The sequence below is a fragment of the Gordionus sp. m RMFG-2023 genome, chromosome 5, assembly GCF_954871325.1.
Source record: "Gordionus sp. m RMFG-2023 chromosome 5, tfGorSpeb1-WG-v2, whole genome shotgun sequence".
NCBI lineage: Eukaryota > Metazoa > Nematomorpha > Gordioida > Chordodea > Parachordodidae > Gordionus > Gordionus sp. m RMFG-2023.
The window spans coordinates 11340822-11467998 of NC_088779.1; the positions used below are offsets into that span (position 1 = coordinate 11340822).

Sequence of the window (127177 nt, forward strand, 5' to 3'; positions counted from 1 at the left end):
AATTTTAAATGATTTAAAGAATTTTATTTTGTATAAATATAAAAATCAAATTAAATGTTATATAAATTTTAAATTAATTAATTAATCTTTAAATTTTTATTTATAACAAATTTTATTTATTTTATTTTTTAAAATCTCTAATTTTTTTTATATTTTTTTTTATTTATTTTTCAACAAAAAAACCACAAAATAGAAATAAATTTAAAAAAAAATACCTACATAGTGTTATATAATGGAAGAGCTTGATTTGCGTGAACGTTTGCATCCCGGTACTAATAAAAGGGAACTCGAAGGAAGAGGAATCTTTAGAGAGCCATGTATAGGAGTTGCCAAGGTGGTGTATTACTCTATAGACAACATATTAAACCCTAACTTCGGAAAATTAAATGGCCGTCCCCCAAATGTGATAAACAATAATATTCCCGCTATCAAAGATAATGCTGGCGAGGATAATGGTTCTTCGCGTTTAACTCCTTATTCCGGCGATGAAAAAACAAAAGTTTTACGTGCTTTAAAAAATAACTCAGTCTCTAAAAATAAGGATATCTTTAAAGCCCCCTACAATATGCCCCCATCTCCTTTAAAAGATTCGATCACATTTTTAGAAAGTTTCTTTGTAAAGGAACACATTTTTACTTCCAACTTAAATAATAATATTGACAACGATGTAGTAGGTATTGATAAGAATTACGCTGAATACAACGATGACAAAATTATCAAAAATGGCAAAAGTGAAAAGCAATCTTATCACACTAAACAGAAGAGTATTTGCGATTTTCCTACCCCGCGGTCTTCTTCTTCCCAAGTTGAAAAGGATAAAGAGGCGACTAATATCGATATTTTTTCCTCCAAGGTAGGTTCATTTCATCAGCAATCCAAAAATCGCAGAATCTACAACAGATACAAGAAGAAAAATTTAGCCATGGACCCCGTTGGAAATGGTACTAGTACTCCTTCTAAAAGTATTATCCTACCACCTTATCCAATTCCGGCATGGATATATTGTACTAGATATTCTGATCGCCCGTCTTCAGGTTTTAATTATAGGCAATATTTTTTTTGAACTCTTTTCATTTATAATTCATTTTTTAAATTTTGAGAAAAGATGATGGCGGAGACTTTGACTTTTAAGTTTTTACAAAAAACGAATTTATGAAAGTTTTTTAAATATATAAACATCGTTGTTTTTAAAATGCATTCAGTAGGCATTATTGATATGACTATTTATTTTTCTTCATAGTAACTTAGGTTTAAGAATTGAATTTTTTTTTTGACTACTTTATAAAATTTTTAATTTTGCTTATATTTATAATGTTTATATTTTTTATCATTCCTTTAACGTTTAAATTTCTAAGTCCTTGAACCCTTGGGAAATTGATTATTTTATGGTTTTTTTTACAAACCTATAGTTCATTCGAAATTATATTAAGTAAATGGTATAATTGAAACAATTACTAAAATTAAATAAAAATTGGCCATTTCTATATAAAGATAAAACTAAAAAATTAATCAAATTAATTATATGCGAATATTACTTAGTTCATTATAAAATGAAATTTGTGTATAAACAGCTTAGAATAAGAAATTGGTGCATTCTCAGGATTTAGACCAGTTTTCATCTAAAATGTGGCAGTGCCCATGGTCTTCTGAATAAATTGGCAATATATTTTTTTTAGCTATTTTTTTGCCATTTGAGTCCATCGCCTTCTAATTTATTCAAAAACTTTTATTAGTTTCCTTGAATTCATTATTTTAATTGTGATATTCAGTCAAGGGGTAAAAAAAGAATAGAAAATGAAAATTAATATTTTTTCAGGCTGGTATATTTTATATAATATTTAAAATATTATGCCAAATGCAGAATTTAGGCGAATCACCTATTATGAAAAATACCCGCTTATATCGCAAGTATATGATAAAAGTATTAAAAGATACCGAACACAGGGGACCAAGGGGAACATGTGTCCAATCCAATTTTTTTTTATAAATCCAAGGTTTGATGTTGAATCTTATATTTGATAATTCGGATTCATACCTTTCGTCCACTCATTCAAATTTATAAGTAATATGCCAATTTCGCAAAAATTTAAAAAATTTATTTAGGGTTATTTTTGTTTGAAGCAGACTAATAAGATTAAATATTATAAAGAATAAATCAGATAAAAGTATAATAATCTATTACTATTTTTTATGTCATCTTTTATCAGATTAAAGAACTAAGGGTATATCCGACCGGGGTACCGTAAAGTCTTGCTTATTTTATAAAATATATATAAAAACTTTAATTTACTTGAAAACCATCCTAATTCTTTATTAATTCCTATAATAATTGAATTTAATAGATTTACATTATCTTCCAGTTCTATTCTAGTTTTATTCAATTCCACATGCATTGAAACCTTATATATCTCAGTTTCCAATTTTGGCATCCTGTTGATGAACAATACATGAATATCTTTCATTACCAAAGATAACTAAATTTGGTCTTGGCTGCTTGGAATCTTTGGCCTTGCGAAGCTGTTTTACCCGCAGTCTTAATCCACTTTTTGACATTAATTTAAAAAATTTTATCCCCTTGAATATTTTCAACTATTACAAAATATCGGAATTTTATTTATTTAAAAAATATAGACTTCAAAATTGAAGTCATTACACCAGAACCCAAAATTTTTTTTTTCCATAAACAAAAAAAAGTATTTTAAACTATAATTATGCCTTTTTTTTGGAAACTTGCAATCCTACTTCTGTCTTTATGAATGGCCGTTTTTATATATATATTTCTCAGGAATACATTTAAATTTATAAATAAAATCATACAATTAATGGGAAACTAGGCTTCTACTAATGATCTAAAATGATGAGGCCATAGCTTGTCCTCAGATATAGAGTAGATCAGGGACATATTCCCCCCCCCCCGAGCAAATTAAACTCCCTTCAAAATTTTATCCAGAGTTTTACCCCTTATACTTTCCTACCAAATCAAAATTAGCAAAAAAGGAGATAAAAATTTAAATTATTCTATACCTTCCTTCAATTTCTATATTTACTCCTCTCTTTTGGGTTAGATAAATTAATTTAATGCTAAATGTTGATTCTATGATATCAAGTGAAGTGATGATGTAAAATGTATATTAGAAAGAAAGAAAGAAAGAAAGAAAGAAAGAAAGAAAGAGAAAGAAAGAAAGAAAGAAAGAAAGAAAGAAAGAAAGAAAGAAAGAAAGAAAGAAAGAAAGAAAGAAAGAAAGAAAGAAAGAAAGAAAGAAAGAAAGAAAGAAAGAAAGAAAGAAAGAAAGAAAGAAAGAAAGAAAGAAAGAAAGAAAGAAAGAAAGAAAGAAATCAACAAATGAAATAGTTATTAAATTATGTTGTTTTCTTATTTAATCACATATAAATAAGTCTTATTTTTGTAGAATTTCTTAATTATATTTTTTTTTCAATTCCCACTTTTTTCCCATTTCCTTCATTTTATTGGGAAAATTTTTCCTAATTTTCCTGGGAAATATATACCTCTAACCTCATGCATTTGGGTAACCTCCCCAGTTATGGTGTATCCGTTCCCTAAATTTCTTTTCAAAAAAAATAATATTGTGGTAAAAATGAGATATATTTTTTAATAATTTTTTTTGCACAATATAAATAATATTTGAAACAAAATAGATTATTATTTATTTGGTAATATAAAGTATAGTAGGGATTTAATTGACGTTTGTTTGTTCTAGGTATTGCATGACTCCCAGTTTTGCTCATATAATATAATACTGCTTAGTTTATTGAATTAGTTATAATTATTTTGTTAATTTATCTTTTACACCTTCCATTAGGGTATGAGCAGAACATGTCCGATTGCGGAATTAGTTTTATTCTAACTAATTTTATTTCATTTTGATTTATTCTTCCCGAGTTTAAGAATAAATATTTTTTTATAAAAATAACTATATATATGTTATACAATTTATATACTAAGTTTAAATTTATGATATTTCCCCTAAAACGTTTAAATCCTTGAAGAAATCTTATAATTTACATAAGTTTCTAGGTTATAATGTTTCAACTTCCACGCTTTAAATGATATTTTGATGAACACCGTTAAAACTAAATCTACTTCAAACCTGAAAAAGACTCAGATTTTTAAGGAGAAAGGCTTTTTCTAAAAAAAAATTGCATTCAGACATGATTACTTTATTTATTCATTGATAGTTTAATATACAAATATACTCTAATAGGTTTGCATATATTTTTAATTTTTTTAATCCTCAGACTATCTAATTAATATTTTATTGTTCTCTATTCTGTAGTATAACGATATTCTTACCAAATTTTTCATGCTTGTATTATCTCAAATAAAATAAAAAAATGAATGGCTTGACTTTTTTGAAATTTAAAAAAATTATCAATAAAATATGGGCATTTGCTTTTATTAAATAAACAATGTTGCTGTATATTTGTATGTAGACGTCGAAAATCGATATCCTTTAATAATATATTTATACCTTTCGATTATTATAATAAATTGTGGTGAGTGCAGAGAATCTTAATAATGTGACCATCTGTAGATAGTCAGATCCTGTATAAGGTGATAATTCAAAACGGTCATACCTAAAGGACCTTTACGAATAATAAATTACAAACCTTGTTTATTTAGAGTGAGAAATTTCTTTCACTATAGAGTGATCATAATGAAGGAGGCTTATTCTTTTTCATTTGTAAGGCTTTAGTCTGATATAATAATATTGTATAAATAAGTCAATTTAATCATGATTTATTATTGATATTAGCTGAATATTAAATAATTTCATAAATTTTAATAGTATTATTTATTTATTTTTTATTATATTTTTTACCACAACATTAATTTTTTTATTGATATTTTTATTTATATGTCGTCCAAAAAATAAATTATATTAATATTTAAGAATTCTTATGGTATATTAAATGTATATTAAATATTATAATATAGTGATACATAAATGACATGGTTTTATTGGCCAATATATTTATATCAATCAATAATCTTTGAAATAGACAAACTGAAATATATTTAAGAGCGACTGGTATAATTAAATAAATATATACTCTAAACCCCGTTTTAGTTAATATAGAGAAATTGATTACATAGAATAGATTTAGAATATTTAAAGGAAGCAAACTTGCGCAAACGGGGATTTGGGGAAGCTCAAAATTATAGTATTTAGGGGAGGGGGAGGGCTTTCTAATTTTTTTTCTTCTTATTCATTTAAAAGTGAATTATAATGATTTTAAAAATTAAAAATATTACATAAATTATGCTTAATATTACCAATGTTGCTAAGCGCAGGTTTTAAAAGGAGCGCGCTATCGCTATTTGCTAAAAAAGTATATGCTCTACCTCTACAACCTGAAAACTAAGTTGCGCGCTCTTAGCTACAGCTATTTTTTTTATATTTATTAATAAAATAATTTTTGGTTATAATGAGTTTTAGATGTATTTTTATATGTCTTCATTCCTAAATTAAAATTATTGAGATATTTTTCAATCTCTTTGAATATTCATAAGCATTCTTAAAAAATAAAGAATGATTAATACTTTAAAATAAAAATTACCTTGTTTTTTAAGTTACAACTGCTCGAATTATTAGAAGAAGATATTACTTTTTTACAATTTAAACATGAATTTATAGCTTGATTTTGTTCATACATTTTAAAATACTTTTGATATTTTGGAAATAGAAACTTATTAAAGTTTTCAAAAATTCTATTTTCTTCCTGTGTAACTTCCATTTCAATTATATTCTCACCTGAATCTGTCTCACACGGACTGTCCTTGATATTTATTCGCTTCGACATTTTTAATATTACTTACTAGTAGTTAAAATTATAATTCATGATAAAATTAAATTTTAATTTTCGTGTTTAAAATTATTTTTTTAAATGAAACTCAATGCCTATTTTCTAAAAAGAAGTAGCGCGATATCTATAACTACCAAAAATGTTAGCGCGACAACCCTGAATATTACTTAATATTTATTTTACTATATTATATGACATAATATTTCTTAATTCATAATCTAAATAAGAGGCCTGCAATTGGCTGGTTTAACCAGAATTCCCCCCCCCCATTGTTTTAAATAAATTCAATTCGCCTGCCCATAGTTTTTTTTTAAAATTACCCCCCCCCCCCCCCCATTTATCTTTTTTATAAAATATAAGCCCGTACAAGTGTCCTGATTTGTCTTATTTTTGAAACTTATTATCAATCTATTAAGATATGAATCAAGACATCCTATTCTGTTTTATTTAAGTGTGTATATTAAATGTAAATAATCTAACTTTCTGTTCTGTATAGAAAAAGCTGTATAGACGGCAAATCAGGACATGACAGTATGCTTATTCATGAATCATATGATAATTTAATGATTTGAAAAAAATACTTTCATTATATTATTTAAAGTTCCAAATACAACATAGGATCCTTATACAAGTATAAATATGCATTATTGAGTTTAAGTGAATTAAAATATATAAATAAATTTTAATTACAGCATATCACGAATACTTGTATTTAAAATACTCGTTATAATACCTTTTTTTCGTATTTATATTTAGTATTAATTTGAATGATTTAGAGATATTTAGTTATTTGTATTTTAAATAATATAAAAAAAAGTATATTTTATAAATGTTTTTAAATAAATTATAAATTGCAAATACTTTTAGTTTTAGTTTATTTTAAAAAATTGCATTATAAATTAGGGTTAATATTTCTATTCATCTACAAGTGATATTCAAATATCAACTTATACTTGTATCTTAAATATTAGCTGTGACATTAATTTCCTTTCACTTCAGCAATCACACTATCTCTTCGTTTTCTAAGTTGTAATATAGGGGAAATGTGCCATAAATGGCCATGTGTGAAGACTGGCCACCACCCTTTAAATTTTTATCTATTGGACCAATTTCTCTCAAAATTTGTCAAATTGTGTATATTTATGATATGTACCTTACCTAAATTCATTTATTGAATAGAGCAATTCAATAAAAAAATATTTCAAATAAACTGTTTTTAGTACCTCTTTCTGGGAAAATCACTTAGTTTACTGATATTTTATATAAATATTATCCTTAGGCATTTAGCATTATTCATACAAATAATTAAACTTTAAAAGCTTTAAAGATAGACATATAAAGGCGCTTAATAACAATAGTGAGGTGAGGATTGAATGGCAATGTATTGATTGGCCACAATTCGCACATTCACATATTCATATTAAAATGAAAAGCTCTTGCAAAACAAATTTGGTGAAATAAAATAATGAACAAGCTTAAGAATGTTTAGAAATGATAAATAAGATATTAATATAATATTATCATTAAATAGATGTGGTAATAAATTGAGATTTTTTACTAATTAAATTAATGTATAATTAATTTTTTATATATAACTAAAAAATGTAGAAACATTAACATAGGTCTGTTACAATTTCTATTGTATTATTTTAAATTTATAATAAAATTCTTAGATAATATATTATGACCAGTTAACACATAGTGGCCAGTCAACACAGTATGTATTGACTGGCCAGAAAAATAACTTTCACATAATCTCATTTGGCTCATAAAGTATTTTACATAGAGCTTTGATTCAAATTTTATTTTAAAGATTAATATTTAGGCCACACATTGATATAAAATTTGTTTGGTTAAACATAAATTTTAATACCTTTTTTTCAAAAAAAGTAAAAACATCCCTAATATTATACATCCTTTTCAAAAAAAAATATGTCGTATAAAATTGTTGTGTTCAGATGAAAATCTGGTTCAGGTCATTCCAATATTTCTTAAAGGGCCTTCAAAATAGGTTCATTTAGATCCAAAAAGGCTGTAACGGTTGATGCCTAAGACTCAATTTTGTCTCATGCTTAGTTTCTTTTTCCATTTTGTCTCTTTGGATGAACATTGCAAACATTCTAGAAATTTTTCCTAATCCTAATTATTATTAGGGATAAAATAAATAGAATTTTATTTGGTTGATTCCAACAGTGTTTAAGATTTTTAAAAAAATATAAGAAAATTTATTTTAAATCTTTGCGGGATAAAATATCATACACAATGAAGAAATATTTAAATAAATTGTAACTTTTGCGAAAATTTAAATTAACAAAATCCTTATTTTTTCAAAATTTTTTTTACAGTCACTGCTGACTACGCGCCAACTTTTATGTAAAATATTCACATAAGAATTTAAAATCACGTTTAAAAATGTCGGGAGCTTGCTCTATCATTTCCTTTACAAGTTTCAACTTCTATGTTTTTTGTCTTTTCCTTAATAAAATATATAAATTTTAAATCTTATTTATTATTATGAATAAGATGCGATAAACATGAATAAATTTAGGAAAGGATAAAAGATTTGCAAAACTTCTTTCTTTTTAAATATATCCAATTTTTATTTTTTTTTTAAAAAAAAAACCAAATTCTAGATATAGCTGCTCAAAAAAAGTAACGGCGCTATTAATTGATTACATTTTTATAAAAGTAACGAAGGTACCGATAACTACTTTTAATAGCTACTTTAACAGTATTGTTAATTATAATATGATTTGCATTTGATAGTATTAAAAGCTCAGACAAATGATAAATATAATATAATACCTGTTAAATTTAAATAATGTGTATTTTATTATATTATAAATAAAGAGAATATTATTTTATCTATCAAAATATCATCTATAATTTGGCATTTTGAAGTATATAAACTTTGAATGGGAAATTTAAATAAACCGATAAAACTTAAATAAATCTAGGATTAATGCAAATTCCTACGTGACCCGTTTTAACATATACCCATAGTTAATAATAAATATTATCAATATTCTTTCATGATACATATTATATATGGCATTTGATAGAGGTGGGAGATTTCATATATATAACATTTATGTACTATTTAAAACAATGAGAAATCTAAATAAAAACATGTTAAAAAATTTTAATTTTAGGGAAAAAAAACAAATAATAATTATTCCAATAAAATACTAAGTAATTAATCGATGATATAGAGAGAAGATATTTTTGTCACCTATTAATTCGTATCATAATTATCTATGTTGCAACTGAATTTAACTCTCTAAATTAATATTTCCTAATAATGTTTTGACATGCCCAGTTTCCCATTTCGCCCTGGTCTGCTTATTTATGTATGTTTTATATAATGCATTTGCTGGAATTATTTTTCAAAAAATAAATTAATTGACGTGAAACGATTTAATTTATTCATAAAAAAATTAACAGTTTGTATACAAATGATTATATTTTTTATCTGAGTGGCGTTTGTTTGAGTTTTCGGTAATACTTGTAGAGAAGAGGGGAGGGGGGGGGGTTAAATTTTGTTGGGTGACTATCATATGTTTATTACATGGAATTTTATAACATAAGAAATTCGGAATCTAATTGAACTGATCATCATTTATATGCCAGCTTTAATGTACATCATTAAAATATTATATAATATCTAAATTTTTTACGATTTAAAAAAAATAAATAATATCCGAGGGCAATACCTACTAGAAGTCTTCAAAGCCTTACCCACAGTCTAAGCCGTGTGGATGTATAAAAAATTAAAACGGGCCGGCCGTCATTTAAATTTTTTTATACCTTATAGCTGGGTTGGTTGACCAAAAGAATCAACAGGCTGAACAATTCGTGCATAAATAAATTTAGGGCTTGCCGGACAATATAAAATATCAGTCAGAGCCTCCCAATCTCTGATTTTTTGTAAAATTTTAATAGGCCACCTCGGGCATTAATTTTTGAATTTCAAGCTAATATTTTTGCTTAGATTATTACCATTTGAAAGTAATAAGCTTTTTTCTTTGTATTTTAAGAGCTGTCTAACTATCTCTATAAATAATAGTAAATTCGCAAGAAAATTAAATAATTTGTTTATGATATCAATACAGATACAAGCACAATTGATTTATAAATAAAACGATTGTTGTAAAAATATTCAGCCTTAAATTAGTTATAAATATTCAAAATGTGATGTGCTGAAAATTTGCACAAAAAATTTAACAGAAAAGGATAGACCTTCATATCATTGATAAAAGAGGTCTGACCTAGAGGTTCAAGGACTGTGTGGGGGGTCCTTTAAAATGTGATCCATCTGATTTTTTATTATATTCTTATTATATTTATTATTATATACTTTAAAATCTATTTAAACATTGAGTAGAGACCTACAATTTCCGTTCAATTTTATTAGGTGCAACCTATTATAAAATATATTTTATGATATGGTTATTATACAAATAGAGTTCAAATAAAAACACGATTCGATAAAAAAGATTAATACCATACCTTTTAAAAACCACATAACTATATAATAGTAGAGAACGTAAATTTTTCATATTTTTTAAAATAAAATTTGGTAAATAAAAATTCTAAAAACGAAATATATTATAATCGAGGAATATTTATTTGAAAATAATCTTCAAAAATATTTTGAGCAAAAATCTATGAAATCTTTGATCCAATTATAAAAATGCCAAATATCTTTTGTAAGTATATTAATTTACGTGCATAAAAAATCTTTCAAGATGAAATCATAATTTTTTTTTCAAACTCTGGAAAGTATAAATTTCCAGGACCAAAAATCCAAACGATTAACTTTCTTTCTTTCTTTCTTACAATGATGAGCGAGCTTCTATATTTTTCAGAATTTTAATTATTATTTGTTTTTATTTTATCAAATTTGACCACAGCAAGGAAATTGAACAAAGAAAAGTATATATTAATTTGGAATTAAACTCTCTTCTTTAGAGTTTTGGATTATATAAAAACTAAATGTTATTCTTTGTAATTGTTATGATATTAAATTCTAATCAGAAATAGGGCCGAATCGCGGTCCGAGCCCGGATTGCGCCATCAAAAAAATATAGGCCTAGTCCCTGGCCCAATATTTAGTATATTTTCTTCATATTCTTTTTACTGGGGCTTTTTTTTGGAAAAATTAATCTTCAAAATAAAAATTAGCGTAAAATAGATGATTCCGTTAATAGGATATCCTTATATAAGAAAATTAGTGCATTATATCAAATTTTCTCACTTTTAGCTTAATTATAATTCAGAGACCTGCAGAGGTACCATTTGTACGGCCCGGCCCAAATATTTAAAAACAAAATTTTGGGGCCCCGCCCGGCCTAGATTTAAAAAAAATCTTTTAGGCCCGGCTCGGAATTTTTAAAAATTATATTCGACCTGGTAAATTCAAAAAATTCATTATTTCGTATTTTATCATATTTTTCGGCGAGTATTATCATTTAATAAGCAAGTATATTAGCTAATGTTGTTAAACGGCTCGTTTTGAGCCGATTTTTAACGGCTCACTCAATATTTTCGCCAGATGTCAAGACCTTTGTTCCTTCTATGAGCCAAATCTTCAGGCTTGCATAATATTTTACTGGATAAAAAACTTAGTTAGCCGTTTTTAAAATTCGGCTCAAAACGAGCCATTTAACAACACTATTTTTTTTATTATTCTAAACAGATATTTAGTATATTACAAATACTATGTATTTATAAAAAAAATAAAAATGATATTTTTAATAAAAAATATATATTATATATTATATAATAATGTATTTAATCCTTTGCGTATTTATTCCATGGCAGGAAAACTATAATTTTATTATGTAATAGATATTATGAGTGTTAGCTAGTGTTAACTTTCACCAAACATTATATTAATCATAACTATATATAATCATTATAACCATATCTAATTGACGAATATAATAATTCATGTTGTATAAATTTTTTAAAAAAATACGGCCCGGCCCGGCCCTGCCCGGGTATTTTTTAAAAAAAATTTTCAGGCCCGGCCCGGCCCGGGTATATTTTAAAAATTTAAAATACGGCCCGCCCTGATACCCGGCCCGGGCTTAGGGTCGGGCCTTCAGGTCTCTGATTATAATATTAAAAAATTTTATCAAATAAAAATAATTTTTTTTACCTACGCCATAAATATTTTTAGCAAAAAACTAGAGGCCTGTAGATGGATACGGATTTAACCCTAACGTCGCCCTATATTGTTTTAAATATTTAAAAAATTCAATCATTTATTAAATGACTACTTTTTTTATATTAATCTTCTAAAACGGGTTATGTTTATTAATTAGAAGTTGAATATCCCATTAAATGAAAATATTGTAGTAACATGTATAGAGATACATTTTTGTTTACCAAATTTAAAATAATTAACCCAAAAGGTTAAAAAAAACATAATAGTCCCGATCTCCTACAATTATAAAATAAATTCTTTCTTTCTGTTTACATATTTCTTTAAAACAAACCCAATGACAACGATATTATTAAGATCGACCTTACCATAGCGTGACATTCGTTATACAGATTTTTTTTTGAAATGATTAGATGTCTGCCCATTATTATGGATAAAAATGGATGATATTTATTTTTAAGAAGATCCTATTTGTAAGAGATAGATAGAATTTTGAGATCTTTAAAAATTGAGAATATTAATCAACAATGGATCTTATATATGATGGAAGGATCTCCTTAGTGATTGGCCTAGAAAACGCTTATGATCTATTAAGGTCCAGAATTTTACATAAAAGTATAATATAAATTATTAACATATAAGATAATGATAAAAATATCCTTGGTAGCAACTGCGTAACTCAATGATTTGAGAAATGTTGGTTTACATTAAGGGTTATGTTTTATCACTTTCTACAATTATAATGTTAGATTGATTATTTTATTTACTGAATACCTGCTAACGGTATCTGCATGGTTGTATGGCTTTTACTGATTTATTTATTAAATAATAGGAATTAAGAACAAATGGCCAAAAATATTTAGCAAATGAGGAATTTATTCTAATAGTGAGTGGGATTAGGAAAATTATATACATAGAATGTAAGGTAGGTTCTATTATTTAATGCAGTAGAACTCAGTCTCACGGGAGAATGACAATGTCATCAGACTATAAATGGAGATTTTAAAATGTTTCCTGTTTTAACATGTGAAAGTTTATAGACCTGAAAAAATTGACTGTTTCAGGATAGAAATTCTAATATAAACAAATTATTGTATAAACTATAAATATAAAATTAAAGTACAAAAATAGCTTAACGATTACCTCATTACTGGTAAATAGTTGAGGCCAAAGAATATAATTTGCAGTTAGTAAGAGTAGCTATGGAACATTAGAACTTTAAATGGTAAATCACAAAACTTCTCTTATACCTTAAAAAGACGAATACTAACATATTACAAAACGCAAAATAGAAAGAGAAAAACTCTAAAATTTGGAGATGGGTGAAAATTATATTACAATGGCACCAAAACATGACGAAAAAATGGGAATTATCTTGGGGGAATAATGGAAAAACGGGAATGAATTTTAAGATAACATGGTGGATAAATAGATTTAAAGCTTAAGCCTTCGACTTTTGAGTAAATTTTCTTTAAAAATAAAAACAGGTATCAAAGCAGTTTGTGGAGTACACAGATATATTATATTCTGATAACGAGAAAATAACTTAAAAATGCAACAAAATGTAAGGGACTACTTGGGGCAATGTAGGTTTAGAGCATAAAATATAAAATTATAAACAATTGCTTATATAAAAGAAAGAAAGAGTCAAATGCTTAAAAGAGTCAGATATTTAAAGTCTCTTGACAAGTGGCTAAAAATGGAAGCAATATAACGGAAACAAGGTTTACAAAAGATTATGGTATAGTACTCACAAATCAAACATACATAATGGAAAGATGTAAGATCTATAATAAATAAAGAGTACTAAATTACAAAGGAACTAAATGGTGACTCGTCAATTAGTTAAAAAATTAAAGAGGCTGATGGGTGCTCTCAAGAAAATGATGGATACTAAAGCTAGTGGTCTGGATGAGATTCATATCGAGGAAGTTTAAATCTCTTGGACAAGAAGGTAAATTTGTCCATATAAAACAATTTAATTAAATATTAATAGCCAAAAGAATTTCAATGGAAGAGCGAATGTCACCTCTTCCTTATTTCGGGAAATATGGGGGGGGGGGGGGAGTTTAAGAAGAAACTTGCATTTGGGAAATTTATTGAACTATGTACGCAGCAGGGTTGGAGGGATCCCCCCCCCAAAGCCAAGAAATGCAGATGTCGGATTATATTTTTCAAAAATATTATTGTTAATATTAATTTATATTTGTTAATATTTATTCCTATCTCATATACATATATATATAATTACATTTATTTATCACATTCATCTACTAAGTTATTTTATCAATTAATTTCGATTTCAAGTTTTCCTTGGCGTAATTTACCTATTATTTTCAAATTTTAATGGCGTATTATTTATCTAAATTTCTAGTCAAATAATAATTATCTCTTAAACTCCTTGTCCAACAGGGAGAAAGAAATTGCAAGCTTGTCCAACGAGATCGAGTCTCTGCCATCAAGCAGTAACAGCTTTTATGGAGTTAGAAGAGCCGATTATTAATGCTATTACTGAAATATCACAATGGCTTGAAAGAAATATAGAAGCAAGAAAATTATTGGATTCAATACTTATTCCAAATTATTTTTTCTCATTAGAATGTATTATTTAATTATAAAACTATTTTATGTAATACTTTTCAAAAACATAACATTGACTTGATTAAGAAGATGAGAATAGCGGCAAGCATTTTATTAGAACTCAAGGAAATTAGAGCTAATGTTGATGAAGAATTTCATATTTTATATGTTATTGTTGAGTCAAAAGCAGAGCTATAGGTATTTAATATTTGTCCCCCTCGACTTGCAGCAAGCAAGCTCATCGTAAAAACATTAATATAATATCAGTAGAAGAGTATTATAAAACAAATGTCCCTTCTACCAACCTTTTTCATATGGTGATAGAAAAAAAATATAAATATTTGTTAGATTTTTATCATGAAGATGTTAAAATATCTTATGATGCCTTATTAGCTGAATAACTATGATTAAAAGATTAACTATGGTTGATACAGTCCCAAAAAATGCTATGGATGCTTTGCATTATTTCAAATACATTTTAGATTATACTCCCAATGTATTATATATATTAGCAGCTCTTTTTTAAACTAATGAGAGAACATTCTCTTTTTTAAGAAGAATAACAGAGCCTTACAGAGATACCATTTGCAGGACACGGCCCAGATTTTTTTTAAAAATTTTTTCCAGCCCGGGTTCTTTTTTAAAATAAACTATATTTATTTTTGATTTTTATAGCTAATAATGGCGATTTCAAATATTTGGTTTTAAAATATACAGCTCGGCCCGAATATTTTTCCTTAAAAAATTTTCAGGCCGCCCGGGTGTTTTTTTTTAAAAAAATACAAGCCCGGCCCGGGTATATTTAAAAAAATTAAAATACGGTCCGGCTCGGGGGCCGGGCCTGCAAGTCTGTGAAAAACATACCTATGAAATACAACATCTGAAAGTAGATTGAATGATTTGGATCTTTTGAATATTCATAGTCATATGCCAAGCAAGGATAGATAATTGAAAAATTAGCTCAAAACATACAAAATACAATTATTCCTAAAAAACTTTTTGTGTATTAATTTATATTTCCAACATTTAAATTTTTTATAATTTATACATTTTAAAAGCTCAAAAAATTCAAATTTCAATTTTGGGTCATTTAAGTGATTCATATCGTGGGTTATATTCACTTTATATTTTTTAATTCACATTTATTTTCTAGTTTTTCAATGCCGGTTTATATATATAATTTTTTTAATTTACATTAGTTTAAAATTGTGTATTAGAAAAGTTATTAGTCCTAATAAATTTATGCTTAGTATTTTTAATTAACAATAATATTTCTTAAAAAATATATTATCCCCCCCCCCACAAACCCAATTCCTGCGTATGCGCCTGAGTTGGGATAAAAAAGGAATGATGAGTAAAGACGATGATGATACAGAGATAAGCATCGGAGAATGGGCGCTAAAATTAATGGATTTTATACAAATTTTATCCACGATAAAACTAAATGAGGCTTAGAAAGGGAAATTAATTAAAGGCAGGATGTGTGAATTAAGGAAATCTGACGATGGATAAAATGAAGAAATCAGACGAGTGTTGATGTGACAGGCCACTGATGTTAAAGAATAAATTATATAAATCGGTGATATAACCTACTATTCTATATAAATGAAAGATATGGACACTGAAGAAGAGAGCTGAACTAAGTTTGGCTACAGTGGAAATGAGAACCTTAAGGTAGATAGCTTTATGAGCAAAGATGGTGTTCTTAATACTATAAAATTGGGGAGCTGAAAGCTGGTAACAAGAACACGGATGTTGATAGATTGGTAGGTCTTGTGATAAAATTGGGGAATACCTATATTTCGGGACGAAAAAAATGAGTGGAAAATCGGGAGATTTTTAAAGTAAACCTTTTATTGTAATGGTCATTGGGTATGGAAGGGGCATATATAGGACCAATATTTGGGTATATTTGATAATATTGAAATGTAGAAATTAGATTATTGATTTGATCGGATGGAGGCAAGACAATAGAGGTTAGAATTTATAGAAGCTTAGAAAAGGGCGAATAAAAAGTATAAAACTGAAAGGTTTAAGACGTCTTCGCCAAAATTTGGTGATATATATAACGGGGTTGAGGACATATTAAATGTCAATAAATATAATCATTTGTTTGAATAATATTGGATAGTTATCATTTAAAATATCAAATCTTTTGACAATGTATACATTTGGAAAATTGATATTTCTATTAATCATTTTAGCATTAAAAAATTCAGTAAACTGAATAAAGTATAATTTATAAAATGTGAACTTCAATTCAAATCTCAACCTTTTTTAAATTCTTTATTTATATACTGTTTAAATTTTATTTCAAATGTATTCATAAAGAAGAATAATGGTTTCATTTGATATTTATGGGCGCCTAAATATGGAAATAATAAAATTAGGAATAAAAAGCGTAGCATTCGAATAAATATTGTCAGATTTTATGTGCATTCCATTAGTAATAGAAGGTACATCATAAAAACTAAAACATATATAACGTTTATAATTTGGCCAAAATCGGAAGATAAAAATGTCGAAAAGTTAAAACATATTAAAAAACAAACATATGTTAGCCTGAATATGAATAAAATAAGATTGAATTTATTATATAATTATCCTGTAATATCAAATTAAATCATGAGTAGAGATGTTCGCGAGCAGGATCGTCTCGTGGTGAATCGGCCATACTCGGCCCATAGGCCGGGTATCGACTTAATATTATATTTCCTAGCAGACCTGGGTTTTTGAAATTTTTTTAATGTTGCCACAAAATGTTTTTTTAAATTTAGCTTATTTAAAACAGGTGCTAACTTAAAATAATATTGCAATATCTTTCTTCTAATAATAAATTTCAGTATTGTAAACAGATTGCCTAAATACACTTAAATATTATTTATTTACATTGAATACTAGATTAACTCTTTGAATATGAGCCTGGAAAATTTTTTTAAAACTTATTATGGGCTTGGGTTACGCTTGTGATTTTTTTTCAAATATTAAGCAAGGACTGGACCAGATCTAGGTCTATAAAATTTTTATATAGCGGACCTAGACCAGGCCTGATCAAAAATTGCAGGATCATGAAGACCCTGATGAGGGGTTCTTAATTGTTATAAAATGACATGCAAGTTAATGATGTATAAAAAAAAATATTTAATAGTCATGCACACAGTTATTAAGATTACTTGGCCGGCAAACTTCTAATCCGATTTTATAGTAATAGAAGCTTTCCGCAGCTATCCAGTGTTGTCATTGGCGAATTCTCTTGCTTGTATGTGTTGAATATACTGTAAATAGCACATTAGTACATGTTATCCCTTTGCATATTTATTTATTCTTTATTTTTAAGCAATGGCGATGTAATTATTGATTTTCATTAAAATCATTTATACCTATGGTATATTCATTTTGGGGAACTCATTTTATAATAAGTATTTTCCCAATTTTTTTACTGGCAAAATAATTTAAACCTTAATTAAATATTTTTTTTTGCACTACCTGCCCCCCCCCTAACAAAATTCTAGATATACATCCGGACGCATGCGAAGGGGGCGGGGCAAATCTCTCTAAAAGCCAAAATTTTGGTATTGGTCAAAAAATTTTGCAAGGCTGAAAATTTTGGGAGATATTATATTTATCACTTTCACAGTAGAAACAAGTACACTACTAATTTATTGTATTAGGGTTATATTTATCTACCATTTTAAAATTTCTCACCAAATCATTTGAAATTTTTTCTTTGCAAAGCTAAAATAAGATATTTCAAAGAATTAATATTTATGATTTGAAATATGTTTAAGAATGGATATATGGACATATTTTTAACAGTATTGATGAAAATTATAATCCTAGTCATCTTGACAAAGGTATGAGCCCGTGCAATAATTAAGCAACTAAATAGGCTTCAGTTTTTTGCAAAAATTTAATGTCCAATAGCTACATATGTACACTACTGCTCACTCCCTGAACAGGATAATTTCCGATTCATGTTCTCTACCATTGATATCAAAATGCTTAAGTATAATTTTATTTATTTTAATTAAATTTTTTCATTTAGATTAGGTAAAATATCTAGCATCTGTGAGATGTTTAGATGTCTAAAGAGATAAAATATAACAAACAGAATTATAACTAAAACTTCTCGTTCACATGGGAGAAAAGTAATTCCATCAAGCAGTAACCGCCTTTGTGGAGGTTAGAAGAGTCTATTATAAATGCTCTTACAATGGCCTGAAAAAAATATTTCTTCAGAAGCATCCAGATCATTGAACACAACACTACAACCAAATTTTCGTTTTTATATTAGAATGTATTAACAAATTATTTAATTAGAGTATTTTATGTAAAATATTTGAAAAATTGACATTGATTTGGTTGAAACTACAAAGTATTTAACTTAAGGAAATTAGGGCAAATGTTGATGAAGAATTTTATAGATTGTATGTTATTGTTGAGTCAAAGACAAAACTCCATAAGTTCAAAATTTACCTACTTCGATTTGCAGCAAATCGAACCCATCGGTGCAATATTAATATGGGGTTAGTCGAAATTACTGCAAAATAAATATTTTTATCACTCTTCTTGAATACTTCTATCACTCAAATGAATGAAAAGCTTTTGATTCAACAGGTTGCACCTGCAAATCTGCAAATATTATTCCTGCAAAATCCTTCCCTATCTATTTCAAATCTCGATATAAGAAAATTTAAATATTTGGCAGATCTTTATTGTGAGGGGGCTTTAAAATATCTTATGATGTATAACTAGCTAAATGCAGTCAATGGTATAGAAAGTTAACTATGGTTGATAATGTACCAAAGAATGCTATAAATGGTTTGCAAAATTTTAAATCAATTTTAGTCTATTTTCAGAATTTTGGCAACATCATTAGTACTTGTCCCAATGAAAGAATATTTTCATCTTTAAAAAAAAATAAAAACGTATCTGAGGAGTACTGCATCTGAAAATAGTTTTAATGGGTTAGACCTTCGATAAAGAGTTGTAACTAAAATGTTGTAAAAAGCCATATTTATGTCAATTTTTCAAAGCGGCCCGATTAAGATTTTAGCTAAAATAATATTATGTAAGCATCGAGATAGATGTCCAAGCATTTCTACCAACTATGAACAAAATTTTAAGGCTTACATAATATTATTTTAGTTATAATCTTAATCGAATTTTATAAAATCGCGCTGTATAGGTAACAACTAGTTGTGAAACCAAGCATTAAAGAAATAATTGAAAAACTAGCTCAATGCCAAAGTAGATTAAATTTCATATTGTAAATTTATAGTATGCTTCTTAATTATATTTTTTAATATTCATACACCTGTTATATACAAATAATATTTTGTCATTAATTTATATTTGAACTTGTGTATTGGAAATTATAATTTTTTATATTCACCAATCCTAATAAATTTCTGAAACATTAGATATTCTTAAATAACTACTAGATAAAAAATTTAATTACCCCCCACCTCCCTCCCCATAGCAAATTGCTAGGTACGCGCCTGTATCATGGCCTAGTATTTGTTTAGGATACTCAACTCATTATCTTTATATATTATAAATATGTCTGCCAAATTATTTGAAACTAATTTAATATAAATTGTAAATAGAATGGTTTATGAATATTTTATACATATAAACAATGGCCACCGATATATTTAAAGTGTTATAACACAATATTAATCTAATAGTGTGTATTAACCTCATTGTGATAACATATCCATTATATAACGAATACTTTATAAAATGAATAGTATTCAGTATTCATCCATAACGTTACACCGAGGTTGCAAAAAATCTTAGCACAGCTCTCATCATTATTATGAATAATCATTGACCCAATATTTATTGGTTTTTTTACTCAATGGTTGAAATTAAAACTCTACAGTAACACGAGTGTAATTTAATTAAATATTATAATTTTAATTTCTTCTTAATCTACTGCTAAATATAATTTTATATTAATGCTAACTATCAAATTTCATTATTTTGGGATATTTTATTACATAATAACTATTATATCTTAAATTTATAAATGAAAAAGGAATTTTTTTTTTATAATTTTGACTTTTTACAATTTGTTAAAAAATTTTGTAATAATTCTTACAAAAAAAATTTATTTTTTGGTCATTATGAAATTTATTTTAAAAAAAATTTGTTTTACACTCATCAATCTTTTTTTATCATAATAATATAAAGAAATAAATTCATATTTTTTTTTATAACAAGAAACAGATAGATATTAAAATATTTTATTAAAAATATTTAAGGTATAAAATTTTTTAGACAATCTGCCCCTAAAGATATATATTTATTAACATGTCTATTATGTTAATTTTGTTTGTTATTTTAAATTTTATATACATAACATTATACTTATTATTATATTATATATTATATTTTTTGTATTTGTACAAATATATGTATTGTATTTATAATATAAAATTGTCACTTCTTTTTCTTTTTTGTTTAAAAAATATATGGTGTGTCTTCATTTTCATAAAATTTGCGATAATTATTGCTGTATTTATATATATAATATTTTAATGAACTTCAAAATAATTATATTCCTATTTTATAATTATAATACCAACTTAAAATGATATACCTATACAAAAAGTCATATAATTTGTTTTTAATCTGTTTTTAATTTCATTAACCACATGTATAATGTCGACTTGAAGTCAATGGGCTTTATCTTGCGGCGGGGCCTATATAAATAGTGACAAATATTTTTACAGGCACTCCAAAGTTTTTTATACTTTATCCTTTATAAAAAACTGTTATTGGCTAGAAAAACCCGAAAGTAAGGAGGAGTAAATAAAGAAAGCTATATTTGGTAAGTTTATGTAATTCTATGAGAGCAAAAGCGTCAATATTATGAAAAGATGAGGGTTTGGACTGATGTGAATTAAACAACTACCTTTTTGTTTTAGAGAATGAGAATATTTATTCTGATAATTTCCATCCTATAATAATATCGTTAGGCTCAAATATTTATAAAGTTTCAGTTATAGGTATATCCAAGATTATCCTAAGAGGGGCTTTTGGATATCTTTTCTATCCTAAATTTTAAAGGAGAGTTCCACCTTTTTTTCATTTTTGAAAATAATTTTGGTTATATTTAGATCTATTTTAAAAAACATTGCAAAAATATTTATTGTTCATATTATTTTATTTACTAGCAGGGAGGGGAAAATAGATAAAATAATATTATTTTTTAAATTTTAGGAGAGAGATTTTTCAGACCCCCCCCCCATACTTAGATATGACGATGTTCATGTTAACTTAACTGCACATAAGATATGCCTCATTTTACTTAGTATTTCGCAAAATCGGACTTGGGAATCTCCAATGAAGGATGCATATCTCATTTGCAGAAAAAAATATTTGGAGGTTTTAGGGGATGTATGGAGTAGAGAAATTTATATCCATAACCATGGCATAATACTGTGAGATCATTTTCAAGAAGAAAAAATTAAGAAGGAAAGAATGCCAGATTCAACAGAATAAGGGATTCCTTCCTTCCTTCCTTACTTTTAATAAAGACAACGTATACAACCAATTTTCAAAATTCTATTTTTTTTTACAAACCTCCATCTAATATTATATACCACTAAATCAAAAGTTGACCTGAAGCAAATCCTACAATAATATATTTTTTCCAACGACTCAGAGGCGACGTATTTTACTTTGGTCTACCATATTATTCATATATTATATTACCTCTTCCCTGTTAAATAATAATTACATATTTCAAAATAGACAATTTTTTTCACATTTATATTTTTTGGAGGGGGGTTTATCAAATTATATAATAAATACTATTGTATATATTATATAATATTGTTAAAAATGTATTTTAATAAACTCATTTTTAATATAAGGCATTAAATTGTGAAATCAAATATATCCTCCCTTTAATTGTCATCTTAATGTCATTAAATTTAACCTTAAACCATTTTTTTTTGTATTTATTTTTATTTTTTTGGAGAAGATAGAAAAGAAACAAAGTTATAAAACCTGTATAAAATGTAATCAACTTACAACAAGGTAGCAAATTTAACTGAATCATTTAAATCTAATTTCTTTATTTAAACTTTTTCCCCGAAAAAACTATTATTTTTTGGCCAGCTCGTCAATTTAACATAAAGTTGCCCTTCATGTGCTCACTTTATTCATATTTTTACTTAACTGTTATGAATATTATTTTATTTTTTTAAAAAATAAAATTTATGTTTTTATCACGGAAAAAAACGCATGAACGCAATTTTATAAAATTAAGTAAAATATATTTTTTTTTTAGTTTGCTCGACATTATGGCCTTTCTACAAGTCGAAAGGTCTCCTGTTTTTAGAACTTGTTATTTTTTATATTTTTTTAAAAAAAAGAAAAATTATGCTAATTTATTAAAATTTTCTCCAATTAATATATCAAAGACCTGTAGAAGTCAATGTTTATAGATATAGAAACTATTTTAATATAGTCTTCATTTTCAAGTCCGTTTTAAATTTTTTATATTTTTAGCCCAGCCCGGGTTTTAGAAAAAATTTGCCTATTTTAAAAATATAATATATGAGAGGCAAGTAATAAAATTCCAAATTAATTTTCCTTATGCTCATAAGATTAAGCTATATATTGTAGTGCACTGATGTCTTATTACTACAGGGTCATAGCCAGGAATTTTATATGGGAGGGGGGGGGGGATGATAATTATTTTATATTGAAATAATTTTCTTGGAGCATTAAAAATTTATTAGAACTAATCATCATATAAAATTTATTAGCTAGTAATCATAATATAAAATTTATTAGAACCAATCATATTTGAAAATATGATAATTTCGAACACAAATAATAAAATATTGGAAAATTTAAAATATATAATATATAATACGGTTAAAAAATATTATTGTAAATCACAATAAAATAAAAGTTTTTAAAAAATTAATCAAAATATCATCTATAAATGAAAATTTAATCTTCTTTGCGATTGCGTCAATTTTTTAATAATTTGTTCTGTGTTGGAGATTAGATTTCGATGAGTAAAGCTAGTTTATTTAATCAATTTTACGATGTCTTAATTTTGTTATAGGTTTTTATTTTCTGCAATGAAGAAAAGGTCCTCATTTGTGCTTGTCCTATTGGAAGCATTTATAAAATATACATAATTTTAATAATTTTAACTTATGAAAGATATTTTATGTATGTAATGCTTCCACCGTATTTCTTGAAGAATTATCTATAAAAATGAGTCTTTCATACATTCCATTTAAATTTTGAATTTAATTGGCCTTCAGATACATTTATATCTAATGAATAAAAATAAAAATATTGAATTTTCCAATATCAAGATTTGATATATCCTCAGATAAGCTGAAGTTATAAGGTATAGTATTTGTAAATTGGATAAAGCCATATTTGATAAATCACAAATCGTTTAGTGATTTGAATCAAAATTAAATCCAAAAGTAGAAAAACGGTTATTTTATAATAATCCTCAATTGAGTCCACACGTTAATATTGGAACGATTTGCTTGCCAGTTAAAGTCGAGGCTTATGAATCTCAAAATCATATAATTTCGCTTTCACCTAACAATCACACAAATCTCGAGAAATTCCAGGTCGATATTATCTCTTGATTTTCTAAATCGCGATTCTCATAACTTGAGCCATATCCATTTTTTTTGAAAAATATTGCATAAAATTTAATATTAGAATAGAATATAATTTATTTGAAATAGAATACTTTGCAATTCACAATTCATGAAGCACTTTTATATTTTTTCAAAAATTCTTGCTACGGAGGGGGGAAGGATTTCCCCCCTCTCTCATTCCCGTTGGCCACACGCCTATATTACCAATGAAATGAAATCGATATTAATTCATAGAATAAATTATTAACTTATTTACGCCCCACTGCGTATGCGCCTCATATAGACAGTCCAAATTTCAAACCAATAATTTACCACATAAAAGCCGGACTTAATATTTTGGCTTTGAAAAGGGGATCCCCCTGCTGCGCACGCGCCTGAAGCATTAATTTACCACACACTTATTTGTTCACCTTAAAAATAAATATTTATTTTTCATAGAAATTCGAGCTTAATAAATCTTAATAACAATTTAGCATCAAACTATTTCAAAATTTGAGTCTAAAGGGTTTGCTAGTTTTTCTCCGTATATTAGCTTCCTAGACTAAATAAATGTTTTATAAAAAATGTTTTAAGTAAGTAAAACATTATATTGAATAAACAGTAGTTTAGGAAAATTCATATTTTAAAAAGTAACTAATTATTTATAACAAGTTACTTTAACACTATTAAAATGGCCATATTTATATAAAATAAATTCAATGCAATTATAATTATATTTGGTTTTGCAAATTTAAATTCTTTTGTATGTATATTTAAACCCTTATATGATTAACCTCACAAACTCATTTTTCACACTCAAATTTTTATTAAGTAAAGGTAAGGTAAACTTATATTATTAATATGAAATGTTTAACCTTATAAAGAACCTATTAATCTTTTCATGTATAGTACAAATTTTTAATTTTGAAAACATAAATTACCTCAAAATGCCAAATATTTAGCGACATAAATTTTAATGATTTTTTTTAAAAAAATTATCAAACCTTTGAGCCAAAATTTATCATATTTTAATAAATATTATTGTGTTTATAAAAAATATCATTTATATATATATATATAAAAGCTATAAATTTAATCATCTTTCAAAGTATTAATTTGTTCATTGAAGCTCAAATTAGTTCATAAAATTAAACCATATTTTCATTTCTCTAACACCGATCCGAGCCAAATTAAAAAAATATCTTGTTAAAATTGTACTATATGTCGGCAACCTCTATATTTTGACCAGAACCTAAACACCCTGAAGAGATCACTTTATTCAGGTATCATTGTGTAGTTTTATTGTCATAAAATTTTAATTACATAATTAAACACACATTAAAAGTTGTCACCAGGTGAAGTTGCAATTTACAATAAAATGCCTTCTTTTTTTTTTAATTTATAAAAATTTAATTTCATTTTTTTGTTTTGAAAATTTTTGATAAAAATTTTGATTGCCAAAAATGTTTATTTTATTATTCATTTAACTTATCTGGACCCTATATGTCGTATTGAGATATTGAATCCATGGGGATAGGAGTCTCTCGAATGAGAATTATTTATCGAGGATGAGTTTAAATTTTTTTTTAAATATGATTGAAATTTAGTATCTACCCTATAAATTTCAGCCAATTTTCTCCATAAACCTTTGTATATTTTTTTAATTTATATAAAAAATCAATATAAAGATCACTATAAATTAAAATTAATTCTAAATTTCAGGGAAAATTTGTTTGAAATTCATAATGGGGTGCATACTTAAATATATTGGTGTGATTAGAATTTTTGAAACGAACTCTTTCTTAGTAAATAATTTATTTGAGAGATTCAGACCTGGATTCCATATTCCAATATGACATATATAATATACATCGAGTGAGGCCAAAACATCATGATATTTAGAATGGTTGATAAAAAGAAATGATTTAAATATTTTCAAATAAAATTAAGAAATTATATGAATAAAATATCACAGGTAATGAGAACTGCCAAGTCCTGGGCTGTTAAACCTTTTTTTAAAAAATGATTATACCAAAATCAATCCTATATTGACATATTTTTTTTTAACCAACGAGAATAATTCTTCTATTTTTTTAAATACCCACTTGAAGTTATTTTTCATAGACTAATGCTAATGAACTGATATAATATTTACCTTGTGATATCCTAAAGGCCTTATATTCATCCTTTGTTCAAGATTCTCTAGAGAAAAACTCTACAGTCTACTATAAAAATGTAATCTAATGCAGTGGCGTATTTCGATAAGAAGACTTTTATTCTGGAGGGGGAAGTGGTGTATGACGCAAGGTTGTTATTGAAATTTAAACTGGGTTAATTATGAAGAAACTATCGTCATTTGAATAAAATGTTAGGGAATAGCGGGTAGTTTTGATTCGGATTTTTTTTATTGCAAATTTGGATTTCGGGGTACTAGATTAATGGAAAGTATTTTATTTTACCATTAATGGAGGCACTGCATAACATCGTCGTATAAGAGAATATCATTATTTATCTTGGTAAAGTAATAAAGGAGTTGGGTAAAAATTACTCAAATTGTATTTAAATACAGATAAAGATATTTTTCAAATAATATCCAAGATATAAGATATTTGAGGAAAATTTTAAAAAAATTCCAATAAAAGTATCCACATGGAAAAATTTTTCTATTTTACCTTGTAGTTTTTCTTAATTTTTTTTTTTAAATTTTATATAAAAATTTCTTAATTATTCCTACTACCTCAAATTAAACTAATTAAAGTAAACTTAGTAGTATCATGAATGATTTATTTCTTTAATTTGCCCATTTTATTGGAATAAAATTTATTTAAACAATATTGACGAAATTATAAATTCCTTCGCTTTCTCTTCTCCTAATCTGTCTAAATTATTCATTTAAATTTTTTTTCAGAGTGTATATTTTTTACATTAATATTATATATAGATTTACGAATAAAAATTATATTTGAATTTTTTAATATAATTAACTGCTTTTTTAGAGGGATGTATTTCTTCAAAGAGGGAGGTGTGGAAAGGGGGGGGGGGATATTTTGTCCAACATTTTCTAATTTTGAATTTGTAAAAGGGTTGAGGAATAAAATTAAAATTTTCTTTAACTCAATTTCAACCAAATTGGAGTTAAAACTTTATAATATTCAAACAATGATTAGTTGTATTTTTAAATTTTTGTCATATTTTTTTAAAATATTAGGTTCACGGATTAAAAGGAAAAAGACGACATTTGCCATTCCGCCTGTGAATAGCAAGAGCCCTAAAAATTTCACAAATTTTAAAGAGGATTCAACGGATGTCTTAAGTGATTGTAACAATTCGTTTAACTCGCACAGTATACCAAATCGCAAATTAGAAAACTCTAATAATGAGGTAGATATCAACGGAGAAGTTAAAAATGACATAGTGAATAACGAGGATAGCAATATCGAGTCCGACATAAATGGTTTAAAACGACCAAGAACGGCGTTTTCTCATGCTCAGCTGCATCGTCTGAGGAAAGAATTCCAACAAAATCCCTATTTAACCGAATCCCGGAGGAAAGATTTGGCAAACGATTTAAACTTGAATGAATCCCAGATAAAAATTTGGTTCCAAAACAAAAGAGCAAAGTTGAAAAAGAAGGCCCAGAAATCTAACGATAAGCCCTTCAGGCCAGTTAGCCCTTCATACAACATTTCTGTTAATAAATTTTCTAAAACATCAGGAATACCTAGTTTTAAACATAAAAATTTAAACAAACATAGAAAGAGTAACGAAACGTCTTGCGGCTCCATTGGCATTATCACGATTCAAAATACGATCTCACAATCAATTAAGAGCACGACGAATAATATTTTATTTCCCTTAAATTGTGATAGCTATATCAATAATTCAACATGTGATAAATCTTTTAAAGTTAACAATGAGGTCCAAACAAACTCTCCTATGAGTTATAAACCAATGCCTATCTTCTTTCCTACTACTTTTTCCGATTACCCTCGTGTCAAAACAAATTTGGATCCAAACATTATAAATAAACAAGATTATGGTAGCTCGTTAGCCAAATTAAACAATGTAAAACCTGCTTTCCATGCTACCGGTGAAATAGTAAACTGCTCGATCTCCGAAAAAACGATATGTAATGATAAAATCACGTTAAAATCAGGACCGCCTTGTCCAAATTTTGATAATAACTCGTTTCTCTATAATTATTACTATTATATGTTACCTATATTAGACATATCCAATTATCAACAACAAATTTTTAATAAACCTTTTAGCTTGGACAAAAATTTTATCCAGCACTTTAACAAATATTGCCTGAATTCGAAAACTTAAAGAAAATATATTATATTATTATTTGGCAATGTTAAAACGTAAATTTAGTATTATCTATTTGTTAATTAATATATATATAATGTAAATTAAATTTCATGAGAAAAAAAAAATAAACAATGTCATAGTTTCAACCAAAGTTTCGTGTACAGTTAATTATGGATAATCAATTAACCGTTGATTGATATAAGAGAGATGTTAAAATTAAGTTTATTTACAAATCAAATAAATCAATCCATAGAATAACATTAATATAATAATAAAATTTCAAAAGTGTATAAATTTGATATATAACAGATTTTTGAGTAATTTTATAATCATCATAGGTAGAATCCTGCAAAGTAATTTTTCGAAAAAATATATCTGAACCAAATTGGGCACAATTTTTTTTGTTCCAGCCCGGCCAGAACTCAACCCGAACCCGACTAAAGAAATTTTGGAATTTAAGTTCAAATATTATAATTTAGTAGGAATAGTATTTTTCAAAATTATTTTTAAATTTGGAATCCATTCTATAAACAATTTTATAAATATAAAAATCTGAGGGTATTTAATTGAATAGATTTTAGATTAAACAAAAATTATCAAACGTAAATATTCCATAACTGTTATGACAAATTAATATATACTAAATTTTGGTCAAATGTAGAATACAATATATTTTATTTAAATGTAATTAATAGTTTATCTAGTCACAATACAAATCACAATCACATGAAATTGTTAATTTGGGAAATGGAAATTACATAAATAAATAAGTGAAATAAGTTAGATGAAGAGTTACATGTGATTCTAATCAATGAACAGGATCATTATTGAAGATATTTCTAATATTTAATTTTCAGGCTTGGTCTGAATCTCTTATAATTGGACCCGAGCAGTATTTAATTCTAGCCCAGGTGGGGCTCCGGATAGGTCGTGCAGGGCTCAAATCATAGGTTATCCGAATTCAGTTCATTTAAAAATAATTATTTAGAGTTCAAATTTGGTTCGTAAAATAACATAATATCGGTATAGTTTAAACCATTAGCCCTCTCGCATACAAATTTATTAGAATGAAGAAATAAATGTTATCGGTACTAACGATTTATAAAGCAATTAAGGTTTTTTTATTTTTATTGCAAAATATACACTATAACAAATAAACAGTATTTATTAAATACCATGGCGACTGGTATTGACCAATCAATCAAAATTAATTTATCTTAATCCTTAAAATGGTTAGGAAATTAAGAGGCTCAAACTGGTTTACCACCAACCTATATTTTTATGTTCGATTCAAGTTCAAGTGACAATATTTTTAGCATCAGATTCGGTTGTTGGTTTGATAAATAATACCGGTTCCGGTTTTGTTTGGAACCTTGGGTTATTACATTATATTCTTTTGTACTTCCTTTCGTCTCAAGAATAGTTTATTCATAATACATTTTTAAATAATAAGCTTTTTAGATATAAATTGCGTGCCATTTTAGCCACTTTTGGGGTATAGCATTGGGGCTTAACTGTATAAAAAATACCTATAAATGTAAGTAACTAAATATATTGGTTTAATACAAAAATAATTTGACATTTTAGAATTTATGATATATCAACCAAATATACTTTCCCTAAGGTTTCCATAACTCTATTTGATTATTTCTATGCTAAGGCTACTAAATGATAAGCTAAAGCCAGAGCCATCGAGTCTCATAATAGGATAAAGATTTGATCATTTATAATCATAATGGCAATTTTTAATAAATTGCAGTAATTTTTTTTTATAATTGCTTGCCACCATATTTTTAGTTCTATTTCAAATATTGATACCAATTTTAGCAATTTACTCATTTTTATTTTTTATTTTTACTGTACTAAAAGGATTGAAACATTAAGTAAAATGTTATTAATTTGGCATAGGCTCTACATCTATTAAGCATTACTAAATGATCTGATATAAGTTTCAGAGTTAATGTTCCCAAAAGTTGAGTCAAACGTGGCATCATAGTTTTAATTTTGCTTATAACTCGGTCTCTTTTTTGTGGTTCGCAAAACTGATAGAAAAATAGATGCTATAAATGTCCATCGAATTTACATTTAGTTTGGGAGATCATATTAAAGCGGCGAATATTTCTATCACTAAATTCAAATAACTCAGAGATATTGTGGGGATTCAAAAGTTAATTCATCTTGCAAAATAGGGGATTGCTTTCATTTTATATTTCTCAATGGTTATTTCGAAGATATGATAGTTGAATCATTAAATTCCTTGTATGTAGATAGATCTTATGGACGGATATAAAACTTATGTCATCAAATCTATAAAAATTCAATATAATAAACCCATTATTTCCTTCAAATTTTTGAAATATTTATAATAAGATAATATAGAGAAAGATTAACGCTCAATCAATAATTGCAAAAGTTAGAAAAATAAAATTTAAAAATTTGGTCAGTGAAATTTTACCATTTGGAGACTAATTGAAAAGGTAAGATTTGAGATTAGCGAAGCTATTAAAACTTTCACAATGGCAGCCAAATATCAGGCGCGTATGCAGCGGGGGGGGGGGCAGGGGGACAAATCCCCCCCTCCACAAAACAAAAAATGCAGATGGCGGATATATTTTTCAAAAATATTATTGTTTATATTAATTTATATTTGTTAATATTTATTCCTATCTCATATTAAATATATATTTAATTACATTTATTTATCACATTCATCTACTAAATTATTTTATCAATTAATTCCGATTTAAAGTTTTCCTTGGCGTAATTTACCTATTATTTTCAAATTTTTGGTGGCATAATTTTTATCTACCATTTTCAAATTTCTAGTCAAATAATAATTATTTCTGAAATTCCTTGTCCAACAGGGAGAAAGAAATTGCAAGCTTGTCCAACGAGATAGAGTCTCCGCCATAAAGCAGTAACAGCTTTTATGGAGTTAGAAGAGCCGATTATTTACTGAAATATCATAATCGCCTGAAAGAAATATTCCTCAGAAGCAATAAAATTATTGGATTTAATGCTTATTGCACAACTATTTTATGTAATACTTTTCAAAAACACATTGACTTGATTAAGAAGATGAGAATAGAGAGCATTTTATTAGAAATCAAGGAAAGTAGGGCTAACGTAAAGAATTTTATATTTTATATGTTATTGTTGAGTCAAAGGTAGAGCTATATTTGTCTCCCTCGACTTGCAGTAAGGCATGCTCATCGTTAAAACATTAAAATAGGATCTGTAGAAGAGTATTTTATAACAAATGTTTCCTCTCATAGATAGATTTATGACCAAAATAAATGAATGATTTTTAATTCATCATGCAGCACTTACCAATCTGCAAATTTAACTTCTACAAAAGCCTTCCCAACCTTTTTCAGATGGTGATAGGAAAAAAAATATTTGTTAGATTTTTATCATGAAGATGTTAAGGTATCTTATGATGCCTTATTAGCTGAATAACTATGTTTAAAAGATTAACTATGGTTGATATAGTTTCAAAAAATGATATAATTTTTTTATAATTCACATTAATTTAAAATTGTGTATTAGAAATAGTTATTAGTCCTAATAAATTCATGCTTGATATTTTTAAAAAACAATACTTCTTAAACCAAGCCCAAATTCCTGCGTACGCGCCTGGCAAATACATATTTATATATATTTTTTTAAATGGAATATGAAAGTATAATATAAAACGCTTATAATCTTTAAATCATAACAAACCAACAAGAAAAACGACCCCTATAGAGAAATAATTTACCATAATATTTAATCCATTATTTTTATAATCCAGTTAGTGGATGTTGTAAGATTATGAATCCTCAATTTCTTATTTATCTGGCAAGTTTTTCTTGTATAAAGACTGATCCGCAATTGCGCGTATCTTTTAAATCAATCACTTTAAATTTGAAAAATCAGATTTAATCGGAAATAAATTCTAGCACTAATTTCAGAGAATTTTGACATTTTCTTTTCTATATTTTTAATTTATGTGAAAAATCTAACATATTAAAATTAATAAATTAAGATTAGCTTAAAAGTTGAGGGTATATCTTTTATATGGGTAAGTTATAATGTTGAAATTCATTTCCGGGTATCAAATTTTTTTTTAAATAAAAAATAGTGCTCAATAGATGGTTTAAAATTGAGATTCCGAATCACAACGGGATAACTCCCAAGTACTCATACTAGATAAATTTCAATGAAGTATGTATTACTACTAAATTGGCGATTCATTAACCCTTTCATGTACAGAAAAATATGGGTTATATTTTTTATTATCACGTATTTTTTTCAAAATTTTTTAAAAATAGAATATAATACCGACTTGTTCATTTCATATCAATGATCTTTTTTAGGACTTAGTAAAAAAAATATTTTAAAAAACTTTAAGGTAGGTTAGATTATGTATTACCATACAAAAAGTTACTCCAAAAAGTGGGTTATATTTTGGCCTAGCGTGAATGAATTAATTTAAAGTGCCCATACATAGGAGTCAGCTGTTGAGCCATTTTGTGGTTTACACTTAAACGATTTGTCTATTTATCATTATGCACATTAATGTAATTTAATAGAAGTGCAAACTACAAAATGGCGCTACAACTTACCACTACGTATGGACACTTTTAAATAAATTTAATGAATTAATCTCCAAACTGATAGTGTGCATATATATTGATTACAACATATAGTATATAGTATTAGGCAATATTTCACATGTAAAATATTGGATAAATAAACGGGATTATTCTTAGTATTCTTTAAAGCTCGACTTTTTAAAATAAAACTAAAAAAATTTTTTTATAAAAAATCTTCATTTATACACACCAAGGATGTAAAATTTTTATTTCGACTTTTATTTCATAGTATACAGGTAAAAAAAAAATCATGATACAATTTGGCATCATTGAGCGAAATGCATGTATATAAAAAAATATTTATTTATATATTATGAAAAATTTTTCCTAGTTAGAGCATAAATTTTTTCACACATAGTCCTTAAGCGATATAACACATAATTTACACCTTTTTCGAGTCTTAGAAACTTCTGGCCAATGCCTTAAATTATCATATCTAACGTCAGTTATTATCGGAGGTAACTTAGATCCTTTTTGTATTTTAGGATTTTCATTTGATGGTCTCCCTATTTTTCTTTTACTAATTTTACCTGCCATTAACAAGGCAGGAACTATTTGAGATTTAAATGTTATAAGTTTTATAAAAAATTTTCATTTTTTTGAAGTAACGATACAATATCCATACATTCACAATGCAGGTATCTATCAAATGAAATATTATTCGAAGTAATATGGTGTTGGAATATTATTTGAGGGATTAGAAATTTTTTTAGAAAACGCTGTATCAAATGATTCAATATTTTTTAATACCCAATTACTACTGAGATTAGGAAAACTAGGACCTTCATGAACATTATCAAGTTCTATGTGGAGTGCATTTATGGGCGAATCTACATCTATATTGTCAATAGAATGATTAAAATTATCCTCCTGTTTCCGAAATATCACCTTCAGTTATAATTATTTTATTTGACATCTATAAAAAATAAAATTTATTCAATGTTAATAAAATAACTTATTAAATTCCCAATGAGTTAATTTGGCATCATAATTTTAAAATTATATTTACAAAAATAATTAAAATTCTAAAAAAATATAAATTCATGACATTTTTGAATATTTTGTCTTCTTTATAAAATAAACAGTTTTAAATTTTTTTATTAAAATATATTTAAATAATATGTAAAATCAAGTAATTCAGAAAAAATCGAAACGGAAATAGTCAAAATTTACATGACAATAAAATAAAAACAAAAGCACCTTTTTTTATTATTGAAAAATACGATTGAATACATTTGTATATTTATTTAAAAATGTTAAATTAAATCATTAAGTGGTTTTAAACGTTAAAAAATAACATTTAATATGATGATGTCAAATTAGCTCACAGGACTTTAAAGGGTTAAAATTTAAAAATGACCGCTTAAGCGATGAATTTACAAGGTAAATTTATTTTACAAATCGATAATGGTTACTGATATTTTTGAGGCGGATTACATAACAAATAAGCGAAAGATAGAAATTGCTATATTATACGTTTCTTTTTTTTAAATATAAATGTAGAGTAACCCTACTGGGCATCTGTGCTTTACCGAACATAATATTGGGCTGATCAGGATACAAATGCCAAATCTTTGTATTATCAGACAGACATCAATAGTACAGAACTGCAGTGGTTCATTAAAAAAGTGGTTTACACTTATATTTACTCAATTTTTTCAAATTATAAAATTTGATTGATTATCTTTTATTTGAACTTTAATATATTTATTTAAAAATTACCATATGACTAAAATAAATCAAACAGACTCTTTCCAAATTCTGCGCATAATTTTTAATAAAATCATTAAAATAACTATACTATATTTTTATTTTAATATAAGCAATTATTTTTATCTTTTCGTTTTTACCATGTAAGGTCATTTGATTTCTACTTGTCCAATTAATGTTTAAGGCAAGTCTTATTATATTTGAATTTATATCTAGCGCTTCTCTTAATTTTCTTAAAAAATTAACCCCTAAATTAAAAAGTATAATGAAGCCACTATAAAAAAATTAAATATTTATTGAATACATTTAAATGAGTATTTCAAAAAATTGTTTTGACAATAATATATATGATTTGTATATTAAAATTTGAAAAAAAAAAATTTATAATGATTATATAATACAAGTATAATTTGCATTTATTGTATCATAAAGTAAAATTAGAGTTTTACATCAGGCTAATATAAAAATTGATAATAATATTTCAATAATTAAAGTTATAAAAATTTGTCATTTAAAAAACAATTGTACCAAATGCAATAATTATATAAGGTTAAAAAAAATTAAAATTAACTTTAAAAAAAATACTATTTAATAAATATATAGTTGAACCAATAATTTCGTCAATAATATATGAAAATATGTCATGTTCAAAATGTTTAAAAAAAGGTAATTGCAATAAATATTATATTATTTAAAAAAAGGCTCCAAGCCTAGTCTCAAATATAATGAGATTTGATATTCTTGTCTAGTTCCCTTATATTCCTTTTCCTATTTTCTAGTTTGCTGCTCTCATTCGATTGATATGCCAACTTGCCCCCTAAAACTGTGCCCTGCACTTTCAAGGTATCAGGATCGAGTATTACTAGATCTGCATCGTTTCCAAAGTCGAGACAGCCCTTGGATGTTGTTATACCTAACGCTTGGGCCGCATGAAGTGAACTGCATTCTAGCGCCTCGACCAAGGTACAGCCTTATAAAATATATAAAAAATAATTATTATTGTTTGTAATATGACTCGACCAGTGATTCGGAAGGAAGGAAGGAAGGAAGGAAGGGACCATCTCAAAAATGAATGAAACTTGGCATGTTAGTTATTTATGATGTAAATGTTAATAAGATATAAATTTTAGAGCGCCAGCTCAACCAGATCCAAAAATATACACCTTCAAAGTCGAAATCGCGTAATGCGTGTTTTTATTAAATCTTGTTTTTTTAAAAAATACTTTGGATAGAATTACATTGGAAAATATCGAAATAAAATTTACAAATTTCATATTTCTAGTAAAAATAAAAAATTAACATTATTAGGAAGGGATTTTTTGGGGGGTGTTTATATTCTCTAAAAATGTTTATTACCTTTATATTAAACTATTTAATAAAAAATCTCGATAGCCATTTTTGTTTTTTTTAATATATTATATTTAATAAAAATATGTATTATATTAGTATTAAAATTTAAAAAATCGATTAAGTATAACCAATATGATATCCTGGGATAATAAGTAAGGAAGCAGCCCATAAAGATGTGGTTATTAGAACGCTATATTTTAAAATAAACATATTTTAAAATATTATATACAAACAATTATAAAAAAAATATTTCTAATCTTATATAATTTTGCGTTTATTAATGGAATTCCTGAGGCTAAAGTTTGTAGGTGCGTCCTGTCACTATTATGGGATCTACTTTCGTTTTTATTTGATTAATGGGCATAAAAGAAGGATGGTGATCCATGGGGATGTAAAAAGGAAATATATAACTCCTCAGTAATTTCATTGTTTTTTAGTAATGCGGCTAATTACCAAAAATCGTCATAAGCCATGTTATGAATCCTTTAATATCAGCAAAAGACAAATTATCGGCATTTGAGATATTACTAATTTGAAAGTACTCTGCATGTAAATATATTTATGATTTAAGTTTACTTAAACTCAAATGAAATACAGCATGTACCCGAATTACTAGAATGGGGCGAGCTAAATTGAATCTTTCTCGTAGTTTAATCTCTTCTAAATTGTTTTGTTCGTTGGTTATATATGTAAAATTTACTGATGGCATGTTTTGTTTTGCAAACTGATATAAATCAACTAGTGTTAAAATGTGTCTAGATGGTGTGCTGAAGGCTTAAAGTGCTGTTAATCTTTTTAATATTAGGCCAAGGCCGTCACATAGACCTATGGTATGTAGCTAACTGTGCCATTCGCTACACCAAAATCTAATTCATGATAACACAGATTTGATTTTCTGTTTGTATATTGTGCAGTTGATCCGTCAGCAGCAATATATTTTACTTATCTTTTGAAATAAATGGTTAAAAATTTTATCATTTTGGTCTGGTATAAATGTACTGCAATAACATCATGCAGAAGTGACTCTGATATTATAACAAAATTAAGGTTTTCTATATTGCCATTATTATTATTATATGCGATCATAGGATGGATAGTGGCCTGATTATTATTCCAGTGGAATCATTGAACAGCGTCTTGGATTATAAAGGCATAATTTTCAGAGAAATTACAAATTATCAACATGGTTGTAAAAAATGTTTAAGTTTTGACTGATTGGTAGCGATAAATGAATGATGTAACATAGGTGGAATTTTTTTTTTAAATTAAGAATTCTTGAGAAAATTTTGTTATCGTTTCTAGATTAATTCTATCAACAGATACCCACTGTTTAAAGGATATATGATCTATGTCATTTTAGGCAAATTAATTGTTCTTTAATTGAGAATGTGTCTGAACAATAGTCACAATCTCCCAAATAATATAGTGCTGGATTGCATATTGCTTGGGCTAAAATATTTATATAGTTATGTAATGGATATTCTGGAATAGCTAATAGTTTTGCCAAGTTAGCATCTACAAACATAAGCTTAAAATTTTAATGAATTGCACAAACAAACAATGTGTGTTCCACTGGATCCAGCCAGAATATAATTTTTTAGCCGTAAATCTGCAAATTTAGAAAATCCAATTTTAATTATAGTACTTCTCTTTAAAAGCAGCTGAATGGCCTTTTTCAGCAATATCCCATGGAAAAGGTCCATGTGAAGGCATTTGCGGAACATAAAAAAGTTAGCAGCACGTTCAAGCCTTCAGCGCACTAGTTATGGACACATTTTAACACCAGTTGATTTATATTATTTTGCAAAACAAAACATGCCATCAGTAAATTTTACATATATAACCAACAAACAATACAATTTAAAAGAGATTAAACTATGAGAAAGATTGAATTTAGCTCGCCCCATTCTAGGAACTCGGGAAATACATGCTGTATTTCCTTTGAGTTTATGTAAACTTAAATCAAAAATATATTCATATGCAGAGGACTTCCAAATTAACAATATCTCAAATGCCGTTAATTTGTCTTTTGCCGATGTTAAAGGATTCGTAACATGTGTTTATGACGATTTTTGGTGGATATCCACAATACTAAAATCACAATCTTTCTTTTACCCTACAATTGAGGAAAATATATTGTGGCCCATTAATCAAATAATTACAATAGTAGATCCCATAAAAGTGACAGGAGGTACCTACAAACTTTAGCCTCAAGAAATGCTATTAATAAGCGCAAAATTTTTTAAGTTTAAAACATGGGTTATTTTTTTTATAACTGTTTGTATATAAAATTTTAAAAATTATTTATTAAAATATAGCGTTCTAATTATTATCCGTATGGGCTTCTTCCTTACTTATTACCCCAGGAAATCATTTTGGTTACACTTAATCGATTTTTTGAATTTTAATACCAATACAATATATATTTTTAATTAAATATATTATATTATAAAAAATTTTTTAATATAATGTCATCTATATTATCTTTTATTATTTCTAAAAATAAATAAAATTAAAAAAACAAAAATGGCTATCGAGATATTTTATTAAATAGTTTAATATAATGGTAATAAACAATTTTAGAGAATATCAACAACCAAAAAAATCCCTTCCTAACAAATTTTTTATTTTAACGGATATTTTTTAAATTTTTTTTCGATATTTTTCAATGTAAAATTTAAGGCTATAAAATGATATATTATTTGTAATTCTATCTTAAGTATTTTTTTAAAAAAAACACGATTTAATGAAATCATGCATTACGCGATTTCGACTTTGAAGGCGTATATCTTTGGATCTGGTGCTCTAAAATTTAAATTTTATTAACATTTACAACATAACTAACTAACATGCCAAATTTCATTTATTTTTAGATGGTCGGCCATATCACTAGTCGCGTCATGGAATTAATTACACAAGTAATAATGTGCGTATTATCTGGTTCAGTAATTTTAGAATAGATAGTAGGTTGATCTTATTTAGTAAAATAACTATAACGTTTTATGATTCAAAAATGTTTGACAATATGCATAAATTAAAAATATTTTTGAGGCCTTGATAATTTCATTAGCGATAAATTATAGGTACGCCCAGTCGCTGCTGATGGACTCATTATTATTAAAATAATATTTATTGGTTTGAAAAGGTGATCTAGTGTCGCTGGATAAGAAAATATTTTTCATTTCGTCTCTATTTACATTAACTTCTTGCACAAATCCTAATTATCAAACGTTTTCATACATACAGATCACATATCCTATTTCATCGATCAATAGATCCTCAAACAAAAAATCCTCACATGGATTAACTATATTTCGGTAACAAATGTCTGCAAATAAGAATATATTTCAGCATTGAGCTTAGTTAAACAGATCGGAAACACTGCGTAAATTTTACTATTTGATCTGAATAAGGTGTTTGTAAACTTGCCTTAGCAACTAACCTTTTTACTGTGCCGCCTATGCGATCTCAGGCACTTTTACCATGTGCCGTAGCAAAAAATGTCATTCTGCTTGAACGCCAAAATCAGTTTCATGGTAACAAACATTGATGACGCTTTTCTTTATATTTAGTATCGCGCTGCTGAACCATTAGAAAAGGAATATAATTTTTCCTGGTGGATTGTCGAATTTTTTAAAAAATGAATAAATTGCGATTGAATAAATGGAGTGAAATAGTATCATGAATTAAGGATCCTATTACCACAAAGCTTAGGTTGTTTATTTGATCTCCTATTTTATAATAAATTGAGAATGGATGCAACGTAACTTGTGAAGCTGTCCAATGATAACTCTGAACTTCGTCTAGGAAAATAAAAGAATAGTTTTCCAAAGACACAAATAATTAGATAATTTATTTTCTAAACTATTTATAAGATTATGTTTTAATTATTAAAAATTTCTATCATAATATTAAAACACTATAAAAATATAAAAATATAAACAATTTCATAATTGTGTTCCTCAAAGGAAGCTATAGTTAAATCCACAGATTTCTATCTAAATTATCTGACGAATATTTAAAAATTCTTTGATTCGGTTGGTAAAATGCGAAATTTTGCTGCCAAAATTTTAAAAACTTATAGGTTAGAAAATGACCGTTTGTGGAATAAAAAGGAGAGATTTTTGAATTTGTTGATCTGTGTTGTTTCTGCTTGAGTTAGCGAATTTATAGTTTGAGGAGAATGAAGAAACGCATGTGTAATCCCACATATGATTTGCCGAGGTCCCAATATAGTTTTCAACAATCAAGTCTTAAGCCATCTGAAATAAATTTGCGGGCTTAAACCTCGATTTATTGCTGTGTGGAGCTGGTGCCGCCCCTCACTGTATATACATTAAGAAGGCCGTGCCACTTTAAATCAACTGGTGATTTGCATTTGATACAAGCATGTGTAAGTACGATGTCCCAAGCTGGATGTAAATCAATGGAAACTCTCAATTGTTCATCTGATAAAGGATTACCAAGGTTATGAATACAGCTCCAAGGATGCAATCTATAGGTGAATTGCCTTGATATATCGACTTAGTAATTCAATATTAAAGGAGTGAATTTTTTTTATGAGTGATGATTGATGGTAAATGAGCGTTAAAAGGTATAATAGCCTCCCATTTGTTGGTTAGGTCTACTAATAAAGGATGGCATATGAAGCCTGACAAACGTGGATGAGAAAAATGACAATAAAGATAATAGATTGAATGGAAAAAAGTATCTACCACACAATTTAGAGGGTAACTGGGCGAGTGATCAATTGAATGAGTTTTATTTAATATTTAAGAATTTTTCTGATGGATTCCGTGGAGTCCTTTGTTGTATGCCTTCTTGGGAGAGAATCCGAAAATTAAAGGCGGTTGAAAGTCATAAGAGAATTCGATAAATTTAAAATAAAGGAGAAAAGTTTCATATAAAAATTTAAAAAAAGAAAAGAGGCACGATATCTCCCTTGATCCCAAAATCTAGTTGGTAAGTGTTATGTTGACAGCCACATGTTTGATAAATTCGAAGAGGATTTTAAAACAACGATTTCTTGAAAAAGTGTTGATCTAGTTTTACTACTTGATACAAATATCAGACATATTTTTAAAGGTTACATGTCAATACCGCGAAAATTTTAGCGCGAAATGTATTATCGCGAATGAATAAAAGCGAATGTCGATTAACGCGAAATATTATTATAGCGAATGCATTACCGCGAATATAATATTGCGAATGCATTATAGCGAATATAATACAGCAAAAATATTAAATCGAATGCATTAGCGCTAATGTAATACCGCGAAAGTATTATCGCAAATGTATTATAACGAATACAATATAGCGAATGAATTATCGCTAATGCATTATAGCTAATGTATTACCGAGAAAGCATTATCGTGAATGCAATGCAGCAAAAGCTTTACCACGAATGCATTATAGCAAATGAATTATCGCGAATGCATTAACGCGAAAATGTGAAAGCGTATTAATTATAGAGAATGCTTTATCGCAAGTGTATGATCGCGAATGCATTATCTTAAATGAATTACATCAGTTGCAATATCGAGAATGGAGTATGATAAAAATTACAATTTTATATTTATCAGCCTTAAGATAGACTTGGTTGAACCTGGAAATTAAGTTAGACATTTTTTTTTGAAAATAGGGCTAAGGCTTTTAATTTTTTTAATTCAAAATATATAAAAAAAATTCTAAGCAATAAATTAGATTGGGTAAAGAAATTATTTTTATATTAATTGATTGTTTAAATATGCTTTAGTTATATTTTCAATTAAATTTGGGATAGGAAGACCTAAAATTTAAAAATAAAGATTTTTGATGGAGCTTTTGCTAAATAAAATATGGCCCTTAATATCAAATTGGGGTTTATTATTATGTTCATACAAGAAAAAAAGGATAGATTAATTACATAAATTATATTTATTATTTTAATAATTTTACGAATCTCAAAATATGCTTTGTTTTTCCATTATATTTTATAATTACGAAAAAAATTTGAAAAATAGGCGAATGTCCGACTATAGATCAATATAATGGGAACACGTCTAGCCTATTTTTAAATAAATAAAAATAAATGAGGGTCTTAAGTTATTTTTTGTCCAATGTTAGTATTTCAAATTTTCTAAAAAAGGATTTAATCTAATTATTAAAAAAAATTGAGGATATGAAAATTCACAAATAGCAAGTGACGTGTTTTAGAGTTATAAAAATTTAAAAATGCTACGTTAAATAAATATAGAAACGTCAATTAGGCTGGTTTTTTGGTTTTTTGAAAAAGGTCTCAACTTGCTAAATGAGTTACAATATAATATACACCTATTAACACTCATTTACCATCAATCAATACTCATAAGAAAAAATTCACTCCTTTAATATTGAAATACCAAACAGATATATTAGTCAATCCATTCACTTCCTTTAATCATTAGGAGATACATTGGTTTATATTTACGTTGTACATCGTACAGCAATAGTTTGTACCATATGCAAATCACCAGTTACTTCGGCTAGGCACGACCTCAATTGTATGTCAGAGGTCAATAAATGGCAACTTAAATAATATTTTTTCAGATTAATGCTGGAAAATCTTATCATTTAATGTTTGAAATTTTAAAAGCATAATGAATTTAACAAAAATGTGTTATTTTATATAGGAGCACCTTATATTTTTGAGAAAATATTCATTTTTTTTAAATCGCAACTAAAAAAACCCATGGTTGTTCCAAGTTAAATTTTTTTTAAATAGATATAATGTAAGTGAATAATAAATGTTAAATTCAAAGAAATTCAGAAAGAGAGACACCTGAAGCTTTCAGGTTCAAAATTTATAATGTAAATAAAAACCCAACATTTTTATTTTAAAAAAAATCGTAATATTTACTAAAAGCCCTTTAATAGAATTCAAAATGATACATAATTTTTATTTTTTGCTATAGTATTTTTTAATTTATCTCAATTTTAAAAATCGTATTTTCGAAAAGGTCATTTTTGGCACTTTTGACTATTGATATCTCAACTATTAGTAATAAGAGGTTAACATTTTAGATTCGATGCCTTCCAATGATGTTCTCTCAATGTAAAAATTATATCAAAATTAAAAAAAGTCGAGCATGATAATTAGATTTGGTATGGAATTACTCTTTGGATATAAATAGAAAACAAAAAATAAGAATCTTTCATCGGGGATATTTGTATCTAAGATACAAGTTATTTTAGTATCGAACATTTTCGAAAGTATCTTTTACATAAGCAATTTTTTAAAATATGTGGATTTAAGTAAAATTTTCGAAAAATTTGGCAACCCTATTATACTATATTGTAAAAATAACCTGTGGACTTTTTGAAATATTGAACGCAGGCGTCGAATGGAGTCATACTGTGTGTTTTTTTAAAAAAAATTTAAGTTTATTATATATTTTAAATATTTAAAAAAAAAGAGTAAAATATAATCCATGCAATAAGTATAACAAATCTGTCTGAATAAAATTGTTTTAATTCCTTAAAGAATCAATTTTAAATCAAAATATGTGCATAGGGGAGACCGGGGATAGTGTTATCCCGGGGCAGGTAAATTCTTTTCAAATAATTAAAAACGAATAAACTTTGAGTTTTAACATTTAAGCCAAATATGTGTTTTAATAAGGTGATTAAGTAGGTCTAAAAATGTTTCACACAAAATTTTGTAAATTAGTTTTAAGTGACAACAAGTTCTTACAAAATATATGAACCTGGTAAATTTAACATACTTGGCAATTTATTTTCATATATTTACTTAGAATTAACATTTTTAAAAAGTACTTTTTTTATCCGAGAATTAAAATTATTTATCTTATTTTAAAAATATTTTTTTAATTACAATCTACGTATAAGAGATCTAATAAATATATTATATAAAATCTAGTATTGGGCCAATAAATAAATAAAAATTTCGATCCAGTCTGGTATTAGTAAATAAATTGATTCCGGTCCGGTATTGGTAAAAAATTGGACCCGGTTATATCTTATAATATGTAAAAACTTTCAATGAAAACATATTGCCACGTACTTTGTCGATTTTCAAATATAATATACAAAAAATACTATAATTTTTTTTAAAAAAACCATTAAAATTTAAACCCTCCAGCTAAAGTTTGTTGTTGTGACATGGCAGTTTTATCGCCAGGTGAATAAATGACATCTTGACCTCCGAAAGTAAAGTGTTGGACAGGACTTTCGTCTACTGAATGATAACGTTCTAAATTACCTGGATGTTTCTTAGTCTTTTTATCGTTGGGAGAGGGGGGTAGTTCATCTAAGCCCATGGTCAGAATAGCGTCGGTTATAATAACAAGACCTTTTTAGATTTGGTAAAGAATATGTTTATTGTAGCAAACCTATCTTTCCTTTTATATTTTTTAAAAAAATGATAATTTATAAAAATTTTATTGAGAAAGTTTTTAATTCCAACATGCCTTCAGAATCCATCATTAATATCTTAAATCCTATACAAAAAAAATCATTTATTGTTTTAACTTTTGAACTTAAGTGAATGTTAATAAATTAAAATGGGAGAAATAAATTAAAGTTGTTAAGAGGATTATTAAAAAATATTATTTAGAATTTTAAATCGTAAATCCATTAAGGTTTATTATTGAAATATGAAAATTTAATTTCAAAAAATGTTAAAAATTTCAATTTTATAGGATAGTTAATGCCATCCATAAAATCCATACCCAAAATCTTGGTGGAAAAAATAAATATTCGAGAAAAAAAAATATATAGAAAAGCATCACTCTGTTTATAAATCAGTGATTGGATGTCTTTATCTCACCAAAACGGACAAAAAATATTGGTCATGCAATACTGGTAAGACCCCCTTTAGGTCTGTTTTAACCGATAAAAGAGAGATTAGGGCGGCTATATGCGTAACTTAAATAACCCATAAATCATATAAAATAAATATGTATTTAAATCTAATTAGTACCTAACCAAATTTATATATAAAAAGGTATTGTAATTTACCCTTATATATCGTGTTGCCCGCGTAAATTACAAAATCCCCATCTATTTTAGTTACCAAGTCAATTAGTAAAATCACACAACCCCTGTAAGATATACTATCCTCCAAGACTTTGTTTGCATTTTTCTCTTTATTAATGCATTTTTTTCTTCTAGAACATAATTTAAGGCAAGCTACAAATCACATCTCTTATGATAAATAGAATGAAAAACAAATTAGCAGTACTACTAAGAAATTTTGAAACGGAGAAATTAGACATTGTTGGTATCCAGGATAATCACTGTCCAGGAAAGAATATCACAGACTTTAAAGATCATAAGTTGCTTTGCAACGGTACCACCTCCAATAGCTGGTTTGGAATTGCATTCCTAATAAACATGCAAAAATCCATCATCAAATTTGTATCCATATCTGAAAGATGTGGTCTACTATATCTGAACACAATATTTAGGCCTATGATATTGCAAATTATACGCCCCATTTAAAAAGGAACGATAGATTGGGGTTTATAGACAAAATGACAAATATGATAGACTCCCTGCCATCAAGATATAATATTATAATCCTAGGGGATTTAAATTTGAAAATTGGTAAAAGAGTAGAATATGTTAATAATAATATAACTGGAAGACAATACAACAATCTAATAATGAAGATAGCAGAAAACTTCTCGATTTTTGTAAAAGCAAAAACTTAAAATCGAAAATACCTTCTTTTGCCACCATAAGGGAATAAACACATACAATTTCGTAAGAGCCAATCAGAAATCCCTAATAGATCTTCATCTCTAATATCCATGGGTGGTTCGATGACGTTAAAGTTTCTACTCATATTAAATTGCCATATCACAGAATGGTGATAGCTAAAATTACTAAAAAAATATATAGGAGTACCACAACAGGATTAATCAAAATCCATCTAGACCCAGCGTAAATTTTTCAAAACATTCATTTCATGGAAACATATCAAAGCACAAACGCAGGAAGATACATTGATATTTGATCAAACGTTAGTCAAGAGAAAAGAAAACTTTCAAAATGTAACCTTACATAGAAACGTGGATAATGTTAGAGTCTTTTTAAAAAAGATATTGCAGAATTCTATAACACGCTGCCAAATGTAAATTCCTTAAGGAAAGAATGTATGCCAAATGAGACATTAGAAAAAATAAGATAGCTTAGAGAAGGAAATGACTTAAAAAGAGACTTATGGAAAGATATACAGAAACTGCTGCGGAGAGATAGAAGAATCTATGTTGTAAGAAAGGCCTTTGAAATTGATTAGGACATGAAAGAAAATATGATTTATGACGCTTCAAAAAATTAAAATATTTCTGTAAACCATAAAGTTCCAAACTCCCACTTAGTTTTAGCGAATGGAAGGAAAATCATTGGCCAAGAAGAGCAGATTATTACATGATGGTTTATGATTCAAGGAAAATATTCTGTCCAACAAACACAAATATGAACCCAGCCCCGCCCCCGTCGAGTTTTTCTATAAATGAAATAGAAAAATAGTTAAAAAACTGCGGAAAAATAAAACTCCTGGGCTTAACAATATTACTGCCGAATACCTAAAAATTGCACCCATAACAGTATCTTCCTTTCTTCTATCCATTTTCAATAAAATCTCGGAAAGCGGAAAAACCCCAGAGGAATGGAACAATCCTTACTGTGTAATTTCCCTAAGACCAAAGACCCTAAGAAATTTACAATATCGTGCTATAGCCCTCACATCTTCTGTATCTAAAATCTTCATGGTCCTCCTAAAGAACAAGATTATGACATCTACACCATATTTGTTCCCGAAATATATTTGCGCTTAAAGACCAAATAAAAACATACTGGAACCAATACTTACATTAAAAATAATTATACAAAAATGTTAGAAATACAAAATACCTGCTTACTTCACTTTTATAGATTTTAGTAAGGCCTTTGATAACGTAAACCATGATGCTCTGACACTATCAGCATTGAACCATATTATCAACATTCTAAAAAACCACTACTCCAATCTATCTGTTTGTTTCAAAATTAACAATTATCACGCCCATGTAGCCTTTTACTAATAATTCCTATAATTCAGAAAAAAATTGTTGATTTGATTTAATATTTTTACTAAAACAGAAAATTGAAGATCTCGACAACAGGAAAATTGATTAAAAAATATTAAAGAAAATGATAATATTGAATCTGAATCTGAAAATGACTCTGCCATGGAGAGCTAAACATTCGTTATTGAATGATAAAGAATTTGAAAAATATTATAAAATTAATATTAGATTCGTTTTACCATTATATACAAAATAGTTAATATTGACTTTAAAAAACATTTATTTGAATTTGACCATATTTGACCGATCAAATAGCGGTGAATTGACCGAAACGTATTTGACCGGTCAAATACACAACCCTGATAAAATATATTTTATAGATTTTTCCAAATATATTTAAATTAATGCATATTTTTGGCAACAATACTAATAAGCAAAAAAATAAGAGAATCTTTTCATTACTGAGAATAAAAATTATCTCAAAAATGGGACATCAGAAAATTAATTGAATTGATTATTTCTATTTAATAGACATAAAGATTTGATCTTACAGAGCAACTTATTGAAAAATCGGTTCATTTACAAAGAAAAAAGTTTAAAATTTTATTTAGGAATATATATTGATCAAATTTTTTGAAATCATCATATGTTTAATTCTGATGTTATGTAATTTATTTACAGGGTTATATGCCTAAAATATATTTTTAATAATATTATGTATAATTTATTTTCACTCTTATTAATATATTTGTATTTTATATTCTAAATTTATAAAATATGATGAGAGTTCTTAATAAATTTTGTATAAAAAATCATCCCCCTCCTTATTTGTAGAAGATTCCTGGCCACGCGCCTGAAGACATCAAATAATATATGCCTATATTTGTTTATCATAACCAGTTAAGGACTCAAAATTTAAACATGATTATTAAAAAAATTTTTAACCTAAAGTGTTTTATCAAAAATAAATATTGGTATCAATCGTTAAATTATTAAATGGTTGCAAATGAACCTTGGGGCAAAGTTCTTTGCGCAATTTTGATAGCAGCAGGATTGGTGTGAATGCCGTCCGTTATCATTCCATAGAAAATATGAGGACATGCTGTTAAAAGGCCGACCAATCCAGGATCTCGGTGATGGAACTATATTTTTTAAAAAAAAATTCCTTTTTTCTATTCGATAATCTCTATAAAATGCAGAGAGCAAAGCAAATATGTAAATGTAATTATTACCGGAAGCATTGCATTAAATAAATGGGTTATAAAGGAAGCACCGCTTTCAACACCTTTCTCTCCTTGTTCCAGGTTGGCCATTGAATGTCCTAAAAAAATCATTGACATTTTATTTTTATGTGTTATGTCAAAAATTTTGATTAGAAAACTAAAACTAAGCATAATGTAATAATAAATCAGTATTTTGTGTACAATTTGCGTATTACTTATGAGCCATTCTATGTGTTAAATAGATCAAAAAAGGCATATTTACGGTCGTCCCCTTTTAAAATTGTTTAAAATTTTCTGGAATTATTTAGATAGGTAAAAAAATGAGAAAGTCGTTTATTTTATCATGCTAGCACACCTGGTTTCCGAGATATATATAGGGTCTCAAAGGTTCGAAATATAGTGACTTTGGAATCCGTATTTTTAAAATGCTTTATCTCAAAACTATTTATGGTAAAAATAAATGTAATATATCATATTGTAGGTAAAAAAAATATTTAAAGGTCAATCATAAGAAGAAAATTTTATATATGCTTAAACCATGTTTTTAAACAATAAGGGGAGTTGGTTTTAGAAATTTATTTTTTGTAATGTATTTAGACACCTTTTATAAATATGTATACGATGTGAAAACCTTTGGTATGCTATCGGATCTTCCGAAATTGCATTTTTACCAAAAATTAAAATTTTTTGCATAAAATAGATGTCGCTATATGTGTCTAAAAAGGAAAAGGGGAAAAATTTTTCCGAAAACCAACTCCCCTTATTGCATAAAAACGCAGAAAAATTAATATAGGTAAACAAGAGGTTAAAGCTCAAATTGTGTCAAATTTTCTTTTCTTCCGATAAACCTTTAGATATTCGATATAAGCTTTTTTAAAACTTTACAGATTCGAAAGCGGCTATTTTTCACACCTTTGAGGCCCTCTATCTCGGAAACCAGGTGTCCTAGTGACCTAAAATAAACGGCTTTCTCATTTTTCCACCTATGAAAATAATTCTAAAAAATTTTAACAATTCTAAAAGGGATCGGTAGAATCATGATCGATTTGACATGGAATAGCCTTTATTTTGTAATCAATTACAATTGCTTCCCTCCTTTTAACCAAATCACATTTATTTACAAAAAGAGTAATTGTAATTCAATTATATAAGTAATCAATCTATTCAATCCTGCCAAATAGCACTGTTTTTAAGAGTAGCACTCTATCTAACCGGAGATAGAACCCTACAATATTTTCTAATCAATAGTATTATTTATTTTATGCTATAAATAACTAGAAGATAAATTAACCTAAGGAAACGCGGATCCCCTTCTCTCGCGTGAGTTTTTCGATTACCTTGTCAGCTCCCACATATTCGGGAGCTAATGTTATTATGAGAGGAGCTGAATCGGGCTCATCAAAACCTTTGGTTAATTTTTAATATTTTAAATAAAAAACGTTTCTTTTTCCATTCCTTTCATCATTTTATTATATTTCTTATTTTTTCTCTTCATTTATATTTTCACTTATCTCCTTTTCCTTCTTTCGTTCATTTTTTTTTCTATCTTATTTTTATATTATATTTATTTTCATTTTCATTTTGCCTTTTTTAAAATCCAAGTTACCAAAAAAAAATTTGATTGAATGGAGTGAAACGGGGTTTCCATTCGGAAAATAAATATATATGATACGGTAATAAGAAAAAAAAAATCCCAGGAATAAAAGCCCCCTGAAAAATTTCAAATAACTTATAAACACTTTTTGAAATTCTCTCACATAACGTAGGATTGGTCCAGGCCAAACCAGAGTGGTATGGAGTTATTAGGAATGTTTTATCATAATAATGTATGAAGGTTGGGTAAAGTAAGAGTGGGGGTAGAGGGTGAGGTAAATGTGAAATAATTTTTCCATTTTTTGCCGATTTTTATTTAGAATTTTATTTTTTACAAATTTGGATTTATATTTCTCTAACACTATAACTCCTGGTATTTAGAAAATTAAGCATTAATAATGTATCATTTTATACGATATAAAGATAAAAATAATATTATTATTGTATTTTAATTTTAAAATTTATAAATATATTGTCTGAAAATATATATTTTATAAAACAAATTTAATGAATCTAATTAACCCTGGAAAAGTCGTATTTGATATACCATTAGTGTTGTTAAAAAGCACATGGGTGGATTTTTAAAAATGGTCTGATTAATTTTAGCCAAAATAGTATTATGTAAATCTGGAGATTTTGCTCATAGATGGCAGAAAGTATTTGCCAAACTCGAGGCTTACATAAAAATTAATTTGGTCGTCAAAATCTTAATCGGACCTTTTCTAAAATTCGACCCAAATCTGGCTTTTAACACTATATACCATACATAAAAAAATTATTAAACTTGAACATCACCTTCACCATCTTATCTTGTTTAAGAATATTTTATGGAGGGTATATGAGTAACCTTTAAATAATGAATTCGAGTCGTTAAAAAAAATTAACTTATTTTGTGACCTCATGAATGTATATATTATAATGCAAATAAAAATATCTTTATTATTAGGTCATAAATTTAATAAACATGGGTAAAAAAAATTCCATGGGTTTTTTTTTCCTAGGGATTTATTTCGGTTTTTCTCAGGGATATTTTCTTTTGGATTAGTATGATACACAAACTCATTTTAAAAAAGGATAATTTTTAATGTAATTAATCAAATACTTTTTCTTTCTTAAAAAATAACCTGATCCATAAACTTCCGTTAAAGAAGAATAAAGTAATGGTCGATCATGGGAAACAGTAGGTACTTGCTGCGTTAGGGCCCCATTTTGAGGCAGAGGAGGCAAAGATATGGAAGAAGGTTTGTATATAAATTCGGGCTGGTGAATGCCTCTTTTGGATGGGTTTATAAATGGGCCCTCTAAGTGTACACCTTTATAGTTTAAAAGAAATTTTTTAAAAATTGAGTTTTAAATATTTTTAAAAAGTTTGCCTCTAATTTATAAAAGCCTTGCTTTCAAGTGACTGAGAATATTATTTGAGCTATTTTATCTATTTTTCCAGTATTTTATAATAAATATTCAGCCTTTTCAAAAAAATTATTTTTATCAGAATAAATAACAAATTGATCAGTATTCATTTTTTAATTCCATTATAAGAATTGTCAATAAACATATTTTTCCGTCATTATTTTAATTAAATAGTCAGTAAATAAATTTTTCCCCCATTCTTTTGATTAAGTTGCAGTAAACATTTTTTCCCCATTACCTTAATTATATTACAATTAAAATAAATTGACTATTTACTATTTAAATAAATTTGAAGTCATCTAATATAAGTTAACCCTAGTAACCCACATTAGGCCTTTATAGCTTATTTATACATAGTTTAGATATTTTAAAAAAAAATTAAGCAAAAAAATATTTATATTAATATTATTTTAATCTTACCCTACTAATTCTAATTCACATCAGATCAGACCTTAGACCAGGTTTAGTTATGATAAAATAAATAAGATATATGATTATACGGCTGTGAAATATGCTGGTTTGTTAAAAAAATATCTATTGATTATATCAACGGGTAGCCATCTCATATAAGATCTTCCCCATATCAGGTTTTAACTTGATACTTAATTTGGTAAAATATATCTAACTCTAGCTATCTCCAATTGTTTTCCCTGGGGATTTTTCTTTCTCGCAAAATGCCGTTTCCGCAATAATAGTTTTCATATTTTTTCTTACTGAACTAAACAAAATTTTTTTTATGCTAAACATATTTTATTTTACTAATCAAAAAATATATAATATTAATTAATTCTAGTAAAAAATAATGGTAGCTTAAATTAATTGTTTGTTGTTTATTATAAATATATAAAATATATATTTGAATAATATCAAAAAATAGGACAGTGAGACAACTAGAACCAAACAAGTTAGAGAACGCCTAAAAAGGCAGCAGCTTACAGACAAATAGAATTGTACCAACTTACGAGATTGCCCGCTCTACTCCAACTACTTATTCCCTAACTTAACGCTGACGATTATACAACTTACTAAAGAACCGAGATTACTAGAAGTACACCAACTCACAGTACTATTAGAACTAAAAAAACTACTCCAACCACTTATCCCCCTATTCACAACTGACAATGACGATTATACAAATTAAAATTACTAGAGATGACTAGAACTACACCAACCCACAGGGCCACTGGAACAAATAACCTATTCTCTATACAACTGATGATTATTATGTCTTTTATCAAAATAACTATTACATATAAACCATATACATAATATTTGAATTATAACAATTATATTAATGATTGTATAAATAAAAAATATTTAAAAACTCACCCAAAACATTAGCACATCTATGATCGGGAATCTTGGTTTTCTTTATTTTAGGAAGAATCTTTAATAAAAAAAAACATTTTAATTGAATAAATATAATTAAAAATCTATGCATAAATATAAATTGATAACTTAATAGATTTTATAAAGGCGTCCTTCACATGAGTGGAGCAGAGGGTGAAGATTTTTAAATTCAACTTTAGTGGAAATTTTTATTATGTCCTCCAATCCAAATTTAATTATCCTACTCACATGGCCACAGACCCTATCATAATTTTAAACATTATTTAGACAGACCCATTTTTTCATCTGATCCGAAAAAATAATAAATAAATTGTCCGACCAATTCGTTAATTCCGACCAATTCGTTAATTTTTTTCAAAAAATCGGGATCTTATCCGAAATTTTATCTTAGAATAGGCCCAAATGCACCAGGAAATTCATCTAAAAAAATTTAACAGTTCGGGGACTGTTTTTAGCAATTTAAGGGTAGGGAAATTAATACAAAAAAAATTGGTCCTAAAAAGGTCGAACAAATATTTAAATAGTGAGCCGGAGGCCGACTTACAGATTTCTCATCCCAAAGAAATTTCTTCAAAATCATTTTATTTATCACATATTTTGAATTTTGATGATCAAAATAATTTCAAGAAAGATCTGACCTAGTTAATATCTTCTTTCAGATAATTTATTTTTATAAAATTATTCACCCCCCATTAAACTGAGTGGTCAGAGCAACGGGCTCAACTTCACCCAAAAGATTTTCGAAGATTATCTTGTTAATATTTAACATTAAAGAAAATTTTTATATAATACAGGATTTCTTCAAATTATGGCTAGAAAGCAAAATAGATTATAAAAAAAGTCGACAATGATTGTTACTCTGAATATGCTAAAATGTTGGGATAGTCGATAAAGTTATACCTTTTGATTATAATTTATTTATGACTCGAATTTACATGGACTCGAGATTTAAGAAATGGGATCTAAAAAAGGGCATGCCGCATAGCAGCAAACTTGAAATCCGGTGAATTCTCGAATAGTGATTACTCATTTGCAAGTATGTCATCAAACGAGAAGGAATCCCAAAAACATTTAAAATAATCATGAACAAATCAAAGTTTTCCGATGCCTCGTGCGTGGGTTTTAATCGCCATCAACAACTTTTCCTTTAACCTATTAAATAATATACCATCACATATTATTAGATACAATAATCCCAATTGTTAAAAATTAAAATAAACAAGCGAACAGTAATCTAAAATTAAATAGGTTGCACCAGAAAATAAGACGCCAAATTATTAACAAGTATTACGGCGTACTTATTTCGTTGAAAATTGATACTGCAACACTATTTCAAAAATAGGTATATTAATTAGGAATAAATTCTCAGAATATTATAGACGGTAATGGAAATCTGAACGTTGTAGAATCATAAAAATCGTAAAAAATCCATATAAATATTAATTTCATGGGAGGAATTATTAGTAAGACCTCAATTTAAATCGTATATAGAGTTGCAGAAAACATGATTAAAATGATTGAAGTGTTAAAACACATAAATAGCTAATCACTGTATAATTCAAGTATTAGCAAATAAATGACAGCCAAATTTCTAATATAGATGATAGTGATACTGTAAAGGATTCGAAGAAATTACTTCAGGGGATTCAGGTAAACACCCAAAAGATAACATAATAACCTTTACTTTGAAATAAGTCACGAATAATTTCAGCAAGATTTTGAAGAGCCTATCTAAAATAATATGAAAAATTTGTTAACCTTCAAAAAATCTTTTAGACTAAGTTGTATGCGTTGCTGTGTGAATAGATAGGATACATTTTAAAATTATTTAAATTACATAAACAATTTTATAGTCTTAAAAATAAATTTTATAGCCTTAAAAATAAATTTTAGTTGTTAAAATAATTTTTTAATATCACCGGGGTGGCCTAATGGGTTAGATGTATGCTTGGAAACAGAAGGACGAAGAAGGACGCAGGTTCAATCCTGTTAAGGAGAATAAAAACTTTCAAGTTTTTCTTCGATGACTGATGTGTAAAGACAGATAGTATGATGAATTTCGGAGCTTAGAGATGATACCCCGGTCACAGGCCTGGACAGCCGGGTGCTAAGGATACCTGTCCAATAAACAAAATGAAGGAAACAAATGGAAATATGAATAAGAAAGCTAGGGCGTTCCGTCCAAGCGACGCGCAGGGTGTAGACCTCCACCCTGTGAAAAGTAAAATAAAGGTCAAAGCAAAGAAGACAAGATTAGCAAGTTTGAATATTGGGACGCTTAAAGGTAAGACGAGAGAGTTGGCATCAATGTTGAACAAGAGAAAAGTTGATATAGCGTGCATACAAGAGACGAAATGGAAAGGTCAGAAGACTTTAATGATTGGAGATGGGTATAAATTGTACTATAATGGAATTGTTAGCAATAGAAACGGTGTCGGCATCATCCTCAGTCAAGATCTAACCTCCTCAGTAGTAGAAGTGAACAGGATCTCTGATAGAATAATGAAGATAAAACTCTGCATTGATCAATCAATACTACCTATCCTTTCAGTATATGCTCCTCAAACGGGTTGCAAGGAAGAAGAGAAAAATGACTTTAGAGCTATCCTTGATGAAGCTGTAATGGAAATCCCTAAGGATGACCTAGTCATAATTGGTGGTGACTTAAATGCGCATGTGCGGAAAGCAAGAGATAGCTACAAAAGGCATCATGGTGGTTTTGGATATGGAGAAAGAAATGATGAAGGAGAGCACGTACTGAAATTTGCGCAAGCCTTCGACCTTGCCTTAACCAACACCTACTATAAGAAAAAAGACAGTCATTTAATAACATACGAAAGTGGTACAAGGAAAACACAGATAGATTATATGCTAATCTCTCGCAGAAGATTAAAAGATGTAATAGACTGCAAAGTCATCCCAGGAGAAGATATCGCCGCATAACACAAGCTACTAGTCATGGATTTACACATCTCAAATAAATCCACTCAAAACAAGATAAAAATGGAACCATGCATCAAATGGGGCAAATTAAAAACAATGACAAATGCCTTTGCAATCAATGCAAACATTGAAACTATAGATTCCTCACAAGTCAGTGAAAAAATGTGGACAGACCTTCCATCCAGATTAATAGACACTGCCAAATCGACACTAGGCTTGACAAATGGAGGCAACAAATCATACAAAGAACTATGGTGGTGGAATGAAGAGGTACAAACCACTATAAGGAGAAAAAAAGCCCTTTATAAAATATGGTACAAATCCAAAAACCCAGATGACAAGACAAGATACAAAAAATCCAAGAGAATAGCTACAAAGTCGGTGGCTAGGGCCAAATCTATGGCATACGATGACATGTATGAAGAACTACATACCAAAGAAGGGCAAAATAAAATATACAGATTAGCCAAACAGCGAGAAAAGAACTCTAGGGATATAAACGGAGCTACGAAAGTAATCAAAAATGAAAATGGGAAATTGATAATAAAGGGAAAAGAAATAATGAATAGATGGAAAGAATATTTTCAGAAGCTTCTCAACTTTAATCCCCACACACTACATCTAGACGAACACTCCCCATGTCAAAACCTTGTACAACCTATAACAGAACAAGAAATAATCACATGCCTCAAGCATATGAAAAACAACAAAGCTAGAGGTCCAGACGATATTCCAATAGAAAGCCTTAAAGCACTAGGAGATGATGGAATACATCTCCTCACAAATCTGTACAATAAAATACTTGGAAATGAAGAGGTTCCCCAAAAATGGAGGCAGAGCTATCTAGTTCCTATCTTCAAAAATAAAGGGGATCCACACAATTGTCAAAATTACAGGGGCATAAAACTAATGTCACACTTTCTAAAACTATACGAAAAAATAATAGAAAAAAGATTGAGACATAATCGAAATAGGAGAGACTCAGTTTGGCTTTATGCCTGGAAGATCAACAACTGATGCTATCCACGCAATTAGGCAAATGAGTGAAAAATACAGGGAAAAGAACAAAAAGCTACACATGGTCTTTATCGATCTAGAAAAGGCATTCGATAGAATCCCAAGAAAACTTATCTGGCGCTACGCCACAAAAAGGTTCCCGAAAAATATATAAGAATAATACAGGATATGTATATGGGTCATACAACAATGGTCCGTAGCACAACAGGTACTTCAGCAGGCTTCACAATAGCCGAAGGAGTTCATCAAGGGTCGGCTCTCAGCCCACTTCGCTTCATTACAGTAATAGATGTATTAGCAGTCAATACCTCAAACAGTCCCGTGGAATATGATATTTGCAGATGATATTGTGATATTTGCCGAATCCAAGGATGAAATGAAAGAAAGATTAGTGAGTTGGATAAATATCCTAGAAAAACACGAACTAAAAGTAAATAGAGAAAAGACGGAGTATATGGTGTTAGGAGGAAGATGAAACAGAGAGTATTGATATAAATAAATGGCAGATATCAGCAATTGAAAGCTGCAAATATTTGGGCTCCACTATACAAACAAACGGCACAATAGAAAAAGAGATAATGAGTAAAATTAATCAAGGGTGGTTAAAGTGGAGATCTTTATCTGGAGTGCTATTTGACAAAAGAATCCCACACAAATTAAAGGGAAAAATTTACAGTTCCATAGTACAACCAACTATTCTATATAGTTCGGAAACATGGCCAACCAAAGTATCAGACGAGAGAAGTCTACAAACTATGGAGATGAGAATGCTGAGGATGATTGCTGGGGTAACAAGAAAGGATAAAGTGCACAGTACAAGAATACTAAGTAGTTTAAAGGTAGTGCCCATTAAGACTAAGTTAATGGTAAACAGACTTAGGTGGTATGGGAACACAGTGAGAAGGCCTATGAACTACATAGGAAATAAGGTTGAGAGTTTGGAAGTGATGGGCAAACGTAAAAGAGGAAGGCCAAAACTTTAATGGGGCCATAAAGTTAGAGCCAACATAAAGAAGTATAAATTAGATAAAAGAGATTGTATGAATAACAAAAAGTGGAGAGAGATGTTGAAGGAGCTTACCATCAGAAAAGGTGATAGCTAAAGATAAAAAAAAAAATAATAATTTTTTAATATTTTTTTTATACATGCCTAATTTTTGTAAAATGTACAGATGAAAAATTAAATTGCCATTTGTTTACATCTAGGGTCATGATTTTCCAAATTAACAAATATTAACATTACTTAAATAAAGCACTCCTGTAGAAAATAGATTTCATCTAGGGAAGCTTTCTTGGAGAAAAACTAGCACACCTTTATTGTGACCTAATTGAACGTTTTCGAAAAAGCTAATTAGTTTGCGCTTTTATTGAAGTTTATAAATTGTTATCAATATGCACGATACCATTTGAAATGCATTGTTTGTATTTTACATAACAAAGTGCAAACGCTTAATTCAATATTAGATACAAATTTTGAAAATATTGTTATTCAAATTAAAATTTAATAACCCCACATTTCTTAAAAAAAATGTTTTAATTAAGTATTTTTTTTGAATAAGTATTTTTTTTGAATAAATATTTTTTTCAGTGCCAATAATTATATGGCAAATTGTTTTAGTGCAAATATTTTTTTTATTTAAATTGTTTATATATTTAATTCCCTTTGATTTCAATTTGTAAAAATTTTACAAAATAAAAAAATTATATTTAAAATGATGAATTACCTAGGCATCCTGGACAAAATTTTAAAAGCTAGGCTAGGTGGGCCTTGCTGGTAAAAAAAATTTGGACAAGATAGTCAGATTCAGACTTAAAATTAATTTTTTGGTCAATAACAGTTACAAAAACAGGTTCAATGCAGGACTCTAATATAGTAATTTTAGTGAAATCAAAATTTTAAATATTTTTCAAGCATGATTGTTACACCAACTAATGGAACCTTTCAAAAATAATATTCATTTAGTTTATAATTAATTACACTTCTTAATTAATATAATATCGAAATATCAACTTTATGTTTGTATATTATTATCTAATAATATTTAATAACTTAATTTCATATATTCCTAAAGATATATTTCAATAATAAACACTGATTTAATGTAATCATTAAAAAAATTAAACTATTTTGCAAAAATCGTATATTAAATATCTAGGAACTTTCTGTTTGAATATTTTTCCTATAATTATTATAATATAAAACATGCATGTAACCAATGCCTTAATAACAAATTTGGCTGTTCTCATAAATATCAATATAAGCAATAAAAATCCCCCCCCCCACTCTTTCCTAAAAATGTATACAATGTAACACTATAAAGAATGAAAAATTAGTAAAACTTAATAACTTTTAAAATAATTTAAAATTTTTAAAAAATATAAAAATATAAGTAAAAACCAAAAACAATTTTTTATAAAAATATAATATAGTCAAAGGCCTATAACTATAATAAGTGAACCTAAAGACCTCCAATAAAATTTATTGTAGAAACCCCCAAGTGTTTCCCTCCGCCTATAAAAAATACTGGATACACCTATGTTATTAAAATAGCAGCCTAAATTTATCAAGATTTAGAAAATTTTGATACTCCTAAGTATCTGCAGGAAAATCATATATTTTTTCTATAATATACTAAAACCTTATGATAATATGATACAGGGGAGGTTATTATTGTAGGAACAAATGATGTCACTCCATGTTTTAGCAACTTTTCACCAACAAATTGAATATCTTTATTAGGGTCATGGTGATCTTGAAGTTGGGAAAAGTCAATTCCAAATGCACCTTGTAAATATTATTTTAAATATATTGATATAATGGAATGTAAATGTTACCATTAATTTGGACGTCTATAAAACCAGGTGAAATAATGTTATTATTACAAAAATAGACCTCATCCGCAATCCTTTTTTCATCAAAGAAAACAGGCTTTGGATCAATAATTTTACCTCTACGTACCCATATATCTTCTTTAAATATTTTGTGATCCCTTAATATGAAACAATCTGTAAACTGTGTCAAAATATCCTGTTTTTGATCCAGTTTGTTTAAAATTAAAGATTTTGCGATTAGACTGACTTAAATTAAACCTATCTCATTAGGGTTAGTTTTTTAAATTCGTTCATTCATTATCATCACTCCAATAATTGGATAATTTATACTTTATAGGGCAAGTTTAAAACTATTAAATATAGTATTATATTGTTATTTGTTACTATGGAGAGAGGGGAGAGGGGCACAGGGCTCGATTCCTATGAAAAATTTAAAGCGCCCCCTTAAAATTTTAGAGTTCATTGTTTATACAACTAAAAAAGGAATTTTAGATAATGTTATCATATTATTTGAAAGAAATTAATAGATGCCCTATAAAATTCGATTATGACAAACTTTATAGATAAAAGTGTCTAAAAAATATATAATTATTTTGAAATATATTATTTATCAAATCTTCGAGGATTTTTTATACTTCAGGTTCATTTGTTGTATTTAAAATACTTTTTTCTCTTATGAATTTAAGTCTATTTAATGTTTTAACAAAATTATCCATTAGTTACTTTAGGATTCAACTTTTGTTATCTTAATACCGGAATCATAGGCGTAGCCAGGATTTTCATAAGGGGGGGGGGGGGGATTAAAAAATTAATAGTCATAAAATATTTTTACAAATTTTAATAAAAAAAATAAGCCTGGAACAAATATGAAATATATTTTTATTAGTTTATATAAAATAAAAATATAATAAATTACTTGTATTGTATATACCTTAATATAAAAGCATGGTAATAATTTATTCCAAACAATTATAAGAAATTTATTTATAAAAAGTAAGTAGACATATAGTTGATTTTACTCTATTATATAGAATTAGTTATAAAATACAGGTAAAATTCCACTTTTACAGACATATTACAGTTAATAATTTAACAAATTTTACTAATCAATGCTCTTGATATTAAATATAGCAACAATTTGCATTCAATTATTTAACGCCATCTATTTATTTTAAGTAAAAATGATATTTAAATTTAATCTTCATATTATTCATCCCACAATGTCTTTAAAAGATATTTTCTGATGTCCTTATCAATATTTTATAGTTTTCTGTAAAATATATAATCGCTATATTGGTGAAAATTACTTGATTGTCATTTGATAATTAGATCAGCGTCTACATGAGCGGGAGGGGTAGGAACAGTTTGCATCCTATTTATTTGAAGGGGGTAGGCTCTTTAATGGGGGTAAGGGGTAGGCTGCTTTAATGGTGGTAAGATTTATTTTTTGGTTATATATTAAATTTTGAAAGGACAAAATTTATTGATGTAAAAATTAATACTTTTATAATAGAATTATTATAATGCAATTCATACCAAATCTATATATTGCAAACAATCACACACATTGTTTTCCAAATAAAACTTTCTGCTATCATTTCAGCAAGCTCATAATGCCATAATAATTAATTCATTGTAAATAATGGAGGTTTTAATTGAATTTATTATCTAAAAAATAAATTCTTTACATTTCAAAATATCGATAGTTGGTAGTAGAGAAAGATTAATTTAAGTTATCCTTTATAAATTCTGTGAAAAGAGTATCAATATATTTAAAAGGTAAAAATAATAATAGGGAGACACCGTCGCCGAGGCGGGGATTTTTTTTAGGGGGGTAGGCAAAGGTTTTTGAAGGGGGTTTGCATCCAGTGAAAATCCTGTCATGTAGACGCTGATTAGATATACTGTAAATCTACGACATATAATATTCCACTGTTTGTATTGTGCTTTAATATATTTTTAATTTATGACTTAATTTTATCAATAGTTTTATAATTATATTTTACTTTTATTAAGATAAATAAATTAAAATTACTCACTTTATAAAAAATTATATTTGATATATTATATTATTTAATAATTTTCTGGATCTATTATTAATAATTATAATACATTTCACTTCTGTCTTAAGACTTATTTTTGGCTTATATTACATTATTAAAAAACATTTTTAGTTCATTTTACATATTTATAAATTTATTTTCCCAAAAATCTATAAATTATGATGAATAGTTTTATAAAATAATATCAACTTTTACATTCTTTCTTTTAAATTATTATTTAAGATATATGCATACATATTTGAGGGTCAGGGAGTGGGGGGAGGACTAAGGGGTGTTGTAATATTTTAAATTATTATTTATAATTGTATTAAAATGATAATATTATTTATTATAATATATATATTATGAACCTGTTGTTAGCCATGTATTTTGTTGATTTTTGTGAAAAGGAATACAGTGGCAACAAAGGAAAAGGATTTTTAATTAATTTGTTTTTGTTTTAAAAAAGAAGAAAATTTTACGATTGGTAAATTATTGAAGATACGAAGAAAATATTGAATTAATAAAGAAACCAAGAAATTATATAATTAATAGAGATTCTTAAATTATAGAATAGACCAAGAAAATATTTAATTAATAAAGAATAGACCAAAAAAATATTTAGTTAATCAAGGTAAAGATACTTCCATATTAATTTACTTTCATTATAATTTACTTTCATTTTAATTTATTTTCATTTTAATTTATTTTCATTTAATATACTTTCATTTTGGGGGATATTTTTTTATTAGCTAAAAATGATATTTACAAAGTGATAAATTTCTGAAGGGGGGAATTCCCCCCCCGGCTACGCCTATGACCGGAATTCTTTTTATAAATTATATTATTTAATTGATTCACGTTCTCGGATTCAAATTATATTGTTACCTTTTTATAATTTTTACTATTATTTATTCAAATATATTGTATATAGATTATACTTGGTTATATTATTTTATATTTTGGATTATTATTTTTTGTTCAAAAATAAATTTTTATTCTGATTATTGTTTAAAGATCTGTAAAAGTAAAATGCATTGCAAGGAGGGCATGCTGTCAGCAACAATTAATAGATTAAATCTTAGAACCAGCTCTATAATCGAAACAAACAGGTTATAAAACAATCGTGTAATAATAATCAAGATTTCAAAATATTTTAATATTTTGGAGGTATAAATTCTATTTTTGGCCAACGTCTACATGACGGTTAATAATAGTCACTACCAAGTCAACGTATATCAATTTTCTATACCGACCAAAATTTGGTCGAGTCCGGCCTCCTATATATCATCTCCACAAGGACGGAACCATGAAGTTAGATTAAGAAAAAACATGATCTGCTGGGATTCGAACCATCAGATTGTTAAGCGACGCTCCTGCTGACTAGGCCACAGAGGCTTTCCAAGAATCACGATTTTTCAAATATATATTATATATAAATTTGGCAGTGCCTCTCTAAATGTAAAATAAACAAAATACAAATTTGATAGGTAATACCTTAAGGTAGTGACTATCATTAACCATATATGAACGGGATAGTAGAAACAGTTTGCATCTATTTTTTGAGGAGGTTAGGGGGTAGGCGCCTTTCGGGGTTGGGGGGGGAGAGATAAAATTATTGGGGGTGTATATTAAATTTTTAAATAAAATAGGGCAATATATATTGCTGTATATATTAATATTTTTATTATAGACTTAATATAATACAATGATATTGGTGATAATCAACCAAATCTATATATTGCAATAATCATAGACATTATTTCCCAAATGAAACTTTCTGCTGCATTTAAAAGGGTTAGCCATTCTCAGCAAACTCATATTCATACCAAACAATATATTATAATAATGCATTCACTGTAAATGAGGAGACTTTTAATTGAATTTGAATTCATCCTAAAAAATAACTCTTTTATATATTATATTTTGATAGTTGGTAGTTGAGCTTAAATAATTTAAGCAATTATTTTTTAATTTATGAAGGGATACAATTATAATTCAAAAATAATGTAAAAACATCGTCGCCGAAGACGTTGAAATTTTTTAGGAGGGTAGGCATTCGTTTTTGAGGGTGGTTTGCATCCAGTGAAATTCCCGTCATATTGACATTGTTTTTGGAGAATGGAATTTGACTTTTGGGATTAGTATAGACTAGAAATCTGTAACGGGCTAAGTTTATGCCGGCCCCCATACGACCGATCGTCTAAATGGGTGGGCCGGCTGGCGATCTTAAAATTTTTAAAGAACAGGCGGAAGGCAGGCGGGCGACTAATAAAATTTAGACAATGAGCGGGCTGGTTAAAAAACATATAAATTTTATTTGTTATTTAAAATCATTTAAGAAAACATTATAAAAATATATGTCCCATAAAATTTCAATATTTTTAATACCAAAGTTCCGATAATTGAAGATTTTGTAATGGATGAAATTAATAAAGTTTAAAAAAATATCGAAAACATGGATCTTATTTGCTTTCTTTCTTTCTTTCCTTCCTTCTTTCACACGACATACTAATTTCACCTGTTTCCCAAAACTCAAAGAGAATTCAATTAAAGAGTTTTAAATTATAAATGTAAAGTTTGAAATAGAAAGCCATCATGTCAAAATGAAACCACTACCGATAAGAGGATGAGGTTTTTACAAAGGAAAGCACCGTACCTAATAACATAATAAAATATTAATTTGTAAAATTTTGCAAGCTTTTAAGCTACTTAGTTTAATTTAAATATAAACAATTAATTTAAAGAGAAAAATCAATTGAAATGTACCTATCTCGGATGATATTTTATTCATTAAGTTGGAGCCCCGCTCCGTTTTTTCATTACTATTGCAAATTTTACTTCGAAATTTTGGGCTTTATATAATGTTGGGAAGAAGTGTATTTTCTAGACTAGATAAAAATTTTAATATAATCTTGAAAAAAATAATTCAAATTTAGTTAAAACTTAAATAGAATTTTTAATTTGATACCCTTCTTTACAGGGATATATTAAATCGTTGAAGCCTAGATGTTAGCTCTGCGCCCTTAACCTTTCTATAATTTAGTATTTGAGGATTTCCTGCCCGAATCAAGAATAGACTCTTGCTGTTTATCTATATTTAAATTTGACACCTTATTTGTAATATCAAAATAATTCTTTAAATTTTGCTCTGATATGCTGTCTTATAGCTTTTAATAAATCTATCTATCTCGATTTTAATTTAATATCGATTATTAGAATAAGTCATTTATAAAAGTGGTCTTATCTAAACGTCTAGTCATATTATTTAATTTTTGAAAAGTGATTGTATAACAGAAAATAAACTTTCCAAACTGCTTTCGCTATGGGGAGTATGCAAAAAATCCAATTGAGTGAAGTATTTGTTCAATTTTTACATGTTCGATCCTCAAATCACTAGAAATGGAATTAAGTTACATTTATTTATTATTGGATTGATAATATAATAATAGATTTTATCGAAAAAAATTTTAAATTGTAGAAATATAATAAAATCACATAATGCTATTTGAAACTTATAGTTTGAAGTCGGTTTTGGATTTCCTTTATTTTTCTAATTTATTTGATAATGGGGGTAAAGGCTATGATATGAAAACACGCAGCAGGGTGCAAGAGGGTAACATGCAGTACTCTGAGAGAAAATACAAATGAAATATTCTTAAAATCCATATTTTAATAAACCTGAGCTATTTAAAAAAATTTAAAAATGGTTAGGTTAATATTTATTTAATTGATTTTATTTATTTAAAATGTAAATAATTTTTCAGTATAAGTATAAGGCTATTAGTTGACCGCACAAATTTATATATTTTTTCTTAAGCTGTTTTTATTACTTTCTTTTTTACTTCACTTTGATTTGTATCTTAGATATTAATTAAATTTAGTGCTGTTAAACAGCTCATTTTGAGCCGATTTTTTAAAACGGCTAACTCAATATTTCATTCAGAATAATATTACGCAACGAAGGTTTTGCTTGTAGAAAACAAAAGTTCTCACATCTATTGGCGAAATCTCATGGCTTAGGCAATATATTTCTGGCAAAAATATTGAGTTAGCCGTTTTCAAAAATCGGCTCAAACGGGTCGTTTAACAACACTAATTGGATTGTTTGAAGAAAAAATAAAAAATAACCTTAACATAATTCTAAATAATCAAACTCAAAACGGTTAACATAATAAAACTCATATTTACGAATTTAATTTTTATTATTAAGAACCAGGAATAACAAAAGCATGAAAAAGCAGATATCACATTTTAGCCAAAAAAAATATATTACCAAAGTCTTGAGAATCCTTTTTTGACAATATCTCAAGACTTGTAAATCTGCTACATGATATAATTTAAATTCTCTTCGATGATAAAAATCGTTATTTTATAATAATATATTGCCACTTCTCCGCTTTATTTAAATTTGTAATTATATATGAATAAAATTATATATAGAATAAATGTTTCTATAAAACAATATTAAATAAACAAATCACATATTTTTTCTCTTTATCTCTAATAAACTAAATTATATATTTTCAATGGACGAATATTCCATTGAATGTCTGATGAAAAATAATTTAAAAATATTGAATAATATCTTACCCAAAAATGATGAGTGCTTGATAGAAATAATGTTTAAAAGAGATGAGGAAAAATTGAGAAAGTTATTGATATCCGAAGATTCTGTGGATTCCGATGCCGATAGCTCATCAATAGATTCTATTTATCCTCTGAATTTGTTCAAGTATTTGAAATTCTATTTTGAAGAGTTGAAGGCTTTTATGGTAGAGAATAGAATTCAACTAGAACATGGATCCACCAAAAACACCAAATCCGTGTCACTGAAATCACAATTAAAACAATTGTCCACTCATTATTACCAAAAGGGATACACTCATATAGTTAACTCCTCGAAGACTTATTTTTCCCAGATAGCGGAGTGGAAGGAAGAAGATGGCCTTCATGATTTGATAAATTTCGCTTTTAAAACATGTTCTTTGCCTCAAACGGAATTGATAGATCACGCGAAGAAGTTTGAGGAAAGAGAAGAAATGCGCAAAACTGACATTTAAAGGAACAAGCAAACCATCTTGAAATTATTATAATATTATATATTTATGATTTAATTTCCAACTTAATTTATTTGATAAATCTATGCCTGTATAAATATATTATTTTTTTCTTCTTTGTCGGTAAACCTTTTTAAAATACTATGAAAGTAAAAATAAATTTACAACACATTTGATTGGTTATCACAAAAGTTTTACAAGTCATATTAACGAAAATTTTCATTTGTAATAAGCTATATAAAAAGTGATGATTGGCTTTTCTTTTTAGGAGTGGAGTACATAAGGCCTCGTTTATAATAACCGCGAAAATCACGCGACATCGTTTAGCTTTTAATTACTATCTTAACCATTATCGCCGTTACTATAAACGAGACACGATCTTTTTTAAAGACAAACTGCCACTTCTATTTTATTCTAATAAGTTTTAGAAATCTGAAATGACAGGCACTAGGTAACGGCTGAAAAAATTTTTATATGGGCCAGGCCGGACAAAAGAATTAACAGGCCAGATCGGGCAAAAAATTATTGGCATGGATTATTGATGAACTCTGTTATATGGTAGAAAAAGAAATGATAATTTATAAAGTATAGTCTTTTTAATTTAACCACTCCCCAATGTTATAAATAGTTGTTTATTTTGGTGTTCAACTAAATCAATTTCGGTTTAGGCCTTGTATTTAAAAAAAAAACCAGGCCTAACCTTAGTAAAAAAAATTGAAAAAGGGCTGGACTTGGTACACACTTGGCCTGATATGCAAACTAAATTCCAATCGGGCCTAAAATTTTGACATTTTTATTGAGCGAGTCTTCTTAAATATTTTAAACATTGGGTAAGTGGCGGCATGTTAAAAATATTGCGGGCGATGGGTGGGTGAATTTTAAATATCTTTGGGGCGAAATGAGCAGAACAGACTTCTATTTATTAATAATCATTTTGGAGTTTATTTAAAAATACATGAAATTAAATAAATGGCCACTAAAATAATTTTTAAACATTGAGCGGGCGGACAGGTAAGCGTTAGGGTTAGACAAAATTTTTAGATAAATAGGGGAGCGGGTAAATTTTTAAATAACGATGAGTGGGTGGGGGTTAATCGGTAGGAGGAACTATGGTTTTGCTAATTTTGATTTGGATTCCATTTTTGTTGCTAATTTTGATTTGCTTGTGAGTACGATGAGCGGGGGGAGATAGGAATAAAATAGTCATGCTTTAGAGGGATGTTAAAATGCTTTCTCGCTCATCTAAAATGATAAAAGCTAGTGAATGTCACTGATAAAATGTGATTAAAGTTTTAATATAAAATAAATGGCAATCGATAAATTATAAATTTAATTATTTTTTTAAAAGAAATATAAGATAATACATAAAATCTCTTAAATATACATATGTCTGGCCTAAATATTTTTATCTATGTTATAGTCCAGTTCACCCCTGGCAATTAAATTAAATTTTTCTTAAAAGCACCTTCAATTTTTATTTATTTATTTTAATATAATTATAAAAAATTGTTTTCAATGTCGATACAATATCGTGATATTATAGTTATCTATTTGTTTTAATATCGTTTCCTTTCAAATATCTATTGAAACCCATCAACACCCATCGCTTTTTCACCTATTTTAATTAAAAGATTTATTTATTTTTTAAAATTTATCTATTAATTTGTCTGTAAATAATTTAGAGATAAAAAAACATCCCAAAATGTTATATAAATAAATGATTATATTATTACATACATAGAATCGAATAGAAGGAAGAAGGGAAGGAAGACATGTTATAGAGTAAAAAAAAATTTCATATTTCGTTAATTAATATGAAATACAAATTAAAATTTTTTTAATACTATGTTTTTATCAATTTTCGTTTTATATCAATAAAACCTATAAATGTCAAATATAACTAATGTATTTCTCCTCCCTCTCGTTGTGTTGTTTCCCCTTTTTTAAAGTTCAGCGTACCTGTAAAAAAAATATTAAAACCTTTACTTAAAAAATTTTAACACCCCCCCCCCCTTCCCCCCATGTCCAGAACTTGAATACTAGATATTTTTCAAAAAAAAATCACTCCTTTTTAAATTAAATTGAAAAAATGATATTATTTATTTTTTTTAAAAATGAGGTGTGTGGAAAAAGGGTTATAAATCTTAGGATATTTTTTATGATATAATGTTATGAGAGCAAACTTAACGATTATTAAGTTTGATTAATGAATTCTTTGATTGAGAGTTTATTTTTTGTTTAGATTAATCGGTTTATAATATTTGTCAGAAAGTGTATCTAGCATGTTATAGTATACTAAGAAAATTTAAACTGTTAATTGCAATCAGTAAATTCACTATATTATATAATATTCATATGGCAGGTAAAAAAAAAGTCAAAAATAAAATATGTAAGCGCCTAGTGATCCTAAAAATGATTTTGTTTAAATATAAAATATATTAGGTTTGCTTAAATGAAAAACATAGGGTCTTGCTATGGTAAGCTAGCACTTCCCCAACTATGCCCCTCAAGGTAAGGGAAGGGGAAATTTTAAGATCATTTGCTTATTCCTGTTTAAAATATTAGCCCGCCCATTGCAGGTTTCGGGATTATTATCATTGATCTATGTATGACTCAAAATATATATCTTGGAGGGATGCGATTCTTATAGTTACATGGTGGTATAGTCTAGTTGTTACCGGTAACTATTTTTTTTATTACTTTTCATATTCTTATATGTCATTCATCATCTTTATTTTAATGATTTCTTAAATTTAGATTAAGATTTTTTAAATATAATTTCTAATTTACATCAAGCACTCCTTGTAGTCAGTTATTCAGTCCAGGGAGGCTTATCTTTTTCTGAGAAAAACTTGTACGTTTTTTTTATGCCAGTTTAAAAAAATTTTTAAGATTGTAACTTGCAACTAGATACTTTTCAAAAGGAGCCTTCAACAACATTACTGTTCATCAGCCTATATGTAGACTATTAAAAATAGATGTTCATATAAAATTAGATGATATCTATCCAAGTAAGATTAAAATTTTATCGGTATAAAAAACATAATCAAAAGAGTCATCTATAAACATATATAAATAAAAACCTGAAAATTAGATATAACGGACATTGCGATAATACCAGGTTAGAATAAACCAGAATCAAGTATGTTTACAAATTTTTATGAAAATTTTTCACAATTTGGTACAAACACTGTTATTCTCATGATTATTTAGAGTGGATGAAGAACAATGGATGAGTATAGTGAAAAGAAAACGGTCATTCAATATGCACAAAATGCCATTAGGGATGCAAAAGGCAAAATATATCATCTTCAAATTTGAAATATTCAAACGCAGAGAATCCTATTATCAAACCCATCCTTTCGTGGTCTAATTAATTAAAATATCAAATAAGGTTTATGGGAAAATAAATTATTTTTAAGTAATTTGTAATACAATGTAACTCCTTACTTTTGAAATATAATTGTAACGAGTTACTTTACTCGTTACAGTCACTATTACTTCTGAAAGGTAACTTCAAACAACGTTAAATATTTTATATTATATAATAAGTTTTAATGTATTTTTAAAATAATTAAGTGAGAGCGAGGTATTTTTCAAATCTGGGAAAAAATTAAAATATCTAAGTAAGATGGTAAAAATTTGAGCTCAAGCCATTTTTTATACAACATACAAATTCATTGATTAATTATATGATGAAAAAATAGAATTTGTGCGTTTTCTCAAAAAAGTAAAAAAGTATTTCATCTTTGTAAAACTTATAACTATAATTCTTAAGATTTATATATGATATAGGGAACTTGATTCCATCTTTCTATATTACTAGGAATTTTCATTGGAGGTGCAGAGTGCTCCTAGGGTGTTTCTGCGTAGGGTGAAATCGCAATTAAAGGGATTAAAAATAGGGTAATTCCATTCCAAATTATATCTATATAAACGAAAAAAAGAAAAACGACAGAGGAGCGGGTTATATATACCCCTATTGTGACGAATAATTATTTTCATATCTTTCGAAAATATTTTATGTTATTTTGGTAAATTTTGTTAAACTTTCTAATTTGAAAAATACATTTGCAAAATTACCCCATAACCTTGCAAGATTACCCTTTTATGCGGTAAAATTGCTAGGAAAAAATGGAAATTTTATTAAACTCCCATGTCATGGGAAATAATGTCTCTAATTTATATATTTTGTAGGTTCGTGGTGTGATTGGATTGGATACAATTAGATTAATTAAACGATTTCGAATAATTACTTGATCGCCAAAACACCTGTAGGAATTCTCCGGATCCTACTGTAGGTAACATTTTCAGAAAGGCGTTTTAATAAAGAACTATATATGTTGAACGAATTATGTAAAAGTTAGGCATAAACCCACTAAAGGCTGGTTGAAGGCTAAAAATTTAAATAAGATAGCTATAATAAGGTTTATAATTGAACTTGAATTGATAATATCGATATTTGACCTTTTCTATTTCCAAATGTAAAAACGCATTTAGTATTAATTTACTTAACAATCGCGAAATATTAACGTTTGAGAGTAAAAAAAATCAACTATTATAATCGTTTTCAATTTCACAGTAACAACTTCATCTAATTTTAGAAATATATTTTCCAAAGATGTCACAAGTCTATTTGACTACTTTTGCTACCACCATTAATTTATAAAAGACATCGAGTCTCATAGTTTAAATTACGATAAAAGTTTACTTTATATAATAATGATAGGATTTTTTTCGTATATTTAGTTTATTTAATTTTTTACTATAATTGCTTTATTGCTTCTGTATTTTTCATTATACCTTCAATTTTGATACCAATTTTAGAAATTATCTTATATTCTTAATCACTTTTTTAAAATTTATATTATACAGTTTATTTGACTTATTTGGTTAAATTTTTTGTGGTTGGCAAAATTGATTGGAAAATTGTAATTAATAGGTAAGGCACTAAATATTTAACGCAAGTCAAATATTTAGATTTTTATATTCTCCGTTCTGGTATGATATCAATTTGACAATTTTTTTTTCTTATTTTATCAATAATTTTTTTCAATCGACCAAACAGATTAAAGCAATAAAAAAATACTAATTGAGTATTATTTTAGAGTTCGTTATAAGTTTAAAAATAAGTGTTTCCAAAAGCATGGTTTTTTCTTATAACCTTGTTCCTTTCTTGTGGTTCGTAAAAAAACTGAATGAGGAATTAATAAGTACTAGCAGACAATAAATATTAGCGTAAATCAGATATTTTGTTCTTCTACATTTTCCATGGCATGATGCCAATTTTGGCTATATTTTCTTATTTTGCCAATATATTTTTCTTTATGCTGTCTACCAAGCGGATTAAAACAATATAGAATAGCCGTAAACATTGATAAAATTTATAGATAATAAAAAATTTCAGTTGTTTTTAATTGCAAGGCTTAGTAATGCAAAATCGCCCCATTTGAGACGATTTTTTAAAAACGACTAACTATATTTTAGCCAAAAAATATTGCTTAAGCCTCGAGAATTTGCTAATAGATGTCCAAACCCATGCGCCCTCTATGAGCAAAATCTTTAGGCATGCGTAATATTTTTCTGAAAAAATTACTGAGCTAGGCGTTTAAAAATCGGCTCTAAAGCTATTTTGCATCATAAGCATGCCTGGAAAAATAATTTCTGTTACTAATTTTTTTTTCTTCCTTACACTGGTTACTATACTGGGTGACGCACTCATAGAAACTGATAAAGTATAAAACATTGGCAGATTTTAGAAATTTATACCTCCAATTGTTTAAACAATTTTAACGGATGATATCTAAAAATTTATAGGATCTGGACTAAAGCCGAGAATTAGGATTTGGAGGCGAACCCTTAAAAAATGTCGTAGCGCCCTCCCACCCAGATATATTCCGGCTACACCATTGGTAATAAGTATGATGTTTTAAAATAAAAACTGTTATGAACTTCGGGATAAATTTTTAAAAAGACTAGGTAAATAAAAAATTTTAATGGGTCAGACTTACCAGAAAAAAACCTGACCTGATATGATAGCCTTGAAAACCTTGTGAATTATATGGGCTTTCGCATTTAAAAAAAAAATATTTTATTATACCAAAAGATAAAGAAAAAATTCATTAATTATTTAAAGAATATTTTGACGATTTTGACTGCAATTTGTATATAATGTACCCCCTCCCTCATAGATATTATTTATTTATTTAAAAATTTAATTAAGTTATCAAGTGTTTATAATAAATTCAAATATCGATTTTTTATTTGAGATACACATAAAGAGTTTAAAAGGGACATCATTTTTTTTACATAAAAAAAAGACATAACTATTAAAGTTGACACATTTAAAGGAAGATGACCTCTTAGGCAATCAATTTGACAATTTGTCGGGACACTTTTTGTATAATAAATTTTTTTTTGAATCTCAAGAAAATAAAATTTTTAACCATTTTTATAATTAAACATTTTTTTTAATTTGAAGATTATTTATAAGAAGGAAAAAAACGAAAACTGTCATTAAAAAATTCTTTTTAATATAAGACTTGGCCTTTTGTGACAAAAAAAATGATTGTAAAATTCCAAAATATTTTTATAAATAAGAGGAATCGGTAATTAAAAAAATATTTGTTTGACATCTTCCTATAAGTTTTAAATAGAAAATTATAATATAGTATCATTTTGATTTCATAATTTATTATAATGAGATTATAAATTTAAAAAATTCGTTACAAATAATTATAATAAAAAATATTTTGTATAATTCAAGTCAGACCAACTCAGACACTCTTTAATTCAATTTTAGATTTGTTTTCTTTTTTAAATAAGTAAATTAAATATAGTATGAAACTATTACTTATTTATCCATAATTTTTGAAGTAAAATGATAGTAATTTGATTTAGGAAAGGAAAAAAATGAGTCTATTTTTGGGGTATCGGGGGTACCATTATAGTTAGTTAATAAATATCAAAAATGTGATTTTTTTTATAGAAATATTGTGTATTTATATATCGATTTTCCCTTTAAATCATCAAATGTTATTAGACTTTTTTTTAAAGGTTAAACTTTTCTATAAGGTGAAATTTGGTAGGGCCAAGTTAAAATTTTTATTTATAAAATCTCATTAAAAAAAATAAGTAACATCTAAATAATTTTGCAAACAACTATTTGAAACTAAAACACCTGGAGGTCACTTTATCAATAAAATATAGGCGGCGGCGCATCCAGAAAACTTAAAATATAATGCATAACATTAAAATAGAGATAAAACAAATATGAGTTTGAGATTTCTTCCCTATAAGCCTTTAAAAAATTCGGGCAATGAACTGAAACGGGCCACAGACCACGCGGAGATCTAAAAAAAATACTATCTGGCCTCGGGCTGGCTCGAGGAAAAACGATCTTATGCTAAACTAAAAGTAATAAAATATTTTTTACAACTCATATTATTACTATCTATATTTTAATCTAAATAAAGCGGACTGTGCCAAAAATCAAATCAAGTTAAAGGGAGACCAGGGCATAGCGGTCTACATAGTTTGATCTTTTTTAAAACGAATTAAATCTAAGGTTTAACATCTAGTTCTATAAGATAAAATTATGATATAAAATACACTCTCGGCAATAAACATTTGCCTTACTATGACAATTTTATACTCAAAAAATTTTTTTTTTAGCTTTCACCTTATCGGATGGTAAGCTTCTTCAATATCTCTTTCCATAAATTATTCATATACAATCCATTTTATTGAATTTATATTTCGCGATATTGCCTTTAACTTTGTGGATCCATTGGAGTTTTGGTCTTCCACTCCCTTCATTCCTAAACTCTTAAGTCTTAACCTTTTTTTCCCATATAGGTTTTAGGCCTTCTCATTGTCCATACCAACCATGATCTTTGTTTTAATGGGTACTACCTATAAACCTCCCAGTATATTTGCATTTAGTATTTTATCCTTTTTGATTAAGCCCTGCTATCATTCTCAGCATTCTCATTTCATTGTATGTAAACTTCTCTCATCTGATTCTTTGCTTGGCCATATTTCCGAACTATATAGGATAGTTGGTTAATTTGCGAGGAATTCTTTTGTCGTCCTGATAGGTTTATCCACCTCAGTCATCCTTGGTTCATTTCATTTTATTTTTTTATCTCTATTTCGATTGCCATTGATTTGTAAAGTGAAACCCAAGTATTTATAGCTTTCAAATGCTGACACCTGTCATGTATGTATGTCGATATTGTCTGTTTCAACTCCACTTCCTAACATATACTCTGTTTTTAATATTTTAACCCATGCTTTTCTAGTATATCTACCCAGCTCGTCAATCTTTCCTTCATTTCTTTGTTTTAGTAGATATTGCAATATCATCTGCAAAAATCATATTCCATGGGGCTATTTCCGAAATAGTCTGTAGGGCGTCCATCACTTTTATGAGCAGCAGTGGGTTGAGAGCCACCCATGATCAATTTTTTTAGCTATTTAGAAGCCTATCGATGTGTCCGTTCTTTAAACCCCGAAAATGTAAAAATATTACGACTAATTTTCACCTAGAGTTAGACTCTAAGATTAAGAATCACATTTGATATATATATATTAAATGATATCTTTGAACCCTCCATTGGGTTCGGGCCGTTGTCTTTATAATATTAAAATATAATTTTCAAACAAGATTTTATAAAAAAAAGATCATATTTGATAATAAAATTTTCGCTTTTTAGTAATACCCGTAACTAGTGTTGTTAAACGGCTCATTTTGGCCGATTTTTAAAAATAACTAACTCAGTATTTTAGCCAAAAGAATATTGCCTAAGCTTCGAGATTTCGCTAATTTATGTCTAGACCTTTGTGCCATCTATGAAAATCTTCAAACTTGCGTAATATTTTTCTGGGTGAAATATAGAGATAGCCGTTTTTAAAAATCGGCTCAAAACGAGCCATTTAACAACACTATCCGTAACTTTATTAACAAGAGAATATTATATATATTTTATATATGATCTTATGAGTGGTCGTATGTACCTCATTACTTGGTCCAATGTGCCCTGGCTTTTTTAATTATGAAAATCATAAAAAATTATAAAAATTGAATTTTCCCAAAAAATTAATTATACATTTATATATTGTATAGGAAGATTTTTTTGATATGATGATGAGGGAGCTATTAATAAAATAAAGAAAAAGGGAAAGATAAAAACAATAGAATTTAAACACTTTCTATTTCAAATTTTTTAGCATTTGATAAAAAATTTTTTAACAAATATTCTTATAAATAATTTTATAGGTTATTTAAAATTTTTAAAATTATTAAATATAAAAAATACGGGTGCTTCCAAAATCAAAATTTTATTTTAAAAAAAATAAATTTATTATTGAAATTTACGAAATCGATTAAACGCATAATGTATAAATGAGAGAATTTTTGAAATTTTTTTTGACTTTGGGCTTGTAAAATTGCGAGTTTTTTGGAATCTCCCTCACATGGCCGGTCTGACGGTTCCTTCCAATCAGGCGCGCACGCAGGAATTTGGTCTGGAGGGGGGGATAATATAATTTTTTAAAAAATATTATTGTTAATTAAAAATACTAAACATAAATTTATTAGGACTATTAACTTTTCTAATACACAATTTTAAATTAATGTGAATTACAAAAAAATTATATATATAAACCGGGATTGAAAAACTATAAAATAAATGTGAATTATAAAATATAAAGTGAATATAACCATGATTTGAATCACTTAAATGATCTAAAATTGAAATTTGAATTTTTTGAGCCTTTAAAATATATAAAGTATAAAAAATTAAAATGTTGGAAATATAAATTAATACACAAAAAGTTTCTTAGGAATAATTGTATTTTGTATGTTTTGAGCTAATTTTTCAATTATCTATCCTTGCTTGGCGTTAAATGCCTATGAATATTCAAAAGATCCAAATCATTCAATCTACTTTCAGATGTTGTATTTCATAGGTATGTTTTTCACAGACTTGCAAACCCAGCCACCGAGCCGGACCGTATTTTAATTTTTTAAACATAACCGGACCGGGCCCGAAATTTTTTTAAAAAAATTCAAAAAAAAATATCAGGGCAGAGCTGTATATTTTAAAACCAAATATTTGAAATCGCCATTATTAGCTATAAAAATCAAAAATAAATATAATTTATTTTTAAAAAAATCGGGCCGGGCCTGAAGATTTTTTTAAAAAAAACGCGTGCCAAAAAAATTTTTAAAAAAAATCTGGCTATGCCCTGCAATGGTACCTCTGCAAGGCTCTGTTATTCTTCTTAAAAAAGAGAATTTTCTCTCATTAGTTTACTAATGGGAAGAGTTGCTAATATATATATAACCATTTTGATACATTGGAAATATAAACTAAAATGTTTTTGAAATAATGCAAAGCAATAGCATTTTTTGGGACTGTATCAACCATAGTTAATCTTTTAATCAGAGTTATTCAGCTAATAAGGCATAATAAGATATTTTAACATCTTCATGATAAAAATCTACAAATATTTTTTTTTCTATCACCATCTGAAAAGGTTGCAAAGGCTTTTGTGGAAGTAATATCTGCGGATTTGTAAGTGCTGGATGATGAATTAAAAACCAGTTATTTATTTGGGTTATAAATGTATCTAAGAGAGGGGACATTTGTTTTATAAAACTCTTCTACTGATCCTATATTAATGTTTTGACGGTGAGCTTGCTTGCTGCAAGTCGAGGGGGACAAATATTAAACACGTATAGCTCTTATTTTGACTCAACAATAACATATATAATATGAAATTCTTCATCAACATTAGCTCTAATTTCCTTGAGTTCTAATAAAATGCTCTCGACTATTCTTATCTTTTTAATCAAGTCAATGTCATGTTTTTGAAAAGTATTACATAAAATAGTTGTATAATTAAATAATACATTCTAATGAGAAAAAAATTTGAAATATGTATTGAATCCAATAATTTTCTTGCTTCTGAGGAAATATTTCTTTCAGGCCATTGTGATATTTCAGTAATAGCATTAATAATCGGCTCTTCTAACTCCATAAAAGCTGTTTCTGCCTGATGGCGGAGACTCTATCTCGTTGGACAGGCTTGCAATTTCTTTCTCCCTGATGGACAAGGAGTTTCAGAGATAATTATTATTTGACTAGAAATTTAGATAAATAATAGGCCATTAAAATTTTAAAATAATGGGTAAATTACGCCAAAGAAAACTTGAAATCGAAATTAATTGATAATGAATGTGATAAATAAATGTAATTAAATATATATATGAGATAAATAAATATTAACAAATATAAATTAATATTAACAATAATATTTTTGAAAAATATAATCCAGCATCTGCATTTTCTGCCCCCCCACCCCGCTGCATATGCGCCTGTTTCCAATATAAATAAAAAATAAGTAAAACAAAATTTTGACTAGCTTTGTAATTAAATGTCGACTGAAGGCACTAGGGGAGACCTGGGATCTTATGAGCCCGAGGTTCTTGTGATCCTTGGTATTTTCCTAGAGTGCTCAACGCTAATTGTTCATTTTTTAACCAAATATGTATAATTAAATTATGCATATGAGCTATTATTTTTTTTATTATCGGATCACATATAAAATTTATATAACAAAATATAGGATTTATACCTTCAAAAGTATAGATTTTTTAAATTCTGTCAAAAATAAAAAATAATAACTGTTTTAATTATTCAATAACTATCTTAGATAAAAGAGAAACTCTATTCTATATAAAATTATTTTTTATTTGAACATGTTTAAACTACCATAAAATTAAATTTTAAAGATATTTAAAGTTTGGATTACTTTTCAGAGGTTCATATGAGTTATAAATATATGTTTTCTTATTAAAATTTGAATATTGTAAGAATTCATATTAGAAAGAGACATAACTAATAAATGATAAGATGATTAATAAAATTTAATGAAAATCCGTCCTTGCTTTTACGGAGGAAACAAACTTAGGTTGTGCAATAGTAAAAAGATATAAAACAAGATTAATAAAACGGCAAGATTTGAAATGTCATCAACACAAATTTTCAAGAAAGTGAAGGAAACTATATAAAATTATCTAATAAATGCATCTAAAATGTTTATGAATCTTTGTCCCACGTAAATTCTCTTTTTCGCGTGGTTTCTATTGCAATTTTTATCAATTCTTTATATGTTTAAATTGTCAATAAATTTCACTAATTTTTTGTAATTATTTTCCATTATGGCTTATTTTTATCAATAAAGTAGTAAAAATAATACATATCATTTTTATATAAATATATAATATTAGCAGCTCAATGCCGCCTCATGGGAAAACTCATCCTTCCCCGGGTATGGCTCATCCTTTCCCATATTTTTTTCGGAAAAATTAATTATATTAAAAAAGTATAATTTTTTAAAAAATTATTTTTTTTTCAAAATACTAGAATCAATGTTTAGTTATTAATTAATGTATTTTGCAACCAGTTTGGAAGATAGTATATTTTAAAAAGGTTATTTCTAAAATTGGAATCATGCCAGGGAGGAAAATATAGAATCACCACATATTTAATTTTCTAAAATATTTAGCACCCAATCAGTATACATATGAGTATCTCATTTAGCTAAGCCAAACACAAATAAAGAAACCGAATTATAAACAAAATAAAAATGACGACGTCAAGCCGTTATACGTGTGTCAGCCAAACTTTATGAAGTTCAAATTCTGAAACGTATACCAATACTACTAATAATTATTATTTTGAAATATCGAACATAGCAAATATATCCATAGCACGGACTTCCATTATATTCTTTGATCGGGATATGTATATTAAAAACCAAAATCTAAGGTAATCTACTAAAATATGCAATACTACTCCCTTTCATCATAATGACGTTTAGGTTTAATCCTGTTTAATTGAATAGTAGCAATAATATTTCCTAAAATTTTTAATTTATTATTATTGTAAGCAACAAATTCTTCACATGAGGTTATTCTTGGCCTTCCAACTTGTATTTATTCACTTACATTAATTTATTAATATTTAAGCCCCATATTATCGTAATGGGCTTTTCGCTGGTTATAGGGTCATATCGCAGTTATTATACCAAGTTGGTATATAGTGTTAACCTAGCTATTTAAGTTATATCAGATAAATCATCAATTCGAGATCTTCCCTAGCTGTGAAGTGTCCAAATCTGTGGCATGTGTTACAAGGATATATTTGGGCTGGCCATTCCCTTATGTAAACGGTCACATTTTGAACATCTTTTATTAATCATTTTCATCGGCTTTGATTGTTCTCCCGCTCAAAATTTAAATATTTTATACGTGTTCCTTAAAGTCATAGCTATAAAATAAAATTTATCGGAAGTTCATATCTCAACCAGAACACGCAATAACGATTTGTACAATATATATCTTTAGGGTAAAGTTGTTATGGCAAAAACGGTTAAAATGTTCCATCTAATTTAAGCTGTAAAAAGATAATTTTCAAATTTTAACATCTAAACCATATAAAAAGATATTTTTGAGCAAAAAGGAAGATTAATATATAGTTTCTGTGTTATTTAGAATAAAATTATAAGAATAGTCGCAAGAAGGTAGTTTATTTGAAATATACGATGTGCTTAAAATAGGCAAACTCAAAATGCCCATACAAATCCCCCACCCAAAGATTAGGGAAAGTTAACAACTTTTAAAAATAACGACTATAATTCAATTTTTAGAAAAAAGGCATTGGTAATATAAAAAAAAGGTGAAAACCCAAAATTATTTCTATAGAAATCTAATATATCCAAAAGTCCAATAAAATTTATGGGGAAAAAATTCAAATAATAGTGCCCGCCCCCCTTAGCAAAATCGTGGATACGCCTATGGGCCTAGATTTTAGAATTCATGAGTCAAATCATACGATCAAATTAAATTCATGGAGCTGATTGTAGATAGATATTAAAAATTCCATAACTAGAATTATCATAGGTGGGATCCGACTGAAGGCCTGTGAATTTTCCCTCCTCCATTGAAAAATACTGTCTACACTGTTGTTGATAATATTGCTTAAGAGAAGAAATCTAAGTTACAAAGTAAATTGACCTAATTATCCAATGACGCAAATAATCACATGTTTAACATTTTTTAAAAAAAATTGTTGATTTTTAAAAAGAAAATAATAATAAGACTTTTATTATCCCAAAAAAATATAGTTGACATACACATTTTTATGTAGTAAATAAATAAGGTAGAAAGGAAAGCATTCGAATTGAATCGTATTTGATTTATTAAAGTTACAATATAAAATTGTAAAATATATATTGTAAAATATATATTGTAAAATATATATTATAAATTATGAAATAAACAAGTTTTACATTGAATTTAAAAAAATACTTGTATCGATTATCAAAAATATTATTGCCTATCTTAGATGAGTTTTTGTATAGAAAGATCTAACTTCCATCATCTAGATGAAAATTCAGGAAATCAACATTTAGATGAAAAATAATTATTTCTATAAAATTAATACAATAATATTGTTTAAAAAATTTTTTTAAAACAAATTGTAAGATAAATTTTTTTAGAAAAAACTAAATTAAATATCATAAATCCTTAATGTTCAAGTAATTTTTTGATTTTAAGTCCCAGCCCGACCTGGCAAGATTTTTGGGCTGGGCAGCGTAGTTAACAAAATTAATTTTAGGGCTGGGCTGATGACTAGGCCAGGGAGAAAGTCAAATTTATAAAAAGGTTATAATTTTTTAATCATTCCTCAGAATAGAAATCCAATTGAATCAATTTACAGTATATTTTTAAAACAAATTTTGCCATTTTACCACGGGAGGAGGAGGTATGATGCAAGTGCTCATTGAAATAAAATAGAAGGGAGGGGTAAGCGATATGGTCTAACTAATTTTGATTACCTTACTGAAAAAATAAATATTTAAAGGATGGGAGAAGGGTGGTGAAAATTTTTTTTTTGGGGGGGGGGGGTTTAATGTCATTGGAGGGTGTTGTAGAAAAACCTGAGAAGGACAGATATTTTATCACATTGACCTTAACTTTAACATTTTTTTTCTTTGGACAGAATTTGGATAAAATTTTATTAGGAGTCGGGTCTCAGTAGAACTATTTAAAAGTGAGATCGGAAATGTTCATAAAATAAGAGTTTGGACGGATTCCAATATTTGAAATAAATTAGTCGGATCGAGTGAGTAAATTGGATCGGGTTTGAAAGGAAATAGGTTCCAGGTAGTGTTGTTAAAAAGCCCGATTCGGGTCGATTCTTTTAAAAGACCAATTAAGATATTAGCCAAAATAATATTATGTGGGCCTCGAGATTTGGTATCTAGAGGTCCAAATCTTCCTGCCATCTATGGACAAATCCAGTTACATAATATTATTTTGGCTAAAATCGTAATCGAGAATCGTGCTTTATAACAACTCTAGTTCCAGGGATATATTAAAACTTACAGACTGTTTTGGAAATATTTTTTAAATTGATTAAAAAGGGATTTTGGAGGACTAACAAGGGTCACCTTATCAAGGTGGTCATCTTTCAAGGTTTCACAATATTTTTTTTTATTCCTCCAATATTTACTATTTACTTTTATAATAATATTGTAATAAATTATATCAAATTTTATTATTTTTTAAAAAAATATCCATTTTTATATAATGTTATAAAATATTTAAAATAATTTTTTTTTTAATGTGAACCATTTGTCTTTTTTCCCAAAGATTTTTTTTTGTTTTAGTTTGATTAATTTCGCGCAAATAATTATTCAAAAAAGATTATTTTTTGATTTGATCAATTTCCCTCAAATAATTATTCAAAAATAAATAAATTGTATTTGCGATATCGGGTATAAATATGATAATCTATAAAAGAGCCAGCCATTTAAATTACACAACGAAACAAAATATTATTAAAATATGGGGATTCTTTATTCAAAATTTTTTTTAAAAAAAAATCCAAGTAAAATGAATAAATTTGTGGATAAATTATTTTTTATTTAATAAATTATCTCCCTAATCTTAAGTGATATCAAGAAAGGAGACCCGACTTACCAAAAAGTTATAATAAATTTTTTTTTTCAGATATAATTTAATATTTCTTATTTTATTTTTTGATTGGATCTTTATTTTTTTTAAAAAAAAATTTATTAAAAATTGTTTCCTTTTCTAATTTTTGAAATTTAAATAAATTAAATCATATAGCCATACATTGGGTGTATTTAGGGTAAGGGATGGAGGGAGAGAGAGTATTAACCAAGCTTCTGACTCCCCTCTTCATTTTAAAAAATCATATCGACACTAATATCAAGTAGTAGTGTCTGTGGGAGGGGGCGATCACCTCTTGAATGAAATAATATAAAAAAATTAATGAATTAAAAATTAATTTAAATTGATATCTGGCTAGTATTTGTACAAAGAATATATGATAAATATTATAATATTTCATACTGTAAGGTGTAAAAACAAATCTAATGGCCAAAAATATTTAAAAATCTGCAATTCACGATACTAGCCATAAAATTGTACGATTTTAATAGTGCTCGAGGCCAGGTCTATAAATAAAAAAAGTTAACCCAGGCTAGGGCGGGCCGGATTCTAAAATAAATTTTGATAATATCAAATTAGCCAGCTGAAAAAATTATATATCATTTTAGCATTGCATTTTCTCATATTTTCAATTTCCCTTTGAAATTACATAAAAACTCGATCCGGGTCGCAAAATGGTCAAAATTTTAAAAATCGCTCGAAAATGGGGAAATCGAATGATTAAAATTTTTGCTAATCTAGAAGTTCAAGTTCAAAAATCCCCAAAATAGGTAGTTTTGTAAATAATTGAATTATGCAAGCCTGGAGATTTTGCTCTGCTCATAGATGGCAGAAAGGTTTGGATATCTATTAATGAATACTCTAGGCTTACATAATTTTGACTAAAATATTATATTAGCCATTTTTAAAAATAGAGCTGTTTAACAACAGTACCCAGATCCTGCTTTTAGAAATTTTTCGCTTTTTATGTGTTTCCGCTTTTAATGTTTTACGGTTTTTTGCTTTTAACTTTTTAACGTTTTCCCGTTTTTAACTTATTTTTTTTAAAAAAATCCTAATCATTTAAGATGTGTAAGTGTAACATAGTTTTTAAATTTAATGGAATATTATATTTTTCTGATATTTATTATTAACCTTTTTTTTCATTTCTTTATAGACTTTTAATAATCCATAATCTTTATGAATGATCTCTTAAACTTTAGCGCAAATCAAAATGCAATGCCGAAACAGTTTTATTTATTTGCATTTTTTTTTAACCTTTATAAATTAAAAATATATTACAATTGCCGTCATATTATACACCCTTTCAAATCAAATTTATCGTTTTTTAATCAATATCTTAATGTTAAAAGAATCGAAATGACCGATATTTATAGAGCAAGAAATAATAGAGAGTGTGTAAGGAATTACATAATTTTTATTTTATACCTTTACATTTTTTTTCTGTTTTAAAATTTTATTTATTTTTGGATTTTTTTTCACCTTTGAATGGCAAAAAAATAAATAATGTAATATTGTCTTTGCATTGATTTCATATTTTATAAAATATAGCTTTTGACGCGATTACTTTACCATAAATATATTATTGTTTATATATTTTTAAAACGAAATCGCCATTTGGAAATACGGGCATGGACTAAAAAAATTTAAAACATTTATTATAAGTAGGCATTTATTTATATATTTTTTTTTGTTTTTTATAGGTTTATTTAGTTGCCAGTTGCCACCACCCTCCCCACCTAGTAATAAATCCTAAATTATTAATAACGAGGGAACAAACCCCTAATTTTTGAAGGAATCGTTATTCCAAACATTCAAACAAAGTATCGGCCATCTTAATTTCATGCAATTTTGTCGTGCATGAACTATTATATTAATTTTACACGTAGGAAAAGAAAATGAAATCCAATTTTTTTTAATAAAAAGAAAAAATTCATACTAAAAAGGAAATTCAAACATAGCTGGAGCTGGCCTTTAAGATTGACTATTCCCCCCCCCCCCCGTTAGAACCGGCCTAAATTAATATTCCTCATGTTTTCACCTTTTCAATTTATATTATAATAATTTTGAAGTTGTGTATTCAAAAAAAACACATCACTTTCTTAGAAATATTTATATTAACAATTCAGGCAGAAATGCTAAAATTAAGGGGAAAAAATATAAAATGAAATGATAAACAAATATTTATCTTTTTATTGATGTCATATTATTTTGAACAATTTTTTAACTTTTTTTTATTTCTGTGAAAAGGAGGAAAAATTCTTTATTTTGTTGAGTGGATTTTTTTTTACTTCTTGGGATGAGCATTTGACGATTAAAAAATTAATAAATTAAATATAATATGAAATTTGGAGAAAGTTTGCATTTGTTATCATTAATCTTTGACTAATACAAATTAAAAGTATAAATTTATTTCGTTGTGCTCATGACCATTGACCAGCAGAACGATTTAAAATATTAATTATTACTTGATGTTGAGCAGAGCAGATATTATTTATTTTAATAAACGCTTATGTAATTTTATTTATTTTTTTTTAAAAAATAAAAATATATATGACCGGGCAGAATGATCAAAAAAATATTATTTTGTCAAGCTGAATTTTTTTTATCTCTTATGACGAAATTGACTACTATTTTAAAAGCAGGCAAATTTAATCAATTTATTAACATTAATTCCTAAATTCGGCTTCAAAATTTTATTATGTTATGACAAGGTAAGAGGAAGAGCGACTAACGAAATTTTCTGTAAACTTTTTAAAAAAAAGTAAAAATAATTAATATAGGTAAATTTAAAGTTTTTATTTATATCTTTTTTAAAAAAAATTATTTAAATTATGGTGAAAAAAAAAATATATTATGAAAATAAAAATTTTAGGAAAATAGGTAACAAACGATAGGAAAAAAAATTGTCGATAATCTTTGATCTAAATAAAGAAAAACGAATTCATATAATAAAAGTCTTATAAATTTATTTTTGGGCAAACAAAAATATTATGACCGGAGTTGAGAAAAATGTTTATATTTGCAAGTCGGCTGCTCGATATTTTTAAAAAGATAATTGAGCTAGGCAAAAAATAAAATAGATAATATTTTCATAAAATAAAAATTGTAACGTCGGGCACGGGCCTAAAAATAAGCCCGAAGGACACAACTTTTTAATTGGTTTTTTAAAATTCTTCTTACGATCCCCTCGATGAATCTATCTGAAAACTTGTTTACGAGCATTTTTAAATAAAATTTATTTTTAGGAAAAAAAATATTTGATCAAATTTTACCTAAAAATGCCAAAATATTATTTACATTTGCCTTATCCCTTCTGTGGACACCTGTGCCGCCTGTCACAAACAGGTTGATCCTTTCTCTAGACATTGTTTCTCGTGCCTCAAAGTCAGTGGCCGTTTCCTGAGGCACGACAACCTTAATAGGTTAATCGGCAAAGCCTTGATTTCGGCCGGTTTCCCCAATAGCTTGGAGCCATTGGGTCTCCTAAATGCTGACGGTAAGCGCCCTGACGGCATGTCTTTAACGTCTTGGCACGGCGGCAAAAGACTTGTCTGGGACGTCTCTTGTGTTACCTCCTTTCCGGCTAACGGAAATACCGACTCCTTGGAACTACAAGAAACCAATAAGTTTAATAAATATAGATTCCTCCCTAACTCTTTTTTATTTATTCCCCTTATTTTTAGCGTCCTTGGAAACCCCGGTCCCCAATCCCTAAAGTTCTTAAATCAATTGGGTGTAGAAGAATTTCGTTAAGGACAGGGGTCAAAAACGAGTCCCTATCTCTTAAACAAAAAGTCCAATTTGAAATCCTAAAGGGGAACTACAAATGTTTCTTCGAAACACTCCCATTTCCCTCCTAGTTTATCAAATATAGTCATTGTTAATTTTATATATATTTTGCATCGCAACTATAATATAATATATATTATATTTTTTTTGAAATATATGGATAAAAAAAAATTTTCAATAAGAAATCAAATTTTTTCTTAAAAAAATAATATAAATAATAGTTAATTTAGATTATATTAATATTTTTTTTTTATTAAAATTAAAATATTTGGAGGGAGAGGGGGGTGTGCTAGCCATTCATATAAAGTAAAAAAAAAATTATGACCGGTAAAAAAAAATGATCAAAAAAAAATTTATTTTTTAAAAAATTATGATGTCAATAAAAAAAAAAAATTAAAATCTTAAAATAAATAAAAGGGGTTAAAATTCAATTTCTATTTCTAGGAAAAAAAGTACAAATTTAAAAAAAATAAAATAAAATGTCTAATTCGTAAAACATGTACATACACATTAAATAAATATTCAGAATTTTATTATTTTAAATTAAAATCAAATTTAAATTTATATTAATTTATAAAAATTATATAAAAAAATTTTTTTTGTATAAAATATAATATATTTTATTTCAGAATTAAATACATTTATGTTATATTTTAAAAGGTTTATTCAAAAGAAGCAATTCTCTTCAATCAAGTTTTCTAAATCCCTTTATTATTCCTTGAAGAATCAACATATTATAAAAGTAAATAAACTATTAAATTAAAATAATGTTTAAATCATAAGTCAGAACCATGAGAATCAGAGTTTATAACCGGAGGACTAATGTAGGACTTGGAGAAAGAATCTAGAACCCTTTTTAAAATACCACAACCGGTCTTATCAAAAGTGCAACTACCTGGAACCGCGACACATCTTGGAGCACTGAACTTCTTTTTCATTTTTTTGGAACCATTAGAAAAAATGTTCTCAAATATCATTTTAGGTCTAAGTTTCCAACACATAGTTCTACAAAGCTACCCCCCCCCCCCCCACCAGCCCTTATAGCGTAAGCGGGATTTTAATTTACTTTTTTAAATATTTTGTACTTATAACAATATTTTAAGATTGTGTTTATTGTTGATTATGCGACTTATAAATAAGAGCCCCATCCGCATGCCAAAATTTATTTCGATTTTAAAATTATCAGTAAAAATTTCCCCATATAATCAGATTCCGCATGTCCCAAATGGATTTAATTATTTATTTTTTTGAACACGACTTTTAAGCAATAATTTAATGAAAGGGAGTGAACTCTTAAGGTAAAAAAAAGAATTAATGAATGCGAAAGGAAAGGAATAAAAGGAAGACCTTTTTTTACTACTCAATTTATTATGTTTTTTTTTGGTAATGAACTTTATCTTTTAGTTATTTCATAAAAATAACCCTAAATTACTTAAATTAATAATGTATAATGAGAAAAATTTGTTCAATTAAAAAAGAATATTTTCAAAAGAATAGTAATTCATTCCGAAAATAAAATTTATCTTGTAATAAGATTTTGTCTTAAATTAATAATGTATAATGAGAAAAATTTGTTCAATTAAAAAAGAATATTTTCAAAAGAATAGTAATTCATTCCGAAAATAAAATTTATCTTGTAATAAGATTTTGATGATTGATGACATCAATAGACCTAAAAACATAGAAGCAATTTGTTTTTTTTAAATTTAATAATATTATGAAAAGGTAATTATTTAATTAACCCCCACCCCTAACTAGTTATTGCTCTGGCTCGTATCATTTAGACGTGCTAAAAAATCAAATCTTGGAGAAATTTTTTTATCTTATGTTAGGCATCCTAAAAGTAAAACGCAAGAGTTTAAACATTTTACACATAGTAATAAACGATTATTTTAGAAAAGAAAATTAAAAAATATGAAATGTTATAAATCCTTCTAATAGTGATTTTTACGTTAATTATTAATTTTTTATATGTTCATCGGTCTGCGTTTGTAATTTTCTAAACATAAACTTTTTCGACACTCTCGAGGCTGGGGCTTGCAAATCTCTCATTTATATAACACATAAACCTTTAGGCGAATTATTAATCTATTTGAAAAAAGCAATGTTAAAACCGTTTCTAATTTAATTATTTATTTTCATCACCTTGTGGCAAATTCGAATCAAAAACTTGCAAGTCTGAGACCCGACCCTGAGGGTGAGGAAGCAAAATGTATAAATTTAAAAAAATATATATAAAGCCAGCATTTTCCCCTCCCCCCCATCCTTTGAATCAATTACAAGATAATAACTGACAAAATTATTTAAAATGATGGAAGATTCTACCAAACAATTGAATAATATATAAATAGAATTTCTTTCCTTGGCGATAATAGCATAAAACTTGCAAACATCGTCCAAAGCTCGGTGTTAATTTTAAAATTGCAGACGGGGCCTAGGAAAATTAAAAAATTGCAATTCGGGCCGCGAAAATTATATCAAATGTTTTTTAAGTAACCTAACTTTTAAAGAGCTATTAAAAAATTGGAGGGGAGGGGGCAGGTACTAACTACGATCTCATCGAAATCAAATTGCTATTGTTTTCTCTTTTTATTAAAATATTTATTTAATTTGTTATTGTTATTTGAACAAAAAAACAATCTTGTAGAATTATTAAACAGAACGATTTGAGCCGATTTTTAAAAACGGTTAAAACATTTATTTTATCCAGAAAAATGCGTGCATGAAGATTTTTTGCTCTTAGATGTTAAAAAGGTTTAGACATCTATTATCGAAATCTCGAGTCTTAGGCAATATTTTTCTGAATAAAATATTGAGTCCTCGTTTTTAAAAACCAGCTTAAATAGTTTAACAAGACTACTGTACGTTATATAAATTATATTAAAAATATATATATTTATACATCCATCCACATCACATTCCATAGGTCTTAGCCAGGATGTCCCTTTGTTGAACTGGTCCTATGTAGTTTCCGAAACATTCACTAAAGAGTTATAAATATTACAAACTTGTTATTATATCGTTTTTATACCTCAGCAAGTCTAACATCACAAAAGGGAAATAAATATGAGCATTCCAGGTTTTATTTAAAATTAGCTTTTATAGTATGATTTCTTTTGATGTGACGCTCAATATTTGCAGCATGATGGCCTTTCAAACTTTACATTTAGATGTACCATTTGTAATACTATAGGCATAATTTATATATTGGATTAAATTATCCATAGTCATTAATCAATGGTGTTGTATACAAGATTGGCGATTCACTAATTAAAAATGTACAAACAAAGGAGTCTGCTTAGCGCCGTTTTGCGGTTTGCATGTCGAATATTAATGCACATTAATGTCTGCTGACTCCTATGTATGTACACTTTAAATCATTTAATGCATGAATGTATATAGCACATCATTAGCATTGATGTTAGCACATCATTAGCATTGATGTGCTCTTTTGAGTAAAAATTTTAATTTAAAAAAGGAAATTATTTTAAAAAAATTGTAAAATAGAATATACAGACATTTATGAAACATGTGACTGATACTTACTTATCAATCAAAATTGAAAGATATTGAACATATTAAATATAATTTAAAATTTTCGCAATATACTAGTAATTTTACATTATTTCATAAGCATAAAATTATGAGGTTCAAACCGGTTTGCAAGCATTTTTAGCGGTTCGGATAAAAAATAACCTTACCGGGTTAAAGGTTTAGGTTTGGATATCTGTAATTAATTATTAGAATTTTACAAATACGAATAATGCAATGCCGATTATATTATTTCGTATTTTTATAGGTTTATATTATTTATATAGAGGGTGATGCAGGAAAACAAAATCAATTTAAATTTAAACTAATTTGCGCCTATCAAAAATAAAATAATAATATAAATAACAACTAATTTTATTTTGGAAAGTCAAAAATTAAATGTATAATATTATTAAATTAAAAGGAAGAAGCATCACGTTTTTTTCGTTGCAAAATGTGACGAGACAAGGCAATATTACAACTTTGATTTAAGTATAAATGGGAATTTATTGCGCAAATTTCCGTTTTATTATATAAAAAAAAATATCGTTTAAATTCCTTTATTTTATCGTTCTTTTCCATCCTGACTTTCTTTTATTTTTTGTTATATGACACATGTGGAAGAAATACATTTTTTTTAAAAAATTCAAGCGAAATAATGATTTTTTTATAAATATTTATTAAAATTTAATCCATGATGAAGATGATTTTATCCATCATGACAATTTTTTTATATTAACTATACTTAACTAAATACATTATTATATAATTATAATATATTTATGTATAATAAAATTAATCTTACTCCCTCCCAATTAATTTTTAGAAAATTGCCAAATGGGGTCTTTTTATATGAGTTAACCTATTATATTCGGAATAATCGAACAAAATTGTCATAATTTTGATACAAAAAACAATTGTTGTCTATAAAAAGTGTTACAAATCAAAATAAAAATTTTATTGTCGGTGTTAATCAAGTGACCATTTTTTTACCAATCCATATAAATTATTGCCAAAAAGAACCATGATTGGTCAACAAATCCCTCCATTTTTTTGCTTTAATTATATGTTGCGATATTTGATAGTCTCAATCTGGCCCTGATGAATTTTTATAAAATTAGCTTATATATGCCCCAGTGGTCATATGGAACTTTTGAAAATATCCTAAAAATTGTATTTTGCACTCTTCTATCTAAAAATAAACGACCCCCATTGCTAATTCGATTAAAATTATTGGTATTTTTAATATTTTACTTAAATCTTCATGTCATTATAACTAATTTAGACTGAACCATTAAGGTTTACGAAATATAATTTATAATATGATTTTTTTAGAAATTTAAATCTTGTACTATAAAATATTTCCGTTCCTGTGATGATTGATGAATTTAATATTATATCTATGTTATAACTACATTATAAAATAAAATTATTTATTTGAAACATAGTAAAAAGGAAACATTTACAAAACATTAACAATTAGAAAGTACAATTAGAAAGAAAGAAATGACAATATTTTCAATTTAATAAAAACATTATCTCTTATGTAATAACATAATGAGATGAGAATGACGTATAAATCTTTATAAGAAGTTTTTTTTTAAATCTTCTAATTCGATTAAAATTATTGGCATTTTTAATAAATTTTTTTTTACTATCTTAATGACATTACAATTAATTGGGACTGAACCTTAGATTTAATTTACGAAATATAATTTATAATGATTTTTTAGAAATTTAAATCTTGTATTATAAAATATTTCCGTTCATGTGATGATTGATGAATCTAATATAATATCCATGTTAAATGGTAACTACATTATAAAAAAAAATATTTATTTGAAATATAGGAAAAGGAAACATTTACAAAACATTAACAATTAGAAAGAAAGAAATGACAAGATTTTCTGTTTAAAATAACTTATCTCTTATGTAATAACATAATGAGATGAGAATGACGTATAAATCTTTATAAGAAGAATTTATTTATTTTTTTTGTTGCTTATTATCACATTGTTTATTTGTTTTGTAACTAACTCAGCAGTTTATTTAAAAACAAAATAATAATTAATTACATTCAGTATGTTGAAACGAGAATGGATAAAAAGAATATCCAGCTAAAAACTACTTCAGAAAGATACTGAGTCTTAACAAGAATCGTTTTTAAAAAAATTATAAGGTAGAATATACAAGCGATTCATTCACTATTATGTAACAGTGTTATATTTGATATTAATGATTGGAAAATGGACCATCATTTTTATCCGAAAGATATATATGCTCAACAGAACCAAGATCACTGAGAATTTAACTATCATTGGAAGAGGGGGAAGGGAATTATCCCTTATTGTTTTTATTTTTTTTAAATATCGCGATTCTATATTTAGAATAGGACGATGACATATATAATTTTATAATGTAAGTGAAGTAAAGTGTATTGAACTTACCCATATGTTAAAATTCCATATGTTAAAATTAAATCAAAGATGACTTTAGACAAAAGTCGCACACTTTATAAAAAATTATTATTTTATGTCCTTTTCTGCTCCCACTCACTCACTAATCTTGATTATTTCAAAAATTGAACAAAAAATAATAATAAACAGATTTTTTAAAAATATAATATTAACATAATTATTTAATTTTTGTTAAGTTTCGGTGACACTTTTTTCTCTCGTTATTACTTCATCTCCTTTCATTATGTAATGCTAATCTAATTGCTTTTCCTCTTTTTCCGATTTTATTTCATTAGTTTATTATAAAGTTATTTATTAAGACTTGGCCGACCTTTCTAGGCAAAAATTTATAAAAAATTTCCGAATCTATACAATCCGACCAAATATATATTTTTTTAAAGATTCGAGTCCAATTTTTTTTATTGGTTGGACTGTTTGAAAAGAAAAGTATTTCAATTCAACGAAATCGGATAAATTCTTAGGCCGTGTCCTGGTTCGTTATTTTTGAAGATTTTGAAATAGGACACCCCACCCCATTTTGGTTTGCGATTGTACATTTTAGATAAATATTTTGGTAAGAATCACAAAGATGTTTACATGTACGTGAATCTATGTGTGGGGGGTGGGGGCTGTTTTAGAAGAAGCTAGATAGACGGCCAGAATAGCCTACCGTTAAAATATGAAAAAAATTTGGGTGTCCGGTCCGAAATAAAAAAATTAAATCCAAGTTCCTAATCGACCCGAGTCCAAGAGGATGTGGGTAAATCCGACCGACTCGAATTCAGTCTGATCAGTCCGCGCCGGAAATTCTTTATTAGTAATTTTATAATTGCAATCATAATTTAATTTCGCATTATAATTTTTAATTTTTTTAAAATTTTAAAAAAAAATCACCACATTTTTTAAAAAAAATTCAAAAACGGTTAATTTTTTTTTCTTGTGATATTTTTTTAATATTTTTATTTTGTAAAAATAATAAAAAGTTCAGTTCGTTGGCTTTTTTTTGCATTTATTATTTAATTTTTTTTTAAATTTATTTATTATTAATTTTTTGTTTTCCAAAAAATGCATTTTTAAATTAAATTTTTTTCTTTTTAAATTAATAAATAATAAGAAGTGAAACTTCCGTAAGGTGACCACCGACTTACGGAAAGATTGACATTAATAAAAGAATTTTTTTGCAAGAAGTGGTCTATTTTTAATAATCAAGATAGTGAGGTGATGTCTTGGATTAATTGAGAAGTTCAGCAATCCAAAGTTTTAGATCATAGGAATCTCAGCATTTGGAGAAAATGTGGACTGGACACTTTATAAAGGTTTTACTCTTAAAAATATGTAAAAATAAATTTCAGAGGCTCGTCCTGTTTATTTTGTTATTCTATATGACAAAAACAAAATAGTGGATCAAAAAAATAATCGACAAAATTTACATATCTATAAAATGCTTAGAAAATGGTATTTTTTCAGAAAAATAATGATTTGTTTAAGAGCTTTTATAAAACTAAAATTTAACAAAAAATAATTTAGAATTTAAAGATTTGTTTTCACACAAAATTAAAAAAATAAATATGTGATTAAAAGATTTTTTTTATACAAAAATCATAAAAGATTTAAATTGGAATTTTGGGGAAAAAAATTTCAAAAATCTTGCGTATAGATTCAAAAAAAAAAATTAAATTTTTTCATCTTCATTCGAATCTTTGAAGGATTTTTGTGAGGAGTTTGCAAAACTGAATAAAAAAAAGAGATATTTTGGGTAATAAAAATTTTTTTTTCTTTTTAGCTTTCACCTTTTCTGGTGGTAAGCTTCTTCAATCTCTCTCCACTTTAATACTCATACTATCTATTTTTATATTTCTGATCGATTCCATTTAAATCTCCCACCGGAGTATCACTATCGAGTCCATTGTATCTTGATCTAACACTGAAGTATCAATATCGACAGATATCCCACCGGAGTACACCGGGGTATTCTTATCGATTCTATTGTAAGCTTGATCCCCCACACCGGAATATCAATCCCGATGGATCTCCCACCGGAGTATCGTTATCAAGTACATTGTAGCTTGGATACATTGTGCTTAAACGGCCCCCGAGGTCAGAGATCGTTTTCATCCTTGAATGACCCACGAGTTCAGCTGGCTTCTTATTTGGTTTATTGGACAAGTATCCTAGCACCCGGCTGTCCAAGCCTGTCGGTGACCGAGGTGGCATTTCTCAGCTCAGAAAATCATCTTATCATATGTCTATACACATCCGTCATCGAAGAAAAACCTGAAATTTTTTAGTTCCTTTCCAGGATAACCTGGGACTTTCGGTTTACAAGCGTATCATACACCACTAAAATAAATGATTAATAAAAATTTTAGCATGGGTATAGGGTTAGTATAATAGGAGATCTCTAGAGTTAGACTAAAAAAATTGTTATAGATTTTCACTTATACTCTAGGAAAAAAGGAACTCTTCAAAGTTTTAAATGCTAAAGTTTCTAAAGACAAGGCATTTATAAAATGGTAAGATGATTTTATTTTTAAAAAGATGTCAAATTTTTACTACATAATTTTTTTAAATTTTTTCTCAAATTAATTTTTTTTTAAAAAAAATATAAAAATAAATATAATGACGTGCCAATCTTTTGTCAAATATCGTTTTGTACATATTTTATTTGGGAAATAACATCCGGTCCGATTTTCAATAAAAATTTTTATCCTTCCAGCTTACAAATATATTTTTAACCGACCCGATTATTAAAAATCAGAGTTGTTAAAAGATGCTGATCTAGATACAGATACATATACACCATTTAAAAACGTATCTGTTTTATACAATTTTTATCATACTTATATACAGGGTTCGTCGTTCTCGAACAAAAAATAATTTAAAAAATATCATATCCCTATTTTTATCCATTTTCGAACTAGCATTATTTTTAAAAAAAACATTACACTTATAATTTATTCATTAAAAGTCAGAGGTGTATCTATAAAATTATTTTAATAAATTCGAAATAAATTATTTATTTTCTTTAAATAATTTTGTGCTAAATTAATGGGGAATGGGGGTCATGGTTAAGCAAGGATTTATATATTCCTTTATAGTGTGAACAAATTGAGCGTTTGTGTTTGCAATACATTTTTTGTATATGATAAAAATATCCTTCACAATCTTGAACTGATATCTAGATTTAAATGGGGAAAAAATATATTTAATGAATATATATATATTTAAGTTGTATTAAGTTTTAATATTTTATTATATAAATTTTAATATTTTATAAATTTTAATATTTTATAAATTTTAATATTTTATATATAAGTTTTAATAATTTATACATATATATTTTTATTATAATAGTCTTAATATTTTTTAATATATATTTTAGTGACCTGCATCTGGCCCAAGCCCGTTGCCAGTCCGACCCGAACCCGAAATATTTTTAAAAAAGTTTCGCCGGCCCGGTCCAAATTTATTTAAATATAGAAATTAATTTTTATAATTATCCCAAATAAAAGATATATGTGTTATATGGCGTCTAGTTTCTATAAACAATAAAATAAAATATTTAATTTACATTAAAAAATTCAAAGTAAATTGATAAATTTAGATATATTAAAAAAAAATTCTAAGACCCGACCCGGCCCGAATTTTTTAAAAATATTAGGCTTGAACCAGTCCGAACCCGATTTTTTTAACGTTGGGTCGGGTACGGACCGGACCAACTTTTGCGGATCTCTATATTAATTTTTAAATCATATGCTCATATAAAATAAAATGAAATTTTCATTCAAATATTTTTATTATTAAATAAAAGTATATAAAAATATATCTTAAAAATATCTAAAAACAGATAAAGATCCTCAAAAATAATATCTAGTTATAGATTTATATCTAGAATAAATGTTAAAAAATTATTATAGATATAGTATTTATTTATAAAACCTGACTCTTATTAGAAACTTCTACAATCTATGAAGATTCCAAATTCATGCATTTTCTGTAGTCTAAACAAATGTTTTCAAAATGAATTATCGTTTTAGTATAGTAAATCTCTAATACGGGCCAAAATATTTGTCAATAAATTTGCTCGTCAAATTGAATTTTGTTTCTTTTTTTTTTACCTTTTTAATCTTTCAAGAAATATAATAAAAATAAATTTATATTTTAAAAATAAATTTATATTTTAAAAATAAATTGTTTTTAAAATTAAAATTAGTATTTTTTTGCTCTTATATTTCTTTAATTTTTCTTTTTTTTTCCAAAAAAATTATTTTTATTATATTTATGCAAGCATAGACATTTAAAAATATAAAATGTATTATAATAAATATATTAAAAATTTTCCTATTTTCCCCTAGAAATTGGACTTTGTATCGCGCGATTTTAAATAAAATTAAAACTATATTCTTTTAATTTTTGACACGTCATATTGTTTTGTTTATAATTTTCAAATTATTGAAAGTTTTAATGGCATCAATTTTTTGACATTAAAAGATTGTCTGTCTAAATTATTAGTTACTCACCACTTCCGAGCCATCTATCAAGACCCAACCCAATAAGCCAATGGCACTGAGGTTTTCCTAATCCTGATGACTAAATATAAAATGGATATTGACTATGTATGTTAGCTAAGAAAGTACCCCACTAAGTTAACTCCCAGAAATTTCAACGACGCGTATCTGGGTCCTGTTTAACCGCTAATATTGCTTAACACTGATTCAAAATTTTAATGCGATTATTTAGAACTGAGAAATCTGAAATTTGATAATCAAGAAGTAGTCACTTAGTATTTTATTTTTGGGTTCCATTTTTGTTTAATTAACGAGTAACAATATTAAACTTCTATTTTTTTGCTTTTGAAGAAGAGAATAAGAAAAAATTTTTTATGTCTATTTGGTTCTTTTAAAAAACATTTGTTAATAGTGTTTCAAGAAGAACGAATAAATTAATTTATTAAAAAACTATAATGAAGTCCGACTCTGAATATTTTATTTTTTTTGTAGAAGTTAACCTATCTCTTATTACTGCACCCCCCCCCCCCCCATATTCCATATTCTTTATTTTTTTATAATAAAGAACGAATATTTTTCTTCCATTCACATTCAAATTAATTGTGTGTGCACATTAATTAACTTTTTATCAATCTCTCCTTTAAAAATTCTTCTATTTAACAAAAAAATGGAGAAGTAACCAAAGACTATTAAAACAAAAAAAAGCACAAAACAAAAAACATAAGTTTCATGAAATGATATTATGAATATGATATTATTATTATGTAATGAATGATTATTATATTTTTTTAAAAAATAGAAGATTGTATGATTCAAAGAAGGAGGCACATATGGCACAAATGCCAATGGAAAAATGGTTTTAAATTTTTTTAAGGATTTCATTATTTATAAAAAAAGATGATACTGTATTTTATTTTTTTAAATAAAGTGAAATTAAAATTTTTGTATATTTTATTTTTAATTAATAATGTCTTGTTTTAACCATTGATTTTTTTATCGATATTAAATTCTCCTGCGGTTTCTTGTAAATAAAAAAAAATTTACTTTGATATAAAAAAAAGAGGGAATATTCTGATGTAAAACAAAAGGCAAATTTAAATAGAAATACTAGAAAGAAAGAACGAAGCGTAGTTTACAAAAGCTGATTCTTGTTTTTTAGTAGTTCTGAAAATATTAGCCTTACTGTGTTGGGAAATTTAGGCAAATCTAAGAACCAGAACCGCATTTTGAAAAATATTCTTAACATGGAGCAGAATCTTTAACCCCTTAAGATGTAAAGTAAGACAGGGTGATTTTGACCTCTAATTAATTATTTTATTTTTGGTTGGGGGTATTTTGTTAGTTTTCGGCTAAAATAATCGGTTTAGCCTTTCTTGAAATGGGCTAAATCGGATAAAAATGTAGCTATTACCCAACTATAATCAATATAAATAGGAGGAAAATTGTTTAAAAAGCTCTTAGACTTCCCATTTTGAATCATGGTCAGAAAAGTTCCGGACAAAACGAAAATACCCGGGACAAACATGCCTGCGGACAAACCCTAATTTTCAAAAAAATTAGAATTACCTCTTTTTCAAATTTAAATAAATTTAAAATTTATTTTTGTTCGGTGCCTTTTTCTCCAGTTTCTTTTTCCCCTGGATTTTTTTTTTCCAGATCTTGTCTAAATATTTTCTGTCTATGATTCGCTCATTTTATGATTATTAAATATTTAGATTGGCAGAATATCTGTATTCAAAGACGTTGCGCTAACCCCATCCCCGCCCCCTCCCTCATAAAAATTGGACCTATTCCAATAATTTGATCCAATATCTGCAAAAATTTGGCTTGAGTAATTGTTACGCCTCTGCCTTTAATCGATTATAAAAAGAAAAACTTATTAAATATAGATTAGAGTGATCAATATAATGAGTAAAAAACAACATTTAGTATTTATTAAACTAAACTATATACTAATCAATTTCAATTTGGAAGGAGTAAATTTTTTTTAACGGTTACAAATAGAGAATAATAAATGGTAGTTGGCCATCATCATAATTATACTTTAAAGCTTAGTAATAATTTATCCTTATATCTCCTCTTCCAATAATCAACAAACTCTTCAAAATTGTAACATTGTTTACCTTGTGTTTTTTTTAAAAATAAAATTCTCTATTAATTAATAAATGAATCATTTATTTATATGTTAAATTTTTTTTTAAAAAGGTGAAGAAATTCTTAAAATATTGTTCCTTTATTATTTGAAAAAAAAAATCAATGTTCAATTTATCAGACATTTTTATTTTACATTTTTAGAATTGGGAAATTTAAAATATGATAAATTTATTTTAAAATAAATTCAAATAAGAACAACATACCTAACTAATATTATTTATACCTTTTGTCTTAAATTTATATTTTTTTTTTGATTTTGTGATAGTCTAGATCTAGAGAGTTATCTACCATCCAGTTGTATAAATACTTTTATTTTAATTTAAAAAATAAAAATTTTATTTAAAATACTTATTCATATATTAAATCAATACATTATACAATGCAATACAATTAAATTTACATTTTAACAATCAATATCAGCACGGGCTGGGCCGTATTTTAATTTTTTTTAAATATACCCGGGCCGGTCTAAAAAATTTTTTTAAAAAATATCCGGGTCCGGTCGTATATTTTAAAACAATATATTTTAATCGCTATTATTATCTATAATTCCGGGCCTGAAAATGTAAAAGCAAGTCCGAACAGAAAATTTTTTTTTAAAAAAAATATGTGCCTGGTTGTGCAAATAGTACCTCTGCTGGTCTGATCATTATTAGAATTTTAAGCCTACTTAAAGATTACCTTCTACTAAGTTCTTGAGCCAACCTATCCGATCTCGGATCGAGATTCTCTCGTGCTCGGTTAAGAAGGGACCTGATTTTAAATGTTTTATTCTCACCAGATTTCTCCCTGAAACACAAATTCTTATTGTTTTCCTAATAGCACTTATATTATTTCCGTTTCCTTAAAAAATCGTACCTTTTCTTCACTCCAATATTTTTTCACATCAGATTAGACTGGGATCTTGTTTTAAAGAGTAGAATTAGACTGGTGGGCTTTCTCGAATCGGTCCTGATAACTCGATGTCTGGATCACTCATCAACTAATTTAAATAAAATCTACTATAGATCAACTTTAATTTTTTTTTAGATTAATAACAACTTATCTTTTTTTAAAAGATAAAAAATTATTGCTTAAACAAGTATAAGCATGTTTAAAAATTAAATCAAGGTATATGCCTGACCATATCGACGCCAATAATTTGTCAGCCAAAAATAATTTCTTTTTGAAAAATTAAATAATTTTTTATTTAAATAGTTTTGAATTTTTCAATCTACAGGTAAGCATTTATTAATGAGATATTGAACACTATGAGATCCTTTTTAGATCTTTACCAATTTCCAACAAATATTTATCAATACTTGATAATAAGCCTTCCTTTTTTGTTGTTGGGGAGAATGGATGGGAGGGGGGGGGGGGGTGTTAATATTATTCTAAATATAAAATTCGATGTTACCCTAACCCACCCTCCCCAAAATATCTTAAAAACAAAAATATTTCTCTTTTTTTTCTTTCTCTTTTATTCCACCACCAAGTTCCAAAACAATAAAAATAAATTTGAATAATGTGCATTGTGTTATAAAATTATAACTTTTCATTCAGTTTTTCACATTAATTTTTTTTTGTATGAAACCAAAAAATAATAATAAGCATTTCTCCCCTTTTCCCCCTTTTAATATAATTTTTTTTGTCTGTTTTACATCGCGTTAAGAACGAAAATTGAGGAGAGTTGAGTTGGAGACTATTCTCATCTGATATAGTTTTGTCTGAAAAATTTTTTTTGTTGATTTTTTTTCCTTTCTTCAAAAAAATAAAATAATATTTTTGTTAAAATTGATTTACGCATGGGAATGGGAAACTTAGTAAATTATTTATTTTTTTTTAAAAAATAAAATAAAAATTAATTATTTTATTAATTTTATTTAAAAAGCCAGCTTTTTATTTATATAAAATTTTTTACAAGTCCAACGAGTTGAGACTCAATTTATTAGTGATTATTTATTATTTAAAATATAATTTTTTAAAAAATTTTTAATTTTTGTTTGAAAATAATACGACCTCGAGTTTCCTTTTACCTTAGTGAATTACTTTATTAATTTTTTTTTATTATCATTAAAAAATAAATTAGATTAAATAATTAAAAAAATGATAATCATCTTTTTGGAAACACTTTTTTAGATTAATTAGGAGGAAGAAGAAGAAAAGAAAATGATTACTCCCAGCAAGGTATTCGTTGGTAACTAAGAAAAGTTACTATCATCATAATGATGCTTTAATTAGGATTAAAGTTAAATTACCTTTTAAATCAACCATGCTAAACACACAATCGCAGCACCCATTTCCTCCTTCAAATCCGGATTTGATCAATCATTACAGAAAATATTTCATATCCAACGAATATTTTGACAATCTTATACTCAAAGCATCTTACATAACCCGTAATAGCGAATCTTATCCGCGATTTCCAGATACGAATATTTGCTCTTCTCGAAAACAAATTTTACCAAATGATTTTAAACTAATCACCGATGAAGAAATCGAGAAGAACGCAGACGATACCAACAATAAAGAGACCAATTTCCACGATGCCTCGACGACTAGGGACCAAATAGAGAAGGACAACGATCAAACTTCGAATGCGGGGGGAATAAATAAAGAGTCCTTTAATTATATCAAGGATTCTGGTGCTAAAAAATATATAAAAGAAGAATATTTTGCTAATGGCCAATCAAAAATTCACAATATACCCATAAATCAATATTCTGACGATACTTACCAAGCTCACCCGGTGCCTTATTTCCAGATACCTCGCAATGAATTTTTAATCCACGAAACAAATCTTGATACATTTAACGATCAAGACCCATTTATTCAATTGCGACCCAAATATTTTCGTAATGATGATGGTTCAATAAAGGAAATATACAAAGCAGAAGAAAATCTTTCGAACTATGATGCCAAAGATACAAGTAAATATGATCCCCCTCCCACCTCTTTAGCCTTTCTTTCACCTTTTCGTGTGGTATACTCTTTTATTATCTTACCATTTTATTTTTCCTCTCTTTCGTTTACCCATCACTTCTAGATTCCCTTGTTTCTATAGTTTTTAGGCCTTCTTATCTCATCCCCATACCTGTAGCGTCATTGGGGGGGGCACAGGGAATTTAGCCCCTGAAATATTTAAACTGAAAATTAAAAAAAAAAATTTCAAACCTATAAGTCAAAGCCAAAAAAATATATTAAAAATTTATTTTTGTGCCAAAGATTGATAAGGCTAGTTACGCCACTGGTCCATGCCACCTAAGTTTGTTCACCACAATCTCTGTTTTAATGAGTACTACCTTTAAACTTCCTAGTATTTTTTTATATTTAGTATCTTATCTACCAGCTATCATCCTCAGCATTCTCATCTCCATTGTCTGTTTTCGTTGATTATCTCATTTACGGGTGTGTGAATAAGCCAGTTTGACGACATACATTCGTTAATCACATTTAAATTTTTTGCGACTCTAATGTTAACTAATAGTAGGCAAAGTTTATCAAATGACTTCAGATAACCTAAATAACGAATGTGATACATAACACGTAGTGGCTTAGCCAGAACTTATCCATAAGGATGTGAGGGATGAAAATTTTGGTGGGGTTTCGTCCCCAAACCCCAATTTACCTGCCTTAAGCAAGGTCCCTCCTATAAATAATTATGAATAAATATTATTGATTTTTCCATGGTCATCTTTATATGATCTCCATTAAAGTTGGCCGATAAAGCACTAATTCTAAAATATGCCCATGTTTTGTGCTACATTAGAATATGACTTTAACCAGTAATAGCCAGTATATAGGAAAAAATTATTAGTAACAAAATTTTGTCTAAATTTACGATAGAAAACGACTTAAAGCATTTATTCTGAAAATTTTATCAATGTTTAGTGCTTAACTGTATGATTTAATCTGTTTGGTAATGAGTATAAACAAAAAAGAAAGAAATTTCCAAAATTGACATTATGTTAGAGTGGAAATTATAGGAAAACTATATATCTGGTTAACATTTATTAATTCCTCAATATGAGATTCACAAAAAAATACCTAGTTATTAACAAATTGAAGGTAAGACGTAACACTATGCATTCATCTGGTTTGCGTTAATACTCTAATCACAATTTCGCCAGTCACAAAATACAAACTATGATACGCCATAAGCTCGTATTCAGCCAAACTTTTTGAAGCATTAACTATGAAATGTATATCAATAATTATCATACTTTTATAATGCTTTAACCAGTTTGTTAGATTGTTTGAAGAAAACATTATTGCCAAAATTGACATGCTAGAAGGAAAATTATAGAAGCAATGAATAATATGTTATGCATGATTAGTACTTACTAATTCATTAATCAGTTTTTTCAGCCAATAGACAAAAACAGTTATAAGCAAAATAAAAATAAGAGCACGCTTAGGCCGCGTCGTAAATATTGGATTTTAATTTGCGATTCAAAAATCAATAAAGTCTAATATAGGCATATCCAGTATTTAGCTAATTGGGGGGGGGGGGCACCATTAGATGAATTTTTCCCCATAAATTTATTGGAGATCTTCAGGTTATAGATTTTTACAAAAATAATTTTGGGTTTTCTTTTTTAAAAAATAAAATCCCTTTTTTTAAAAAAATTTTGAATTTTAGTCGTTATTAAAAGTTATTAAAAATTTTAATCATTTTTCATTCAAATTCTTCTTATAATGGTATATGGTATACATTTGGAGGGTGGGGGGTGTTAGGGGGGAATTTTTATTAGCTTAAAATGTTATTTACGAGAACATGCAAATTTACGATGGGGGGATTCCCCACCCTCTCCCCTTGGTTGCGCGTCAAGTATAAATACACCAATAAAATCTCATTAATCGAGTTATATTTTCAAATATTTGATCTGAATCTGATATTAAAGCGCAGCCCTAAGCATTAAGTTTGCCAAACTATTGAAACATTAATTCTAAAGCTTAGTCAAAGTAATGCTTAAATAGGCTACAATTTTCTTTAATATTCAATCTAATTTGCTTAGTAAACAGAATAAATAAAAAAAAGTAAAAAACGAAGATTACTAAAATATATACGAAGATTCAAGATAGAATGAAGATTATAGAAGCACCAAAGCAATTATAATATATAATATAAATTAAATATAAAAATTTTACTATTATCAATGGGATAAAAAAAAATTAACTTTTTATCATCTTTCAAAATATGAGACTCAGTCTCTGGCTGTAGCTTTGATACTTTTGAAATTTAGTAGTGATTATATATAAAAATGGACAAATAGACTTATGGCATCTTTGGCAAATGTGATACCAAAATAAGATGTAGTTACGGTAAAATTAGAAACAGTAATAATATCTTATTTCTTTACCCTCACGCGTTAAAGTTGAACGATTGTTTAGTAAAGTAATACTAATATATTAAGTGTGCTTTTACTAGTGTTTTTAAACGGCTCATTTTCATCCGATCTTTTAAAACGGCTAACTCAATATTTTAGCCAGACTCGAGATTTCGATAATATATGTCTAGTCCTTTCCTTCTATGAGCAAAATCTTCAGGCTTGCGTAATATATTTCTGGGTGAATTGAGTTAGCCGCTTTTAAAACGGCTCAAAACGAGCCTTTTAACAGCACTAGCTTTTTCAATTAAAAATAGGAAAGGTAAAACGTTAATCCCTATGAAAGGAAACTTCTCGTTTTTCATTTTTTTTAAAATAATATATACAAAATTTTTATTGTTGATTCGTAGGTTTTTTAAAATGATTTCACTTTTTTTTTTAAATATGAGAAGGAATTTCCTAGATAATTTTATGGAATTAGAAAAATAAGGAGGCGTGTTATATCAAATTTTAAAAAAATCGTATATAGATAGTAACATTACCTAGTCGTATTTTTTTTTTTGGGGGGGGGGGAAGTTTAACCCCAAAAATTCTTAGCCTACGTCACTGGTAGCCACTTTTTTAATTTTCGTTTTAGCTAAAGCTGTTTCATCAGAAAGATTGTTTATCGTCGCTGCTAGAATTGGTAGTATTTTATCCAAAATGGCATTATAGAAGGTAGTATTTGAAAATGGTAATCCTAATAAATCACATTTTGATTATTCAAAATCATTTCATTTTGATAGGGGTAATGAAGCTTGGATCACATTAGGCTCCAACATATTTTTATGCAAATATGGGAAACCGTTAATGGAGTTATCTTTTGAGAACACTCGGTAACTTTGGATGTTAAACATCATGGAATATGTTGGAATCAGTTCCAATATTCGGGAATATGGGTTTTTCATATATCGGTATAAACTTTGCTCATATTTGTAATCGATAGGGATATCGTTTTCGGAACATTTGACATGATATTTCTTTTATGTGATTAGACAACTGCATGTCCCTTCCCGCCCGAAGGGAAAATTTACAGACTTTATATGCCTATAGGGCATAGTCGGGCTTTGCAGATCTCTAATCACATTAACAAAATTAACGATATCAAATGTTCCGAAAAAGATAGTATCTCGAATTCCTTGTCGATTAAAAATATGAGCAAAGTTAATGCAGAATATATGAAAAACCCGAATATTACCTAATACTGGAACCTATTCCAATCTTATATCATGATATTAAACAATCCATTTTACCAAGGCTTCGCGAAAGGTAATATAATTCCATTAACAGTTTTAATATTTGCTTAATGTGTTCTTAATGCGACTCAAGCTTCATTACCCATTTTAAAAGGCGATGATTTTGAACAATCAAAATGTGATTTAATAAGGACCATCATTTTCTAGTACCATCTCCTGTAATACCATTTTAAGGTCGAAAATACTCATCTAGCAGCGACTAGAGGAACAATTTTTCCGAAGTGACAGCTTTAACTAAAACGAAACTTCCAAAACAAAACGACGCCCAGTGATGACATATTACAGTTTCTCAATCATTATTTCAGTTATCCGAAGTCATTTGATAAACAATATTAGTTGTCGACTATTAGTTAATATTCAAAAGTCATGAAAAATTTAAATGATAAGGTGCATATCGTCACTGACACAACCGAACAGACGATAAAGCAAACGAAAATTAAATCGTTAAAAAAATTTAAAAAAGCAGATATTTATCAACAATTCCCGAATGACGAAAACAAAGATAAACCTTTTATTAATAAATATAAACCGGAAACCGAAGGTTTATACAAACGACGTTTGGACTTGCCAGATCACGAAAACCCCGCACTATTTTTCAAACATAATACGACTCTCCAATCCATAATCGAAAACCACTACAATTTTAATACCGAGGCTAATGGCGATTTATCGACTACCAAAGATTCTAAAATTTTTCCTTATATACACCCTCCAAGCAAATTAAATGAAAACCCGTGCCCGAACACGCCGGATACCTCGTACCAGCACTTCGCTAAAACGTACAAACGCGTGCAATGTCCCATTTGTCAAAAGACTTTTTGCGATAAAGGATCTCTCAAGATTCATCATAGTGCTGTTCATTTGCGGGAAAAACACAAATGCACCGTGAAGGGTTGCGAGATGATGTTTAGTTCGCGCCGGAGTCGAAACAGGCACAGTGCGAACCCGAATCCTAGACTTCACATACCCGGCTACAGACATCACCGGAGCGTGTGTATGAAAGATCTCGATAACATCTCCTGCCTTAATAATTATAATACAAATACTATGAAAACTGATGACAGTGTTTTTGACATTGAAAATGAGCTTGACGACGGTGACGATGGCAAAATTAAGGATCACAATGAGAGTGGAATCGATTTTATGTCTAAATGTAGTATGGCAGATGTAAAGTACGCAAACGATTTCCGAATTGAAAAAAAGTCGGATGAGGTTTTATCGGTTTATGTTCCAAAAAATTTGTTATCTCCCGACGGCACCTCCCATCAAGCTTTAGATCTTTCCATGAAACCATCAAATGGGTTCAACTATAATGCATCGAAGCATGACTTTAATTTTAAAAAGGAGTATAATATGCTTTCAAATAATAATATGTATCGCGGTTACTCCGACATTGGGTCAATTAGACGCAATGATTGTATAAATAATTCCCTTTGTTTTCAACAGTCCTCATTACCCAATAAGGATTGTCAATTAACCGATTCATCCCATAAATCTACTAATGACATCGCTATTCTGACAAAACCTCCCAAGAACATGTGCACTTTAGTGAATTCGAAAAGGGTTTGGAATAAGAGAAAAACCTATATACCATGTAAAATTTATCTTACTGATTCTCATAAAAATCCTATTGCTGATATAGTCAAAAATGAGGTGGATTACAAAATAGACAATCCTAACGGCCGTATATTTTCCCGGAATCATTCGCGGCACAATAAAATGATAACGGCAAATGACTTTTGTGATGATTCTTTGTACAATAATAAACAGATTTTATCTGCGATTACATCTCCAAATATTATATCCTCGAACGATGTTGTCAGCACCGAACACATAATCGGCAATAAAAATATCTATCTGAATCTTTACGAGCAATGGAAAAGATATCAAGTGCAAGTTGAAAATAATATTTGTGATAAATCAAAAAATAACTGCAACAATAATAATAATAGTAATACTGACAGATTATTAGATACTACTACCAACCAAATAACTTGCTCTGTATCATCGGTGGTATCCGAAAATCCGCTATTGAATAAAGTTATATCCAACAATCATGATTTAGACCCACTAGATTTATCCTGCAAACAACTCATTACAGATAATGTTAAAACTGAACCCGACGAAATTCAATTTATCGCTCTCGAATCAAAATGTCAGAATAGCTTAGCACCTTTTGCAGCATCAAATAATCGGTACAATAATAATAATAACTTGGAAGACGGTATAGATAGTGACCAAAAAGACGAGTTGCTTGACTTAAGTGCCAGCAAATTTAAATGCTCTTTGAACGCGCCACGTGATAATAATTCGATTCGATCCATAGATGTCCCCGAATTAACTAATAAAAGTGACTCTCATTCCAGCAATTCTTCAATGCACCCATACTCTAGCGAAGAATCTTTAGGCGATATGGATAATCCAGAAAATTATAACCTCTCCGAACCGCCCTCGCCTACGATACATAACAAAAACGCTTTTTTAAATTCGATTCATTCTTTTATACCCTGGATGTCTTATTTTTTAAATAAAATGGCATGCGAGAACTCCGATCCATATTCGTTCCTAAATTTTTCCTATCTAAATAACTCTAATTTTAGACAGTTTATAGCACAAATGGCTATGTATTATCCTAAATTTTTGCAAAATAAAAAGCTGGAAGCTCAGATGATGCAACAAACTAATTTCAACCACTATCTAGTTCCCCAATCATTGTTTTCCAGGAATAATCCCTATATGTATAATAACAACGATATGGCTGCTTATCCTAATTCTAATTTTTTATCCCACAATCTCGCATCACAGCAACCAAATCATATAAATCAAACTCCCTCCAACTATAGAGTTAAAATGGAGTCCTCCTCACTATTTCGCAAAAAAAAACATTTCGGAAAAGATGGGAAAATCCGCATGCTTACCAATCCAGACAAAACTAGAACCAAAAACCAAATTAAAAAACTGAAATTTTCGCTACCCGCTACTAAAAACAAACATTTTCCGCACAAGAATAAGCATTTGAACCTAAACATCGCATACGGGAAATGGCCAATGAACAATGCGGAAATACCGGAAAAGATTATGACCATCGCTTATTCTCAAAATGATAATCAACCTCCCCCTCAGAGCGATCTATCGTATAGATTATCGCATGATGATTTTCAAGACGAAACCATGCCATATTCTTATTCTAGCTCCTCGAACAATTTGCAACAGCCAAATCACCTCGAATATCACCATTCTAATGGTCACCAAAATAATGATGAAACATATGACACAGATGCAAATTTTAGTAACTATAATGAGTCCGGCTTGGAATCTGTGAGAGATAACATGCCCATTTCTCTGGTCAAGCTCAAAGCTAACTCCACTATCTTTGAGAAAAAACTGAAATATCGGACCAAACCTATTATCAATAATAATTACAAATATTTTGCGAATAACTACAACAGTGTTATAACCGATTTTGATCTCACAAACAACATTGATACCAAAAAAATTACTATGATTACCAAAGGGGGAATTGGGATTTATAGCAGAAAATCTCAATCTCCAAACACCGAGGGATTGGAGATTCCGGCCGACCCCGAAAATCCAAGGCTATGTGTTTTGTGCGGAAAAATTTTCCAAAATCATTTCGGGGTTAAGACCCATTATCAAAACGTGCATTTGAGACTCATGCATAAATGCACCGTACCCAACTGCGCCGCGTCCTTTCCTTCCAAAAGAAGCAGGGATAGGCATAGCGCCAATGAAAATTTACACGAAAAAAAGGCTGGGATCATCAATAAAATTGATACAAAAGTCATTTCATTAAATGTTTAGCGTTCTTAGGAGAAGATAATTAGTTGACTCTTGAACTTGATTACCTTTTTTTAATCTATAGAGTTAAGTAAGTTAGCGCTCGTTTTATCCGATTAGTGCAATTCGATCCAATTAAAAAAAATATGTCCATAGATTTTTATAAATCATTACTTATCCAATTTTTTTTAAAATTTAGCATAATTTTTTTATATAAGAAGCATAAAAGTTTTAAATCTAAGCACCCCACTGCCCTTACTACTACCAAAGCTGTCCAATCCTATCCAAAATTTTATAGTTAATTATTGGACCAAATAATACTAATTGTAATTTAACTTATTTTTGTGATTTAAATATTTGCATTTATTATTATTTTATATATAAATTTTTGTTGAATATTATCAACTTTTTTTTAAAACATATTTTTAGATTATTTAGTGCCCATTTTCAGTCCCAAATCAATAATAACAATTAATTATTATAAAAACAATTAAAATTATGTTATAATAAATAAATTATATAATGCATTTTTATTATTTTTAAACTATTTTGTATTTTTTTTTTATAAAAATGGTGCTAAAAAAATTAAGTGATTTAAAAACAATTAAAAAGTTTGGCTGCAAAATAATAAATTCACAAGTTTTACAATTATGGTCCCCAGGTATTTTATTAAATAATTTTTAATTTTTTTGGTCTTTATTTAATTTATATTATATTTTGTAAAAAAAACCATAAATAAATTCTCTAGCCCAATTTGAAAATAGCCCATTTAGCCCCATCTGAATTCGAAACCTATTTATACCTAGTTGAATTTATAAATTTTTTTTAAAAAAATGAATTTTGATATAAAACAGGTGATTTTTTATTATTTTTGAAATCCAATCAGATTCAAAAAGTTCTTTATATAAAATAAACTAATAATATTCAAAAATTAATTTTTTTTAAATTTTATTATAAATATTTAATTTTTATACGAATCTTATTATTATTATTATTTTATAAGTCCAAAAAATTTATATAAAACCAAAAACTTTTTTTTACAGTAATATTTAATATTAATTTATAATTTTTTTTTTGATAGGTTCATATATATTCATTCGCCCAATAAATATTTTATTATAATGATATTTGGCCATTTCATTTTTTAAAAAATGTTTTTAAAATTAATAAATTGGTCGTAAATTATTATTCTTCTTTTTTATTAACTTTCAAATCCACGAGACAATTTAATTATTCAATCAAATTATCACCTATTTTCATTATTGTAATATTTTTTTTTAAAATATTAATATTATATAATCATTATAATAATATATATTTTTTTAATTTAAAATATTATTTAGAAAAAAAAATAAAGTAAAGTATTTTTTTTTCATACATAATTATAATGGTATCTACTAACTGAAAGTTAAGTTTCCTTCCTTGCTTTTAGTCTTAATCAAGAAACCCAACCGTTATTATTTATCGAACCTAAAACTTTAAGAAGTTTTCACCTGAACTTTACTTCTAATTAGGTATGCGAACTGTATATCCTAACAGTAATCATTTAATTGATAAATATCACTTTAACTATATTTTTAGATATTTTAATATAAATTATATTTGCGATGTCAGCTGCCAAAGTATGCGTATAGAAGTTCCCAACCATAATTTTATTCATTCACTTATATAATTTTTCTGAAGAGAATCTTGAAAATTATTTTAACTTGTATATAAGGCGCAATATTTTTTTTTAGGGAGTAGCGATAATATTGTGATTTTTCTTTACATAATTCTAATAATTTTGTATGGGAAAAGGGGCTTTTAAATAAATTATTAAATTTACGAACCGAACAAACGCAACTCCTTTTTTTTATTAAATTATAATCATTTATCAACTTTTATTTGAATATTCGAATATAACAATATTTTACGAAGTCAAAATAAATAAATATAGATACCCACATTATCTGACGATTTTATTTTAGTTAGGAGTTTCTTGTTTTGGAAAGAATAAAAAGAATTTTTGGTTATTTCAATAGCAGAATATTACTTTGCCATTTATTCGATATCTAATAAGACGAAAGATAATGTAAAACAATTTTTTTTATTGCGATATTCATTAATTAGACTAAAATAAGATTGTATGACTTTCATTTGGCATTTTAAAATAGTAGCAAAGGAAATAAATTCATAGCAAAAAAGGAGATCGAAAAAAAAGATGAACCAAAATCAGTAAAACAAGGAGAAAGTTATCATTTTCATTAGAAAAAAACAATATTTTTGTTACTTTACAATCCTTATGGTAAATATAATCTACCAATATATTTTATTGCAAACTTCTCAATATCACAATCATCTTAAATATTATCTACCATATTTTAATTACAAATTTTTCATTATCACAATTATTATAAACTCCCTATTTCGTTAAATTTTTTTTAAAAAAAGTTAAAATTTCTTTATAAGAAGATTAATTTCATAAATTTAATTTTAATTTCCATAGTTGAAAATTTATTAAATAAAATGATTATTAAGCCTATTTTTTTGTTCTCATTTTTTCGCTGTTTTTTTATTCAAAAATTAACATAAATATTTGTGTATATTTTTATCGCCCCAACAACAGACCCCTTCCCACTGTTTGTATATTAATTTACCCCTATAGTCATCTCAAGTAGGCTGATATCTAGTCTATATATCAATCTTCTGCAGACTCATTTAGAAAATAATCATGTATAATATATATATATTCCATTTTTCTAATCGATCCGAAAATATTTAGCCACTAGTGCCTTAAAATTTATTATCGATCTTCCGGAACTATTCATCTGGAATCAAATTTAAGGAGGGAGGGGAAGTTGATTTTATCTAAATGCCCGCCAATTATTTAAAAATTTCTGAATATGTAATAATAATATTTTTTTTGGTGTTATTACGATACCTTAATAATAAGTTTGCATGCCAATGTCTGATTATCAACAAAGGATCTGGATAAAATATGAAAGGAGTTTAAAATTTAAAAAAGATTGATAAAAGATATACATTTTCTGGAATCTTTGGCTGCATGGTCTCACTAGCTCTTTTTTTTTTAACTAGGGGGCTCATTTTTTAAATTAATTTTTAACACTTGCAAAGTAGTTATTCTATCTAAAATGAGCAAAAAATAGTAAATTTTATTTAAATATAGCGCAAAAAAATATATTTCTGCCTAAAATTTGTAAAAAAATTAAGATTTTCAAACATCTCCAAATTTTAAAGTGGGTTTCCTATGCACTCCCCCTCTCCCTAAAGGCTAATGACACCACTGACTGCTTGGGCTGTGATAAGAAAATTAGGATTACTTCAGAATTTATTTATTCCATATGGTTTTGGTTTTGCAAATAATATAAGAAAATTTAAGTCTAGGTTACCACTATAACCATTTTTTTAAAAAATTGTCATAAATTATATTTTCACTAAAACTTTCTCATATTCGAGCAAATGAAAATTATTGATCTTTTCTTAAGATGTCATTTTAACGTTAAGGTGTGATTAAAAAAAAATATATTTAATTTTTTTATCAAACTAGGACGCTAATTTATTCTTTTAGGAAAAAAATAATCGACCCAATCAATGAACGTATGATGGATTTTTAATTTATTTTAGCTAATTAATAATCTATCTTGGCCTTAAAATTGTGTACATTTTTTTTGATGTTTGGGGATTGGATCTCGTTCATTAGGCGTCCAAGAACCTATAATAACACCGTTTCAACCTATATATTGTGGGAGATTACCAATGATTTTTACAATTATAGATTGGCTTTCATAATTTTAACATCGATTTTGACGATAATTGGATTATTCCTAAACACATATTTGTATTGCGCCTTATGTAAATATCGAAAGATTTATTCGGCATATTACTTTTTAAGATGTATGTGTTTTATAAACTCAATCTTTTGCATAATCCATACTATGGAAATCGGTGAACAGATTTTTATCATCAATAATCGTCCAAAACGCTCCTGTGACACTTATTTGTTGCTAAGAAGAGTTTATATGATATTATCCATGGTCCTCTACAATATGAGTTATTTGATCAAAATTTGTTATATTTTGGACAAATACCTGTGCATCAAAAACTTTCGCACGGTGGAATCAATCAGAAAAGGCTGGGTTTACAGAATTTTACCTTGGTTTGGATTCATCTTTTTCACGCTCACCACCGTACCAGTATACAAACTGAACGAAATACAATATAATTCACATAAGAAAGATATGCCATGCAAGATAGTGGTGGGAAAAATGAATAAACCATTGGCTATTTATTACCTCCTAATTAAGCAATTATATATAATAACATTCATCATCATATATCTGTATCTTGTGCTATCATTCTTTAAAAGTTTATGGAAATTGCAAAATGGTCGCTACCACAGTTACCTTAATAATTTAAAGCAATCTAGACGATCCATTAAATTAAGTTCAAAAGAATGGGAAAAATTTACGATTCGTAAAAAAGATCAGCCTAAAATTATTGACTTTAAAAAAATCAAAGTTTTTAACCCCTCTTGGAAGAACAAATCCGCGTTAGTAGCTATATCTAAGCCATCAAATTTACGTTCAACTAATAATAAACGATTTCGCCCGCGTTATAAATTAATGAGAGTATTGAAAAATATATATTTACTTTATTTACAAATAACTCTTTTTATGTTATTGGTTTGTCCCCATATATAACATAGATTTTATTCACAGGTGTGCGCTGAAACCTAATCCCAATTTGTCGCACTGTATCTATTACAGGCCTCTAAAAATGGTATTCTCAGTTCTAGAATTCTTAGACTATTCTTGTTATATTACAACGTTTATTTTGTGCGATAAAAATTTACAAAAAATTTTTTTTTTGAAATGAATGTTGTTACTCGAAGAAAAATTGCATCATAAAAATATATGTTGATATTATATAGAAAAAGGTGTAATTTTTTAAAAAGGTAAAAATTTAGCCAGTTTTTTAAAATAATAATTTATAAATTAAATGATGGCAAAGAAAATCAATTGTGGATTCAAATTTGCTGATGGTTACAATTGTTTTACGAATATTTTTAATAATAGATTATAATAAAACTATTTCAAGGTAAAAGATTGTTTAATTTATATATATAATACAAATATAATAGAGACCTGTATGACCGGGGCAAAGCCCGAGGCCGTAAAATTTTATTTAAATAAACCCGGGCCGGGCTTAAAAACATTTGTTTTTTACAAAAAATTGCTCAGTTGGAAAACCATACAAGGAAAGTTTAATATTCATTATTTAAAAATGATCATATTTTTAATTTATTCGAAACCATATACAAAATATAACCAATATTCTAAATAACAAAATTTTTGAGCTTATCTTATGGGCAGGGGGAATCAAAAATATGCTTGAATATAGAATTATTTTCAAATGTATATTAGATAGCTCTGCAGATCTCGTATATATAGTAGAAATCTGCATTGCTGGCCCCGACCGGTGGGCATGGGTTGGGTAACGTCTGAAAAATTTATTCGGGCCGGGCTGGTCGTGTACAAAAAAGTAGAGCTGCTCGATGCGTTTAATAGAGAATAGAAACATTTATATTCTTATAAGCCTAATTTTGTGAACAATATATTTTATTATCTAGTCCGATCAAAATTATTTTATAAATAAGTTCGAATCAGATCCAATTTTTTTTTTCATTTGAACTGTTGAAAAAGTGCGATATTTCAATGAAATCGAAAAATTATAGGAGATAATTAACAATTTTCTGTTTTTTTTTGAAAATATTCATAAAAACATTAAGAAAGCAAAATAATTTAACAGGTTGCCAAGTTGGTTATTAAAAATAAGGGTCGGATTAGACAGCCCTAATTTTCACGAACTTGGAACTGGGGAAAATTTGTAAGAAAACGAGGTCATAAATTTTTTTAAAAAATCAAATGATAAATTTAAAGTTTGTTAGATTTTTGGTTGTAGGTTGTTTTTATAAGAAAGAAAACTAGGATTGATTTTAATAAAAAAAAATATAAAATGCATATTTAAAAAAATTTTTTTTATTATATTTTACAATATGAAAAATAAAATTTTTATAAGTCAAGCTTCTTCTTTTTTAAAAAAAATTGTCACAAATCTATTTTTCATAAAATTCTTGCCAACTCGAGCGATGAAAAATTAAAGAGGTGATTTATCAAAATATATTTCTTTAAATATTTATTATTTTAGGATTAGGGTGCTAATTGAATTTTTTTTTAAAAAAGTTTTAAAATAATCTAACTAACTAGCAAACAGAAGATATTAATATATGTTTAAGTGCTAATTATAATAATATTTGATCTGATCAAAATCGAATAATTTTTTTTAATCATGTTTGGAGATTGGATTTCTTTCATTAGTCGTGCAAAAATATCATTACATCATGCAAACTACTTGAACCTATATATTGTGGGAAATTACCGATGATTTTTATAGTTATATATTGGTTTTCATAATTTTAAAATCGATTTTGACAATAATTGGATTATCTTTTTACACTTATACCTATTGAACCTTATGTAGGTACCGAGAGACTTATTCGGCCTATTACTTTTTAAGATGCATGTATTTGATAAATTTGATATTCTGCATAATCCATACTATGGTATGGACAGGGTTGCCATGTCTCACCCCATCAGCGGGAGACTCCCGCAATTTTTTAGTTTACACGCAGACATCTTTCTCCCGCAAAACTACTTCAATTGAAAATCTCCCGCAAAAATCTACCGCAATTTTTTAAAAAAGTTTTTAACGTTTTTAATAAATAAATAATAATTTTGAGAGACAGTAATTGATTATTTTTATATTTTTAAAATAAATTTTAAATATTTATTCGAAAAACATGTCTAGTTTGTAAATTTCTTTCTATCCTGTTTTATTTTTATCCAATAATAAGTCAACATCATTTCATTCATCAGTACAAAGGAGTGTATCAACATCTATTGCAATACAAAAATATTCTCTAAAAATAATAAATAATACAGATGCAATTACAGTTGCGGAACAGAGCTATATCATCACAATGTGGGTCGAATCTTTTTCCCATGATACTTAACGACTCCAATATAAGTGCAGCCTAACAAAAATGAGCAAGGCTATCACAAGTGTTTTAGTACCTGAATCCTAGAGGTCAATTCTAGACGATTTGAAAGCTGGGCATCCATATGCAATTCTGACAGATGCATCTAATAAGGGAAATATTAAAACATTTCCCTTGAGCTTTCGCTGTTTCAACAAGAATAAGAACATTTCAATAAAACTGTTAGATTTTTTTCCTCGGATAGTGAAAAATATAACGATGTAACTAACCACATAATGTAAATATAGCTGATTCAGGGTTATCAATGAATTGCATGTCAGCTTTCTGCGCTGATAATGCCTCTGTGAATTTTGGCAAAAACCAAAGTTATTTACCGAATTGAGGCCGCACACCAGTTGATTGTATATGCCATATACTACATGATTCTTGCAAGAAGGCAATGAATGTACTATCTGTGGATGTCGAAATAATTATGATGAGATGTTTTAACGAATTTAATTCATCAACTATAAGAGTTAATGAATTAAAAAAGTTGGTGGAGTGGTCTGACTTGGAATGGTGTGAGTTGTTGCGATATGACCTATCAGGTACTTATCATAAATACCTGCCATCAATAGAATTTTAAAATTTTACAAACCTTTAAAAAAATACTTTTTAAATAAAGATTTTAAAAGCTGTCCAAAAATTTTGAAAAATTTTTTCAAGTATGAAATAGCAGAAGCATATTTGGGATTAGTTTCACATGTAGGAAATCTACATGAAGTTAATATTCAGTTGCAATCAGAATATTCTTTATTAATAAAGATTCACAAAATCATGCTACAGCTCTGTTCATCTATACAGTTAAAAATTGATAATAAATTTTATGACGCTATTGCTAAAAATATTAAATGTTCAAATAATACTCTAATTATTACATTTTTAAATGAAGCAGATATTTTTATTAAGACAATTTTAGAATATTACGATCAAAATTTGATTTTAATTACTCTATTTACAAATGTATAAATCAGAGACCTGCAGGCCCGGCCCTAAGCCCGGGGCCGTATTTTAAATTTTTTAAATATACCCGGCCGGGCCGGGCCTAAAAATTTTTTTTTTAAACATATCCGGGCCGTTTTTTTAAATATATCTGGGCCGGGCCGGGCTTAAGATTGTTAAACCCGGGCCGGGCCTTAATATTTTTTATGAAAATTTTTACATTAGTTAATGGTTATAAGATTATATTATATTATAGTTATGATTAATATAATATTGGGTGATGTTTAACACTACCTAACAACCCACAGATCGATCTAATTATTAATTTCCTGCAAATTTATTCAAAGTATTAATATATTTTTTTATAATTCACATCTAAATTTTTACAACATATTTTACCAAAACAATCAAATAAAGGAATATCTTAAATACGCCCCAATATTCAAGTATTATTAATATATTTTTTTATAATTCATATCTAAATTTTTAGAATATATTTTACCAAAACAATCAAATAAAGGATTATCACTTCTTAAAGTTTGTAATTGATTTTACTTAATATAAAGCATTTTTTAATTGAAAAATTTGTTTTACACAAGTATCATTTTATTTCTCTTTTTCTCTGTCCCAAATTCAAGCAATTACGTATGTAGTCAGGGCCAGATCGCAAAATGACGGAAAACTATATAAAAGATTATATTAAATTACAAGAGGCTCAGGAAGTAAATGAAATACCATCGACCAGTCAAATTAAGACTGTTGTTAAACAAACTGAAGCGTTTTATGACAAATGGGGCGATGGTAATTCTGGTAATATGTCAATACCCGATGATGAATATTATAATTACATAAATAATAGATAAAACATTTAAGGTGGATAATTTGTTAGAGTGGTGGGCGGCTCATCAAAGCGAATTTCCAATTTTAGCAAAATTGGCAATTCCTGCTTAGTGCAAGCTGTGAGCGGAATTTTTTCACTACTGGGAGAATTCTTGAAGAAAGAAGAAGTAATCTTTAACCTGAAAAGGTAGATATGCTTCTCTTTCTTCATGATAATTTGTGAATTTTTAATATCTTTCTTGAGTAGAGGGTTTCGTCAATCATGCTGGTTTTTTACTTTGCAAACTGTCAAATATTTATTGCATTTATTATATTTACCTTGAGTCATGAAAGTTTTTAATCCAACATTTTTCATTATTTTTTTTTACAATATTATATAATACAATTATCTTCTTTTGTTAAAAATATATATTATAAAATAATTATATTAATATTGTGCAATTAGATTATATTTTCAAAATACTATTTATTATACATGCATTTTTTTAAATAGCGATTTATTTTTATTTTATAAATTAAATAGTAAAATTAAATACAATATATTATATTCTCAAAATATTTTCCATTTTTATAAATTAAATATTTGTTTTTTTTTAAATGTAATATAAAATATAGTATATGACAAATATTATTACCATTTTTATGAATATTAGTTTTATTTTTATAAATGCAATATAAAATATAGTATATGCTCAAAATATCCATTTTTATAAATAACAGTTTTATAATTTTTATAAATTCAATATAATATTCTCAAAATATTAGCTTTTTACATGCATTTTTTAAATAATAAGCGATAATACTCGCTGAAAAATATGGTAAAATACCTCATAGGTGAATTTTTGTATATACTAGGTCGAATATAATTTAAAAAATTCCGAGCCGGGCCTGAAATTTTTAAATCCGGGCCGGGCCGTAAAAAAATTTTTAAAAAATATCCGGGCCGGGCCTAAAAAATTTAAAACCGAGCCGGGCCGTACAAATTATACCTCTGCAGGTCTCTGGTATAAATATTATGATATGACCGTGGAACAGAAACCGTCAATTGATGGTTTTTGTAATTTAATAAATATATTAAAAAATATAAATACCGAAAGACATTGATGTCTTGTTTGAGGAGATTGTAATTATCTCTGTTTTTTATGATTCGCCAGAATACTTAAAGTTAGATTGTATAAAAGCAGAGGAGAAACGGGTAGAATTTTTTCGTAATAACAATAAATCAACATGCTTGGAAAAAAATTGCGATTATGTCTTCTTTACTCATTCTAATGCCTCATCCGAGAGCATTTTTAGCCTGATGAGGACTGCCTGGGAAAAGGATTGCTTTAACAACATTATAGGCCTAGCTAATAGTTTAACAAATTTATAATATGTCATGCCAGGAATTTTATAAATATCTCAATAACGATGGTAAACGTTTAGTTCCATTATTTAAATCTCAAATAATATATAATTAACATTATATTTAATTTTCCATATTTTTTTATTTATACATTTGCATAAAATAAATATAATTTTTACATTGTAAATCAAAAATAGAGAGCATTACAATATCCTCAAACAAGACATCAATTTCTATCGGTATTTTTAAAATATTTGAACATTTTAATATAGTGTTAGCAATGGCGCCATAAAATTTATTTCAATTTTTAACTGTAAAGATTAACACATCTGCAGCATAATTTTGTGAATCTTTGTTAAGATTCTTCTGATTGCAACTGCACATTAACAGTATGTAGTAGATTTCCTACATGAGAAATCATTCCTAAATATACCTCTGCCATTCAATACTGAAAAAAATTTTCAAAATGTTAGGACACCTTTTATAATCTTTATTTAAGAAATATTTAAAGGTTTATAAAATTTTAAAATTCTATAGATGGCGGGTATTAGGAACATATCGCAACCAACATTGTGCTGCCTCGATTCTGTAAATACACTCTGGTTTTTTCCAAATTCACTGAGGCATTATCAGATCATAAAGTTGACATGTAATTTATTGATAATCCCGGATTTTTCACTATTTGAGGGGAAAAATTTATTAGTTTTCTTGAAACGTCCTTAATTTTGTTGAAATAGCGAAGGATCAATTTTTTTTTTAATATTTCTCTTATTGGATGCATCTGTTAGAATTGCATATGTATGCTCATCTTTAAAATCGTCAAAAATTGACCTCCTGAATTCAGGTTCTAAAACATTGATGATATCCTTGCTCATTTTTGTTCTACAAGTAAAGTTTTCATATATCTTGGAGTTGTTAAATATTATGGGGAAAGATTCTACCTACATTGTAATGATAAGTAGCTCCGTGAATGTTGTCTACAAGATAAGTAATTACAATGGTTGCAACCGTAGTTGCATCTGTATTATTTCTTATTTTTGGAGAATATTTTTGTTTTGCAACGGATGTAGATACACTCTCCTGCACTGATTATAATAATGTGATTGAACAATAATAAATAAAATAATTATCATTGAAATGAGTACAATATTACCTTATTATATATTTAAAACGTGATAATTTACCTATCCCTATAATGTTATACACACACACAAGGTAGATTTCCAATTGCGGATGTTTCGCGGGACATTCGCATAAAATATATTTTAATTAAAATCGTTTGTGTTTACATTCTTTTTTATAAATTAATATATTTTAATAAATCAAGATGTTATTTTATTTTGAAAAATAGTTACCGAATTTGTATTTACATAAACTAATTATAAAAAATAATAGGCGGATAATTAAGTCAATTCAAAATCCAGGCCTGGCCGAGATTTTGCGGGCCTCTTTTAGTAAATTTTTTATTTCTACCGCAATTTTCATATTTCTCCCGCAATTTGAAAATTTGACCTGGCAACCCTGGGTAATTAGTGAACGCATAATCCATACTATGGTATGGAGATTAGATTTTTATCATCAATAATAGACCAAAACTTTCTTGCAACAGTTATTTATTGGTAAGGAAGGTTTATATGATATTATTCATGGTTCTTTCCAACATAAGTTATTTGATCAAAATTTGGTATATTTTGGACAAATACATGTGTGTAAAAACTTCCGCACAGTGATGTCAATTAGAAAAGGCTGGGTTTGCAGATTTTTACTTTGGTTTGGATTCATATTTTTTACGCTCACCACCGTACCAGTATACAAACTGAACGAAATACAATATAATTCGCATGAGAAAGGCATTCTATGTATGATTGTGGTCGTGATAATAAAAAAACGTTTAGCTATCTATTATCTCAACAAACAATTGTAATAATATTTATCATTATATATTTCTATCTTATGATATAATTCCTTAAATATTCATGGAGATCGCAAAATTTTTGTCAACGCTGTTATCTTGATAATCTAAAGCCATCTGATCCATTAGATCAACAAAAGAATGGAAAAAAAATTATGACTTTAAAAAAAAATCAGCCTAAAAATGTTGACCCTCAAAATAAATTCTTTTCACATCACGGAAGAACACATCTGCTTTTCTAACTAGATTTAAGCCATTAAATTTATGTTAAACTAATAACAAACGAAGATCCTCTAGGATATCCAAAAATACATTTATTTTGTCTACAAATATCCCTTTATGCTCTTGATTTTCCTTCCGCCATATATAACATGGATTTTATTTATAGGTGTGCACTGATACCTAATCCAAATTTGCACTGTACTTATTACAAGCCTCTAAAATTGCTATTCTCAGTTCTAGAATTTTTAGACTATTCTTGTTATATTATAGTTTATTTGTGATAAAAATTACAAAAATTATTTTTTATGAAATGAATGTTACCACTAGGTTATCAAAGAAAAAATGAAAATTCTAATTTTTTCATAAATGAAATACAGCAAATAAAGTAATAATGCACACTTTTGCTAATTCTACAGAAAATGTTGTAAATTTTTTGTCAAATGGATATTACATTTACTAGCTTCATTAATGTTATAAAACCCGGTAAAAATTGGGAGCCACATAACTGGATATTTTAAATTGTCAATTTATTTAGCTTTTAGATCCCTTTGGCTATAATACAAAATTGAAAATATAACTTTAGATCAAATGAGTTAAAAGCTAATGGCATCGGGCATAGGTTCTTTTTCCTAATGCTTTCGTAAATAGAATTATCGGTGAGAAAGATTTTTTTTTAAAAAAAAGTCAGATTGGTAGGATAAAAATAATTTTTAATAAATAACATCCAATAAGGCCTTAGAAAGTCTTAAAATCATTTTTTTTAAACTGCATGCTTGATATAATATTATAGCCGCAGATTGAAATATTTTTGAAGGACCCTGCTAATTTATCATCAGATAATGGCCTGAGTTCAGATGATTCTGTATCATGGTATTTAGGTAAATATTTAATTTGGGATTCACTGGCGTCTCTTCATTTCCATAATATATAAATTCTAAAACAAATTTTTTTTTCAGACTAATACAAAATTTTATCAAGGTGCGATAAAATTTAATACTAATTATATATTAATAATCATCAGCGAAATCCAGATTTCTATAAAAAATAAATATAATATTACATTATATGTTATTATAATTTATTATTATACAAGAGGAAATTCTTTAAAATAAGAAAAAACAAAAAAAAAGACGAGGGGGAAAAAGAAATAGGATTTGTTATTTTTTAAGAGGGAAAATACTAATCATCCGGAGAGATTGAATTATAAAACACGTAATTTGCATTAAGAATGGCCACTGATATCCCCTTAAAAACCATTTTGGAGCTCCCCGGAGTTTTTCCTGATTTAGGGGCCGATGTCTTTAAGAAAATTTTTAGCCAAATCCTTATTGTTAAAGTGGAGCATGGTACGAATATGTAATTAGATGAATTAGTGATTACCGCTTCCATTAGACACATGTTAAGGGGAACTCTAATTTTTTTAAATATAGGAGGCAAAAATAGAGCCCTAACCTCAACAGAAAATAAGGAATTTTATTATTTAAAACAAAAAATTCAAATTACTATTTTAAAATATGATTTAGTTTTTTGATAACTTTTAGTCCCAATTCCGTTTTTATATTTTTTTAAATTGTGAAATTGAAAAATGATAATATTTTGATTGTCACCATTTTTTTTTCTTGTTAAAAAAATCTGATATATCCTTTTTGACTACTTAGATTGCATGAATGTTGTAAAGCAAGGAAGATGTTACATAAAAAATATTAAAACACTTTTTGATTTAAAATAAGAAATGAAGTGTGTACTAGGCCTATTTAAAAAAGAATGCGAATAAAAAATTATACTCGTACCAGTCAAATAAGAATAGTAAATAATTCAATTTTTTAAAACTAATCAACTACTTATTTATGCCATACACATGAAATTAAATGCAATTCATGTCATTGATGTAAATACCCCTTAAAATAAATTGTAGGGAAGTTAACCTAATGCCAACAAGTCATGGTCCTACATCCATCTTGATTTCGCCGGGCTAATGCATGGACAATTATTGATTCTGTAAATGATCAGATGGTGTATAAAATAAATACTGAATGTATAAAATAAGTAAGATCTCAAATTTTCGTGACCTTTATCCCAGAAAACTTTCTTTAGTGATTGACAATATATCGAGAATAAATATTTATAAGATTTGGCAATAATAGGCTAATAAAACATGTGTGGCCATATCATTCACATTCTAGTGGGAAGATTTGCTCACTAAGTAGCTTATAATAAAAAAAATGAGCATAAAAATTGTATGTACATTCTATGAGATAAGAAATCCTTGGGGGTCGAGCAAACGCTGGGATTTTTTTCTAGAGTATTAAGCTCCGACAATTATTTATTCTTTTACCAAAGATTATATTAGGTATATTACATAGCATTATTGGATAACAATACATAAAAATTTTATAACAATGATTAATTTTTCAAATTCTGTCATTTTTCAAAAATAAAGAAATAAAATAAGAGAAAAATAAATTTTATAAATTGATAGCTAAAATAAAATTTTATGCAAAAATATTAATAATCAATAATAATGTGATTTAGGTTTCATGATTATTAAACAATAAACACAAGATGTAGGAAAAATAGATCGTATTTATGAATGACATAGTAGCAGGTCAATTAAATCATTAAAATTATAAGCAAAATAAAAAATATTATCTAAAAATAATTATAATTTAGAATAAAATTTTTCTATTCTCTATTAAGTGGGCCGGGAATCTCTATTTTTTGCCTGCCCCGGTTAGCATGACGTTAACAAAAATTTTGCAACTTCCATAAATTTTGTACGAGTGATATCATAAGATACAGATATGCTATTATATATAATTCTTTATTGAGGTAATAAATATCCAAAGGTTTACTCTTTTTCCTGATCACAATGCTATATCGCATGCCTCCTTCATATGAATGATATTGTTTGTTTAATTACTACAATGATACCATGGTCAGCGTAAATGAATATAAACAAAGGGAAAAATCTGTAAATCAAACCTTTATGATATGACTACCATATTGGAGAGTACTTCATATAGACTCTTCTTAGCAACAAATGCGTTATGCAAATACGTGGCAGAGGATTATTAGGAAAATTTATTCCCTGATTTCCGTAGCATGGATTATGCAGAAGGTCAAATTTACAAACACATATATCTTAAAAAGTAATAAGCCCAATAAGTCTTTTGTATATTTATCAGAGGCCTGCAGGCCCGGGCCGTATTTTTAATTTTTTAAATATACCCGGGCCGGGCCTAAAAAAATTTTTTTAACCGGGCCGGGCCTAAAAAATTTTTTTTTAAATATATCCGGGCCGGGCCTTAATATTTTTTATAAAAATTTTTACATTGTGAGTTAATGGGTATAAGATTATATTATATTATAGTTATGATTAATATAATATTGGGTGATGGTTAACACTACCTAACACCCACAGATCGATTTAATTATTAATTTCCTGCAAATTTATTCAAAGTATTAATATATTTTTTTATAATTCATATCTAAATTTTTACAACATATACCAAAACAATCAAAGAAATGAATATCTTAAATAAGCCCCAATATTCAAGTATTATTAATATATTTTTTTATAATTCATATCTAAATTTTTAGAATATATTTTACCAAAACAATCAAATAAAGGAATATCACTTCTTGTAGTTTGTAATACCTTTCAAAGCGAAAAAGGAGAAATAAAATTGATTTTACTTAATATAAAGCATTTTTTAATTGAAAAATTTGTTTTACACAAGTATCATTTTATTTCTCTTTTTCTCTGTCCCAAATTCAAGCAATTACGTATGTTGTCAGGGACAGATCGCAAGATGACGGAAAACTATATAAAAGATAATATTAAATTACAAGAGGCTCAGGAAGTAAATGAAATACTATCGACCAGTCAAATTACGACTGTTGTTAAACAAACTGAATCGTTTTATTACAAATGAGGCGATGGTAATTCTGGTAATATGTCAATACCCGATGATGAGTATTATAATTACATAAATAAAAAAATAGATGTAACATTTAAGGTGGATAATTTGTTAGAGTGGTGGGCGGCTCATCAAAGCGAATTTTTTGCAATATAAAATATAGTATATGCTCAAAATATCCATTTTTATAAATAACAGTTTTATAATTTTTATAAATTCAATATAATATTCTCAAAATATTAGCTTTTTACATGTATTTTTTAAATAATAAGCGATAATACTCGCTGAAAAATATGGTAAAATACCTCATAGGTGAATTTTTGTATATACCAGGTCGAATATAATTTTAAAAAATTCCGAGCCGGGCCTGAAATTTTTTTTTTAAAAATATCCGGGCCGGGCCGTAAAAAAATTTTTTAAAAAATATACGGGCCGGGTCTTAAATTTTTGAATCCGGTCCGGGCCGGGCCGTAAAAATTTTTTTTAAAAAATATCCGGGCCTGGCCGGGCCTAAAAAATTTAAAACCGGGCCGGGCAAATGGTGCCTCTGCAGGTCTCTGATATTTATATATAAGCACAATATATGTTATAGTCCGATTTGTCATAGTCGATGTCAAAATTATGAAGACCAATCTAATAATCATCGATGATCTTCATTGTTAATGTGGTATTATTAAAAATTCATGAATTCCTAATGAATGATATCCAATTTTCAAAGATAAAAGGTAATATTGTAAGGTCAAGCCAAAGGGAATTTATTAATTAACGCTTAAAAACATTTGATAATTTATTTTAGGTTCATTACTAGTGTAGATTATTTTATTTAAACTTTAATTAAAAAAATCAATTAGCGTCCTAACCCTAATCAACCTTAAAAAATAAATAATTGTTTATTCAAAGATGACAAAAACTAAAAAAATATATTATTTAAAAAGGGAATATTTTGTTTAAAAAAGCAGCTTATTTTATAAATTAAACGAATCTGTTTTCATATCAAAACAAACCAAAGGTTTCGATTCAGACTTGGGCGATTTAACGAACCACATGATCTAATTCCTGAGTTTGAATTAGAATTAATATTTCGAAAAATGTGTCTTTTACAATATGATAATTCATGAAGTTTGTTTATTTATTTATATTTTATTTACTATAAAACATCCAAATTATCATGTAAAAATCGAATAAATAGGAATCTAAAAGCATCCAAAATGAAGCCATAATAAGCATAATTAAAATAACGAGTGAGTTATAAAATATTGGTAGA

At 27.3% G+C, this 127177-nt stretch overlaps 3 protein-coding genes across 8 annotated transcripts; 2 read left to right on the forward strand and 1 right to left on the reverse strand.

Moving 5' to 3' along the window:
- Nucleotides 1-223: 223 nt before the first annotated feature.
- On the forward strand, nucleotides 224-28577 carry LOC135929308 (putative uncharacterized protein DDB_G0289963). The gene is made up of 2 exons (XM_065465833.1): nucleotides 224-1034; nucleotides 27419-28577. Exons 1-2 carry the CDS (start codon nucleotides 233-235, stop codon nucleotides 28537-28539), a joined length of 1923 nt encoding a protein of 640 aa, XP_065321905.1. The 5' UTR covers nucleotides 224-232; the 3' UTR covers nucleotides 28540-28577.
- Nucleotides 28578-35330: 6753 nt separating this feature from the next.
- Nucleotides 35331-63873, reverse strand: LOC135930158 (N-acetylglucosamine-6-phosphate deacetylase-like). The gene is made up of 12 exons (XM_065466941.1): nucleotides 63700-63873; nucleotides 59758-59887; nucleotides 59644-59658; nucleotides 59448-59593; nucleotides 52828-52885; nucleotides 51213-51401; nucleotides 49787-49900; nucleotides 48505-48593; nucleotides 48285-48414; nucleotides 44334-44550; nucleotides 43547-43593; nucleotides 35331-35841 (listed from the first exon to the last, which is right to left on the reverse strand). Exons 1-12 carry the CDS (start codon nucleotides 63871-63873, stop codon nucleotides 35588-35590), a joined length of 1563 nt encoding a protein of 520 aa, XP_065323013.1. The 3' UTR covers nucleotides 35331-35587.
- A 22908-nt stretch (nucleotides 63874-86781) lies between these two features.
- LOC135929681 (protein PF3D7_1417600-like) lies at nucleotides 86782-110085 on the forward strand. 6 transcript variants are annotated; one of them, XM_065466367.1, is made up of 7 exons: nucleotides 86782-87037; nucleotides 87246-87327; nucleotides 87369-87630; nucleotides 89512-89664; nucleotides 101353-101410; nucleotides 101455-102143; nucleotides 106203-110085. In XM_065466367.1, exons 6-7 carry the CDS (start codon nucleotides 101486-101488, stop codon nucleotides 109658-109660), a joined length of 4116 nt encoding a protein of 1371 aa, XP_065322439.1. In that variant the 5' UTR covers nucleotides 86782-87037; nucleotides 87246-87327; nucleotides 87369-87630; nucleotides 89512-89664; nucleotides 101353-101410; nucleotides 101455-101485; the 3' UTR covers nucleotides 109661-110085. The 6 variants fall into 6 exon arrangements, with proteins under 6 accessions (XP_065322439.1, XP_065322443.1, XP_065322444.1 ...); XM_065466371.1 differs by having other exon boundaries at nucleotides 106302-110085; XM_065466372.1 differs by having other exon boundaries at nucleotides 106305-110085.
- Nucleotides 110086-127177: the final 17092 nt, after the last annotated feature.

What these genes read in the sequence shown, in the direction of transcription:
- LOC135929308 (XM_065465833.1), top strand. Translation starts at nt 233, where the DNA reads ATGGAAGAGCTTGATTTGCGTGAACGTTTGCATCCCGGTACTAATAAA. An exon ending in TTCTGATCGCCCGTCTTCAG is followed by an intron (nt 1,035 to 27,418) that starts GTTTTAATTATA and finishes TTAAAATATTAG; the next exon opens with GTTCACGGATTAAAAGGAAA.
- LOC135930158 (XM_065466941.1), bottom strand. Translation starts at nt 63,873, where the DNA reads ATGGGGGCCGGCATAAACTTAGCCCGTTACAGATTTCTAGTCTATACT. An exon ending in TCAACGTCTTCGGCGACGAT is followed by an intron (nt 59,888 to 63,699) that starts GTTTTTACATTA and finishes GGTTTAATTTAA; the next exon opens with GTCAGTCTAATCGCAAAATC. An exon ending in GGGGATCCGCGTTTCCTTAG is followed by an intron (nt 48,594 to 49,786) that starts GTTAATTTATCT and finishes TGATTTTTTTAG; the next exon opens with GACATTCAATGGCCAACCTG.
- LOC135929681 (XM_065466367.1), top strand. Translation starts at nt 101,486, where the DNA reads ATGCTAAACACACAATCGCAGCACCCATTTCCTCCTTCAAATCCGGAT. An exon ending in CTATGATGCCAAAGATACAA is followed by an intron (nt 102,144 to 106,202) that starts GTAAATATGATC and finishes AATATTCAAAAG; the next exon opens with TCATGAAAAATTTAAATGAT.